The sequence below is a fragment of the Saccostrea echinata genome, unplaced genomic scaffold (assembly GCF_033153115.1).
Source record: "Saccostrea echinata isolate AGI-Se365-2 ecotype Australia unplaced genomic scaffold, CSIRO_AGI_Sech_v1 ptg000012l, whole genome shotgun sequence".
NCBI classification, from domain to species: Eukaryota; Metazoa; Mollusca; class Bivalvia; order Ostreida; family Ostreidae; genus Saccostrea; species Saccostrea echinata.
The window spans coordinates 15,070,389-15,204,425 of NW_026889761.1; the positions used below are offsets into that span (position 1 = coordinate 15,070,389).

Sequence of the window (134,037 nt, forward strand, 5' to 3'; positions counted from 1 at the left end):
CCCGGTGGAAATTAATCACGTACTACACTCCACAACCATGTATGTATATGTTGCTCTATCTTCGCTGAAAATTTTCACGTTCTTATGTTAAGTGGTTTATTAAACAAAATTGCGGACAAACTGACCCTCCAAAAATAACTAAATCGCGAAACTCTCCATATTGAAAATGACGTCATCAAAATAAAAAAGATATATCTAGATTCTTTGATTTTGATCCAAGCTGAATGTCTTATGAAAATAAAATAAGCCCATTCCAAGAGTCGCGTGCACAAAATCGGTAAGAAAAAAAAAATAACTATAAACCTTGTAGCCATGGCATCAAGAAGGTCATCCGTTCCTTCTTCGTCATCAAAGAAATTGATTCCTCATAACACATGTACATGTACTACGTTGTGCAATCATTTTAACTCCTTAAAACATGAAATATGATAAAACATAAATTTTGCAATCGTAAAACAGAAAATATACCATATATCATTTCACAAATAAAACCTCATATTTCAGCTGAAAAACATACAAAAAAAACTCGGACATTCATGGGATTGAAGCCGGGTCGCCCGCTTGAAAATCTAACACTCTAAACATAACGCTAATGGGACAATCACTTCAAAGTGAAAAATGTCGAATATCTAGAGTTTGAGTATTTCAAAAAACAAATTATATATTAAACATTTTGAAAAGAGTCTCTATTAACCCTAAATATATCAAATATAAAATATTTCAAAAACGAAAAAGTTGAATAATCAGACTTTTTGAATTGCTTGCGGTAGCCACCGGAAGTTCTGTCATCTCCAAAATTTTTCCAGTTCAAATCTTTATCCATTCTTTAGATCTTCCTCAGACATTTCATTTTAAAATCAGAAAACTTTCAATAACTTGAAACCGGAAGTGATTTTTTAAAAATGTTTCCAAGTGTAACAATGGCATTTAATAGCGCATTATCCCTTAAAGTTTGAAGATAAACCACTCTATAGTTCTCGATATATCACGTGCACAAAAAATGTCTAAAAATAAGAAAAATGACTAGAGTTTGGATTTATCAATTCTAAAACAAAATATGTATTAATAATTAGAAAGGAGTCTCTAAAAACCCTATTTATATAATAGAAAAATACTGAAAGACAAAAAAATTGACTGATATTTTCGTTCAAAGATAACTTTGTTTATAAATTGTTAAGATGATCAATTTTGCTTCAGTAATGTGTAACAAAATATTGATCATTAAAGAGTTATTAATAGATTTAAGACTTTCGGCCCGTCTAGGCCCCTAATATGAGGTGACAGCCCGTTTTTCTTGATATCATCTTAAAGCTCTTATGATTTTGAACAATTTTTGTTCAAAAACTATTCAGAATTTTTTTTTTTTTTTTGTTTTCGAGATATATGCAAAAGAAATATTTTTGGTCTGGCCCTTCAACTCCGTAATGGGGACGTTTAGCAAAAATTGAAAGATTGCATATTGTTCAAAAATTTTTTTGAACATCTTTTATCCAGTATTGCTTATCAAAATATTGACCACTTTCGAAATATAGAGTGCCAAGGATTTGGCATTCTGACCCCCTTATGGCCTGTAATTATGTAACATTTGATTTGAATATCATAATATATAGTTGTAAATTGTTGAGATAAACATTGTTTTTCATGATCATCATTTTACACGTATTACTAAACTTTCACATTTGTTAATTAATCTGGATTTTTATGTCCTTTGCTCAAGTGCAAGTTCAAATTTCAAAGACATCAGTTGTTAACTAATCTGGATTTTTATGTCCTTTGCTCAAGTGCAAGTTCAAATTTCAAAGTTATCAGTAGTGAGTCGGTCTAATATTACACTTAATATCATAGTGATAATGAAATAAGAATTTTGCTTGCTAAAACTGGACAGAATAGATGATTTTTTAATGCAAAAACAAAAGAATGTTGTCACACAATAATGTATAACTGGAAATATATACATATGGCATGTCAAACGTTGCAATATTTGATCTTTTCCATTTGTATTGTATAATTTTCCTTTTGTATTCTATAATTTTCCATTTTTATTCTAAAATTTTTTCATTTACATTGTAATTTTTTTTTATTTGTATTCTTTAATTTTGCATTTACATTTTATAATTGTATTTTTTATATTGTATAATATTTTATTTGTATTGTAAAATTTTCATTTACATTACAAATGACTGATTGATTGATTGATTGCATGCACGTTGTTTTATGTACCATTCGAGAATTTTCACTCATATAGAGACGACACCATATACATGTGAAGGGCTTCAAATTTCAAACCTTTACTCGGCACTCAGGGTCATTGAGCAGTGAAGGTTCTTTATCGTGCCAACACCTACTGTGACACGGGGCCTCGGTTTTTAAGGTCTCATCCGAAAGACCCGTAACTTTCAATTCAAAGTGCCGAACGCTTGGTGAAAGAACAGTTGCTACCTATTTTTTATCGACTTTCGTCAGTCGCAGCAGTGATTCGAACACACGAGCTTCCGATCACGGAGCAAGCGCTCTACCGACTGAGCTACCGTGACGATGAATACAAATGAAAAAACATACAATACAAAAGGAAAATTATAGAGTATAAATAAAACTTTTACAATACAAATGAAAAAATGTAGAATACAAATGGAAAAATTATAAAATACAAATGGAAAAATATAGAAAACAAATAAAAATTATACAATACGAATGGAAAAAAAAGAATACAAATGGAAAATTACACAATACAAATAAACATTATACAATACAAATGGAAATTTTACAATGCAAATGAAAACTTATAGAATATAAATGGAAAATTATACAACACAAATGGAAAAGATCAAATATTGCAACGTTTGACATGCCATATAAACAAGCACGATATTGGAATAAATACAAAGTGTGTATCGTGTGTAGAAATATTTTTGAATTACTAATTTATGGAGGATCTTTGTTTCTTCAACAAAACAGATTTGTTTCAAACAATCAAAAACCTTGTCCATCCTCCTATAAGTTAAGTGATGTATATGCTTCAAATAACACAGGTCTATATAAAAAAATGCCAGTTAGCAAAGTGGCATCGGCTGATTTGTATATTAAATTTGAATGCATTTCCATTATGATTATATTCATGTATACAATTTTATTGATATATATGAAATATTGGAAAAGACAGCAATGCATGAGTCAAACCGATTGTTTAACAGCTAAATTGTCCAGGAATAAATAGGGTCATCAAAGGTTCTCTGCTTAAAGTATTTTTTTCCATCCTGTGGCCCGAAGACAAGAAGGCATGAATTTTACCATTTTGTAAAGGTTACGTGCTTGTTTGATAATGTTAAATATTGCCTGCAAAATTTTCTAAAGCTAAGGAAGATTCAAAGTCGGAAAAGATATTTTTAATATATTTTTACATTAACCCCACCTGGGATTTTTACCCGGACCAATAGGACAATATTTTTTACAGGTTTTGTAGAGGAATAACTGTTCATTGTATAAAGCAAATTGTTCGAAATTTGATAGATGCCCACAGGTAGAATAAAAAGAATTTTTCAGAGATATGTTTTTCCACCATCCTAAGGCCTTGACTCTAGACACAGGGGACATGAATTTCGGTAAGGGGTCATCATAATAACAATCTCAGGAAAGCAGTAATCAGCTATTCAGGCGTGTATTTTCAATATATATGACTAACTTGGTCCCACTCTGGAACCCCTAGCTAGGATCTAAGAAGCAACTTGGTTGAGGACAAAATTTACATCCTTATAATGCAAACACTTTGCTTGCTTGATGTCCATGAGTGTCAACAGTGTCAACATTACTATACGCCATTCCATCCCATCTTGAGGTATAAGAAAACAAAATGAAATGCACACCTTTTGTATATGACAAACTGATTTATTTCAAGGACATGTTATCTCCTTCACTAAAGTTACATGCATTATTTATTTAGGTAGAGATCTAGAAGTGCAGGAGCTAGCATTTTAAAGGTATTATGTAATTTTGACATATGATCACATTCGTTCCCTACACCTGCAAATTGGAGTACAAAGACCGAATAAATTACATAGATGTTGTTGATACCAAATGCTCTGTTAACTCATCTAAGTTTGTTATGGGTATAAGTCAGTTTTCGAGGTAATTTCTGTGGTTTTTCTCCACTTATCAAACACATGAAAGCTCTTGGGCCATATTTTGTTTTATTTCAAATTGATTGATTGATTGATTAAATTAAAATGAATTGACACATTATTAAATTAAAATGAATTGACACATTATTTTATGTCTAATTTCAATAACCTGATAAATTGATTTATGATAGTGAATTTAAAGCTAGGATGGATAGATAGACAGATAGATAGATTAGATAGATAGATAGATAGATAGAGAGAGAGAGAGAGAGAGAGAGAGAGAGAGAGAGAGAGAGAACAGCTTATTGTACGTTGACGTTAAAAGTACAAGTAGACAAAAAGTATAAGTAAACAATTATTCACAATTTTTATTCCTACACGTTGTAGACCTACTAACATGTGATTCTATCCTTGGCTTTAAGATAACATAATAATGAATAAATATGGCCTCTATTCAGACAGACATTGCCGCATGTAGAATCAAGTGTGTGTTCTTTTAATTACCTTCCAACTAAATTATAAATAAATTATACATTCTCAAGTAAATGACCAAAAATTTGGTAAATAGTGCTTGTTCTACATGGAATTTTTAATGACCTTTTCTATCAAGTCAAATGCGTTTACAATTTCATTTGACCATGAAACTTTGGAAATGAGTGCTGACAGAATGCTGATTAAGGTCTTCTGTCTTCAGCGGAAGACCCTTCTATTATTCTATTGTTTCTTTTTCACTTTTCTTATTATTAGGGTCTTCCGTCTTCAGCGGAAGACCCTTCTATTATTCTTCGGTTTCTTTTTCACCTTTATTATTAAGGTCTTCCGACTTCAGCGGAAGACCTTACTGTTATTCTTAGGTTTCTTTTCCACTATTTTTATTAATTTTTTTTCCTACCGATTTTGTGCACGCGATTTCTCGGAAACGGCTCGCCCGATTTTCATGAAACTTTCAGGTCTGATAGAGAATAAAAAAATCTAGATATATATATATTTTTTTATTTTATGACGTCACTTCCGGTCCGGAGATTTTCGAGATTTGGTAATTTTCGAGGGTTAGTTTGTCCGGGCATTTTCAAGAAAAGCACTTAACACAGGAACGTGAGATTTTCAGTGATGATAGAGCAACATATGTAAATTTGTACTTGGAAGTTCATTTTTACCCGAAATACCAAACATCAACGTCCGCTACAGCCCAAATTTTTATCTTCTTTTCCCTACTTGTTAACTTTGATGCCTCATATCTTGCTTATTTCTCAACGGATTTTGATCAAAATTTCAGAGTTTATAGACGTTACAAAACTCTATCAGAATAATGTAATATTTTTCTAAAATCCACTTCCGCTTTTGAGATATTTCCCTTGAAGTGAAAATTTAGGGTCTTTAATTTCCAGACAAATATTCCGAGACTACAAAAGTTGGAACATAAATACTACTGAATATTAGAAACAGAAGCAATGAAGATGTCAACACTGTTTTTGTTTTTTGATTTCTGCGTTCAAACTGCAGCTAGATAGGGGTCAAAAATTAGGACGCATGAAAGAGCAAAAATTGACACATGTTTTCCTTTGTATCTTTTAAATAAGAAATATTTTATAAAGACATGTAGATTGTGTACAATTTACTTGCCTTTTATTTGACACCACTAAAAAGGAGCTGGCCCCTTAAATTAGGGATCTAGGGCCCTTGAAAGTTTTTGCTTTATAACTCAAAAACGGGAAAATATTTTGATATGGCTGTCGATAAAAAGTTGTTCTTTTATACTTTCTTTGTTTCATGAAAATATTATTTTGTTCGAGTCTTGTGTATGTAGGGAAAGAAAGCTAGACCAGTAAACAAGGACCCGTTTTCATTTGGCTAGTGAAGAAGAACTCTTTATGCGTATAACTGAAATAAATTTGCCATTAATGATATAATAATGTATCTTTCAACACTGTATCCTAATTTTTTTTTTCAAAATTAGGTTTTAAACTGCTCTTTAGTTCCTATTCAGATTATTCGGTGACAACTTTCTCTTTTTATTGTGTTTTAAAATAAAGAACCTTCCAAGAGAGAAACAGAAAAAAGTACAAGTATCTTTTCTTTGTTTAAATATGAAAGCAAACAATATAAACGCAAAAAAAACTTTTAAGGGTCAAACAATTCACAATCATTAACTGCGTGATTCTTACATTAACCTGGACCCCAAATTCTATTGTGTTTACCGTTACGTAACCCATCCTCGATCATGCGCGGTCGAGAAGATCTAAAGCGATCCACCGCGTGCGAACCATTGATACACAGTCGTAAACAAAATAAAAATTGGCGTATTAAATCTATTTTGTAAACACGACAATTAATGGACAATTATTAAAATCGAATATTTGAGATTATGTTGGTTTATCTTTGTTTTAAATTTGATCACGATACATGTAGCCTTAATCCAAAACGTCTAGCCGGGTTTTGTGTTTGTTTACAATTACACAACCATTAACCATCCCTTTGATCGCTTGTGGTCAAAGCACCATCGTGTGCATGTAAACCAGTGCGCAGTGATCAAACATTGTTGTTTTAAATTTAATTTACAAACAAAACGACTTACGGGAAAATATTATTTTCTTTAAGTAAATCGAATCTTTCAAATAAATTATCTTAATATCTTAGATTTGATTTAAGTACAAAACGCTAAGCATTTAATCAGTCTTAAATTTTTAATGTTCGTTATCTCCATATTTCAATTGTTTTAACGTTACCAACAATTTATTTCCCAACCGTGTGTAATTTTTCTTTTAATTTAGTGATTCATTGCGTATGGACTAGCGATCTGCGGTTCCTTTAATTTAACCTTTAAATGCACAAGCTTTGTGCTTTCTCTACGTTTTGAAACAGAAAATGAATCCGTTTTCAACACAAATCTTTCCATACATATTTTTTTCATCACAGGTTTTTATCATGGTCATACCAACTTTAAACTTTTAAAGAGAATCTTCCGAATCATGAGGATGACCAGCCTTACTTTAGAAATGATTCGTTATTTTATTGAAAAGTAAACAATGAAATGGATCAAACATTGACAGGTAATTCCGTCATGTGGCCAAGGTCTGAACTTCATTAGCGACTTCTGTGTCGCACTATGCCTATTTATATTATAGGGTTGATAGTAAAGTTTTAATAAAATACTTCAAGATTTTAAAGCAATGAATTTTGTTTTTATAATTAATTCAAAACCCGTAAATGATTTTTTTAAGTATAGTATGCTAACATCATAATTTTGTTGTATTAGTACTCATTTCAGTGAACTGATTCTTTTTGCTCTTCATTCCAATCGGCGTTAAGCAATGCCCTCGCTTATTGGCCAACCTTTTCAAATCTGATTGGTTGATGGGTGGAGTTAAATCAAAGAAACACGAAATACATATAGTTATAAATAGACTTAAATTTGTGTTCTATTTATTTAAAAAAAACTTCACATTTACAGTCCCTAACCTGTACACTATAAGTATGTATGTCCCTGCTGAAATTACAGGTTAATCAACGACCAAATGTACATTTTATTTGGTAGGAGCGTGTCTTGGCTATATTAGGGGCTGTAGAGAGTTAAAAACCTATATTTAGATTTCTTGGTAATGGGCTATAAATAGACTATGTGAAGAAGTGATAGCATCGCTTATTGCAATTTGATTGCACTGCGGTTTGTTAAATCTCCTGCGTAATACCTAGTTACCCGTTGTCATGTACATGTTTATTTTCAACTAATCAGCATCCAGGAAGACAGCCAATGAACGAAAATGATAGAAAAAAACGAAGGATAGCTCATAATCCTGCGTAATGCGAAAAGAAACACCTTAAAGAAATGCGTACTAAATATCGGTAGCAGGTTATACATGTAGATAACAATAAACCTATATCGTATGTCCAGAACTGTAAATTTCAGAATGCATATAACATATTTTTTTAAATATTAATTGGGACGGAAAAGGTAAGCAAAGGGAAAATTTTAGTATCACTTGAATATCTAACTGCAGAACTGTACATGTAGCTTTCCGAAAAAAAAAAATTATTGACGGACCGGAGTCTCTGGTCATCCATCCCAATTTTTTTTTTTTTCAGACCAGTGAACTTCAGTGCAGCTACTGAATATCACAAATTTATCATTCTTAATTAATACACTTTGACAACTTTATTTCAATTATTAAAGTCATAATCGGCAGCCTTTGTATCATAAACTATTAAACTAATTGTATCGTTTACCGTATAGAATTGAGTAATTTCTTTCAAATAATTGACTTGTATCTTACGCACATTACTTTTCTGGGTTAGTTTTAAAAGAGAGAGAGAGAGAGAGAGAGAGAGAGAGACTCATTTGCTCATGTACGTATATACCAGGTAGTTCCTGTATCAAATATTGTTCAATTTTCTTAATTTTATTTACAATATCAATCATAATCTCTCCTTCTGTAAATCTATTTGTTGATTATTTTCAACTTCAATCACAATATGTAGTACTAAAATGAAGTCCATGCACGGGTGCTATTGTACACCTGTAAGTTAAATCGCTGGAAATATTTTTTATTTAATCCTTCGTCCATGCCTTCCTCCTTTACGGAAAAAAGATTAATTAATAAATTAACCGAACGAGGTTGAAAAAATGCCGGACTATTTTTTTCTCAAATTAAGTGGATTGAATATACTTTTTCCATTTCACTGTACACATGTCCTGAATAAAACTGAGTGGTTTGGGTTTGTCAAAGTGTTTTTAGACCAAGATAAGTCAGTCGCAACTTCTCTGGTCTTTCCAACTAACGGAAAAAAACTTTGAATGTATTACGTAGACTCCCCCCCCCTTTCCCAAACTTTGAAATAAATGACTATAAAAGATCTTCCCTCAGTGAGGGAAGATATTTTATCTGTTGAGTATTGAGTTTAAATTTATTGAATGTAAAGATATTACCTAAAATATACTAATTAGCTAGAAGGGTCTTTCAACTCCGTCTATTCTTTAATAATAAATAGGAAGCGACTCCATCTTGTATAAAATTTAAACATCCGGTAATGTTAAAACATTCGGGATAGTTTTTCCGACCCGAGATGATGCGATTGCGGAATTAGGATTTTTAAACATCTTCATTGGTCAGTTTCCCTGCACTCCAGGGTTTTTGGAAAAAAAAATGTGTTGATCGACATCTGAATAAATGGTAATTAAATAGAGTGCCAAATATATCATGGGCGAAAATTTGATTCGTAAAAAGTGGTTCTTACAAATAGATCTATATGTAGATAACCCTAAATAGCTAAAAATTTGTTTTGTCTATAACAGATGTTAATTTAGTTCTTAGCTGACCTTAACTTAGTACGTGTATAAATAAATATAAAAGCCATGTAATTGTAACCAAGTATTCCGAAGCAATCATTCATATTTATAGGACTGATAGTTAATTAAATTTCCTCTCATCAGTATACGTATAACCCCCCCCCCCCCCCGAAATAGATAAAATGCTTCCCTTCAGAGGCAAAGTTTTCAGTCATTTTTTTTTGGGGGGGGGGGGGTCAAAACGTCGATCGTAAAAAAAAATCGACTATATAAAAATAATTCCAATTTTTAATCAGTACCCCATCTCTCATGCCAAAGGGTAAATAAGATTTTCTGCTCATAATTTGTTTGTTCTCTGACTTCGATGTTGGCTTTCTCGGTGTAAACTTGGTACTTGTAATTTTTTTCTCATTCTTATCTTTTCAAAATTCACTGGGTCAATATCAATCAAACGTTGTTTATCAAATGAATGACCACATTCTCTTCCAACAGAAGATAATTAAGAAATACAAGTAGAAAAAATTGGAATGGGTCATTTGAAAAAATTATTCTCTAGAAACCTGTGGGCCGGAATGAGAAAACATAATATCTCCCTGAAATAGTAAAGATTAATTTTTTTTCAAATCAGAATGGGTGTTCAAAATCCAATGTATTAGGAATTTATATCCCCCGCAAACGAAGTGTCTGGGTCGGGGGGGGGGGGGATTAGGAATCATATTGTCCGTCTGTCTGTCCGTTTGTCTAGCTGCCCGTCTGTCCATCCAAGTTTGCCAAGGCTATGACTTTTTGGATGAACTGGAAGCTCATACTTGGCACAAAGATTGCCAATGATCCTAGAGTGTGTCATGGTCTTGATCCAAGGTCATTCCGGCAAATTTAAGGTCACTGGAGAAAGAATAAATGTTTTGTCCTAGCCATTTACTTGTAATTGAGAATCACTGGAAGCTCATACTTGATACAGAGATTGCTTGTGACAAAAAAGGTTTGCTTTGACAAAGAAAATTGTATGATTACGATCTAGGCTGTAATTTTTTAAGTTCGCACTTGGTACAAAGATTGCTTATGGTCCGCCTGTTTTAGATGACTTAAAATAAGGTTATTTCAGCAAATTCAGGGTCACAGTGACTCACTGGCAGAAAAAGTTGTAAAATGCCTGTCTGGGATATGAATTTCTAAGGGGGAATCACAAGAACCTCTTTCTTTTAACAGAGGTTGTTTGAGATTGAGGGTTTGTCTTGACACCGATCCAAGGTTATTCCGTCAAGTTCAAGGATACTGACAGAAAAATATTAATTTCTATTTCATGCTATGATTTAGTAATAGAAAATCACTGGAAGCTCTTCCTTGAAACAGAGATTGCTTATGAACGGAGGCTGTGTCATGACCTTGATCAAGGTCTTTCTGGCAAGTTCAAGGTCACTTGCAGAGAAATAAAAAAAAAAAAACATGTCCAGGCATAATTCTATTATTGTTTTATTTTTTCCTACCGATTTAGTGCACGCGAGTTCTCGGAAACGGGTTGTTTGATTTTCAGGAAACTTTCAGGTCTGGTAGAAAATAAAAAATCTAAATAATTTTTTTATTTTGATGACGTCACTTCCTGTCCGGAGATTTCTGCGATTAAGTGATTTTAAGAGGGTCACTTTGTTCGCTCGTTTTCTAAAAAAAAAAAGCACTTAAAATAGAACTTGATATTCTCAGCAATGATAGAGCAATGTTGATAAATATGTACTAGGTAGTTCATTTTCCCCGGAAGTGCCGCACTTTGACGCTTGGTATGCTCCGAAAATAGTCTTATTGAGAATATCAAAATTTTTCGCATTTTTTTCAAGAATATCTCTACTTGTAAATATTTTGTTAAAACATATAGAACAAAAGTTTGTGCAGAATGGCAAGTTCTTTCATTTGATATCAACAATTTGGGGCTGACCCCTAAAATAAGGGATCTACAGGGGCTGAAAGTGTTTTCTCAATATCTCAAAAACTATTGAGAATTTGTGATACATCAAAGAAACAAAACTGTTCTTATTGACAAGTAGAAATGAATAAGATTGTCGAAAGTCGTCAAATGACGTCACTTCCGGCCAAAACGTCAGAAATGCATATTTTTGCCGTTTTCGACATGTTATTGGTTAATTTATGTAACCAGAAGCGTCCAACCAAATTTATCATCCCTCAACATCACTTCCGGTCAAACCGGAAGTAGCCAGAAATAGCTTATTTTGCAGGTTTTGATGCAAAATTGTATTTTAAAGTCACAAGAGACGTCTAAGCTCATTCCTTTCTCTTGTTGACGTCACTTCCGGTCAAAACAGGACGGAAGACCTACTCCTTGCTTTGCAACGAGCTTTGCTCTAGTTATTATTTTAATTCTTTTTTCTTCTTACAAATTTTGTGCAGAAGTTTTTTCGGAGATGGCTCGTTCAATTTCATTCAAATTTTCATGGTAAATGCGTTGACATCTGAAGTTAATTCCGGTAATTCCATTAAGTGATATTTACTTCCGGTCGGAAGTTATCCCCCTTTTATCAAAATTTAGAAGAACTCCTTGTTTGTGATGGAACTCAAAAACGGTTTAAGCTAGAGCGCTGAAATTTTCAGTGATGATAGAGGACATGTTGCCATTATGCACCTGGGTTTAGATATTTTCCGGAAGTGCCTTGTATGGAAGCTCGGTAGGGGTCAAAAATTAGGACACGAATTTTTGATACATTTTCTATCATATCTTTTAAAGTATAATGATTTTGTTAAAACATACTAAACAATATTTGTGCAGAATGAAAAGATCTTTAATATGATATCAAGGAAAAAGGGCTGACTTATCATATTAGGGGTCGAGAGGGTCCAAAAGTCTTTAACTAATAACTCTTTAACGATCAATATTTTGGTAAACATTACTGAAGCAAAAATGTTTATCTTAACAATTAACAACTATGTATTATAATACTTATGTCATATGTTACATAATTAGGGACCATAAAGGGCCAAAAGGCCAAATCCTTGGCACTCTATATCTTGAAAGTGGGAAATATTTTGATAAGCAATATTGAATAAAAGATGTTCAAAATAATGATCTGAACAATATGTAACCTGTCGATTTTTGCTAAACGTCCCCATTAAGGAGCTGAAGGGCCGGCCCCTAAATATATCTTTTGCAAATATCTCAGAAACGGAAAAGAATTTCTGAATAGTTGTTGAACAAAGATTGTTCAAAATCATAAGATCTTTAAAGTTGTATGAAGAAAAAGGGGCTGGCCCCTCAAAATAGGGGCCGAGAGGGGCCGAAAGTCTTTAATTAATAACACTTAAACGATCAATATTTTGTGATTCATTACTGAAGCAAAAATGTTTATCTCAACTATTTTCAACTATATATTATGATATTCACAACACATGTTACATTATTAGGGGCCATAAGGGGCCAAAAGGCCAAATCTTTGGCACTCTATATCTCGAAAGTGGGAAATATTTTGAAAAGCAATATTGAATAAAAGATGTTCAAAATAATATTCTAAACAATATTTAACCTTTCGATTTTTGCTAAACGTCCCCATTAAGGAGTTGAAGGGCTGGCCCCTAAATAAATCTTTTGCATATAGCTCGGAAACGAAAAAGAATTTCTGAATAGTTGTTGAACAAATGTGTTCAAAATCATAAGAGCTTTAAAGTGGTATGAAGAAAAAGGGGCTGGCCCCTCAAAAAAGGGGCTGAGAGGGGCCGAAAATCTTTAATCAATAACTCTTTCATGATCAATATTTTGTAATATATTACTGAAGCGAAATAGTTCATCTTTACACTCTTTAACTATATAACATGGTGTTTAAAACTTATCTTATGCAATAATGGGTCATAAGGGTCAGATTGTATAGTCTTTGGCGCAAAAAATCTTGAAAAGGAATAGTTTGATAAACAATATGGAACAGAAGACGTTCAAAATAATATTCTTAAATATATGCAATCTTTCAATGTTTGCTAGACGTCCCCATTTAGGATTTACAGGGCCGGCCCTTAACATTTCTTTTGCATATATCTCGGAAACGAAAAATAGTTTATGAATAGTTGTTGAACAAAAATGTTCAAAATCATGAGAGCCTTAAGATGATATCAAGATAAAAGGGCTGACCACTCATATAAGGGGCCAAGACAGGCCGAAAGTTTTAATCTATAACTTTTTAATGATCAATATTTTCTTACACATTACTGAAGGAAAATTGTTTGTCTTAACAATTTATTTATATAACTATTTTTTAAAGAAAATCTCAGTCAAATTCTTTTCTCATCTTATCGAAAATCGGACGGAAGACCCACTCGTTGCTCGCAACGAGATCGCATCTAGTTATTCTTCCTTTTTTTTTCTTTACAAATTTTGTGCAGAAGATTTCTCGGAGATGGTTCGATCGATTTGGTTCAAATTTTCAGCTTTAACACCTTTTTCCCTAAAGTTAATTCCGGCAATTACGTTTCTAGAAAATAACTTCCGGTCGGAAGTTATCGCCCTTTTATCAAAATTCAGAGGACCTCCATGTCTGCGATGGAACTCAAAAACGGTTTAAGCTAGAGCGCTGAAATTTTCAGCGATGATAGAGGACATGTTGCCATTATGCACCTGGGTTTAGATATTTTCCGGAAGTGCCTAGTATGGAAGCTCGGTAGGGGTCGAAATTTAGGACACGAATCATGAATGAATTTTTGAGACATTTTGTATCATATCTTTTAAAGTATAATTATTTTGTTAAATCATACTGAACAATATTTGTGCAGAATGACAAGATCTTTATCATGATATCAAGGAAAAAGGGCTGACTCGTCATATTAGGGGCCGAGAGGGGCCAAAAGTATTAAATCAATAACCCTTTAACGATCAATATTTTGTAATACATTACTGAAGCAAATATGTTTATTTCAACAATTTACAACTATATATTACAATATTCACATCATATGTTACATAATTAGGGGCCATAAGGGGCCAGAATGCTAAATCTTTGATGCTTTATATCTCAAAAGTAGGAAATTTTTTGATAAGCAGTATTGAACAAAAGATGTTCAAAATAATGTTCTTAACAATATGCAACCTTTCATTTTTTGCTAAACGTCCCCATTATATAAGGAGTTGAAGGGCCGGCCCCTAAATATTTCTTTTGCAAATATCTCAGAAACGAAAAAGAATTTCTGACTAGTTTTTGAACAAAAAGTGTTCAAAATCATGAGGGCTTTAAAGTGATATGAAGAAAAAGGGGCTGGACCCTCATAATAGGGGCTGAGAGGGGCCGAAAGTCTTTGAACAATAACTCTTTAATGATCAATATTTTGTAATGTATTACTGAAGCAAAAATGTTCATTTCAACAATTTACAACTATATATTATGATATTCACATCATATGTTACATAATAAGGGACCATAAGGGGCCAGAATGCTAAATCTTTGACGCTTTATATCTCAAAAGTGGGAAATATTTTGAAAAGCAATATTGAACAAAAGATATTCAAAATAATGTTCTAAAAAATATATGAAACCTTTTGATTTTTGCTAAAAGTTCCCATTAAGGAGTTGAAGGGCCGGCCCCTAAATATATCCTTCGCATATATCTCGGAAAGAAAAAAGAATTTTTGAATAATTGTTGAACAAAGAGTGTTCAAAATCATGAGCGCTTAAAGGTGATATCAAGGAAAAGGGTCTGACCCCTTAAATTAGGGGCCGAGGGGGCCGAAAGTATACAATCAATAACTCTTTAATGATCAATATTTTGTAATATATTACTGAAGCGAAGTAGTGCATCTCCACACTTTTTTTTTCTAAATAACATGATGTTGATATCGTATGCTACGCAATAAAGGGTCTTCAGGGGCCAGATTGCATAATCTTAGACGCAATATATCTCGAAAAAGAAGAATATTTTGATAAACAGTATTGAGCAAATGACGTTCAAAATAATATTCTTAACAATATGTACTCTTTCAATTTTTGCTAGACGTCCCCATTTAGGACTTGAAGGGTCGGTCCTTAATTTTTCTTTTGCATATATCCCGAAAACAAAAAAGAATTTCTGAATAGTTGTTGAACAAAAAGAGTTGAAAATCATGAGAGCTTTAAGATGATATCAAGAAAAAGGGGCTGACCTCTCACATTAGGGGCCAAGAAGGGCCGAAAGTCTTTAATCTATAACCCTTTAATGATCAATATTTTGTAAAACATTGCTAAAGCAAAATTGTTTGTCTTAACAATTTATTTATATCTTTAAATTTGAACGAAAATCTCAGTCAAATTCTTATCTCATCTTATCGAAAATCGGACGGAAGACCCACTCGTTGCTCGCATCTAGTTATATTTGTTTTTGGTTCAACTTCGACACATGATAAAAGAAATGATTGATGAGCCGAGATCTTCTTTCCTTTCCTCTGCATAATGAATAAATAAAATGCCAGTTGTGCTAATCAAGGTTATCTTTCAAAATGAAAAAAAAAATTTAATGCATTATTTAGATAAGGTACTCTGGTTTCTATTTCAGTTTTATATCTATTATTGGGAAAGCCTAAATTATGCAATGCAAACATATTCGTGGCGCCAGCAAAAACGCGTTAAAACTTGTTGAAAAATCTTTTGTTATTGTCTCAATACATTTGTCGCTTATTCATCGGTACATTATAATGGTCTAATCAAGGTATTGGGCCGAAACAACTAGAGCCGATATATTTTTTGTTAGTTTTTGAATTACGTTTTGTCATGAAATGCTTTCTGGATCACTGATTAACTAAAGCAATTGTTATGGTACTCGCAACTTGAAAACAGAAAAATAATGTGCCTAAAGTTCGTATTTTGGATAGCACAAGAATTATTATTCCTGTAAGTAAAGATTTTTCAGTAATGTCATGTATTTCAAAACCCAGAGACCCTTACCCTTGACATATAGATGTAATAAAATTGAAACAGTTTATTAATGAACTAGTTGTTCATTACCCAATCAAATTCTTTGGCAGCTAGATGTCCAGGAGTGAAATGAAAAATCCCTACCCAATACCTTTGGTTTAAGAGAACGTCTTTCACAACTTGCTAGAGGGTTTGCTTCTCATAAATATATGCAAAATGTTTCCCTGCTTTAGTCCATTACCTACAGGAACATGCAAGATTTCAAATTTGTGATGTTTTCTATAATATGATCAACTAAGTGCACCTCAACCCTTGGGTATGAAATCCAAATCAATTACATTCCCTTCGTAGAAAACTGCTTTTTAGAGCTTAATACCGGTATATACTACACGTGTGTCGATTATTTTATTCAGAAAGAGATACCCAGATGCTAAGACTTCGAGGGGATAAGTTTTTTTTTAAATACAGATGTACATGATCAATTAAGCGCTTCTCTCCCACCTTGGCACTAAACTTCAAATGAATTGCCAACTGTTTGTAGAGGACTAACTGCTCTTTTTACTCATATTGATAGTCTGTCTCCAAAATGTTTATGGGCATTAGACAGTTTTAAAGGTTGCTTAGTTTTTGATAAGTTTTGTCCACCTTTCAAGCGTAAAGTTGAATATTGACCTGGGTTGAAAATTGACACGGGGTTCATTTTTCAACGTTGAATATTGAACCGGGGGTGTTTTTCTCTCCTTTGAAAAATGAGACCAAACATCGTGAAACTTTTTTCACAGCTTGTTATTTTTTTCTACTCTTTAATGACTTCAACACTTTGAAAATTGACCCTGTTGAATATTGAGTTCAACTACAAAGTTTTGAAATGTCTTTGAACTGGAAGTTGTTTTATACAATTTATCTGCATCTATTTATCGATAATTCAGTTTAAAAAAAAAACATTTACCATCTTGTAAATAGAATTTTAAGATCGTTAGACCTCCAGTTAATAATGGCAGCTTACATTAGGACCCGACTTCCGACATTCAATTTTAATATGTCATCTCTTTCGAGAGATGACATATTAGATCGTGATATATTAGATTATTTGCGTTGTTGATCTGTACACGATAAAACTTGTTTTCATGTTTGAGGCCACGGTTGTCCATACTATATCACTTTCTTAATTTCACAGTGTTTATTTTTTTTAACATACATTGCATGTATGTAAATTTTCTGTCATTTAATGATTTTGAACATATCATAAATACATTTAGTTTATTTAATCATTGTTCTTAAATCATATTTATCGTATCTATATTTAACTCTGCAGAGTTTTAGAGTAATTCTAGAATTATATTTAGCGCTTTATAAATTCTCGTATAATAATAATAAAAACTAGATGAGATCTCGTTGCGAGCAACGAGTGGGTCTTCCGTCCGATTTTTGATAAGATGTGATAAGAATTTGACTGAGACTTTCGTTCAAATATAATGATATAAATAAATTGTTAAGACGACCAATTTTGCTTCAGTAATCTATAACAAAATATTGATCATTAAAGATTATAGATGAAAGACCTTCGGCCCGTCTTGGCCCCTACTACACTTTTTGTTCAACAACTATGCAGAAATTCTTTTTCGTTTCCGAGATATATGCAAAAGAAATATTTAGGGGCCGGCCTTTCAACTCCTTAATGGAGACGTTTAGCAAAAGTTGAAGGTTACATATTGTGCAGAACATTATTGTGAACATCTTTTATTCAATATTGCTTATCAAAATATTTCCCACTTTCGAGATATAAAGCGTCAAAGGTTTTGCATTCTGGCCCCTAATGTCCCCTTATAACGTAACATATGATGCCACCAACATGTTATATAGTTAAGGAAAGTGAAGATGATCTATTTTGCCTTAGTAATGTATTACAAAATATTGATCGTTTAAGAGTTATTGATGAAAGACTTTCGGCCCCTATCGGCCCTTATTTTGAGGGGCCAGTCCCTTTTTCTTGATATCACCTTAAAGCTCTTATGATTTTGAACACTTTTTGTTCAACAACTATTCAGAAATTCTTTTTCGTTTTCGAGATGTATGCAAAAGAAATATTTAGGGACCGGCCGTTCAACTCCTTAATGGAGACGTTTAGCAAATATTGAAAGGTTACATATTGTTCAGAACATTATTGTGAATATCTTTTATTCAATATTGCTTATCAAAATATTTCCCACTTTCGAGATATAAAACGTCAAAGATTTAGTATTTCGGCCACTCACGACCCATAATTATGTAACATATGATGTGAATAACATAATATATACTTGTAGTTTGCTCAGATAAACATTTTTGCTGCAGTAATATTTTACAAAATATTGATCGTTAAAGAGTTATTGATGAAAGACTTTCGGCCCCTATCGGCCCCGATTTTGAGGGGCCAGCCCCTTTTTCTTGATATCACATTAAAGCTCTTATGATTTTGAACACATTTTGTTTAACAACAATTCAGATTTTTTTTTCGTTTCCGAGATATATGCAAAAGAAATGTTTAGGGGCCGGCCCTTCAACTCCTTAATGGGGACGCTTAGCAAATATTGAAAGGTTGCATATTGTTTAGCACATTATTTTGAACATCTTTTGTTCAATATTGCTTATCAAAATATTTCCCACTTTCGAGATATAAAGTATCAAAGATTTAGCATTCTGGCCCCTTATGGCCCTTAATTTTGTAACATATGAGATTTTTATCATAATATATAGTTGTAGATTGTTCAGATAAACATTTTTGCTTCAGTAATGTATATCAAAATATTGATCGTTTAAGAGTTATGGATTTAAGACTTTTGGCCCCTCTTGGCCCCTAATGTGATAAGTCAGCCCTTTTTTCTTGATATCATAAAAAAGATCCTATTATTCTACACAATTTCTGTTCAATATGTTTTAAGAAAATATTTATAGTTTTGAAGATATGATAGAAAATGTCTCGAAAATTCACTCCTGATTCATGTCCTAAATTTTGACCCCTACCGAGCTTCCATACTAGGCACTTCCAGAAAATTTGAAAACTGAGGTGCACAACTAGAACATGTCCTCTATTATCACTGAAAATTTCAGCACTCTAGCTTTTGTCATTTTTTAGTTTTTGTGTAGACAAAATGGTCACTAAAAATTCGATTAAAGGGCGATAACTTCCGACCGGAAGTGAATTTCCAAAAAATAAAGAAAATGTATTAGGTTTACATCAGGATACATCATCTCTGAAAATTTCAAGTGAATCCATCCAACCATATCCGAGAAATCGTCTGCACAAAATTTGGACAGAAAAAAATAATAATAATAATAGTGAAAAAGAAACAATAGAATAATAGAAGGGTCTTCCGTTGGAGACGGAAGACCCTAAAGATAAAAGATCAGCTACAAAAATGATGATCTACAGGGCTCTTCCTATGTCAATTATATGTGATTTACAGCTTAATAACTGTAAACATAGGACCGTTTTGTATAAGATATGTTTTTCCAAAATTTATGGCGGCATATCTTTGCAACTATTTTATGTTCAATTTGAAAGATGTTTATGTAATCTTGTCCGATATTTACGTTAATATTTCAGATCTTTATGTCGACTTGACCAATAACAAACATCATGACTATTGAATCGGTATACTGTTATCAAATTGTGTTAATACCACTAAGAGGACGGTCAACTGATTCTGAATGGGTGAAGGGGGGGGGGGGGGTTCGAGTCAGATTATTTATTTCTATTTCCATGTCATTTTAGGGCAGAATACCTATTGCCAAGGTGACCAGGTACAGATTATTTAGTTTCCTTACTTGATAGGTTTGCAAAAAAGAAAAAAAAGGAACCACGAATTTAAAAAGTCTTTGGGGATCGCGGTTAGCGAACCAGCCAATGGATGATTATAAAATCTATTTCAGGAAGGGAGTAAGATCCAGTGAATTTTAGATTTTCTCCCTAGTAGAGGACACCTTATTTCAAATTTTCAAGGACGGATTCACGGCGGGGGGGGGGGGGGGGGGGGGGTCCAATTTCATATTTTAACTACTTTATTATTACGCTGAAAAATCAGGATTGCGTGTCCAAGCCAGAGTTTTTATGACTTATATATATATAAACGAATAATTTAAAAAAAAAAAAAAAAGGAACAAAAATGAACAAAACAAAACACAGTAACAAACACATAAAACAAATATCAAAATCAGAAACGAAAACAAACAGAAACTTTTTCGGGGTGAGGCTAGGGGGGTAATGAACACTCCTGAAGCAGTAGCTTATTTCCTTCTAGTACATAATCTCCAACACTAACATCCTTGTTAACATCCACGTTACCTTGGATGGTACTATTTCATTTACTATAGATATTAAACTCTGAAAATCCTTAAAGGGGAGAGTTCCGACTCCCCCCCCCCCCCCACTCGATCCTGTACTGTACAAAATAAGTAAGTGTCACGGAGTTCGTTGTTTAACTATTTAGTGAAATAAGGCAGTGAAAGTCCTCGAAAGATCACTTTAAGCTGTTATAAAAAATCCCCTTCTCAAGATGAATATACATGTAGTTACTACTGTATGCATGAAAAAGTACAGGTATGCGCCATGCCTTAATCTAACAAATACGTAAATTACGAATCTAGACATATTTAGGAAAATTCTGGTTTCAGTTAGACTATTGCAAATATAAATAAAATTATTTTTGAATTAAATAGTATGTTGTGTTAACCATATATACTGTATATTCTAGATTTAGACATATTTTTTTTATATAAATATTACCTAACACATTGCGATTATTCGCGAAAACTTTCACTACAAATAAAATACTTTCATATTTTAAGGGTTCTACGGAAAATTCTTCTTTAAAATGTGTCATGCTTTTTACAAAAAGTGTCCATTTAAAATTAAAGATATTTACATGTTAATCTAAAGAATAAAAATGAATTAAGTGTAAATTTTTAATTGATTAAATCATACCGGTCAAGGTAGCCTAGTGGAAGGTCGTTTAGAATGGACTAATAAACGATTTTATTATATAGCTAATAAATAGACTACAATGAAAAAAAAAACCTACTAAAAGTCTAGAGAATTTTAGCGTTCAATATATTGTTGTTTCATTGAACGTTGAGTTTGAATGACGTATATGAGTATGCCCGAAACATTCCGAATACGAGTGTTCAATATCGAACACCCAGTTGTAAACAAAAAAATGTGATAGGCAGTGGAAGCTAGGTAAGATATGTTTATATTTCACAAAAAATTAAAATTATTAATTAATAATTTAATACGTTTTAACCTCAATAAAACCTCAATAAGCAAATCATACCGTTTGGTAGGGTCATTGGAATGATGCAATATTGAACATTTATAGGACAGACGCTAATTTAAATACCGATACTGAAATATTCTTATTAATTTGAGTTATTTAATTGAAATAATTAATATAAATCTTTGGAAGATGTTTTAGCTATATAATAAAGGAGTTATTGAATGTAAATTTGTGAATATTGACACTCGGTTGCTTTACAAATGCACTCTCAAGCTCCTGCATTTGTACAGCGAACTCGTGCCAATATTCAACAATATAAGTTCAATAACCCCATATTATTTATCGTACATTGAATTTATATGTATACATGATTTCATAGACATGTTTAAGAAAGGACGCGCATACTCCTTAATTTTCGGGGAATAGAATGTGACAGCCTATCTTCATGCCCCTTATACTCTGTTTTACAAAGAGGACTTAAAAATTGAAGACCAGCGCAGAAACTCAAGGATGCAAACTTTTTCAATATCCGAGCTGGAAATAAAACAGTTACAATGAATATTTCAACCAATGAGTAGAAACTAATTAATCATGCAATTGATAATAAAAGATATTTTGACTCGAAGTGTGCTCAGAAAGGACATGAGTAAACTTGTCCAGAAGGAAATTCACAGGGGGTATTGCTCTTAATCAGATTGTATCATGGCCTTGACGCAAAATCATTTGGACTTCAAGATCACTGACAGAGAAACTGTAAAATTCGCTAACAGTTTCTCGATCTACTGGTACTCTTGGAACATTGGAATGTTGATACCTCCTACAAAGATTGCTAATGACCAGAGACTGTGTCATGGCCTTATCTCAAAGTCACTATAGGAAAACCTTTTCGTTGCTTTGCAACGAGCTTTGCTAGTTTCATTTCATTTTCCTTTAATGCATTCAAACTTTTAAAAAATGCACTGATCTGTTTAACAACTATCTATAATTACACGACATCTAAAAATGTTCCAAGTATTCAATATCTAACGGCTAAAACAAATATAATTATGCATTTTGTATTTAATTTGAATTCAGTTGTGCTTAATTCAAAAAATCCTCGGGTATATTTGTTTTGTCTTGTCTCTGCAAAAAATCGTTCGCTCTGTCCATTATCATCTTAAGATTCGACAATGCCAGTACATCTTTTTTTGGATCAGGGACAGTCTCCATATGGTAATTTGACATCGGTAAAACGTTCATTTCAGGAAGTACCATAAAATCTGCAATGACTTTCAACTTGTTGTAAACTTCATTGCTCTTGAAAAGCAGTGAAATGTCATCGGACAACGATGCTCGGAGCCTGTCGACCTTGTTCATCAGAACTAGCTGTGGCAGATCTGAAATATATATATATAGAGAGAGAGAGGGAGAGAGAGAGAGAGAGAGAGATTGAGATTTTTACAACTATATAGCTTTCTATAACTTACTTTTATAACTTTATATAAAATTCAATCTTTGATCTTGTATCTATTTAATGGATTCGACACATAGGATAAAAAGTGTTGTTGGTTTTCCAGTGCTCTCTCTCTCTCTCTCTCTCTCTCTCTCTCTCTCTCTCTATATATATATATATATATATATATATATATATATATTGAAAAAGTTATTATCTATATCTATTTTCTTCAGTACATGCAAATTTCATTTTAATAATTTGAACTTTTTAAAGTTTTTACACAAAACGAGATGAGGTACTTAAAGATGATAGTTTTAGAAAATAAGGGACTCACTTAATGGAGCCAATAATTTTCGCATATTGGCAAATATCTCAACAGCCGATTCATCAGCTAATGCTGCCTTTGGGTTGTCGGCGTTTACAACATATACAAGACAATGCATTTTGTCTCCAAGTTGTGCATCAAGTCGATACTTTGCATGATTACTTTGTATTGATGCACCTGGATTTATCTATAAAAAAGGGAAAATATTGAAGTGAAAAATTCTTGTACATATTTACTTATGATAATAATAAAGAAGTTATAGCTCTGTTACTTACATACATAAAGTTATTTCATTTGATATTCTGTAGTTCTGTCGATGTTGTGATGAAAATTTAAACATTAAATACTCAAATGTTGCTCTTTTACATACCTACATTGTCCCATTCGTTATACATTGTGTTTATCATTCTGCTACACAAGCGGAAACAATACACAGTTAGAAATCAATACTTTACGAATAACTATACCCTATCTGAAATATACCCCCATCTGACCCCATCTGAAATATGCTTAAATTACATTCCACGTGTATTTTGCTTATAAAGTGTGTGGAAAGCTACCGTATATAAAGCACCATAATACAGACGGAGAGGTCAAAGTGTTAATGTGTGATTTTTATTTTTACGTCACAAACGTCAAACGCCGTGCAAGGGTACTGTCATAAGGTCAGAGAAATTCAAAATTCACGTTCATTTTTAAAAGTTAAACATAAGTAACTGTTGCAATGGCTTTTCTCTTAATTGTAACTTACCCAAAGGATAATACAGAGGTTTATTATTGTTAATTGCATTTGCAGACAAGGCAGGGAGTTAAAAAAAATAAATATAAGTCATTGAATCATTTTTGAAAGATGCAGTCTCATAACTGCGAACGCGTGTTACTCAAGTTGTTTGCACACACTGTTGCAGCTATGAGACTATATTTGTCAAAAATTAATAATAATCCTCTGCTTAAATATTCAAATCATGTAAATGTAAGCAGGGGGTTTTTGCAAAGTTAAATGCAAATGATGGAGAAACTAATTTAATAAGAAATGTTATAGCATATAAGTAAAAATATTTCTTCAAGAATTATCAGAGAAAGTGTACAGATTAATAAATATGAATATCAGATATCATTACATTATGCTTGAAAATTTGCATCGTTAGTAAATTTGTCAACTTAATCATTGAATATCATGAATGTTGACAATTGTGCGTACAAATGATAAAGTTAGGAAAATATTTACTTATATCATTTGAAAATCTGTTCCATTCACAAATAAAATATGTATACGTTCATTTTTTCTAATATCACGATATTATTTTTATAATCTTTAATTGAATACTCAAACATTGAAAAAAATCCTAATCAAGAAATCAACAATAATAAGAATAATGTGGTGACAAGCAAATTAAGTTCATGAGTACCTGATATCCACTTTTGATATGGCCTTCCACCATTTGTCGAACGTCCTCTGGCAACACTCCAGCAACATTGTGAAGACCACGACAGTCAAATATTCGTACTGGCAATGTTTTTTCGTCCTTGGTGTATAATGCGTGGGTTTCAAACTTCAAGATTCATTAAGTAGTAATAAATGTCTTTAACGTTAAAGTTTTTGAATTAGATCACTTAAATTTTCAACTTATAGCTAAAAATACGTACAGTGGAGGTAACACTCTTTTCAGATGGCTTGTATACAGTCAATGGAGCCAAAACCGTATCCTTATTTTTGAGAGCTGAAGCACATGTATTGAAAAATGAAGTTTTTCCAGAAGCAGCTTGGCCTAGTAGCATGCAATTTAGGTATTTCACTCCACCCTTAATTTGATAGTTAGAAACTTCATATAATAACTCGTCTTTATCCTAAAGAACAATTCAAAAATATTTTGAATACCGAATAAAATTATCTATTACAATTCATTTACTATTATGTAAACATTTTTATCTACTAATTGACTTTAACATCGAAATTATAAATATAGATTTAATTTCTCATTTAAAGAATTTTAACCAAACTAAATTCGTTCCCCTTACTAACCCCTACGGTACAAAGTTGGAAATAAAAGCAATATAATAAATAATAAATAAAATATTTGTAGAGCGCCCTATTTGATAAAAATTACTCTAAAGCGCTTAACAATAAGATTATAGTAAAATAAATGTACGAGATATAGTAATTAAAGCTTTAAAAAAAAAAAAAATAAGAAAATGAAAGATGGATAAAAAAGGAGAAATATACAAGAAAATGAAGAGTTAAATAAAATAAGAAAATCAGATATTTGCACTTGAGACATTTAAAAAAAAAATTATAGGGGTTAAAACTCAGGAAAAGCAGTCTTAGAAAAAAGTATGCTTTTAGCAAGTTTTTGAAAACATCCACACTTTGTGCCAATTTTATGCGTGTTGGAATTCATTTCATAAACTGGCGGCAGCTCAACTAAAAGTCTGTTCTCCAAAAGTCTTAGTTCGAACTTTTGGAACTACAGCTAGTTCTTATCGATGTTTCCGATCTTAGTGATCGGGCTGGTTTATAAACTTCAATAAGTTCTTGTAGATATGAAGGAGCACATCCAAACAGGAGCACCAGTCTCTTAAATTGTAGTAATGTAAACAATGAAAACAAGTTCTATTTTATGCTGTGGGTCTATCATTTTATGCTGTGGGTTTATTATTTTATGCCTTGGATCTATTATTATTTGCTGTGGGTCTATTATTATATACTGTGGGTCTATTATTATATGCTGTGGGTCTATTATTATATACTGTGGGTCCATCATTAAAAGCTGTGGGTCTACTATTATATGCTGTGGGTCTATTAATATATGCTGTGGGTCTATTATCATATGCTCTGGGTCTATTAATATATGTTGTGGGTCTATTATTATATGCCGTGGATCTATTATTATTTGCTATGGGTCAATTATTATATGCTGTGAGTCTATTATTATATGCTGTGGGTCTATTATTTTATGTTGTGTGTTTATTATTTTATGCTGTGGGTCTATTATTTTATGCTGTGGGTCTATTATTATATACTGCTGGTCTATTATATGTCTGGGTCTATTATTATATGTTGTGGGTCTATTATTTTATGCTATGGGTCTATTATCATATGCTGTGGTTCTATTATTATATGTTGTGGGTTATAATGATATACTCTGGTTCTATTATTATATGCCGTGGATTCATAATTGTATGCTGTGGATCTATTTTAAATGCCGTGGGTTCATAACTATATTCTGTGGGTTCATTATTATATGCTGTGGTCCTATTATTATATGCTGTGGTTCTATTATTATATGCTGTGGGTTCATAATTTTATATATATATATATATATATATATATATATATATATATATATATATATATATATATATATATATATATATATATATATATATATATATGTGTGTGTGTGTGTGTGTGTGTGTGTGTGTGTGTGTGTGTGTGTGTGTGTGTGCTGTGGATGTATAATTATTTTCAAAGAAAGTGGCCCCCATCAGCCACTTACCTCAAAATTCATTGGTATATTTTTATGTTACAAGCGAATATCGCATACAGAATGGGGTCTTTGACTTACAACCCATCGCATATTCAATGATTTATTTGTAAATATTTGCGTTGAATTCAAATATATAATTTTCTGGGATAAATTTGCTGTAGGCGAGGCTTAGACTGAGAAAATGCTATCGTCAATTTCTCTGTAAGTCGTATCAACAGCAGCCATTAGCTCCTCCAATTGCATATTTGTGTAAAGTCATGTTACATTATAGCTGACCATCAAGTACTCGTTGTGTGGTCGCAGAAGTTCACTCTTCAATTGAGGTCTGAGCTATCCCTAAAGTTTGTGCTCAAGTTATGTTTGCACTGTTAAATCATTTTTTTTTTCAAAATGTGTTGATTTTGTCCCAAATTTAATGCACTTTGAATTTTTTTTTATCAAAGTTGTAAGTGCTTTTTTTGAGATGTAATAAGTCTTCCTTGAGAAATAATGGTATTTTGCAGTATCTATTACTTGTAGTGGAATAACAAATTTCAGTTTCAAAATTGCATATTTTATGGATTATATATAATCTCTCCGTCCTCGCATTATTTGCTTTGTACAGAAAGCTATAAGTAATATCATCAAGGACACCGTTGCATTCATTTCAGCAATGCGCCCTTCAAGATTCTCTAAAATGGGATACAAAAATCAGCAGTTATATATTTTGAATTAATTGCCGTTTATACGGTTCTCTTTAATGTATTCGATTAAAGCATGACCACTGTGACATAATTTAGTCAGATTTAATTTCATTGAATCTGTTGCTATTAGGGATGGAATACCTTAACCTCTTTATTGTTAATTCAACAACCAACTTCTTCTGCTAGCTTCTGAATGCCTGACTTTCCCAAAGCTTTCAATTGCCTTCTATACCCTTTGGCTAATCCATTCCAAGGGTTGTCACGTCATTTCACTATTTGAAGTCTTTAATGCGTTTTACTCAAATGCCTCTTAACCATTACACCTGCACATTCCTATGTAAAACTTTGACCCACTGTGTTGACCCTGCCCTACCCTCAGTGGTCATGATTTGAACGAACTTGAATCTTCAATACCTGTGGATATTTCTGTATTAATTTGACTAATAATGGCTTTCCTGTTCTTGAGAAGAAGATCTTTAAAGATATTTCCTATATATTCCCATGGTAAACTTTGACCCCTGTTGTGGCCCTCCCATACCCCCAGGGATCATGATTGGAACCAACTTAAATCTAAACTATCTGAGGATACTTCTATTATAATATGACTGATCATGGCTTTGCTGTTCTCGAGAAGATTTTTAAGACATTTCCTTTATATTTCTATGTAAAACTTCGACCCCCTTTTGTGGCCCTACCCTACCCCCGGGGGTTATGATATGAACAAATCTTAAATGTAGAGTATGTAATGAAGCTTTCACATAAGTTTCATCTTTTCTTGCCAATTGGTTCTTGAGAAGAAGATTTTCAAATGCTGCCAACAAATTTTCTCTAATTCTTAATTATCTCCCCCTTTAAAGAGGGTGTGACACATCTTGTGAACAAACTAAAATTCCCTTTAATCAAGAATGCTTTCTGGCAAGTTTGGTTGAAATTGACTCGGTGGTTCTTGAGAAGAAGTTGGCTCAGGTGAGCTAAAAAGGAAAATTGATTGGTATATAATGGAAAATATAATGGTTCAGGCTGGATTTGAAGAGGTTTTGCAAACACGTATAAAATCACTCTCTTAGTTGTAACAGTTAATAAGCTGAATGAGCCTCTCGTCATACATATGCCTTCCTATATTTGTTTATTGGTTACATTGAAATAAACATTCAACAGTATGCATACTTCATTCTTTGATACGATAGACTTTAAAACAATATTTTTTTTCCTATGAACTATGCTTGCTTTCTTAGGTTATTTTTATTAGTCTTTCAACTTTATATTTAGGGCTATTGTTCCTTGAAAAAGGACCTTACCCTCCAGTTAAAGTCTCTCCATGGTCTTTCCATCAGAGGAGGTGGACCTCCGTCTTGTTTCGCTGTAACATACGAAGCATTGTAAATAGAACAAGTAAACTAATTATTCTGTGGCAATTAGAGGCCTTTCTACTTTTAGTATTTTCTTATTTGGATTGACAAAAGGAAGCAAAATGCAAGGAAATAAACAAACACAAAAACTACTAGCTATAGAAAATCATCGGGCGCGGTGTTCTTTTATGTTTGTTTGTTTAATTGTTTGCTTGTTGTTTAACGTCCCTCTCGAGAATTTTTCACTCATATGGAGACGCCACCACTTGCCGGTGGAGGGCTGCAAATTTTGACCCATGATCGGCACTTAGGGCCATTGAGCAGTGAGGGATCTTTTTCGTGCCTGCACCTACTGCGACACGGGACCTCGGTTCCTACGGTCTTATCCGAAGGACCAGTCTCCACGTCCCACAGTGAGATCAGAACCTGCGACGTAAGGATCAACTCCTTACTCCGCGACTCTAGAGCAGACGCTCTTCCACTGCGCCACGCGGGCGACTATACAAGATTGTGTGTTGTAAAAAAAAAGTTAAGAAAGATATGATTGGTGCATAATAAAAATGTTGATTCTCTGATAAACCTTTCTTCTGAGTTGTTTTTTGTTTTAAATGAATCAAGATAATCGGTTAAGAGCCTGTGAGAAACATAAGCTAGAAACACAAGGCAGATTGTAAATATGGAAAAGAAAAACTCAGAAGGTGGGTTCAGATTTTAACATGATATATATGGAGATAACAAAGAGTACTCAAGCTAAAAAGTTCATTAAACAATACAAAATAGGAGCAGAGCAAACACGGACCTCCAAAACATCAGAGGAGGGATCAGGTGCCATAGAGGAGTGAGCATCCCCTGCCGACCGGTCACACCCGCTGTGTGCTCCTTGTCATAATATAATAAATAATTCCGAAAAAATCCGCCGACAATCCAGTGTGTAATTAATGGCCTTACAATTATGAAAAATATCAGTCAGCATTTGACTCATTGTATCGACCATAGAACTTAAGAAATGATGACTTTAAACGAGACTGCTGATATTCTTGTTTCATTAACTTGTTTTTCAATAATTTACCTCGATTTAGAAATTGTACATACGTAGAGCATGCTCTTGCGTATTGAATCAACTGAGAGATATAAACTATATATAAACTAAGATATAAATTATGCAGGTGATGATGGTATATTGCTGCATAAGTAAGGGAAGTTGACGATTGAAAAGTTAAAGTCATCACGTTTATTATAAAGCTTGGTTGTTAGATTACCATTAACATATTTTTCAAGTAAAATATCCAAATATGAAACTGATGTGTCAGAATCTGTGGTATCTTTTATCTCAAGCTCACCGGAATATGTCTTGAAATCAACATGTAATATTTAAATAAACAGTTGTGTTAGCTGAATTCAATGTAACTAGTATAAATTAAATTCAAACATGCATTTCTAGAATGAAAACACGGCAATGCAAGTGTGCATTGCTTTTTTATATATCAAAATTTGCTACTTCTGGTGACTGTTTAATTTAAAAAATGAAATCAAATAAATTCCAAAGGCAAAGAAAGGAAGAATGCTTGGTATTAAAATATCGTATCATATCAGTAGACCTGCATGCTATTACAGTCCCTGAAACGTTCTTATTTCCCACTTGAACGGTGAGTGAACGCTGAACGAACGTAGAGCGAACGTTGAGTGAACGATGTGTGAACGCTGAACGCAACTTGGTGAACGGTGAGTGAACGCAGAACGCGAACGGAGCGCAAACGCGATTGCAAAGTGAACGGTGAATGAACGGTGAAAGAAAGATGAACAATTTATTTGGAATACCTCTAATCTTTTCTTTGCATTGCATCTTTTCTGATGTATTCTAGTCTCAGTTGCCAAAAAATAAATAAATAAACAATTCAATGAATAAATAAATATATAAAATCCAGATTTTTCCTAAGAAAGACGATACATACACATTAAGTAAAACTATTAATTAAGTTTCTTTCAAAATTTTCTTCACAAATGTATGATGTTTAAATTCAGCTGTGTTTAATCACACGATCTTTATCGCTGTAAAACATTGCAATTGTTACCGAACTCTGTAGTATAATAGCTAAAATTATTCTAGTTGTAAAATAGATATGTTTATTCTTATTTGATAAAAGAAAACCATTACAAATAATGTGGATTTTAGAAGAGGAAATTACTGACTTAAAGAATGAACTACAATGGGTATAACAACTATGCATTTATTCCGTGCCAAGGCGATTCTGTGTAAAATAATGAGAAAAAAAATTAAAATATTTTACAAAGGTCCGTGGACGTATTGCATAAATACACTCGTATTTTAAAATTTTAATGCAATAATAATTATATGTTTGTGTCATTTCTATGATTTATTGGGCAGACTTCTACATGTAATGATATAAAGAATCATTTATATTATTTGTTATAGATTAAAATTTCAAAACTTGGTCTTTAAATAATATGCTGTCATACTTTTGATTAAACAGACAAATGAGAGAGAGAGAGATGGGGGAATTCCGTTATAGCCCCTCCCCTCCCCCTACCCCAAATGCATAACATGTACCTGTGTCAAACAAAAATTCTTATTTTTTTTCTAAATATATCAGACAGTAAGGGCCGGTACACACGGTAAGGTTTGTCTTATAAGTCTAAAACCTTACGTTTTGCAGACCGTATGGCTCTCATGTCCACAAGTTAAGGCAAGACTTACAAGATTATAATCAGCATTTCCATAAATCCCACGTGTTTCCAGCCATAAAATAGTGCATTCGGTCATTGAAATAGAGGAATAGATTACTAGGTTTTGTAATAATTATACCAACAAGTATATTCACGCTTCTTAAAAAAAGAGGAAAATACTTTGTGTTCACTTCAATACATAGGCGTCGGAACCGGGGGGCTTAGCCCCACTTTCTTTGCAAAGATAGACATAAATTGGGGCTTACATTTTTTCTTTGGTTTAACCCCCCCCCCCCCACTTTCAATTAGCCACCCTACTTTCAATTTGCTTCCGACGCCTATGCAATATACCCACGTGTATGGTTTGATAAAAATAGAATGGTATTTGGGCGAATGATTTTCATTGGTTGAGGAGAAAATTTTAGCTAAGTCTCGTATTAGGAAGTAGAGCAGCGTTCTATTTGTAAGTCAGACTTGTAACAGGTTGGAGAGAATACTCGAAATCGGGTATTATCCGTGAAATCGCGTATAGTCCCCGAAATCGGGGTATCGTCGTATCCGCGAAATCGGGTATAGGCGGTGTAATCACCTTATAAAACTTAAACAATGGGATGGCGCATTTTGCCGAGTCAACTTTCACCTAGAGACAAATGTTATTTAAAGGTATCACTAGCCAAATAACAATTTGGAAGTCTGAATTAATGCGCATATGACAACAAATACCCGTGGAGCTTAGTACATTTCATGATCTGCACCCAAACAAACGTTCGTTCTGCTTTTATATTTTATATAATGTTAAATGTATTTGCATCTTCTTCATGTTCATACCCAACACAACAGAACTATTAAATGTCAGAAGTCTGGAATTTATAATATTTCCACATCAATACGACAAACATGAACATTTTGTAAATAATTCAATTTATACGGAAACACATTTCACACACAAAATAATCTGATTTAAACAGGTTTTTTTTTTTATCGTATTTAATTATGCGCCATTAATTGCTTTAACATTCATCTTGTGCATAAAAATAATTCATTACAAAATGTATAAACTATTTAATGGTTAAAATGTTTCAAATTACGGCAAAAACTAATATAACGCGTATATTATTTAGTATTTTTTCGGAGGGGGGGGGGTGTTATGAATCTATTTTCATCAGTTGATTTTTTTGTCGTTGAATAGCATTCCTTACATATATCTTGTACCAGTACATAATTATGAGAATGACAATTAAAGCTAATTTCCAGAAGTTATAAAAGGCGACATATTCTTTCTTATTTTTTTTTAAATTATTAAAATTTCCTTTGGATTCAACATGCCTCCAACGTTTTAGCAAAGACAATGATGTTCTCAGCAACATGGCTTGTGAGAGAAAATAACTGTTGATCAATTAATTTCGCTGAGTCGGCAATATTTTTCCATTTTTCGGCGACTTCAGGGGACGAAAGTGAATAGCTATAACGGTTGTTACTAGCTGCTTACATTAATTATTCCTTGTCTGGACTATCTCGGTCAAGCGAAAATTAACCTCGAATGTGTTATGCATGTGTCCAAGAGAGACATCCCTCTCTTTCAAAATAATCAAATTAAATGTAAAATGTTATTGTAGAGTTTTGTGCTAAACGTCATTGAATGGTATATATTCTTTGCATGATAAAGAGAGAAGATCTGTTCATCTAAAAATCATATTGATTCCCTATTTTGCCCTCTTGAGTGAATAGAATTCTTCATATCTCCAAAACATTCATGCAATAATTGTTTATATACAGAAACAATATGAGGTTAAAATAGAAACCTGTTATTTTCTACCACATTCGACAAGTTTTAAAAATAACTAAACTTCATGTTTATTTTTAACACATTTTTCACCATAGATGAATGATAACAAAAAGTGATAACCATGAGTAATAAGTATCACAGATTACAGAAAAGATAGGGAATTATGAAGTTTTAGTTCCCTGTCACGTGACGTACTGTCTAGAATCAATCAGATAACGTATTTTAGCATATTATAATGAGATTTAAAGCGATATAACCTAAAATAAACTACAGACTCTGAAGGGAAAATCTACCCTGTCTATCCAATACTATAATAATAATAATAAAAGAAAGTGTCTCCAATCTGTATGGATGATTAATTAAAAACAATGCAGCTCAAGATTTAAGCTAAGACGCGATTGAACACTCCACTTCAGTTTGTTCTTTTGTATAAAAAGTAAAAACAGTATATGTGAAAACTTTAATATATGATTCATATTTGAATATTAGCTCTATATTGAGAATGTATAATAAGCACATGAAAAGATGTGCGAATTGGATTTTTTTATTTATTTATATGAACCAAGCCCCCCCCCCCCTTCACCCCAGCTAAACGAAAATCCTTTTAACAAGACATCTCGTTCTCAATTTCCACACAAACACCCACAGGTAAAATAACGTCGCTTGCATCAATCAAAACATTGGTGGTTTCTTTGAATGAAAATTTTCATGGTTAACTGACATTAAAAAATTTTCTTTAAAAAATACGCACCTCCTCCTTTCCCCGCGGGAATTGCAGGACTGTATACATACACCATAGGAGGAACTGATGATTTTACTAAAGATTCTCTACCTTTATCAATAAACACTGTATTAATTTTTAAAAATGTATTTAAGTTTACATGCATGTACACATGTAGATATTAAATTTATTTCATTTCATATCATTTTTCAACATGCTTTCCCTTTGTTTTTTTTTTTGTTTTTTATGTTTGTTTGTTTGTTTTTATTTTATTTTTTTTTTTCAATTACGAAAACGTCGGTATTCTATATCGATGAAAAATTCATGTACTTACCAACTGAGGAATAATTTAAATTTAACGTGAAAGGGACACCATACATTTTTAAGTTAAAAATACATTACACAGCGTTAGTCGTTAAATTTCTTCAAAGTTTTACATTTTGTGAATAATGCACAGGTTAAGAAATTAAGATGGGGGAATAATTTATAGGGAAATAAAGACAGACGACATGTAGTTATTTGTTTTTAGAACTTGTACTGAAAAATAATGACGCCACCGTGCCTTCTTTGCTACCCCAGCAGTGTTTGTCGGGTGATTTTAAACTTGTCAGACAACCATTGAAATTGAGTTCAATAAATATAAACTCCCAAGATACTGATGTACAAGTAACACTAACTGACATAATGCGCCGTTGCTTTATTTTTCTGTTTTTAGTTATAGTTACACAATAGATATTAATTGGTTAGGGGTAAATACACTCACAGCTTTTCATTCACGAGGGGCGGAGCCCCGAGTGAATAAAAACTGTGAGTGTATTTACCCCTAACCAATTAATATCTATTGTGTAAGTTACTTGTACCAAATGACCAATGAGAGAAAAGCAAGTTGATAATTAGCACCGCCTACTACATGTACGAGGTGTCAAGCCACGGTCCGGAGTATGTATAAATAGCTGTCTCCATCTGCAATGATCAGACTTAGCTGTGTCACTGCTACTGCAATTTGTTGATAGAAAATTCGGAATTGGTACGTGTGTAGATATTGTTCCTTTGGAATGTTGAAGACGCAGAAAACATAATTTTTGTCAGGTACAGGTACAGGGGTAGCGATTGTAGGCTTTTATTTTCAAGTCGTGAACTCTGAAGGAAAATTTATCTTTCTAGATCGATCGTTTTTTTTTTTAGAAGGGGGGATAGGCATGGGAAACATCGCCATTGAACTTTTTCTATATGGCAATCGGCGTACAGAAAAAATGAAATGATTTGTGACATTTTAATGAAAGTTTGAAATGGTATTGGAAGTAAAAAAAAAACGCGGGGACTTCTGATGTGAAATTGCTATTTGTATTTGGAGACGGGAAAGAGAATGACGAGAACTCGAGATAGGACGTATCATTTACTGATTAAGGATGCGCGGAGAAAACATACAGAAACATTTACGAAGCGAACATCGACAAGCTAATGTTAGTATTTTTGAAATAAAAAATGTTGACTTAATTTCTTCATCAGCCAGGTCTGGAAATTGACATCGTTTATTCATCAGTCAAGGTCTTGTCACAGTATGGCTTGATGCCAAAAGGTGGGCGTGACTTAAAAAAACTGTGATTCTTCTGGCAAATACACCACAGCAACATCAAAGCAAAATTTGAATTTACCGCCAGTCCTATGGTACAATAGAAAGTTGCACGGTATACCCGATTTCGCGGATTCAACGATACCCTGATATCGAGGACTATACGCGATTTCACGGATAATACCCGATTTCGAGTATTCTCTCCAACCTGTTGTAAGGCTTGAAAAACCGTGTATTAAGGGTGTACACACGGAAAGGTAAGAACTTAAGTTCCATGACTTATAAGGCAAGCCTTATCGTGTGTACCGGCCCTAAAAGTAATCTTTTCTTCTTTTTTTTAATCAACAAATCCACTTGTATGACAGTCATGATCGGTTTTTATTTTCCTGCTTCAAGTTCACACGAAGTCCACGTGCTTGACCTGTCAATCAAAATCATTCGACACTGTGCAGGTGTGAAAGTTTCGTCACCCCGAAGGCGAAGTGCTAATAATGCCAAGCAGTTTTAATATTTTTTAAATCTTTCCTAGATCTGATTCAAACATTTAAAAAAAAAATAAATAAATAACATACATTGGTAATAAACACTTGGATTAATTAAGCCGTGTGAATTTGAAACACACTCCCTACCAATTTAAAATACCACCGCCAGTGTAAAGACGAATAATGACCCCCGTAGAATAATGACCGGGGGTCATTTTTCGCCGGTCAATATTCCACGGCGAAAAATGACCCCCAGTCATTATTCTATGGGGGTCATTATTCGTTTTTACACCGGCACATGTATATTTTGAACTACTATTGTGTAATAGCTTTTTTTAGATGCATGTTTGTTTTGAGACGGAAATTTTTGTGCTACAGAAAGCATTAACTTCTTTTGAAATGTTAATTAAAATATACTGGAAATACTTACTTAGTAACCGACTTAAAGGAAAAAGGGGAGGGGAGCTCTTAATTTTATCGAATGGCAAACATATAAAGTTACGGTGAAGGAAGGAATTTTTTTTCTCTCTAACTTTAGACTTTATATATGTAGGAAAAAAATTCTGTAGTGTATTACATTTTACAATGTATTTTTCTTTTATCACACTATCAATTAAATTCGCTCCAAAGATATTTAATTAACTGGATATCCACAGTGCTATATTTATAATTCTCAGAAATAGTTCTAACATGAATTTGTGTTAGTAATTGAAAAACAAAACACGTTATAAATGAACATTTTCATAATTTTGCTGCAGTTGGTAAATTAATTGACTTAGATTATTATCTTTCCATTAACGATTTGTCGTCTTTAACATAACAACAGTGCTTGAAGTATTTGTATATTGCCCGTATTTAAATTTAATTTTTTCCGCATCGTTCTACATAGGTTCATACTTATAACAACATTTATTTTCCAGAGTAATTTAATAGATAACCTAACAGCTTAGTTAGAATAATTGTAAAATAAAATATTGTAGATAATTTTTTCCAATAAAATAATGATTCTTTAAAGACGACACATGTATGTTAATTATTAAATTAAAAAAAAAAACTGTACAGCAGTACTTACAAAAAAAAATTAAGTCCTTTCACTTCGAAGTTCCGAATGACAGTGAGGACTGAACGATAAGTGAACTCTGAACGCAAGGTGAGCGCATATAACGCATATATCTAATAAGTATTATATATTTAAAAAAAACCGCTAAAAGTATAGAGAATTTTATCTTTCAATATCTTGGCGTTTTATTGAACGCTGACTTTGCAAATCTGTGTTGAATTACAAATGCTAGTGATTCCCGCACTTCTAATTCACGTACATCATCATCGACGTCTTCTTCATCAAAATCATCATTGACATCATCGTCATCAACACCATCGTCGTCATCATTATCAACATCATCGACATCATCGTCGTCATCATCATCAACATCATCCTTATGATGTACACCTCAGCATGTAGCACGGTCTTTTTTCGTGCAGAAAAGTACAAAACGGTTATAGTAAACCTGCTGTAAGTTTCTGGCACATGCTGGTGCAAAACTTAATCAAAATTGTGCTGTCCCATAACTCTGCGTCTTGCACACTGAACATCTCTGCCGGGAATGACCTATCAGCTATTTTTACCTGTCGGCCAATGTTTTGCAAAGAATTCTGGGAGCTAATAAAGAGGTGTTTGAAGGGTAATACTTGCACAAAATACAAGGGGTACCCATAAGGTTAAACTAGTCTAGTGATTGTTACATAAATGTTCAATAGTCCAGTCCGAATTTCCTCTGAGTATTTAGTGTATTTGGCTGAGATATGTGCTGCATGTGCCATTTCTTTTTCTCACTTGAATGACCTAATAAATAGTTTCAGGAGAGTGATAACTCTCACTAAGGATATACCCCTTCTAAACACTGTAAATATGTTAATCAAAGATGCTCTTTCATCAACATGTGTTTTTGTAAATTTATGACTGGTCTTATCTCCTTGTCATTTTCACGGTCTCATATTGGGACTTTTGCGAGAAGCGCCGACTTTTACAGTTGACGGCTTACTTTGGCATTTAACATGCATTATGTATGGAGGTACAGAATTGATACCGGTAATAGATAATGAAACCTTATTAGTTGTTATAGTTATGGTGTTAGGGTCGCTAACATGATTTACTGGTAAACTTAATAATAATAGCATAAACAGAATAACATAACTTCAAATACTTAATTCGTGAGGAATATTATCTACTTTTATTCTCATTTTCTGAAGGAATCAAAATAAGGAAGAAAAAACATTCCGGAAGTAAAAATTGACAGGAGTTGGTGAAGGTGGGAAGGCAGGGGGTTGCGGATAGGGAGACTGCAGTTCCCTTCCCAGAAAACTTTATATGTGGTTTGTAATGGCCTATTTAACTATTTAATAAACTTTTAATCTAAATATTTATATTGCAAAAGAGCTTCCATATATTGCCCTGGTGTAAAAGTAAGTCGTCGACTGTAAAAGTCAGTGCTTCTCGCAAAAGTCCATTAGGAAAACTGTAGTGAAGCTAGGTTAAGAACGCCCATGAAATATACGCCTTAATATATTCAGGTAAAATGAATACAAGTTTAATATTTTTTTTTAACAGCATTAATTTTGATAAATGTGAATTGTGGCGTTCGTACTTGTATATATCGGGTCTCCGCTGAGTTCGGCCAAACGACATCGCTTACATCAGCTGTTTGTCACGTGACAGGTTTAAAATTAGAACATATATGTACTATACAAAGATCGTAAAAGATCAACGATATACGGGCATCTTTCCGCAATAAAATTTATTCTGTTTTCTTTGAGACGAATTCCTTAACACGAAAAGTGCTGGGAGCAATTTCCTCTTGCTCGAGAATTGTTTAAAATTTAGCCGTCTTTCTATAAACTCCAGACAAAAATGTAATACGCATTGGAATAATGTCACACTACGGAATAAATCAACAATGCACAACCAGCTCCCAGCACTTTTCAGAATAGTAGGAATAATACATGTAGCTTCACGTGTTTTTTGAAAATTCAGAATTTATAGTGAAGCGGATATCGTTGAACTTTTGATATTTTCGAGGAACTGTACCTGTCATTCTAGCACTTTACTGTACAAATGTGCTCCCTACGGTTTTATATAAAGTCTACACATTATCAATTTAGTTTGACAATAAAAGGTGGATTAATAAATTTCATAATATGTCTCTCTTTTGGTCCGACTACGCGTGTTTTGTATTTATTTTTATTTTTACAAGCTTCAATAAAAGCTTGATCCACAGAGAAACTGCGTGTCAAACTAACAAATGACGTCATTTCAGTCAGTACAGCGAGATCAAACTGGCTTTCATTCTACATAGTGTTATTATGGCAAGATAAGTTGCAGCTCCATTTATCATTGTAATATTTATTAGAAATGAAAGTATTTAGTGTGTTTTAAAAAGAACACATAGTATTTATTCATCGAGATTCATTTGTATTGATTTAACGTGACGTCATAATAGTTTTTCCGAACCTCTGCATAGGCTGACGTATATATGGGAGTCCTTAACCTGGCTGCGTATAATCCTCGCATTTAGCAAGAACGCGGATTAATTAAACCACATGCTGTCCTGAAGTTTTCAAAAGGGAACAGACTGTGATGCTAGGTCAGCTGGGTTATTTTCGTGTTCACATATCTCCAGTATCTCCAGTTAGATGCGTTGAAATAATTTTAATTTGGTCTACTCGGTATGACACATAAGTGTTGAATCGTCTGGTAGTATTGGTGATATGGCCCAGAACCACTTGACTGTCTTTTCACTTCAAAACTTTCTTGTCCCTTTCTTCCACAATCTTTCTGAGTGCAGAAGTCGCAATCGCAGGTTACGATGGTGTTGCCAAATACATGTATCTTCATTTGTTACTGCACTAAGCCTTTGTTCATGTCATTTCCTTTGCACAAAAAGAAACGTGAAAACTTGTGTTGATCTGGTCGAACATAGAATCCGTAAACAATTTCTGAATGTCTTATGTCACCGTCACGTAAATGTAAGAGAATACCAAGAAGATCATTGGTCTGCTTAGGTCCAGTTAGTGACACTTGGTTTAATGATATGCCTTGACACTGGGATGATGAGTCAAAGACCACATGAATTTGTGATGCATTTTTGGGATGTTAAATTCCGAAAATTGGCATGCATCAATGTCATTCAGTGTCGAGTACTGGATGTTCTATTTCAGCAAGACCTTTTTTCCAAAATGTTCGACATATCTTTTTAAAGTGTTCTCTTTTTGATGCATCCTTAATAAGTCTGACTTCAATAGACAGGCGAGTTCTCTATTGTTTGGTATAGACTGTCTGTCTGATTTAAATGGCAATGACGCTTCCCTGTTTCCATCTTTATTTTTCACCATTCCAGCTTCCATGATGGTTTCAAATAGTCGATCTTCAGTAGACTTTCCAGATATGTTGTAACCTTTCATTTTAATGATAAAAGACTGCATTTCTGATTCTCAGAATAACACGTTTCGATTTTTTAATATGAAATTTGTTTTATAGACGGAGGATGAAATGAAGACTTCATTGTCCATCGTGAAGTATAGACATCTTGTTTACATATGCTTAATTACTTTTATGAGCTCTTCCAAGAGAAGTTTCTCCTATGATGATCAATCCAAGGTCCAGTCTTTGTCTTTGTCCATGACGAGAGTAAGAGCTGCCAATTCGTTGGACCTGTTCATGGTAAATAAAAAACTGATGGTTTCCCATTCTAACAGAAGTGTATGTGCCCTATCATGGTGCGAGTAAAACCTGGCTAACGCTGTAGGCATTTCGTCTTTGTTATCTAAAATTGGGTTGCATTAATTAGTGTGGGTAGTCTAAACATATTTCTTTCATCTCGGTACTCCACTGTGTAGTGAAATGCCCGTCTACCTGAAGTAAGACATGTGCTTGAACATGAAGGCAAGGTGTATCGTATTTGTTATCCCTGTCCTACCAAAAATGTCAAAGAGCTTCGACCTTCCCAGTGACCTATTATTCTGATCCTCATTGATACAGTATGTTCTCACAGCTTTCTCTGGTTGATTATTTGGGTATACTCTGTCTTTCACCATACATTCCCAGAAACAAAATCTTTTTCAAATTTGAGTACACTTTATCACTACGGCTTGTATGAATTGTAACATAACTTGACGATTTCTTCCACAAATGTAGCAGATCAAGATTTTGACTAAGTGATCTTTTGCCAGGTGTCTCACAGTACCGCAACAATTATAACAAAGTCCATTTTCCTTCAAGAACTGGGATTAGGAGAAGTAAGAATCCCCTGTTGAGTGGTAACAAGGTGAAACCTTTGTATTGATCGGATATATGGAGTATTCCACAGTTAAATTCATTACAAAAGTAATCACCTAACAAATTGTTTTAAAAATATCAGACAAAATACGACCTTACGAGAGGTTGTATTCACAAAAAAAGGTCATCATAACGACCTATAATTGGCGAAAAGCCTTGCAGGTATGTTAAGGAAGCATCAAATCGTTCCTCAGGAAATTTAGACTTTTTAAAGAAGTTTTAGTTTGATAATTTATCAAGGTCGCCCATAAAACGTAAACTATTATTAAGTATTGCATAAAGTCAGCAGAATGCATGAGGCCAAGAAGTGCACCACCACAACGTCATCACGTGACTGCTATTAATAGCAAAATATTCCTTAATAAAAATGTTAACAGAACAGCAATACCCCGGGGTTTGATAATTTCTTTGAGTAAAATAATACAGTTGAAAAACATCTCTTAAGCCTCAAAAGTGCTGCTAGAATCCCACTGTCCGGTCGGGAAAAAAATTATTTCACATATTCGCACGAAACCTTACCCAATGATTTGCATTTTATACATATAACCCGAGATATTTTTTCAAACCAAGTTTACCTCACTGTTCTAGCAGCATTTTCCCAGTATTATAGAACGCAAGCTTTCGATATGTACAAATATTATGTTTCGAAGTATCCAGCTTAATGTTGTTCTTTTGCATTATTGTTGTCACTAATGACAGAGGAAGAGCCGACCGGGATACGTAAATAGCTGACTGCCTTCAATAGAAGATATAATTGATGAACATGAATTAACATACCTGTTTAACTTTAACTTCACACGAATCACACACAATGTTCATAGTATATGCTTCTAAACCCCCTCTTACATATCTTTTTACATGCCGTCTTAGCCAAATTCTCGTTACACAACATGATCATTTCTCAAGTTACTTGTTGAACAGATATGACGTCATTGGTCGGAGTTTTTAATTCAAGTGACAGATACAGCATAACAAAATATAAACATTCATTTTTGTTAATATTTGCAAGTTTCTATTCATTTTCAAGAGTTAAATTATATCTCTAAATAACAATATTTAGAAAACATGTGTTCTAAAATTGAAGTCATCTCGTCTACTATGATGTCATATTGTATCACTGATTTAGTCAAGTCAGATTTTCTTAGTGCTTCCTTAACACACCTGCGTGACTTGAAGCAGCTTTGATGAAATCTTTGTAACCTCAACTTGTTTGTCAGTAGCTTACCTCGGTTTAAAATTGATCGTACTCAGAGCATGTTCTTGCGTATCTAATCAGTTAGAGAGACATAAGCATTATAATATGTAGGTGATGTTTGAATATTACTATACATATAAGGGAAGTTACAGATGGAAAAGCTGAAGCCATCCCGTTTGTCATACAGTTAAATTATTATTTGGTCATTATCGTCTATAGTCAGTAAAATATTCAAATATGAAACAAATGTGGCTAATTCTTTATTTTCTTTTATTTGAAGTTCACTTGGATATATCGAGTCGACATATGGATGAAGTAACTATTTTTAATTGATAAAAGGTCGTTGATATATCTAATGTCAAGTTGAAGGCCACAGCAAGAGATTTCTTCTTGTGTAGAAGTTTTTGAATAAATTCTGCTTCGTAGGAATTTAAAAACAAGCGGGCTATTAAAGGAGCACAATTAGGGCCCATTGGAATTGCAACGGATTGTTGGAAGATCTCCTTTCCAAAGACTACATACATCATTGACATTGTCAATGGGGAACTGAAGCATCTTTATAATATCAACTTCGGAGTACTTGTATGTGGAATCAGAATGATTTTTAAATTTTTATACCCGCACTTTCTAAAGATAGTTAATAGATACCCTGGTCATTCCGTCCATCTGTCACACTTTCTTCTTCCTCAAACTTCTCTTTTATTTTTAGCAGTAATCAATTCATCTTTTGGAATATGATAGGTGGTGCCCTGTAGATGTGCAATAAGGTGTCGGAATTTTTATTTTTACTCTAGGATCGAAAAATGACTTTTTTCTACATAAAAAACATCGGTTCCAAGAACTCATCTTACATTTCAAGCAGTAACTAAATCATCTTTTAGAAGGTGAATGGTGGATGTGCAATAAAATTTCAGAAGTGCCTTAAGGGTCACCTGAGTATAATACAACACTGTAAGGGATCCATAGAAGTATAAAACAAAATTAACTAATAGACGAAGCAATGTTTCACAAGAATTTCAAAAATCTGGTAAAAATACTCTTGCTTATTGTACAGTGCTAGTGATCTCCTTGGGATCATACATGGTCTTCCCAAGCCTTAAAGGGATGATAATGAATGCAAAATATACAAATACAATGGACACTTGCCTATTGTGTAAGGTATTCAATAGATGCCACTTGCCTAGTGTTACAATTCAGTACACAGAGACTTGGCTGTATAACGTTGCTATTGCCACTTTTCACTCATTACGCTCTCTGTGATTCTTTGTTCACTTGATAAAGTATGTAAAGCTTGTTTTCTATCGTATTTAGTTCATTGGCTTAATACCCAGGAGCAGAGGAGAAGATGTATTTAGAAATTAATACATTTTCACTACATAATCATTAGAGCCCCACCCTAACACCAGAACCCCTGACCCAGGGGCAATGAAATTCTCAATTTTAGAAAAGGCACTCTTCCTCGTCATAACTGTGTACTTTGTTCATCTGCTAAATACCAAGGAGCAGAGGAGAAGATTTTAAAAGAATTAGTGCATTTTCACAATGTAATCATTAGAGCCATGTCCTATCACCAGAATCCTTGACCAATGGGCAATGAAATTCACAATTTTGGAAGAGGCACTTTTCCTTATCATAACTATAACTTAGTATTTGCTTAATACCCAGGAGCAGAAAAGATGATTTGAAAGAATTGATGCATTTTCACAATATAATCATTAGAGCCATGCCATTACACCAGAACCCCTAACCCAGGGGCAATGAAATTCACAATTTTGGAAGAAGCACTCTTCCTCATCATAACTATTACTTAGTATTGGCTTAATACCAAGGAGCAGAGGAGACGATTTTTTGAAGAATAAATGATTTCTTTTACAATTTAATCATTAGAGCCCCGCCCTATCAGAAGAACCCCTGACCTAGGGGCAATGAAATTCACAATTTTGGAAGAGGCACTCTCTCTCTCATCATAACTATGTGCTTAGTTTATTGGCTTTATACCCAAGAGCAGAGGAGAAGATTTTAAAAGAATTAAAGCATTTTCACTATATAAGCAATAGAGCTCCGCCCTAACATCAGAACACCTGACAAAGGGGTCATGAAATTCACAATTTTCGGAAGAGGCACTTTTCCTCGTCATAACTATGTGCTTAGTTTATTGGCTTTATACCCAGGAGCAGAGAAGAGGATTTTCAAATAATTCATGCATTTTAATTATATGATCAAATGAGCCCCGCCCTAACACCAGAACACCTGACCTTGGGGCCATGAACATTTGATTGTTTTCGGTTCAAGAGAGTGTGAGTGACCCCCCAGGGACTCGTTTCAATGTATAAGTTGTGGTATCAATGGTCTTTGACCCTTTTCAAACTACAATTATTTTACCGCGTTCTACACCTTAGTTTATTTATTTATTTCTCTCAGACCATACAATGGTATATGAGTTTCATGAACATATTTACATATATACAAAATACAAAGTCAAGTAAGGAAGAGTAGTATCAAATGAAAGAATATTACTGAAAACAGGCCAATATCTTTATAAAAAACAAAGACAGCTTTATAAGTGAGTCAATATTTGTGGTGGACATAAGATTCTCAAACTTATAAGTATTTACATGAAAGCAATACTTCTTATCAATAAGTTTCATACGTAATGAGGAAAAGTATGGACACTCCATTACATAATGGAATTCATCACCTAAAGTATTTTTATTACACAAATTACATATTCTTAAAGACCTGTAGGTATTAGTCCATCTACCAGCTTCGATTGGAAGTTTGTGGTTACAAATTCTAAATTTTGTCAATATAATTCTTAAATCTTTTGGGAGTTTACTTAGGTACATTTCCCGTCCAAAATTGTTTTTAAAAATCCTGTAATTTAAACATCTAGATGAATTTTCTATGCTCATATGCCAGTCTTGTAAAAATTGACTTAACAATGTCTCTTTCACAATATATTTTAACCAAGAAATACTAAAAAAAAATGATTCATCCACACATAAGACAGAACACATGAATTCAAAATATCTCTTAAACATTTCAACCATGGATGCATAAATAAACCTTCAGAAAAGCATTTATGGAGAAAGCAACACATTATATATGTAAACTTACGTTCATGTGACATCAAAAGTTTAGCCCAATAAGTAATCATTCGTACCTTTATACGTATAATAAAGGGTATCGCCCAGTTTCCCATATACCATACAATTTGGAGTGCTGGATTTAACATGTAAAACAAATTTCAGAAATTTTAAGTCTACCATTTCTTCTACACGTGAGTTTATCTTCACCAGCTCTACCGTTTGCTATAATTATATTGTTATTTTGACAGAATTCAATGCATTTGTACCCTTAATTATTGCAAGTAGTATCTACAGGTAAACGATCAAGTTTTATATTCGTGTCACATAAAATGCTACCATGTGTAATAGCTTGTCTTGTTTCTTCATCCCAATTGTTATGATCTGCTATAAATTCATCAATATTTACATAGTCCTACCTTAACTACTAATGGCACCCCCTAATTATAATGTAATTACTGCTTGTTATAGGTGCTGATAATTTCATAAACTTATAATCCATTTAAAACACACTATGAATTTCTACGGATAATAATGATGTATACACCACATGCAATCTAATAATGAGAATGGTTTAATATAAATTTTCTACTTGTATACCTTTTAGGAAAATTTTAGATCCGCGCATAGCGTTGGAGTTGCGTCACGTCGGAACTAGTGTAATAATTACATACGATTTAATAATTACATACGATTTATTTTACATAACTTTGTTATCTATTCCAAATATGGAAGGAAAACAGGTGAATCATGGGTGGGACTGGTTTGACAAAGTTGATTGGGTATAGGTTTGGAAAGGGTTTTTCCTATCATGATACTGATCAAAGTTTGCACAATTCGATTATTTCCAAAAGTTGTCATTTTGGCATCTATTTTTTTTTTTAACTTTATCAAAAATGCTATGCACTAAAATGACAAAGTTGTAATGACAGAAGATTGAACAAGTACCAATCTTATTTCAAAAATTCTCTTTTAACCAGAATTTACGTCTTTGAATTCTGTAAATGTCAGACCGGTAATGTATTTAGTACATGAAATATTTACATAAGAAGACCACGGGTCACATGTTCACCTGAGAATTTTATACTCGATTTCACAAATACATGTATATATTTTGTGTTAATTATAGTATGTGGCTTCTTCCCTGACTACTCAAATATAAAGGAGGGTGCATTTAGAGGCAAACACCTATTAGTTTAATAATAAGGTATTATTGTTTTATGACAGATAGTTTAAGAGATTCTACCGATCTAATACGAGACAGTTATTGAGTGTATTTCGCTTAAAAGTCGCCTATAAAAGAACAAAGTATGTTATGATTACTTTATATAATTTTAAATTGGAATATACAAGTAACTATATGATGATTGATCTGATTTTGTCACTAACGTAAATACCCGCCATTTTGTGCAATTGTATGTTGTATGATGCTGTGTAAACAGCAGGCAGATTCTCCCCAAATCAAAATTCTCAACGAAATACTTGTCAGAATGTTTAGAGATCTAGGATGGGTGCATTTTTATTTGATTATAGAGGAAATGTTGTAAAATCAAATGTAAACCTTGGAATTTTATTTACTTTCCAACATGTCCTACTTGTGGCGAAAATAACATTGGACTGTCAGATCAATTTGTATTGATAATACTTATCTTGTATGTGTGTTCATTTTCTATTTGAAGGTGTAGTACTCACCTGCGACATTAGGTGTTGTACCTTCTGTAGTTCGTGTATCTGAAGAGAAAGAAAACAGATGAGTTTCTCTTAAAAATAAAATATTACAAATTTTGTCTGTATTAAATTAAATAACGCACAATAACCTTTGGAAAGTAAGATTCCCATCCTGTTAGGTTTTGATTTTCTAGAAGAAAAGAAAGAAAAGGTATTTGTTAATAAATAGATTTACAGAAATAGGCAAAATATTTTGTAAATTATGTTTAGAAATATCTGTTTTTGATATAAAAGTTTTTAAAAAAATACCTTTTTACCCGTATGTGGGTGATGTTATCCTTTCTGAAATTCCGGTACGGTATGGTTTTTGGAAAGACGAAGTTATATATGTGCCTTTTAAATAGAGAAAGCTTTAAACTCAGAATTCTATTGGTTGACAATCTTTATGACGAATCGTATATAGTCTTTCATGATCACATGCTGCCATTTGGATTTCTGAAGGAGAGAATAATTGTGCGTTATCATCAGGTAAGGTTTTTAAACAATACACGCACTAAATTTGCTATTTTCTGCTGCATTTTTAAAACAGTTCAGTGTAATTTATTAATTACTTTACACCTATATCAAATTCATGTTCATTGAAAATAGCTGAACTACATCTTTAAATATCAAAATTTTCAATGCATATTTTTTACATATATCAGACTGTATTTGGTGCCATGATGCATTCAGTTTTGATAATATGAAGGGGAAAAGTGAACTATGTGTTAGTTGCACTTACAGTTCAGAAAGGTCATAATGACCGTAGCGTGAATGCACATAATAATTCCCCTTTTGGTTTTTATTTTCATTTCCATTTGACCTATGTGTGCAGATATTTAAGAGAATGCTTTTAACAAATGATTGCACGATTAAACCACCTTATGTATTTTCATTTGATTTTACCCTGAAATTTGCTGTGCCCTTTTACAGCATTCATAAATAAAGGTATATTCAATTTCGTACATGTTTAATAATAACACAAAGAGACATTCTTTGTCCTAGAAATATTTTTTTCTATTTATTAACAAAAAGCAGTTCTAAGTCTGAAAATAAATCCTTCAAAATTTAGTATTTAAACTTACAGTTTTGCAAATTAATATTTAAAGCATCGTATAATGGGTTATTTTAGCGATGGACAATAGTTATTTAAAGTGATCATTTATAATGAGGGTAATAAATTTTTTAACTGTTTGGGGAACAAATTGAAATGTATTTATATGTGACAATTATTATTATTATCCTTGCCAAAACTGTCGCTTATAATGCCAGAATGAGATGGATGCTTAAAATTTCTGTTATACGGAAATTTCAGTTTTTTAAAATTAAATTAGATATCACTTTTGTGTCAGAAAAGTTTCAAGAAAGTATGAACCAAGTTTGATCCTTAAATTGAAAAAAGATTTTTCCTTTCAATTATTCATTTTTAGATTATAAGAAAAATTAAGGGAGGTTCGAAGAGGCATCAGGCATTTTTTTTTTTTAATAATTCAAAACTTTTTTTTATGACCAAATTATTATGCAAATTAAAATTAATATCGTTAGAAACATTACTTTTCTCTTCTGAATGGTCGAAATATGTCAAATTGTTTTATTTTTTTTTTTAATTTTAAATATTATGATAAAAGATTAGGTTACATCTTCTAATGAAAATAGAATATCTGTGTCTGAGAGTATAATTTTTGGTTCTTCAATGTATAGCGAATGACTGTCACGATGTTAGCTGCCTATTATGTCTTACAAAATCTACGTAACTGACTAGTTCATCCAAAACCCCTAACCTAAATTCATGTGTCAGCTGTCGTGTCTTAGGGATAAATAATTTTGGAGAACGTATGCATTGTTCTTAAAGATTTTGAGCAGTCCCATAGCGGTCCTTGAGCAGTCCCAGAACAGTCCAAAAGCGGTCCGAGAGCAGTCCCGGGGGACTGGGACCAGGGATGGGGTAATTGAAAAAAGTAATTGTAATTGAGTGTAATTAATTACATTTTTCAAAGTAATTGGAAGTAATTTGTAATTGACTATTTTTTCAATTACTTGTATTTGTAAATTAATTAATTACACTAAAAAAAACGTATAATTTCAATTACTTTTCAATTACATTTCAATTACTTTACAGAACTGAACTGAATTTATTAATCTCTTCACAATTTTACAATTGTATACAGAGATATAAATGTAAACAATGATGACAAATAAAAACAAATTTTAGCATGTGTGAGTATGAGGATAGAAAAATAGTACAATTATAGATCTTTACTAATTCGGGGAGCACGTTTTAGTAATTTTTCTAATAAATGTAGACAGTTTTCTTAAAAAGGATTGTTATTCTGAATTCATTATATCTCTGAATGTAATTGTATTTTTAAACCGTAATTGTTTTTGCGATAAGCATTTATTTCTTTCGTGTATCACTGACGTACAGTTTAATATGTAATGGAATTCATTGCCTATTTCATTTAAATTACATTTTTTACATAGTCTCGTTTCTCTTGGTTCATTTAGCCAGCGTCCATTTTCAATCGGTAAATAATGATTGCAAGAACGGAATTTGCAGAAATTAATGGCATCTTTTCGGGATAGAATATCCAAGTATTTTTCAAATTTTAGTTCGTCTTTGTATATTCTGTAATTTAGAGTCTTTGATAAGTTTTGAACATCCGAATTCCATTTTTGTTTAAATTGATCAAGTAAAGTAAGTTTTACTTTCGATCTCAACCAATTTGGATTAAAGGTCTGACTTTGCCAAATATTTGAAAGTCCACAGTTGTTTAAAATATTCAAGACATTATTTAGCCAAGCAATCGTCGTCTTTTGATTTACGATTTCACTTAATTTGAACAGTAGGCTTGATATTTTTGTTTCCTTTCCAAGTTTAAGTTTGCACCAATATGAAATAATACGCGTCTGTATTTCAAGGGACATTGGATCGGATGTCGACCAAGTTCACCATACACCATACAGTCCGGAGTAGTTTGTTTAAGGTTAAGAAGTAGTTTACAAAATTTAAATGTACTCTGTCTACAATTGCATTGTTCGAAAATCCCCATACTTCACATCCGTACAGCAATATAGGCTGAACAATTTTATCAAACATGATAAATATTATTTGTATTTATTAGGGAAATATTTCCATCACAGTTACATTTTACAGTTTTTTTTTTATTCATTTAAAACATTCTCAGCCCTTTTGTTTTTCAAATTCTCAAACTTTTTTACATCCTTATAAATGAATTTGATATATTGACGTATTTATAATAATCATGATAATATTTTGATTTTTAATCATGATGCACCATATAGAATTAAGATGAGTTTAATGTTTATCTAAAATTTTGTTCTACCCTTCTATGATATAGCCATGAAACATTTCAAGTTTTTGTTGCTTGATTGCCAAATAAAAAATAGTTTAATGTGTCATTAAGACCTGCCTTGTGGCCCTTCAAATCACAGCTGTAAATTTCTCTCAAAACAACCCCCCAAAAGGTTATTTATACCATTGCTTTTTTTAACTATAAAGATATGACAATTAGAGGTGATTTAATGAATACAATTAAGAAGGCTCAATAATTCATGTATTTCAGAGGAGAAATCTTTATTAAATCATCATTTTAACATCTAAACATATATCTTTATAAATAAATTAAGTGTCTGAAATAGTTATCATATAATTTAAGTATTATTTATTTTATGAAAATTCTCAATAGGTGTTAAGCTTTAAACCTACAGATGAAATAATTTAAAAGTATTCACTCTTAAGCTTGGAAACTTGCTTATAATCAAATTTCATTTTATTTTGGTGATTGATAAACAGGTCTGGACGATTTCCAAATATGGAAGTCAAGAATGATAACTAACAGTTTCTATAAATAAACATCATATATATACACGTAAATATATTTCTGCCCAATCAGACAACAACCTTTTAGCACACCCCAAAACATATTTCAAAGGAACTAAAAGAGAACACGTGCTTTTGTTTTTTTACCTCAAAAAGATTTTTTCTGACAAAAAGTCTTTGAAGTAAGATGAAAAGTTTGGAAGAAAAATATATTCCCTACATATTTACCGTGAACAAACTTGACATTTTTATCACGGAAAAAAATTAGTGCATGTAACAATGCGATCGTTTACGGGGGAATAGATCACACCGTCAAGCTATTATAAAGTACAATTATAACATTTACCAGAACATGCTCTATGTTGGTAAATATAATTTTCCTTATCCGTCTGATTTTCATCGATAACGCGTAATTCCCATGCATATATTTCTACTGCACACAAATGTTCATCGTATAGACTACATGTAGTTTTAAAATATCACGGGTTTCATGAGCGCCGAATACCATTTAATACACACTTTAAATGGACATAAGTAAATATGTAAAACGTGGAGAAAAGGAAATGTAGATGAACGCTTTTTATCACCATGACTTACCACGCATACCAGAAACTGGACGATTTTGTAATAAACACTCAGGAAATAATTAAGACTATTATATTACCTTACGAAAATATTTTCATGTCAGGCTCTGAAAACTAAAAATCTGCCGTAATTATTTCAAATTTCTTACAAATTAAACGTTTTGGATTGCTACCTCGTAGTTACATATTTTTCACCCCTACTAATGTGTTTGGAACCTTTTATTTTTCGGTGTTATGCAAATTATAAAACTCGAGGAGTTCAGAGTAGCTCTGACAGTAGCGCTGGCGAGATTAAGCGAGACTACAGCGAGATAAGGTAAATGTGGCTAGGAAGTGACTTCCACATGGAGACATGGTAAACAGAAAAGTTATGTTGCATTTCAATTTTCACCACAGAATAATATCTGTAGAAATGTACATCAGTATCTTTTGAATTCATTCAAACTTCAATAAGTATTCCTAATGAAATTATTTTCTGCAGTTATGTATTAAAATTTATTTTTGAACAAAAATACTTGCAAGGAAACTGGGACTATTTTTTTGGCGTCAGATTAGCAAATGAGTTAACATGGCTTAAACTGAAAAATCACCTGAATGAGTTGAATTGCATTGTGGGCTACTACGGATACTACAGGAATTTTACGCTTGGGAAAAACCCAAATCTACAGGCGATCGGAAAAGCACAATGAACATTTTTTTCATGTATTTCGTAGATGAAAAGTAATTTGTCCATTTTTATTCTATTATTCCAATGCTCACAATTACAAACAATTCATTTGTTAAATAAACGTGGAATTCTAGTTTTTCTCAAAGTCAGACTGTAAGGCGATTTAATTGCGTCTGTATTCCTTTGTTGTACTATCGGTGAATACAATTGTCAGGTGGGTTCCCTGGCGAAAAACACAAGTGACCACGGGTATTGTAATGTGAAAAAAAATCTTTGCTGTCCATTTAACTGTTTAAATGCCTAGGAGATGCTGCTCGTTTTCCTTAACCTTGAAGTGCTGGTGTTCTGAACGTGACACAGACTACCTATTATTATAATATTTCTAGCTAACAACGTAACAACAAATTGCAAACGCCAGTGACATCTTCCTTTTTTTCTAATCATTTAAATTTTTTTAAAAACAGTTTTTTTAATTGGTTTTTGCAGTCCATTTTATATCGATCGTAGATAGGCCTGAACCACGTGATCGAAGTAAAATGTACTAAACATGTAGTTGTCCAGTAAACGTTGCTATTCATTCAACGATTGGTCAGTTGTTCGTGGTAAGATCCTCTGTGCGCATTAATAACAATAGCCATATAAAGTAAACAAAGGTTTGTCATTATAGAACAGCTGTAGAAGATATGTACGCATTTTTTTTTTCTACCAGCGTATTGGGCGATTTTGGAAAAAATGTCACTTCTGAGCTAAAATTTTTGCAGTAAATTATCACAAAAGCGAAGATCCCCCCCCCCCCAGCCTTTTCTGTTTCTCTCAGAAAGGTCTCGAAACACATTTTTCAAGGACATGTTTTTAAAAGAAAAAGACTATAGCAATTTCCTGTTTACTGCCAAATTTATTTATAAAGCCCGATCTATCCTGTAACCTTTGAATGGGTCAACCTACACCACGTATCTTGAATTTAAATCACAATAACATTAGTAGGGGTGTTTTTAATCCCACGTAGAATTTATTCAATTAAAGCTTTCAAGTCGTATTTGTTCATGGTAGAATTTTCATATATGTTGTATCATTCCTAAATGTGCATTAAGTTTACAAAAAGTTTGTTCTAAAAAAGTTTTGATCAGAAAAGTTTGAAAGCACGTGTTTTATTTACTTTCTTATGGGTTTGTTTAAATGCCGTTTTCTGATTGGTCAGAAGGATAAGCACCTTGTTTATTCTGTGTATTTATAGCAAGTGACGGTTTTTGACTTCCATATGTGGAAATCGTCTAGACCTGATTAATATGTACATGTAGGTCTTGTGTTGATGAAATAACAATGAATCAAAGGCGCCTGACGCTATTAACAATTTTTAAAAGCCAGTTAGGTGTATTTTACCAATCTAAACTCTTGATTAATCTGTGACCCCTTCCCTGTTGAGCAAACCCGGAATAAAAGGAAGCCCAAACCCGATGTTAATTTTGAAGTCTGCACATCATCCATCAAACCAGACTTCTTTTCTCATAAAATAAATGCATCTATTTTATATTATTAAATAGATGCTATTATTTTAAATATAACCTCTACCTAAAATTTAAATGTATTTGTTCTTCAAGATTTTTGAAAATAAAACTAAAGTAATTAAAATATATTTGATTACATTCTTTAAAGTAATTGAGAGTAATTAATTACATTTGTAAAAATCAATGTAATTGTAATTGCAAGTAATTGACAAAATTATCAATGTATTTGAAAGTAATACATTTCAAAGTATTCGAACCCAACCCTGTCTGGGACTGCATGGGTGTCAGGTTATGTCTGGTTAGTAATGTACGTTCGATGTTATGGCCTTTCATTAAGTCGAATGCTGGCTGACGTTTTTCATACTAATTGTTAAGCCATTATTTACACACTGAATTGTCCACGGATTTGTCCGTTTGCCCGATCATGACAATGAGCACACGGCAGGTGTGACCGGTGGACAGGGGTTGCTTACTCCTCCATGGCATTTGATCCTGCCTCTGATGTTTTTACAGGTGCGTGTTTCCTCTGTTCCAAATTTGTATTGTTTCAATGGTCTTTTGAGATTGATTACTGTAAATTGCCGTCATATATTATTGTAACCTTCAATTATTCTATTAATACCTTGCTAGCTTTTAATGCTTGACATATAAAACTGCGCAATTCAAATCTTTGAAGTAGAATTTTACTATCTTTTTGGGAGTTTAAAATGCGATGCTTTATCCATTGCAACTCTTTATTGAGCTCTCTAAGTTACAGAACATCATTCGTATGCAAGAAAAAATGAATAGATTTATATGTGTATTGTTCAAATTGCATCATTTTTAATTGATTCCATCTCTTTTCGTTGGTTGTTGACGTCAAATGAAAAGAGGATATTCAATATTTTGTAGTTTGATATGGAATTTCTTTCACAAGTAGGACAAGACTTTTTTTTTAATTTTCACCAGTGCGAGGCACGAGTGAAAATAAAAAAAAATCCTGTCTCGCGAGTGAAATTCATTCTATATTTCAACTATAAAATATTAAATTTTCTGGTTATTACATTTTCTTAATATTCTTCCCTTTGCCTCTGTCTTTTTTAACACAGTGTAATAGGCTGTGACGTCATAGTTAAGCAGTTGAGACGACATAGCTTATCGAGTGTGAGATTGAAAACATTTTAAACGTGGATTTCAACAGCGTATTTAGAGATACTTTGACAGTTTAGTCTCTGTCGGAATGTTACCCTCTCTACTTAATATCAGGCCAGGGAGGAAATTTGAAGGAAAATCAAGAGTTTTGCTGCACTTCTGATATTCTTTCACACTGTGAAAAACATCACTTTTATTCAATAAACTAATTACAGTATTTCACTTTTGAAAATGTAATAATACACATTAATACATATAAAGGTGAAGAAAGATTTTAAGTTATCAATAATGATTGTTTGTTTAAAGTGTATGGTTATTGATAAATTTTACTAAAAAGTATTAAAAAAAAAAGAAGAAGAAAAGAAAACATCATATTATATAAAGATTATGTTTTTTAATTAGATAAGATTTTGGGTGTGAAATTGGAATTTTCCATCAGTATATTTCTGATATTGCTAAAAGGATGCTTGTGTAAAATTCCCTATGAATGATTGTTACATTAGCAATCATGCTAAAGATTTCACTGAAACGATACAATATGAGAGCAGAGCAATCACAGACCCTTGAAAACTTCAGAGGTGGGATCAGGTGCCAGTAAGGAGCAAGCATCCTCTGTCGACCGGTCACACCCGCCATGAGTACTTTGTTTTGAATGGGGAAAGGTTAAATCCGTAGTCAGTTCAGTATGGAAATAATGACCTAATAATTTGTATTATAAACGTCAGTCAACATTCTATATAACGACAGGTTGTATTTTAACAAGGTCATTATATCAAAGAGGATGATCAGAGAGGAACAACTCTAAAAATGTGGGAGATGTATGTTTTTCCTCCCCTTCGTTGAGTTATCCCTCCTGTTTTCCGAATACACATTTTAATGATTTACAGTGAGTTCTGATGTACTCAAGAACTGAAAGCTATAATATATACAAAGTAGCTATCGAAAGTGAAAAAAAATGTTTACTGAAATCGTCTGAATTCATTCATATCTCATTGCGGCAAACTGGCCGACCTTCTGTCACTGTAAACTGTGTCAGTTCGCATTTCCTCGAATCTAAACAAAACGTTTCATACCTATGTACATGATTATTCAGGCATATGAATAATTCTAAAATAGATGATGAATTTACAGTTTGATACCTTGAAGTCAATATGGACGAATACGAAATTTCCATTTTATCTATAGTAGCAACAGAAGAATGCATGTATCAGGGGAAAAGGGTGGGGGAGGCCTGGGAGTTGACCCCACACCCTCTAGTTTGAAATGATAAACTATATATTTATTATATACCCAAGTGTGTATCACTCAATTTTACTGTAGATTTCGTACAATAACGCGACGGTGTGATCCGACTTTCCGGATCACCACACTGCGGTTTTCTGAATGCATATCACCCCTCTCTGAAATTGATGACGTAGTACACAGAAACATGACGTTATTTTTCATGCGCATCAAAAAGTTCCTTGATAAAATGCTTTGTTTAATGGAAAAATCTTATAAAAATTTATCTCAAAAGTTTTTTTAAAACTATATTTTGCTAGTTGTAAGGGGGATATATAATAAATTTATCATTATAACAGTAACTTGATCCGAAGAGCCGTATCACGTCTCGTTGACAGGCGCGGATCATCAGATCAAACTCGACGCTTCGCGTCTCGTTTGATCTGATGATCCGCGCCTGTCAACTCGACGTGATACGACTCTTCGGATCAAGTTACTGTTATAATATATATATATATATATATATATATATATATATATATATATATATATATATATATATATATATATATATATATATATATATATATATATATATATATATCCAAAAAATGAAAAGAAATATCACAGTGTCCGGTAATTGATATGAAAATAAAAAATAACAAGGCAACAATGTTAGTAAAACGTAAGCGCTTTCATTACTTCTTCAGACGTTTTACAATTCAAAACAATTCAAACATGTGACGTTATAACGCTACCTGATGATAACGTCAACAACAATGCAATGACGTCACAATGCTTATAGAGGAAACAATTATAGAGTCTAAGTAAAATTACTTAGTTCATTAATAGCGTAATAAATAATAAAGTCATGAAACAGTCTATATTAAACTATTTAAGGACGGTTTAAAAATCTTGATGAAATGTTTTTCTTTTTCCCGTCTTTCTAAAAGATTTTCTGTTTTGAGTTTATAAAAGGGATAAACTGAGAATTGTCCCTGTCCACAAACAGCAAGATGTTCACTGAGTTTTATTTTTCTGTACTCGGGTTGGTTGATTTGTTGTCTATGTGGGGCAGCATCAAATAAAGAATTAATATTAAAAAAATTAACTCAAAAAAAGGGGGGGTGGCCCCCCTTCCCCCCGCGCGTTAAACGGGTCTGTGCACACTCACACCTTTCCCTGAACCACTTGTATTGTTTTAAATCATTATTATTTTATATTTGTTCAAATGTTTATATGTTGATCTTTTCCTGCCACATTTTGTAATCGTGTTATAAGTAATAACCTGTAATACACCGACTAAGACGTACGTTACTTCCAATAGTAAGTTTTCTTCGTCCTTACCACCCTTGAACGGCAACTCGGATGCAATCTGTGGATTGTTAGAGTCAATCAAATGAAAAGACTTTGATTTATTAAAACTTATTTTGTCCTTTATTGTGATTTTATTACAACATTTTTCTACAGTGTTTATGACTTGAATCACAGGCATTTGTTTCTGTAATAATTTTTTGACCCATGGTGTAATAATGTTATTTTTATGCTATGGGTTAAAAAAAAATACAGAAACAAGTGCCAGTGCTTTGAATTTGGTGCAAGATATATAAACACCTTCAAGGTCCTTAAAAAATTAAGAAGCATTTCATTTGTTAAAACTAAATATTCCGTCAACATGTAACTTACAATGTGCATCTACATGTAAGTAGAAATTGACCTTAAAAAGTATAAAAGTTTTCATATGTTTTTAAAACAGAGTACACGATCATGCCAAACATTTTGCCGATCGGCATCAGTTAATGTGCGATCCTACAACTGAAATAACATGGTTGATAAATAACGGACAAGGTTACTACTGTATATATAAGTATATTATGATTTTTCATAATTACAGCGGAGAGGTGAGGAACATTTGAGCAAAGGGAAACGTTAATTGACATATCTAATTCATTAGAAATGCCACGCATAGCTGTAAGAAAATGAAGAAATATATTACTATACTAGTTTAAGTTACGTTGAGAGGAAATCAAGATATTAGGGGTATTTGCCTGGGGTGGGGGTGGTACTTGCCCCAATTTCGACCGACAAGATATTTTGCCTACCCTCTGATTGTGAATATACCTACCACAATTCTTGCAATAATTTAATAATCTGACACGAGAAGCATGCTAAAAAAGTATGACCCAGCTAATACCCCCCCCCCCCCCGGCAGTTAAAATCAATAATTCATGCCTAAAAGAAATCTGTATCGGTCATTTGAACAAACAGAATGGATGGAATTAATTGGATGGGGACATATAAACATGCAGAGGTTCTATGTCACAGTTGTTTCTTGCAGAAATAAGAGCCGTAATTGCTCAATGGACATAAGCAATCGGCGATATCATGCACTGATCGACTACATGTATTCCAGAATTGAAGGTTTATTTGTAAAGTTCCTTGTATCTTTGCCGAATTTCTTTGATTATGTGACATGTAATCTGAATTGTAAACTGCATTTCTCTGTATAAAATAAACTCTTTGTTATGCTCCTGAGGTTAATTTTTTTTTAAATCGGTCAAAAGGCTCTTCAAGGCTTAAATGTTACATTGTTAAACTGTATACTATATAATGCCGATTAAAGATTAAAAAAAATATTTACAAAAATTACAATATGATATTGCATTACTAGTATGTCCACGATCAAAACACTAAGTTCTTGTAGGTAATGGTAAATTATTCTCGTGTTTAAGATAAATATTTTTTTCTACCATTGGAACTTTGATTGCTTGTATAGTTCAGACAAGGATTGAAAATGTTGATAAAATTGCTTAATTTCAAATCAGAATGCATTGTTTACATTTTCTAAAAATCAAGACAAATGATTGATTGATTGATTATTATTATTTAACGCCGAGTCGGCAAAATTTCAGCCATATTTCGGCGATCAAAGGGGGAGTTTCGACAAGGCTGTTTTTCGGCCCCTCAAGAAATATAAAGAAATTGTTATATGTTGTAGATAAAAGTGTCATCTTCCTAAAAATATGAAAAAAATTTATACTGCACATTTTCTGGTCTCGTGATAATTAAAAATTTATGTATTCCCTCTTCCCTTTATTTTTGGAGGGGTCATATTTAAAGGGGGTAATGGAGTTTATTTAACATCAAAATCATAAATGAAATATTACAAATGTGAATAAAGACATCAAATAACCAATTTCGATATTTGTCTTTACAGAAAATTAACGATGTTTATTTTATTTGAATGCGTTTTAAGGTGCAAGATTTTTCTCGTGTTTTAATTGTAACGCTTCTTTCAAAGAGGATGAATGTAACATATAAAACGTATATAAATAATAAAGACAGGAATTAAAAAAAAAAATGAATTCATCGACAGTTTATACTTAGACTTAATAAATATATTACATTATCCCGTACCTAGAAAAGCAAATGTAAAGATATATAGACAAGAGATAGATAAACTTAAACTGTCATTGACAGATGTATGACACTGCTTGCAACACATTTTTATCAACTAAAGTTATTGTGCTATATAAAGTATTAATAAAATGTACCGTAATATCATTAAATTGAATTTTAAAAAAATTCTTGAAATTAACAGATTTCGGAATTCGGTACGATTAAAAAATGCAGCTATTTGTATTTTTAAAGTATATTTGAAAGAATCATACTGCAATGTACATTGTATTTAATAATACCAAGCGTATTACTACCAGTCAAAATATTTTATCAAGATAGTAATTATTAGTCCCATACCGGTGAAGCCGGAGGGGTTTATAGGTTTCCTCGTCGTCTGTCCGCCTGTTTGTCCGTCCGTCCCTCTGTCTATCTGTCAGAAACAGAGTTTGAAATTCAAGTTTGAATTTCGTTAAATTCTGCTTCATTGATTTTTGACGGAATATTACAAATTCAAAAGAAAAAGGGGGTTCGGCGTTTTTTGTTTTGTTTTGTTTTGTTTTTTTTTATATAAAAAAAAAATTCGCATATATTGAGCTGATTTTTGTTTTGGAATATGTGTTAAACTTGAGTTATAGATTAAGTTTGCATTTTCTTCCGCTTCAATGATTTTTTCAAATAGGGCATTTTCAATTTTTAATGGAAACCAGGTTATACTTGGTGTGCCGATAGTAGACTATTATTGCTAATGCAGTGCTTACAGAATGTGTGAATAAATAGCCAAATGATAAAGAAAACTAAAATACATTGAGTGCATGTCTTCAATTCATTCTTAAACTTAAAAGTATTTACGCACATAAAGAGGTGCATTAGTTTTTAGCAAAATTGAGACAATCAAGGCAAGCGAGGACCTACATGTAATTCCTCGCGCTTCCCAACTTCCTTGTGATGCTTATGTTGTTTCACCAACTCTAGTCACTATTTGATTTGTAAGATCATAGCCGCAATTTAAAATACATTTGTAAATACCAGATGTATGTGTTAAATCATATCCTGCAGAAACGTACAAATCAGCATCAACATCCAGTCTTAAAAGTGATCTACGTTCCCTACATGTAGACCACACGGAAATATATGTGAACCTTCTCTAACAGATTGAAGCGAGGAGAGTTTCTATTCAAAGGAATGGCTATAACCATATCCATGATAAAGAACGTTAATGAATGGACTAATCCTCAAACTTCTCTATAGTTCAGTCAGTCATTCTGAAAATGTAAGATCCGGCATCTGTTACAGTTCTGGTAATGTGTAACCCTAAATGCATCATCGGTACATATTTCTTCAAGATAGGGATTATAATTACATGAAAATGAGACATGTTCCAAAATATATACCCTGAGCATTCATCGAGAAAATGTAAGTCAGATCTAGCATCTGAAGCAAGTCTGATAGTGTGCATCCGAAGATCCATCATGAAGCACGTCTTCTCAACAAGTGCTTATAGCCGCACTACTCCATAAAAATTAACCTGCTTTAAAAACATTAACCTGAACATTCTTTAACTGAAAATGCAGCATCTAAAACCCGACAGATGACAAGAAAACACACTAGATCAGGCGACTCTGATGATATGAAAAAATTGATTAAAAACTTTTAATAACCTATACGCCTATAACGATGGTTTTACAAAAGTTCCCCCAACTACGTGTAGGTGAGCTAAATATGTGACGTTATCGTTATACGCGAGCGACGAAATAAGTATGGAAATAACGATAGGATACGATTATGTTTTCTTATGTTAATATTTTCGAGAGTTCTCTTTGGTTTAGAAAAAAAATATGCTACTTTTGGCTTTGTATTTTAACACGGCGTCAGATCTAGTAACCAGGAGCTTCTAATTTTAGATATGCAAATTTTAGACAATTTTCAACTTTTGGATATGAAGTGCACACGCGACACTCATCATATTTTAAGATATTAGTGTGCAGAGTATATCTAATTACTGAGCAAAACTAGGTGAGTGTCCCTCATGCACTTCATATTCTTACCATCGATTTATAATTGCCACCCTCTTATATTTTCCCATTAGCCTAATGTTAAAGCATTTGAGAGTACATCTAAGAATGTGCCAACTATACGGCGTGAATTCATCTCATATAAACTCTTGAAATATAAATAACAAAAATTAACATATATATCTTGAATTCTAAACCAATTTTGAAAAAATAAAACGAAATTTATTTTTATGAAAATAAGTGGGCCGATAAGCGGCCTTATCGAAACTCTCCCTTAAGTGTATTTGCCCATTTATGAAGTTTTAGGTTTCTCTGGCGGCCCCCAGTGAGCCTATTTTTTTTTTTCGAAAACCAGAGAAACGATCTTTTACGTGCCATGGGGGTTGTTATCCTTGACACGGGGCACCATTTAACGTCCCATCCGACGGACTCAAAAATTTAAAAGTATGTAAACAGTTAAAATATATTCACAAAATTCTTAAGTTATATCATTTTAAATTTTGCAGTAAAAATCAGTTTCATGTAAAAATTCTAAAATTGTACAAACATTAATTTGTAAAAAGTTCATGCATCGTTTGCACATTTTTAAAAAGTCTACTTCGAGTAGGAGAAAAATCGGTACATTCCAAAAGAATATGACTGATATTTAACGGACATTCGCATGATATACATTCTGGTTGCAATTCTCGAATGAGTTAATATTCATTTGTTATTTTTGAATGACCAATACGTATTCTAGAAATAATCACTTCGTCTTGACGTTTCAAGCCGAAATCAGATGATTTGTTGACTTTGTTTTCTATAGCATAAAGCTTACTTTTATCACACAATTCCCAATAAATCAAGATAAATGAAATACCCATTTAAAATTCCTTTTCTTTCAGATAATTTTCCAGTAAAAGAATGGTAAAATGATTGATTGTTTTCTTTAACAAGAGGCCAAAATGGCGCGAAACTCCGAATGATGACGGAACGTCATAATCAGTTTTACCTGTGACGTAATGAGTTAACAGTAGGCCCAAAATAGGCCCATGGCACTTAACGTAGTTTTTGAAAATAGGCCCAAAATAGGCCCGCGGCACAAAGAATGTTAAAGAGAAAAATATTTTCCAGCTTGGAATTTGTAGATTCATACAATGTAGTATTGTTTTCGTCTCAAGTCTGAAAGACACTTGAGAAAAGAGGCTTTGCTTAGGAATAAAAGAGGGATGGTAATGCCCTGTTCACACGGAGAGGTTAATTCGAATTAAACGTAAGTTACTGCGGATTAAATTTGATCCCCGTTCACACGGAGAATTTAATGCGAATTAGTTTAATTCGAATTAGTTTACTGCGCATTAAATTACTTCGCATTAGCTCCGTGTGAACGCTAAGCGAAGCTAATTCGAATTAAATTTTGACGCATGCGTATGGGCAGAATTGAGTCACATGCAATGTGTCGATGGTCAAATATAGGTACTTGTGCTATTTTTGAGTGGAAAACAAAGGAAAATTATGTTTATCACTAAAATGTGTACAGACACTATGACATTATGTCAAATGTATATCTGCTCTGCACAATATGACGTGATTTGTAAATGACGTCATAATAGCCTTACTGAATGGCCTTACTGTAGAAATAAAATTTTAATTCGCATTAGTTTACTTCGCATTAGCTGTCGTGTGAACGCAATTTAATTCGCATTAATTTAATTCGCATCATTTTACTTCGCATTAATTTACTGCGAATTAAACTCTCCGTGTGAACAGGGCATAATTTTCCTCTATAAATTCAAATCGGGTCGTTTAAAAAATTACAAAAAATTTTGAAGCTTATTTTTGTTACCATCTACATAAAAAATTATTTTTTTCCCCAAAAATAATCATAGTTTTTTTTCATAAAAAAATATTTAAATTGCAAAATACGCATTTTTCAGGGCTTAGATAAACCACAGTTTTTCAGTTTAAGTTCTTCAAAAAATTTTGTCGATGTTTACTTCTACAAAATTATTTTATTTGTGTTTAAGGGGGAACCTATGTCCGAAAAGTTTTTGTGTGAAATTATTGAAACTTTGATATTATCTTTATTGTCATTTACTTTTAAATACTAAGTAATAAAAAATATACATGTACCTTTATACGATACTTTTCTTGTCAGACCATTCTGGCTTAAAATACAAAGAAACTGTCGATTTTCAGACAGAATCAGCATCAAAATTGAGTCAAAATGATAAATCAAATTAGAAATCAAATCTATTAAAACATTAGACTTACAACTTTAAAACGATAGCAAATTTACTGGATTTTTCACAGCACATTTTTTTTCCCGAGCATCATGCAAGTATCATTCCATTTTTCCTACAGTATTTTTTGTTATTTAGTTACTGTGAAATCATTATATTTGTGGGGGTTTAATTTTCTTTGAGACCCACGAATTCATCTCCACCACGAAATGTAAAATGTCATACACATAACTACTCAACAATTCTTCAACCACGAAATCAATCCTCATAGTTTTTCCCCAAACCAATATTGAAAAAAAGTTTTTGTGTGAAACTTTGTAATTAATATTTTGAAGAAATAACCTATGTATGCAAAGAAATGAGAAATATTTCGTTTTTCGAATTTCGAGTTTTACTGTATACGGTAGAAAACATCTAATGAACATTGATTCTAAAATTTTACTTTTTCCGGGAAAATTTTCTCTCCTATTGGTCAAATCTTTTGAAATTCCGAATACATCCTTTCTGGGTTGGAAATATTTTGACTGGGGCGGACACTCCACCCCACTACCAGTCAAAACGCCCCGTAAGAAAACCGTCCCGGTCAAAGCGTCCCCTGATTTTGGTCAAAGCGCCCCTTGATTTTGGTAAAAGAGCCCCTGATTTTGGTCAAAGTGCCCCCTGATTTTGGTCACAGAGCCCCCTAATATAACTTTACAATTAAATGATGTTACAAAACCACCCCCAAATATTGGTCAAAGCGCCCCTTGATTTTGGTCAAAGCGCCCCCTAATATTTTTATAGAAAAATTTCATTTCGAAACCGTCTCCAAGCAATGTGCCCCTTTTTGATTTTGGTCAAAGCGCCCCTTAGATATTCTTTTATAGAATGTTCGTTAGCAATTTTCCCCCCCAAAAAACCCTAATTTTTTTTTAATTTAGTTTCATTTTATTTCCCTTTACTAATTTATGCTATTTATTTCATATCCCGAAAAATACATTTTCTACTTTAAGTTTTAGTTGATTTTTGTTTGTTCAGCGTGTCCCATGAAATGTTTCATAGATTAAATTTGAATAATCTAAAACAAGAAAACATTTTCAAAGAAATGAGAATATTGTAATACTATTACTATGTATCTTCATATGCAAAGATGCATGGGGATCTGAAACTTTTCAGACTTGCATACAGATGTTTTACATAGTTGTATTTTTCCTTTCAGGATTTTCCATTTCAATTTCTCCTTTTTTTTCAATCTGTCTAATTCTGAAAAATTACGCTACTTGTATAAAATACCGTCCCCAAGTATTGGTAAAAGCGCCCCACAATATATTTTTAATGTGAAAGACAATACGAAACCGCTTTGATCAACAATTAGGGGGCGCTTTGACCAAAACCAGGGGGCGCTTTGACCAATACTTAGGGACGGTATTTTAACATCAGTTTCGTGTAAATTTCTATAAGGGGGCGCTTTGACGAAAATCATGGGACGTTTTGACCGGGACGGTTTTCTTTACCCTCCACTTTACCCCCCCCCCTCACCTCCGGAAAAAAATCTGGATCCGTGCCTGGAAGAGGGTGGATGAAATGGAATTATCTTGCAAATGGAGAAAGAAAAATGGTCAACCTTGATCTTTCAGCTTTTTGGCCTTAAGGCCACATAAATTTAAAGTAAGATTTTCGTCCTAATTTGCTTAGAAATTGGGCGCGGATGGGCGGATTTTATTTTTTATTTTCTATTACTGTAAACATCTACAAAACGATCTTCTTACACAAAAATTTTCACATTGTAAATGTCAATTTGGATATATATATATATATATATATATATATATATATATATATATATATATATATATATATATATATATATATATATATATATATATATATATAGTTGATTGGTTATTCTTTAAAATCTGTACAGAAGTTTCTTTTTATATGAAATATTTATCACACTGTAATAATGACTTTATGAGAACGTTTGTACCCGCCTCACTTCATAACTGCATTTTTGAAATTGGGCGCGGATCCAAGTACTATGCGCATATTGGTGCTTTACGTGTTATTCACTAATCTCATTGGCCTTTTTCTAAATATATATTTTTCTTTAACTAACATATACGTGTGCTTTGTCTAAAAATATCACAGATTTCCACTGTCTTTTAACGTCCAATTTTTCGTACTTGACACGGTCGTCATTGTCAAAATTTTACACAACACATGGTGTCTAATTTAGCCTTTACTAAACAGTTCTAATAGATGTAATTATATAAAGTCCACCGACAACCTGTATTATATGTAATACCTCTCTTCATGCTTATGTGCTAAAAATAGTGTCAGACGACTTTTAATACAAACGGGGAAATATCCAAAAACTTTGAGAGAGATCGATGCCAACGAATTTCCAATTGACTTTTGATTTTTTAAAAAAAATGACCAAAATAAAAAAAAATGAGGCGAAAGACTTTGAGAGGGGCGGTGGGGTCATAGGGAGTTATGGTATAAAATTTCAATTCAAAAGCTCAAAAGCTTCTTGAGATATTGCCCAGAAACGAAAGTTTTACACACAGACAGAATGTAAGATTTTATGATCTTGAACTTTGACCTTTTGATCTCAAAATCAATAAGGGTCTTTTTTAGGACATAGGGGTGTGTGGTATAAAATTGCATTGCAAACACTCAAAGGCTTCTCGGAATATCGCCCGGAAACGAAAGTGTTACAAACAGATAGAATGTATGAATTTATTACCTTGACCTTCTGACTCTAAAATTAATAGGGGTCTTCTTTAGGCCATAGGGAGTTGAGATGTAAGATTTCACTGCAAAAGCTCAAAGGCCTCTTGAGATATCGTACGGAAACAAAAATTTTACACACAGACAGAAATACAGACAGCTAGACGAACGGACGTACAGACAGACCCAAATTAAAATCTCTCATTTTCATTGAGAGCGGGGGACAACAATGTGAATGATTTAGGAACTCAAAGGTTCTTTCAAAAATATACAATAAAAATCTCTAGTTAATATGCAAATCTCCATGGAGGTTTTTATCTAGTGGTATTTTATTCTTGACACAGACGTTCTTGAACATGGCCTTGCATCATATATCAACTTCATGTTCTACTACAGGTAAAATATTCAACTTTTATTATCATTACCTATGTTTTCTATGAAAAGGTTAATTATTAAAATTAGTAAAATAAATTGTAATAAGAATAGTTAATCTTCAAGTTATTTGTCATTATGTATCTTATAAAGATATACTTCATAATTCTCATATCAGATATGATTGCATTTTCATTTTTATTTTATTTTATAAAAATTATTTTCTTGCAGATGTAATAGATATTTTTTACTTTCACAACAAAGATTCTGCACAGAAGACAATAGACAGTTTCCTAAATATGTATGAACTCTCTCTATACTTAAGAACATCTGCTGATGCATGCAAATCAAAGATAATTGTAATTTGCTGCGATGCATCTTTGCAGAACAGTATTGACGAGACTCTTGAAAAATTACAAGGTATCTAATTTGACGTCCAAGTATGATCGACTCCTTCAATATCTAAATTCATATTGCACACTTATCCAAGTCTTGATCTTTTGCAGGACATGAGTTAAGAATGATGGTCATCATTTGTCCAGAAGAAAAGTTTTCCAAATATCCAGAATTTAACTTAAACAATAAAATAAAATTTTGGACATACCTGACTTGCAGTCAACGTAATGAATGTGTTTCCTGTACCGAAAATGAATTAGCAAGACGTGTGTTTCGTTGCTTTATGGAAATGATACATTTGAAATCGAAATCGGAATCCCCTTTAAGAGGTCAGAAATTTTCAGAAATTTTTCCTACTTTTTACTTATATACGAGGGTTGTTTGGAAAGTTCGTGGACTATGCCAAACCTTGTTATACTATCTTCAAGAAATATAAAATGAACACATTATCATATGTAGAAATATTTATTTTGTTGATGTGTGAAGTTTCATTCCATGTGCTTTAATAGAATTCATGTTATTTAATTTTAAAACTAACACGTTTTGTAACCACGGAGCAAACTCAACAACACTGTAACGTCAAAAACATACCGATATGAGGATCTGAAAATACTATCCCTATACATTTCACACAGTACCGTAAATCTGGAAATTTTTACGTCGATTTATTTTTGCGAAACTGGTTCAAAAAGGTGTTGATTAATTTTTACGTTTTAAAATTTTGCGAATTGTCATTGGTGCATAAAATAAAAAGAGCTTAAAATTTTCATAACGTACAGTTCATCAAGTTACAGATGTGCATACAATGAATTATGCATGTACATACTATCACATTTCTTTCGTCGGGGTTTCATTATACACGAGAGTAAGTTCTTCGTTGACTATCTGTCGTGCTAGGAATTCGTTGTTAGATAAAATTGGCCTTTCTTTCTTAGAGAAATGATTAAAAAGAGACATATTGCCAGTCAAACAATCTGACGATATTGAATGTAGTTAATGCATGGATTATCAGGGGTAATTAGCCTGTAGTATGAACAGATGTTCATCGGGTTAAAAAAAAAGACACCGATTGTCAGAAAAATTTTTGTTTACATTGTTTGTTGTTGATTTATTTTTAAGAAAAATGTTTTTGCGAATGCAATGCACGCGCAAATTTGCTAAAAATTTATCTACAGTAAAAATTTCCAGATTTACGGTATTGCCCAATACCACTCATTAAAATCGTTTCGCTATCACTTGAAATCTATTTTGCTAACAATTGTTCCAGGAGAATCAATTTGTTTGTCAATGTTATATTTTTCACTGAATAAGTATGCTTCACAAGATCAGCGCCCAACTCTTAGCATGACGTTACTAACTTTTAATTTTTTTGATAAGATTTTTACAAATAATCCGTTTTCTCACAGATCACTATCTTCTAAGCAGAGTAGTCTATCATTCAAATACCGCTTGTACCATGTACACACACATGCATGGCTCGCTTTTGACATATTTCCTTCTTCCTCCGGCATTTTCAGAGTTTTTTTTTCTGAAGTTTTCTAGAGTACAACACAAAATTGTATGGTAAACTGCTGCTCCGTGACGTTCTACGACGTCATATTTTATGCCTTTTTCAATGAGGACTACCTATCTTCTGAAACGGATTTCTTTTCAACGAAGCAAAATATTGTCATAATTTGGTATCAAAAACGATGAAACAATTCTTAAATTGAACGTGTAGCATTTTTCCTTTTTTGTGACATTTTACAGAAAAGATGACTCCAGACATTATTTAGTGTCTTGGTGGTAAATTACAAAATTTTGACCTGCTCCGTAATCCAATGTTCGCATTTTTAAAGTCTAAATAAGTTTGAATTAAACCAGGATATTTAAAAAATTTAGATGCACATCATTTGAATTTACTGTTGAAATATTTTTTCTAAATTTAGATATAATATGATGTTAAGGATATTCGCTCCTCAATCAGGAAGGATAACTCTTAAATTTATTATTTAAGTCTTAAAATGAAGCTTGAAATTGAAACCGTTTCGTGCAACAATTTTCATTTTATGCATCTCAATTCGATTCAATGCTTTTTGAAGTCTTAGAAAAGGTCTTGTAAAAAGTGAACATTTTACCCCATAAAAGAAAAATAATAAATTCATTTTTAGAGAAGTCGAATTTCCCTTAATCTAGCATTGGATACCAATTCTTATTAGCATGGTATGAAATTAGACGTACTAAGTGATGTCTAACAATGATAACACAAGCTTTTTACTAAAATACTGTAAAAGCATATAAAAGATTCACATTTCTCCGAATGCTTGGATATATACCTATATCTTTTTAATCCTAAAATATATTATGGTTGATAAATTTTCAATTAGAAAATGCATAGCTGCTGCTTTTATTCGCATTTCCTGAAAATATATTTCACATTTGATAATATTCCCATATAATATGATTAACTATAACGATGAACTTTGAAGAAATACCAGGGGTAAATTCATGATACTCTGTGAAATCAGAGACATTTTAATGAACATTTTCAATTACTTCAAAGCTGATTTTCAGAACCTGAGGATCGGAATACCTTAAGTACAAAAGTTATGACGGTAGTCCACGAACTTTCCGAACAACCCTCGTATACACACACACACCCACCCTCACACACACACACACACACACACACACACACACACACACAGATATATATATAAATATATATAAATATATATAAATATATATATATATATATATATATATATATATATATATATATATATAAGTACTAAAAATGACCAACGACACGAACAATAATATATTATTGTTCGTGTCGTTGGTCATTTTTAGTGTTTTCTATAAAATTCCATCCGTGACCTTGTATCTACTTAATAGATCCGACACTTAGGATATACAGTGTTGTTGGTTTTTAGTGCTTTATATATATATATATATATATATATATATATATATATATATATATATATATATATATATATATATATATATATATATATATATATATATATATATTCTAGGAACAAAAATAATGATTGTTATTAAGTCTATTTAATTTAAGTAATATATAAATCTAACATTCAATTTATTGTCTAGGTAAATTGGACCCTTTATCAGAGAGAAAGATGCAATGTGTCAAAATTAGTCATAAACAATTTATGTAACAAAAATGATTAATTTCATATATATGTGGCAACAACAAAGTTTTACTCTCTATAAATAAATTTGTTGAATTAGTTAGATTTTAATTTAGCAATATTGAAATTCTTATTCATATTTTTAATTCGGTCATGGGTTGTAATTATGAGCACATAGGTCATAATAATACTAAATTTTTAGTTTCTTCTAAAATAGTTTCATTGCAATATCTTTAAAATTCTTAATCCTGACGTAATTTGATTAATAATTTTGTATTTTGAAAAAATAAATATCTTACAAATCGTTTTTCCCCTAATTAAGATTAGTGACTCTGATAATTACAAAATTTAGAATAAAATAAATTTAAACATAGGTGTTCCTATATTTTTCAAACTTTAAAATGTTTTAGCATTTTTATACGTAGAATAGTATCAGTAAACGGATGGAGTCCTTTGCGACAAAATGCAGACACCTAGCAATTTTCACTTACTTGATATGACCATTAAAAGTGGTCACTATCTGTTTTCTTAAAAAATTATCTATTCATAAAGCACTTAGTTAGAAATTAACATGCTGTAAATTACACAAATTCTCAATTCGTGTAAAAAAAGAAGAAAGCAATGATCATGCATCATTCATCAATTAAATCTAATTCGTCAAAGAGGGAGGGAATGTAAATCTATTATTGCAAAAACGTAAGAGTAAATTGAAATTGTTACACACATCTCTCTCTCTCTCTCTCTCTCTCTCTCTCTCTCTCTCTCTCTCTTAAGAGAACCATTTATTGTATTGACATCATTGAATAATTTATTTCCTGCGCTTTTTTAATTTTGTTGATAACTACAGTTTCCTTATCAAAGAATTTTTTAAATACATTTTTTTTGTATGTTTGCATCCATAGTTAACAAGCGTAACTTATAATAGTATTTTGTTATCCTCAGGCGCTTCAGCAAAACCGGAATCGTCAAACATCCTCTATGCAATGGCTGATAAAAGAGTTGAAAAAAGCTTTTCATCAATGATAAAATATTACCTTGAGAAAAAATTAAGCGCTTCATTTCAATGGATTGACGAAAAATCTAAACATAAGCCAGTTCTAGCAATTTGTCTAAATACAGACAATGTTGAAAATGAAGTGCAGCAGCTACAAATGCACAGAGGTAAATAACACTAAAAGGGAAAATCATTTACGAATACGCCATATCTGCAGGTAACAATGAAAGGCTCAAGGACCTTAACGGTCACCTGAGTTAAACAACACAGTATATGATCCATAAAAATATAAAGTAAACAAAATAGAAAGAAATGATGCATCTTCAGTACATATTCAACAGAACCCCCTTAATCAAAACGCCTGACACAGGGCCTGGGAATTTCATACTTTTTGAAAAGGCATGTTTGTTAACCACAACTATGCAATTTATTTGTCTGCTAACTACCTGGGAGCAGAACTATAGAGCCCTGCCAAAAAGCCAAACCCCTAATACGGTGACCATGAAATTCTTAATTTTGAAAGAGGCATCCTCGTTAATCATAACCATGCATTAGTTTATCTGCTAAATACCCAGAAGCGGAGAAGACTTTCAAAGAAATAGTGCATTTTTACTATATAATCAATAGAGCCCCCGCTCTAACACCAAAATCCCTGATCTAGGGACCATGAAATTTACAAATTTGGAAGGGGCATAAATATGCACTTAGGTTTTTTTTATTAATACCCAGGAGAAGAGAAGAAAATTCTGAAAGAAATAAAACATATTCACTGTATATTAAACAGAGCCCCTCTCCGGGAATCCCTGACCCTGGGGCAACAAATTTCATAATTTTGAAAGAGGCATCCTTTAAATCATAACCATGCACATTGTTTATCTGTTAAATACCCAGGAGCAGAGAAGGTTTTCAAACAATTTATGCACTTTCATTAGATAATCAATAAAGCCAAGCCCAGACACCACCGGACCCCCTCAACCAGGGACCCTGAAATTTACAATTTTGGAAGAGGCAACCTTGCTCAGCATAAAATCTGCTAACTTAAAGTATACAGAAAGACTTTTTTAAAAGAAATCTTGCATTTTATTTATATGATCATTAGAGCCCTGGCCTAAATCCAAAACACTTGAACCAAGGGCTATGAATTGCACAATTTTGGTAGAGGGCTCAATGTTTATTACAATCATAGTTTGAATGCTTGATGTCCAACAGTAAAAAAAGATAGATTAAATGTGATTGTAATGCCCAATCCTCAGGCCCAAGGGGGGCAGGGACCGTGAAATTCACGATTTTTGTAACCCTTTACCCATTGAAGTTATGTGCCGAAATGAGTTGCAATTGGTTGAGTATTGAAGAGATGAAGCTGAAAAATGTTCAAAAGCCCAGGACCAAGGAACGATGGACGAAAACATACAGCAATAGGTCACTTGAGTGACTCAGTTGACTTTAAAATATTGAACATTAATTTATTATTAAGGATTAAAAGCTAAATTAAATTTAAGAATTATAGTATCAGATAAATAGGCAAAACGTTTGAAGGATTTTTTTCCTTTTTTAGGAATAGATACCATTCTGGTTGTCATAAATGTGTGTGCACAAGGAGTTTCCATTCAAAGATCTTCCCAATGCAATAGTGGTTTCTCCAATGTTATAGATTTACGTTTCGATGAATATTCCAATGAATTTTACGGAAATGAATCTTCGCTGAGAGAATTGATGAAACTTCTTTCTGAAAAACGTAATGAAAATACAGGAGGTAAAAAGTAAAATCTAAAACCGATATCAGAAATAAAGATGTAAAGAGAATTACTTCGGATATACATTCTTCATCTTTAAGATGAGGTCTTCAGAAATATTATATAGTAAACATGAACAGCTCATAGTAGAGATTTTAGTTTACGAATCAAGCTTTTAGTGTTCAAGAAAACACTGTTCATATTTATCATTTCTTAGGTAGTGTTGAGGACAAAGAGAAACATCGATGGCAAATACCATTATCAAGATTCATGAATATGTCGAAACATTCTCAGTTAGAAATGCACAATGTTGCGTCTGGTGCGTATGCTTTATAAAATGATTTTTGTTTTAACTGATTTTTTTTTTCAAACTGAAAGAAAACAGAAGAGTATTCAAATTTTCCATTTAGACTTTAAAAGAAAAACGAAAACAAATCCGGTAAAACCAGGGTACGACAAAACGTATTCATTTTGAATATTTTAAACAAACTCAGCAGACATTTACGTAAGCACTGCGTAGACTAAAATATCTATATTTTCTATACATTTCAGAAGATAAGCAGACGCCCGAAAGCAAGAAGTCAAAAAATCTGCGTAAGCATACACCAGCATTAGATATGCAAGAAGTTTTTTGTTGTTTTTTTTTCAATTCGAAAGAATTTTAAATATCAATGAAAATGATGTTTTATCATACACTGTATGTTATCCTTCTAGGCAAACATACATTGCAATTCCTTTGCAAGGCAAGGGAAGATGAATGCAAGAAATTAATCAGCGGGTTTAAAATGATGTACCATTGGAACTTCGATATTGTTTGGAAGGCAAGTGCCAACGATATAGACTTACAAAAAAACGTTTTTCTTGTTTGTCTAAAACTGTCTCGTTTAGAAGATGATATAGCACACACTATTTCAAGTGTTCATCTTTCAGGTATGTTCAGAGATAAATATATTCGTTTTTGAGACTGCCGTTTTAAATAAATATTAACCTATAACATGCAAAAAAAATCATGTGTTTCTTTTAGTTAATGTTAAAAACTTGTTTATTTACAGATACAGTGAAACCTGTTTTAATTATTCTGCACCATTGCGTAAAAGGTGTACAGCTTAATGATCCACTGCCAACTAAGGATGTTCGTTTCAAAGAGGTTATCAATATTTTATACAATGATGAATCAGGATGCTATGAATGTAACGAAAATGAACGTGCCTTAAAGAAGATGAAAAACTTAATTTAATGAAAAAGTGTTCGTCATAAATGATGACAACTAATATTTGAAATTGTGAAAAAGAAGCATGTATTTGAAGTCTGTAAAAAAAAGATAACTTTAGAGATGACCTGCAGCCTACTTATGATAGTATTAAAAATTCAAGTCTTTTTAGCTCACCTGAGCTGAAAGCTCAAGTGAGCTTTTCTGATCACCCATTGTCCGGCGTCCGTCCGTCCGTCCGTCCGTCCGTTTATCTGTAAACTTCTCACATTTTCAACTTCTTTTCAAGAACCAACGGGCCAGTTTTACCAAAGTTGGTACAAAACATCCCAAGGTAAAGAAAATTATAAATCGATCAAATAAAGAGCCAAGCCCATTCTAGGTGGAGATAATCAAGAAAAGGCGAAAATAGGGTGGGGCATTTAAAAATCTTCTTCTCAAGAACCACTGGGCCAGAAAAGCTGAAACTTATGTGAAAGGTATCTGGGGTAGTGTTGACTGTAGACTCTAAATTGTTCAAATCATTGCTCCGGGGGTAGGGTGGACTTACAACAGGGAATCAAAGTTTTACATTGAAATATATAGGAAAAATCCTAATAAATCTTCTTTTTTAAGAACCACTGGGCCAGAAAATCTGACACTTCTGTGAAAGCTTCCTGGGGTAATGTAGAGTCTAAATTATTCAAATCATTGAAATATATAGGAAAATTCTTTAAAAATCTTCTCAAAACGGCTGGACAAGATAAAGTGTAACTTTTATAGAAGTTTCCAGAGGTAGTGTAGATTTTAAATTGTTCAGATCATGCGCGGTCCCTTGGGGTAGGGTACGACCACAATAGGGATTACCTAGGGAAAAGTCTTTAAAATTCTATACTCAAGCAATTATTTATCATATTAATGTGGTAGCATCCTCTGCCTGTGTTGATTCATTTTTGCTCATATCACGGCCTTTGTGTATAGGGTGGGGCCCCAAAAGACGATAAAAAAATGAATACATGTATATTGAGAAGAAAATCATAATATCATATAATCATAATAAGATTATGCGTAATAGTAGGGCCAAAGTGACTGACGTGAGCGTTGTGGCCCATGAGCCACTAATTTTTCACTCTGATTGATGTTGTGCCAAGTTATCAACTTGCATTTAGGCCAAAAAAAAATTAATTAATAGTTTCTCAGGCACCGCCGCATCAGGTCAAAAACGGCCGCATTGACATTTTGAAAAGGGAAATAACTCAATTTTCTATTTTTCCAAGTTGATAAAGAAAATTGAGTTATTTCCCTTTCATAACAATTAATAGATAGACGTTTTTATTAGATAAACAATATTCTTCTAGTGTATACAGTCCTTTATTAATTAATTTTTAAAGAAATGCTTAGAATAAAATAATTAAAAGTTGAGTACATTATAATTAGTATTATATTAAGTGAACAAAAAAGTAAGAATCAGTTAATATCATCAATTTGTGGAACTACTAACATAAAAAAAAGATACCTGCTTCAAAAACAAACAAACAAACAAACAAACAAACAAACAAACAAACAAACAAACAAAAAAAAAAAAAAAAAAAAAAAAAAAAAAACCCTGCCTGTCGCATTGAAGTTTGAAATTGTTGGCCTGAGAAACTATTAATTAATTTTTTATGGCCTTAGTGCTAAATCACGGACTGTAAAAATAAATTTCAGAATATGACAATAAAAAGACATGAAAACAATAATTTCATGTATACTTCATTGTTTTATTGACAGGGCATAACCGTGATAACAAAAATTCTTTTGATCGCTTTTCAAAGCTTTGAAAGCATTTGCAAAACTAATTCAAATGCTATCCACTTTTTAAAACCTAGCATACCAGGTTATTTGATTTCACAATTCCTGCTAAAGAACCCTCCCCCCCCCCCCCCCCCCGGAGATGACTTCTAGTTAAATTCCAGGCACCTTATCCCAACCGTTGTGTTTCCAGTGGGTCTGGGTTTTTTTTCTCTCTAATCTTGATTTGTATTGTTTATACGATTTATGAGATTGATCATTAAATTGTTTGCTATCGTCAAACTTTTTATGATGTCGGTGACAGTACTACGAGTTTCTTTTAAGTTTAAATATTTCGTAGTTTATAAACACGGTCTTAGATATTTGCATTATTTATAACATTGATTTGTAAAGATTTTATAGTTTATTTGATAAAAAAAAAAACTATTAATGCTAAGAATATTTAATAAAGAGTCAGGGGCCTGTTTTACAAAAGAACTACTTACGACTTTCAAATTTACACTAAATTGAAAATGGTTTTAATCTCTTTAAAAGGAATGTAGAAATATATTTTTACGCTAGCAATATTAAACAGAATCATTCATTCGGCAAACTTTTACAATGAACTAAAGCTTTTGGTCTTAGTCGTAAGTTCTTTTGTAAAAACGGGTCTTAGGTTATTAAAACGTTACGTTCACAAATATAATCCTCTTTTATAAGGGGACAAATATTGTATTTGACAAATATTGTGGTAGTTTGCATAATCTTTTTTGCAAATACAAATTATCACTGTTTATTAGTTTATCTTATAAGTTTCATTCCACTTGTTTGAGCATTGCTTTTCTGCTAATTTTGACTACTTATTGCTTTGTTTACCTCATCAATAAAAAAGGGCTCAAGGCAGATGTGAACGGTCAACTGTGGATGCTTTCCCCTCCTAGGCATCAAATCTCACCTCTGGTGTTTCCACAGATCATTGTTTAAGATTTGTTTAGCTTACCAGATTTATGAGACTGAACAGTATTTGTTATATTTTTTTTAATATTGATATAAACAAGGAGTAAAGATGTAGATAAAAATGTTTCACTCAGAAACACAAAATTCTAACACTCAAGAAATATTTGAGGAACTTAACCCTTTGAGTTGTGTTACATGTCAAACTTACATGCTTTTCCAAGAAATATTTTTGTTTGATATAAATGGGGTTAATTATAGGAACTATAGGAATACCAGGATATCTTATATCGCCTTTATTTCACGTTAATTATGATTTACTCTCTATTTTTTCAAATTTTTTCATAAATTTTCTATTTACTCGGAAAATAAAATATGTCTTAAAATTACAGAGATATCTGGTATTTTAGAGAGATATCTCTTAAAAAACAGATATACCTCTTAACTTAGAGAGATATCTCTCACCTTTAAGAGATTTCTCTTTATGAAAGTGATATCTCTTTCACTTAGAGAGATATCTCTTACGCTTAGAGAGATATCTGTTTCGCTTAGAGAGATATCTCTTTGGTTTAGAGAGATATCTCTTTTACTTTGAAAGATATCTCTTCCACTTAAAGAGATAACTCTTAACTTTAAGAGATATCTCTTTCGTAAATAGAGATATGTCTTAACGTTAAAGAGATATCTCTTTCACTTAGAGAGATCTTTCTTTCAACTAGAGAGTTACTTCTTTGAGAGATATCTCTTCCACTTAAGATTCAAAGACGTACGATTCACACATATGTTACATATGTAAAAGAGAAAGTCATTCCATATGGGCGGAAACAAAGGTATTTTCGTATATGCAATGACAAATGAAATGTTATTATATTTTATCGAAAAGACTAAGTAATGAAAAGTAGGTGAAATGTTAACTCCACCAATTTTTTTACATTACAGTTTCCCTCCCAAAAACGAATCTTAGTGCTGGAATATAGATAGCAAACTACATGATTTGTAATTGTGTGATCTATTTTTCGAGGGAGAATTCATACTTGAAGTAAATGATTTTTATTTAACATTTTAACATTAAAAAGTAAATAACCTTAGAATATAATAAAAATCCTAGGAAATGATGTCATCTAAATTATGACATAATTTATTTTTTTTACCTTAAGTAAATGGAATGGGCCTACAGAAGGACTTTAAGAAAGAGATAACTATAAGACATCAATTAAATCTGAGTTATCTAAGTTAACTTTAATTGAATTTCGAACTGCAACATTCAACTGACAGTTTAAAAAAACGGCTAGTTACGACTCTAACGTGAGGTTAATTTATTTATTGTTTGTCCAGCTGAATCCAAATCAATAAGCTAATTAATATGAACGTATATCTAACTTCTCCAAATTAATCAATCGTTCCCCGTGTTTCAGGTGCCTAAAAGGATGTGCCAGTGTTGTCCAACAACATCCAATTTTTTAAGGAATCTGTGTTGCTGTTTTGCAGGTAATCGCGTCAAAAAAAAATTAATAAATATTCTATATCCTACTTTTTTCAATATCAAAAGAATGGAGAGATATTTCTGTATTTTCAATTTTGTTTATTTCAATAAGTATTAATTGATTTAAAGGTGCTTGGACACAGATTTGAAGTTAATATGTTCTCAAATTTTCTGTATAATTTCATGACTTATATGTTGCTATAGCATTTCATACTAAAATATAATAAAAATCTTATTTCATCTCGTAATTATCGGAACTTCAAATTTCTGAACACGTTTGATTGACACATCCTTGCACTTTCACAAATTTTAATTTTATTCTTAATACTTAAGAAAAGTGGCAATTTTGTTGTGTATTAATGAAAATATTAAAAATGTAATCCAGAAAATTCAGAATAGATATGTTCGAAAGCAAAACCCACTCACAGTATTGTCAGTCCGTGCTCAGTGGTGTGTGCAGACTTTAACAATTGAACACACCCGGTGAATCGTAAACATTAACAATAACAGAGCTCTCGCCCTGTTTAGAAAAACAGTTTACGTTTCAAGGGTGTATTCAATTTGTTAAACTCTGTACACAACACTGAGCACTGGCTGACGATATTAGTGAGGGGGTTTGCTTTCGCACATTTCTACTCTGAATTTTCTGGATTATAGATGTAATGTTTTTCATTTATACACAACAAAATCGCTTCTTTTCTTAAATGTTAAGGATAAAGATAAAATTCGTGAAAGTGCAAGGATGTGTTAATCAAACTCGTCCAGGAATTCGTAGTTCCAATAATTAGCAGATAAAATAAGTTTTTAGTTATATTTTCGTGTGAAATGCTATTGCAATATATAAGTCGTAATATTATACAGAAAATTTGAGAAAATATTAACTTCAAATCTGTGTTTAAGCACCTTCAAATTCATGAACTAAAACGATTTTCTTGAAGAAAAAAAATTACTGGGAAAACAAATGACTAAAATGCAGAAGATTCACCAAATACCAACGGAAATCACAGGAATGCCTTTCAATTCTATATTTTGTGTTCCTTACATCAATTACTTTATTCATTTATATCTTCACAAGTCTTCAATATAATCAAATTCAATTGACAATTTTCTGGTATAGACCGATATTGTTCTATATTTAAATTTGATAATTGCTACCATTTAACAGTTAGCGACAAAGTAAAATTAGAAACACAAGTAGATTTCGACTGCATTAAAAAAAACACCAATCAAGTCAATAATGACTGATATCATAAATATATATAACGAAGATGGATAGAAAGTTAAATAATATTGGTTTGAATCAGATATTTAAGGGGGGGGGGGAGGATTCCTATTATTAATTAAAAACATGATTAGGGTACTTTTATTCGTAGAATTCGTTACTTAATATGAGCTGCAAACAGAATATATTGAAAAAATATTCTCTGAACTACATGTAATTACTAAACAATTGGGAACTTATTTTACTGTCACTATAAATTTTGTATTCACGTAAGTCCCTAAAAATAATATTAAAAAAAAACTTAAAACATCATTTTTATTCTGCTGTTTTCTTTGCATTCAATATGGCTGGTACATGTTGTGACGTCACACCGGTCAAGGGCTTAAAACCGAGAGTTTCAGAAAATCGCTCAGATGTGAAATAAGATTTCTCCTCGATATCTCCATTAATCATAAATTTTGGTGTGTTTTTTTTCTTTAACTGTATTTCAGCATGATCTTCAGCATGTAAAAAATGTCAGTGCAGGTCATCTTTCTTCTAGACACCACAAACCAGGGGCCAAAAGGGATTTTAGCTTATCTTATCCTTAAAAAGCTTTCCATTCTAAAAACTGTAGAGGGTGAAATCCCAACAATATCAATATTTTGCATAAAATGAATAAGTTAAGCAACTGATATTTTTTCCTTTAATTCTAAAAAAAATCAAAATCCAAGTACTGAACACATTTCTGATATACATGTATGTACAATTGATCTGCAAAACAAAAAAATCTATCTTAAAAACTGTACTTGGGGTTATTCGGACAAACTATGTACCCATTAGCAACATTTTGCATGAAAATGATCAAGTTCAATAACTGGTTTTTCCCCACAAATGATCAAAAGTCAAAATCAAAGTATCATGCACATTGCTTTTATACTGAAAGGAAAAAAAACGCATAAATTATTTTTATTGATCTACTACAATTGCAACTAATCGTTATTATTATTAAAATAGTTTTGAGTTTATTTGGGCTTTAAATAATGTTCAGAAATGGATATGCGATAGAAAGATCACTCAACCACTATCTTGAAGAGAGCAAAAATAGTATGTATTTGAGCTATGGGTTGAAAGCTACAGGTTGTAGCTGGAATTTTGGTTAAGTTAAACCATTTAGGTTGGAAGTAATTAATAAATAATTTGTACCAGAAGCTGTTTAAAAGTTAATTTAGGCAAGATTCAAAAACGTTTAATTCCTGCCGTAGGATGATAGGTAGTAATGCTTCAAACGCACCGTCTTAATTATCATTCAATAATCGCATTACTAATATAATCCATACTAATAGATTCTAATTTATTGTTGAATCATGTCTGTTTAAATCGCTGTATATCAATAATTAGTTTATTTGCATATATATTTTTAAGAATATTTTGCATGACAACTATATGTAGCATGTATAAGTTGCTAGAACTTGTTTCTGATCCTATTGATTATTTCAACGAAATACGGTAGCTCAGTCGGTAGAGTGTTCGCTCCGTGATCGGAAGGTCGTGTGTTCGAATCACGTCCGCGACTGACCTAAGCCGATAAAAAAAATTGGTAGCAACTGTTCCTTCGCCAAGCGCTCGGCACTTTGAAGTGAAAGTTGCGGGTCTTTTGGATGAGACCTGAAAAAATGAGGCCCTGTTCCACGGTAGGCGTTGACACAATAAAACCCTCACTGCTCGATGGCCCTGAGTGCCGAGTAAAGGTCTAAATTTGAAGCCCTTTACCGGTATATGGTGACGTCTCTATATAGGTGAAAAATTCTCGAACGGAACGTAAAACAACATACAATCAATCAATCAACAAAATATGTTTAAAACAATTTGCTGAGCAATTCAACGTGTCAAAATTCACTGTATCGCGGCTAGATCGAAGACTCATGTTGGCTGGAAGGGTAAAAACCGTCCAGGAAGTGGACGTCTTCAGGGAACAACAGAACTTCCCGAGAGAGACGAAGCAGATTTCAAACTTCAAGTAAAACTGCTAGTCGCATTCCTGGCTGCTGCAGTGCCAGAATTAAAGAAAAATGTACGCAATACAGTCTCATGAAGTCAAGCCTCAAAGCATCCAGACCATCCTTTTACAAACATGTTCCACGAAAATAACGCACATTGCTAGGATATGCCTAGATTTTCATATGACCAACAAATTAAAGTTTTCACTATTTCACTTCTATATCGATTTTCAACACCACTAATGAGCTGAGGCAACCAAGAGTAAAACCATCACTTTTAGAAGAATCAATCATCTGATCAATTTTATGCTCAAAATAATACCAGCTGCTGTAAATGCAGGATAAGGACACAGGCGATATTGTCTTTTGAAATTCTAAATTTTAAGATTCAGACCCTTACTCCCTGTAGTCAATCACGCTGATGGTAAAATATCCTTTGATTCTAAATTATTCCTTGATAAATGGCAATTATGAATGAAATTTTACATAAAATTGTACTTGACTATCATCATGTCGAATAGTAATAAATGATAACCCTGTATATTTAGGCGTGCGTATCTTTTACCTTTCAGTATATATGTAAGAGTGATCTGCAAAATAAGTCTTCCTGTCTTGAAAACTGTAGAGAAAATGAATTTTTATAATAAATTATCTAAAATCTAATTCCAAGTACAATATCTCTAATATCATTCTCTAATTCTCTAATATCATTACAATTGATCTGCAAAATTATAAAAAGAACTTTAATTCTTTAAAAGTTTAGGAAGACAAATGGTGAACCGTTCTCTATTTTCACCTTTTCATCAGTTACAACTACATTCAATTCTGCATGACGAAGGCAGTAAATTATGAATTAGGAAAAACTGCCCCAACACTATGGAATTTCATATACGACAGCAATCTGACTACTGCCATCTGCTCATTGCCAGTTGCCAGCTGCTTAATGTCAACTGCTCACTGCTTATACTGCCAACTGCTCACTGCTTACTGCCAACTGCCATTGCTCATAGATGATATTGCGCACCTTGTTATCTTTAATATCCTTAATACGCATGCTTGAATAAACCAAAAACTAGATACGTTTCTTGTTGCTAAGGCAACAAGTGCATGGTCTTCCGACCGACTTTCTCCAGAACGCTCTGCTACATCACCTCATTAAATACTTTACTGAATGTATTTTTTTTTTCCGTTTGCGTTTATGTTACACAGTCTTTCAACATAGATCATGATTATTAAAGGTTTTCTTTAGAATCTCTCATAACAAAACTTTTTGAAAAATTAGCAAAAACTACCATACATGTCTTCAAAGAGAGAAATACCATTTACAACTATGAAAGAGAAAAACAACCTCCCAGCAGGATTCGAACGCGCAACAGTACGAGAAAGTTTGGATCGGTCATATCTTTGCAAGAAATGCATAAATCAAAATGCAGAAAACAAACATAGAATTTTTAGAAACCACTTTATTGACACTGTATATCCAAGAAAAAATATTGGAAAACATAAAAGTTGTAAATTTCACATTTTTTAAATTCACTTCCGTTTGCGACCGGAAGTACGAAAGACGAAAAATAAAGGTCGATCACCATATCTATATTTAATGCTTTATCATGTCTGTGAGTTTCAGTTTCATATCTTCAGCTGTTCTTGAGAAAATTAACGAACAAATTTCCATTTAAAAAATACAATTTTCCCCAAACATCGCAAATGAAAGTGAATTTCGAAAAAGTGAGGGACACACCTGGAGATATTCTCATGAGGCATCTTCGCTGAAAAAAATCTTTCAAATTAATCTAATTAATCCATTGATTTTTTACTAAAAAAATGAAAGTGTTCTTTGTTCTTATAGTATGTAAATCCTATAGTATAGTATAATCCATTTCTTTTTCATTTAAAGAAGCATATTAAGAATATTTTAGTAAAGTAAAGAGTAGCTAGAAAACAACCTTTCAGTACTCACAGTACCTGGATTTTACCGCAAAAAATGAAAGTATACTCCGTCCTTATTTATGATAGTGTATGCATTGATATTTGCATTTAGAGAAACGTCTATATAGTAGTTAAAGTAAAAGAATAGAGTATCTACAAAATGCCCTTTCAGTCCTTACGGTACTTTGATTTTTATTAGATAATGCAAGTAGCTTCAATTCCATCGGTAAGAAATTGTAAGCATTGATTTTTGTGCATAGAAAACATGCTTGTTTAAAATGGTTAGAAACAAGTGGGTATCCAGCAAAAGTCCTTTCAGTACTTGTGGTACTTTGATTTTTTCTGCAATTTAATGTAACATCCATCCTTATATAAGATAGTGTATGCATTATTTTTTGTATTAAAGAAACATGTAAATACAACCTTCATGGATGCCATTTCAGTACTAACGGTACTTTGATTTTTTAATGCAAAACGAAAGTAGGTGAATTCTCCAAAACGAGTCATTTGATTTCAAAACAAATTATATATTTGACATTTGTAGATCAATCTCTATTACGCATAAAAATATGTTAAAAAATATTTAAAAATAAAAAAAAGTCGATTGATCGAAACGAAAATTCACTTCCGGTTCAGACAGGAGTGAGGTGCCTCAGTATCTTCCACAGCGTCCCTCGATCCACGCTGTCGAATGCTTACTCAATACTCATAGTCGATGAAATTGATATAGAGGGAGGACTTCCACTCTAGTGATTTTCATTGATGACGCGCAGACTAGCTATCTGGTCAGCACATGATCTGCTGCGTCTGGTCACGGAGCTTTGGGTCCGCTGCCTCTTTCATCCTCTCTCGAGGATTCTGTTGAGGACATTGCAAGGCACTGACAGGAGCATAATTCCCCGGTAGTTACTACAGTTCCTCTTTGGCAGCTTAAAAAGGATGCCTTCTTTCCATTCCTTCGGAATATTCTCTTCCTCCCAGATCTTGAAGAGGTTGTATAGGATGTTAACGGTTGTCTCTGTAACAGCTTTGATGGCTTCTGCTGGCATCTCGTCAGGCCCTGTCGCTTTTCCATTCTTAAGTGTGGTAATTGCTCTCCTGATCTCTGTCTTTGTCGGCTTGTCGCAGTCGATCGGGAGATCTGTATCGGCTGGTTGTATAGCCGGAGGGTTCTGGTGTTGGTCTATCTAATAGCTCCCCAAAGTGTTTTACCCACCTCTTCAATTATTTTTCTGTTGTCGTGATAGGGGGTTCCCGTTCCTGTCCTTCACTGGCTTGTCTTTCTGTTGGAGGTTGTTGGAGAGCTTCTTTGTGACCATATGCAGTTCTTTCAAGTTTACTTGTCCCGCTGCTTTTTCAGCTTGTTTGGCCATGTTGTCAGTGTGATCATGTGCTGACCAAGTTGTCAGTGTGATCTCGTTTACTTTTCTTACTTTTCTTTTTCTGTGGCTGTTTAGTCCTCTTGAGCTTTTGCATTTGCTGTTCTTGTCCGGCTTGTGTTCAATGCCGTTTTTTTTTCCTTCCTCACATCAAGTATCCTCATGGTATCAACAGAGATCCATTCTTTATGTTGAGCTTTTCTTCTGCCGAGGACTTCTTCACATTTCCTTGATGTGCTGTCATTGTGTCTCGATGTTGGTATCATTGTTTTCTAGCTGGACTTGTAAAAGCTGGAATCGGATGCATTGGCAGGCTGAGGTGAAATGTTTTCCTCACTTCCTTTGTTTTGAGGACACTCACGTTGTACCTTGTCCTCATGTTTGTCATGCTGATAAACTTCTTGAGGCAAAGTCTTAATACCGTTATCAGAAGATGGTAGTCTGATGAAAGGTCTGCTCCTCTCATCACCCTGACATCTTTCCATGCTCTTCGAAATTTGATGAGGCAAATATGGTCAATCTGATTTTCTGTAACATGATCAGGGGATCTCCATGTGGCCTTGTGAATCCGTTTAGGAGGGGAGATGCTTCCTCCTGTTATAAACTGGTTTTGGGATCTTAGGTCTGCAAATTTCTCGCCATTCTCATTCATGTAGCCCAGTCCTTGTGTGCACACAGCTTCTTTGTAGCAAGTGTTATCAGCTCCGATCTTTGCATTAAAGACGCCCATGAGTATTGTCTTATTTATCCAAGACTGCCTGAAGTTGATGGTTAACAAAGGAATTTCGAGGGCAGAAAGGGCGAAAAATTGTCATTGTAATCGGCAGATAGTCTAATGATAAATATATTTATTTATAAATATTTACATTTGCAAATGTTTTTTTTCTTAGATGAGCCTACTGAAGAGAAACTATGTTCAATTCTGTATGAAGTTATAAGGGGGTCACATGTCATAAAGTGACCAAATCACACGGCGAGGTGAAATATTGCCAACATAATTATTTCTGTTACAGTGAAACTGCTTTCGGAACTTCTAAATCGATAGCGATGAAAAAGGTAAAATAACTAGATGCGTTTCTTGTTGCTAGGGCAACAAGTGGTTTTCCGACCGAACTTTTCTCCAGATCGCTATGCTACCTCACTTCATTTAATACTTTACTGAAGGTATTTTTTGTTTGCGTTTATGTAACACAGTCTTTCAACATAGATCATGATTATTAAAGGATTTTTTGTAGAATCTCTGTTAAAAAAGCTTTAAAAAATAAGCAAAAACTATCATACATGTCTTCACAGAGAAAAATATCACTTACAACTGAAAAAAGAGAGAAACAATCTCCCGCCCCAGCAGGATTCGAACCCGCAACAATACGAGAAAGTTTGGATCGGTCATATCTTTGCAATAAATGCATCAATCAAAATTATGAAAACATACTTAGAACTCTTAGAAGACTCTCTATTAACCCTGTAAATCCCAGAGAAAAATATTGAAAAACAAAAAAGTTGCAAATTTAACATTTTTGAATTCACTACCGTGTGCGACCGGAAGTATGAACGACGAAAATTAACGGTCGATCACCATATCTACATTTGATGCTCTGTCACCTCAGCAAGTTTCATATTCATATCTTATCATATATATCGGAAGACCTTAATAATAACTAGTAAACTAATTGTCCAGAGAACAATTAGAGGCCTTTCCACCTTTTTAAGTGTTTCCGTGTCATTTGGGCTGAAAAAAAAGGAAAAATGCAAAAAAAAAAATGGGAAAAAAAGGCTCCTTCAGCTGAGATCGAACTCAAAACCGTTGGTTTGAAAGGCAGGTGCGCTAACCACTGCGCTACACATTGCGATAAAATTGGTAAGTTAATTGTTCAAGACTATAGAATAAATACAAGCGTATTTTTAGAATCGGTAGGGGAAGAAAGAAGTTCCGTAAAAGGAAATAGTTCCTGAACTTGCAAGCAGTATATAAAATAACAAGGGACGGGCTGCGTGAGAAAACGTTAACACTGTTTCCTAATGAAAATGTATTAATGGACTGTAGCCCGATTCATCGATATTGTGGGCATGCTGAATTTTTTGAAAATAGCTTTATTGTAAGCTTAAAAGATCGGGTTCGGATTTTAACATTTCTGACTGAATATCCTGAAATAGATATGAAACATTTAAACAAGCATTTCTTTGGGTTAAATTAAATATGTGTAGCACAAATTAAACTCCCAACATGCAGTTTTAAAAGGGAAACACGACAATGAAAGCGAGAATTGCTTTTAATATACCGAAAATCGCTATTTCTGGAAACTGATTAATTCTAAATAAAAATCAAAAAAATTCCAAATGTAAAAGAAAGAGAGTATGCTTGGTATTAAAATGTCGTATCATATCAGGAGAATCGAATGCTACTAACGACATCTGAAGAAATAGCGATAAAAGGTTTAGATTATTTCTTCGTTCACCTGCACTTTAATTTCAAACACAACAGAACTTGTAGTTTTTGCCGTGAAACTTCATGACTTCTATAAACTTATAAGACTCACCGTAAAACTCCCCAGAAAGTTTCTCTGAGGTCTATACTACATTTGTACCAAATATGGTGTCGATCCGAGGTCTGGTTTGAATTTTACAGAAATATTTTACGTTGTTGTTGATGTGATTTTTTTAAGAAGGGGGGGGGGGATTATTTATTCTATGCCTCTTTTAAACCAAGATTTGTAACTACTTCCACATCCTTAAGCCTGATTGTGACCTTTGGGTCAAGGTCAAAGGTCAAGGTCATTACAAAAAAAGGAAATCTTTACTTTCTATGTTTTTACCTGATACTGGAGCTGGATGCATGTCCTTACTTTTCATTTGACCCGATGTCAAGTTCAAAGTTCAAGGTCATTTGGTGAATTGCTATATTTTACACACATATAAGGAATTTCTTATGTTTTTAAATGACCTTGACCTTTGACCTTGACTTATATTTCAAGGTCAAAGTCAAATATGCCGATGCAGTTGGTCCCATGTCTCTAGGATACACCGTTTTAAAAAAAAAGTTCATTAAATGTAAGCAGCGTAAACTTTCAGGGGCAGTAACTCATACAAGGGACCAAAGAATGCTTTCGCAATGATAGAATGAAGAGAGTACTGAATGAGTCAAAGACACTGATGAAGGTTTGGAATCTCTACGGTTTACGGTTTTGGAGGAGTAGCGATAACAAGGTTTTATTGCAAAAGGGGTGACAACTTTTGAATGGGTAAAGTTTTGGGGACAAGAATGAAATCCTTAAAATAGTTTTAGAAGGACATATTATAGATGCAAAGAAATTCAGTATATGTCGAAAGGTTTTCTACACAATCTCTGACAAAAAAGCTTTTAAAAATCAGCAAAAAATACCATACATGTTTTCAAAGAGAGAGAAGTCATTAGCAACTGAAAAAAGAGAGAAACAAGGAAAAAAAATTAACTGCCTCCAGCGGGATTCGAACCCCACACAGTGGGACAAATTTTGGATCGGTCATATCTTTGCAATAAATGCACGCATCAAGATATAGAAAACATATCTAGAATTCTTGTAAAACACTCTATATACCCTGTAAATCCTAAAGAAAAATATTGAAAAACAAAAAAGTTGAAAAATTGGACTTTTTGAATTCACTTCCGTTTGCGACCGGAAGTGCCGACGACGAAAAATAAAGGTCGTTCCATAAAATGGAATTTGATGTTCTATCTCTTCAGTGAGTTTCAGTTTCATATCTTTAGCCGTTGTCGAGAAAAATTCTGGACAAAATGCCATTTAAAAAATACAAATTTCCCCAAAAATCGCGAACGGAAGTGAATTTTGAAAAAATGAAACACACGTCTGGAGATATTTACATGATGCATCTTCCCTGAAAAAATCTCTGAGATCTGCTCACTCACAGCTGAGATATCGCCATAACTATGAAAAAAAGAATAATAATAATAACTAGACTCTTGTTGCCATGGCAACAAAAAAGTCTTCCGTTCTTCTAAATCTGTAAGAATTTGCTTTTTTTCTGTGTAAAAAACATACATATCATATTTACTGTGAAAGAAAAAAATAACTGGAAAAAAGTCCTTTCAGTACTTAAGGTACTTTGATTTTCATGAGCAATTTTGTATACTGCGTTTGGCACCTGTAAGAGATATACGTATATCATAGAGCAAGGATAATTAGCAATTAAAAAAAATGTTTGCAATCATTTCTAAGACAAACAAACAGACGAACAAACACCGTACTATCATAAACTTCACTGTGTATACGTTCTGGTATAATTGTGATGGTGTTATAAAAAAAATATATAATAAATTAAGTTAGTATCACATTAAACGTAAAGTCACTGAGTTTTGTAAAGTTATAATATCAAGATTTGACAGCATACCTATAAGAAAGATTATTCAGTTACAGTAATTATTCAGCAATCGATTGATTGATTGATCATATGTCGTTTAACGTCCCTCTCGAGAATTTTTCACACACATGGAGACGCCACTACTCGCAGATGAAGACTTTAAATTTCTGTCCTATACTTTGGCACTTATCGCCATTGAGCAGTGAGGAATCTTTTTTTTATGCCAGCACCTTCTGCGACACGGGACCCCGATTTATACGATCTCAAAGGACCGGTCTCCACGTCCCACAATCAAAGTTCATAATACCGAGATATTTTATTTTTTATTTTATTTTATATTTTCACAAGTTTGTTGCATCAGATCTACTTAAAGATCATACTTCAAGATCATTTCGAACTCAGGCTACTTTACTGCAGTGCATACAGCGTCAGGTGATTTTGATTGACAGGTCAACACACGTGCACTTCGTGCGATACTTTTTAAGCTGAAAAATATACAGGATGTGACCATGACTGACTGTGAAATCGGAAAACATTTAATAAAGAATGGGTGTGACTGATATAGAAATATATTTGGGTCTATATAAACGGATAGGAGGATCGGGATTAAGAGGGAATCTCTCTCTCTCTCTCTCTCTCTCTCTCTCTCTCTCTCTCTCACAGACATGTAAATTGAACATTTGAGTATCATAATGACAAATATACCATTTCAGAATATGAAATTCTGTACATATGACTTGTAAATGGTAATTATAACCACATGTTCCAGATTTAAATCTAAAACGAAAATATAATTCAAATGCCTGTCTGCACGAACGTCTCCAAATATTAATCAAGAGGGGGGTGGGGGGTGGGGGGTGGGGGGGCTGGTCAAAGGAATTAGATCGTTTTATGAATTATAAGGAAAAGTACGGACGTCAGTTGCATGTACATAATTATATATCATTGCATAAAATTGTGCTCATTCAGGTATACTTATCCCACATATCAACAGACCTGTGCAATTTTTTAATCATGTTTTTTTTTTCAAAAGAAACATATTGCGAAGCATTATTTCACACAGAATCGCGTTTTCACATATTTTTTTTTTAACTCTTTGAGTATTTCACAAGAATCCAAGAATCGCCTTTTCACATCTTTTATAACTCCTTGGGTATATAGAGTATAGATCATGTGTCATAAATAATTTAACTTTTTATCAAATATACATGTAATAACCAAATCTAATCTATAAATTGATTTTCCTTCTTTTAAGTGGCAGATATCAATTTATTTCCAAAGGGTTTTAAACAGTACTGTATTAAAATTTTCTATCGCTCAGTTCCTTTTCGAGTGTATGTAATATTTTTTAATATTGAAAATAAAACTCGGAAATCGGGATAAATTCGCATTCAAATAATAGAGAATAATAAATCGTCTGCATTATAGAAGGCTTAGTAACTATCTTATTCTGAACTTACTACTACACGAGATAAATAAAACTGCATGCCTGTCCATCACTATAAATGTATATTCAGTGCTTATAATTTATTTACTTGAATTCGCTACCTAGCATATATAGTATTTTTTTTAGATATATACATGTGTAAATCAATTAACTGTCAATACAGACTTACACTACACTGGCAACTTTAAACTATACATGCACTAACGTACTCTTACATTTAGAAGAGTGAATATGGAACGTCTAAATATGTTGATATGGAGAGTGTATATGTTTCTAACGTCATCGATACTATTTCCGCCTTTATCTCGAAAGTTCTATTCTCATTTACAAGTCAGAGTTATCCTTCTTTGCCCACTAGGTAAATAGGGAAAATGACGGTACCAAAAATCTACAAAATGTGGAATCTGATTTCAAAACAAATTATATATTTAGTATTTGTAGAATAAACTCTGTTATACATAATAATATCTTGAAAAAATATTAAAAAACAAAAAAGTTAAAAATTGACCAAAAACAAGTTCACTTCCGGTTCGGACAGGAAGTACCGGAAACACACGAAAACAACTTCGAAACAAAGAGAATGTCATGATCTAATACTCCTGTAAATTTCACATCTTTACCTCAAACCATTCCTGAGAAAAACGCCGGACAAAAGTCCATTTTAAAATTTAAAATTCGGCCATAACGTCGGACCGGAAGTAAATTTTTCAAAAAACGGAATTTTATATAAACTTCACATATCAACCTATTATCCTGTAAAAAATTGTGAAAATCTATCAAGCCATCTCTGAGTAATCGCGCTCACAAAATTTGGGAGGAATAATAATAATAATAACTAGACTCTTGTTGCCATGGCAACAAAAAAGTCTTCCGTTCTTCTAAATCTGTAAGAATTTGCTTTTTTCTGTGTCAAAAACATACATATCATATTAACTGTGAAAGAAAAAATAACTGGAAAAAAGTCCTTTCAGTACTTATGGTACTTTGATTTTCATGATCAATCTTGTATAATGCATTTGGCACCTATGAGAGATATACGTATATCATAGAGCAAGGATGATTAGCAATTTAAAAAAATTGTTTGCAATCATTTCTAAGACAAACAGACGAACGAACACCGTACTATCAGCTATCAAGATTTGACAGCATACCTATAAGAAAGATTATTCAATAACAGTAATTATTAAGCAATCGATTAATTGATTGATTTATTATATGTTGTTTACGTCCCTGTCGAGAAGTTTTCACTCACATGGAGACGCCACCGCTCGCCGGAGTATACTTATACTTTGGCAATTATCACCATTGAGTTGTGAATAATCTTTTTTGTGCCAGCACCTTCTGCGACACGGGACCTCGATTTATACGATCTCATCCCAAGGACCGGTCTCCACATCCCACAATCGAAGTTTATTATACCGCGATATTTTATTTTATTTTATTTTTTCACAAGTTTGTTGCATCAGATGTACTTAAAGATCAAACTTCAAGATCATTTCGAACTCAGGCTACTTTTTTGCAGTGCATACAGCGTCAGGTTATTTTGATTGACAGGTCAACACACGTGCACTTCGTGTAATACTTTTTAAGCAGAAAAATATACAGGATGTGACCATGACTGACCATGAAATCAAAAAACATTTAATAAAGAATGGGTGTCACTGATATAGAACTAATTTTTGGTCTACGTAAATGGAAAGGAGGATCTGGATTAAGAGGGAATCTCTCTCTCTCTTCCTCTCTCTCTCTCAGACATGTAAATTGAACATTTCAGTATCATAATGACAAATCTACCATTATAGAATATGAAATTCTGTATACATGTAAATGTATTTATAACCACATGTTCCAGATTTAAATCTAAAACGATTATATAATTCAAATGCCTAGCTGCACTAACATCTCCAAATATTAATCAAGACCGAGGGGGGGGGGGGGGCGGCTTCAAAGGAATTAGATAGTTTTATGTTTTATGAATTATAAGGAAAAGTACAGGTCAGTTGCATGTACATAATTATATATAATTGCATAAAATTGTGTTCATTCAGGTATACTCATCCCACATATCAACAGACCTGTGCAATTTTTTATCATGTTTTTTTTTTTTCAAAAGAAAGATATAGCGAAGCATTATTTCACACAGAATCGCGTTTTCACATATTTTTTTTAACTCTTTGAGTATTTCACCAGAATCCAAGAATCGCCTTTCACATCTTTTATAACTCCTTGGGTATATAGAGTATAGATCATGTCTCATAAATAATTCAACTTTTTATCAAATATACATGTAATAACCAAATCTAATCTATAGATTGATTTTCTTTCTTTTCAGTGGCAGATATCAATTTATTTATAAAGGCTTTAAAACAGTACTGTATTACAATTTTCTATTGCTTAATTCCTTTTTTGAGTGTATGTAATATTTTTTAATATCGGAAATAAAACTCGGAAATCGGGATAAATTCGCATTCAAATCTTAGAGAATAATAAATCGTCTGCATTATAGAAAGCTTATAACTATCGTATTCTGAACTTAGTATACGAGATAGATAAAATTGCATGCCTGTCCATCGCTATAAATGTATATTCAGTACTTATAATATATTTAATTGAATTAGCTACCTATAGCTAGCATATATATTAATTTTTGTTTTAGATATATTCATGTGTAAATCAATTAACTGTCAAAACAGACTTACACTCCACTGGCAACTTTAAACTTTACATGCACTGGAAGCGGTAATCAACGTACTCTTACATTTAGAAGATTGAATATGGAACGTCTAAATATTTTGATATGGAGAGTGTATATGTCTCTGACGTCATCGATACTATTTCCGCCTTTATCTCGAAAGTTCTATTCTCACTTACAAGTCAGATTTATCTTTCTTTGCCCACTGTATACACACTAGGTAAATAGGGAAAATGACGGTACCGAAAATCTACAAAATGTGGAATCTGATTTCAAAACAAATTATATATTTAGTATTTGTAGAAGAACCTCTGTTATACATAATAATATCTTGAAAAAATATTAAAATACAAAAAATTTAAAAATTGACCTAACACAAGTTCACTTCCGGTTCGGACAGGAAGTACCGGAAACACACAAAAACAACTTCGAAACAAAGAGAATGTCATGATCTAATATTCCTGTAAATTTCACATCTTTACCTCAAACCGTTTCTGAGAAAAACACCGGACAAAAGTCCATTTTAAAATTGGAAATTCGGCCATAACTTCGGACCGGAAGTGAATTTTTCAAAAAACGGAATTTTATATAAACTTCATATATCAGCCTACTATCGTGTGAAAAATTGTGAAAATCTATCCAACCATCTCTGAGTAATCGCGCTCACAAAATTTGGGAGGAATAATAATAATAATAACTAGACTCTTGTTGCCATGGCAACAAAAAGGTCTTCCGTTCCTATATGATACCGTTTGCATTGATTTTTTTTATGTAGAGAAACGTGTACAGTATGTAATAATTAAGTTGTAAAGAATCTAAAATTTGTCCCTGCGGTACTTGCAGTCCATTGATTTTTACTGCAAAAATGAATGTATCTGTTGTCTTTATATAAGATATTGTATGCATGTTTTTTTTTTTTTTCATTAGTAGAAGTATATTTAAGCTATTTCAAATTTAAAAGTTAAATGGGGGGGGGGGGGTATCTAGAAAACATCCTGTCAGTTCTTACAGTACTTTGATTTTCACTACAAAAATGAAAGTATCCACGGTCCTTATATATAAACATGACAAATTATAATACATGTAGTGTATGAATTGAATTTTGCATTTAGAGAAACATCTATATATAAGTCAAAGTAAAAAAAAAGAATAGTAAATATCCTTTCAGTCCTTGTGGTACTTTGATTTTTACTGGCTAATGAAAATAGCTTCCATAGGTAACTTATTGTATGCATTGATTTTTATGTATAGAAAAAATATGCCTATTTATACTACACTGTAGTTAGAAAAAACTGGGTATCTAAAACAGTCCTCTCAGTACGTCAGGTACTTTGATATTTACTGCAATTAAATGTAGTCTTCATTCTTATATATGATACTGTATGTATTGATTTTTGTATGCAGAGAAACATGTAAGCATAACCTTCATGTAGGTTAAAGTAAGAAATGCGCTATCAGTACTTTTAGTACTTTGATTTTTAAAAGGAAAACGAAAGTAGCTAAAATCTATAAAACGGGTGACCTGATTTCAAAACAAATTATATATTTGGCACTTATGGACTAATCTCTATTACGCCTAAAAATATCTTGAAAATATGTTTAAAAACAAAAAAGCCCAAAATTGACTGAAACACAAATTCACTTCCGGTTCAGACAGGAAGTTCCGGACACAAACGAAAATCACGTAGAAACAAAGAGAATGTCATGATCTAATATTCCTGTAAATTTCACATCTTTACCTCAAACCCCTTCTGAGAAAATCGCCAGACAAAAGTGAATTTTAAAATTTGAAATTCGGTCATAACTTCGGACCGGAAGTAAATTTTTCAAAAAACGGAATTTTATATAAACTTCACATATCAACCTATTATCCAGTGAAAAATTATTAAAATCTATTGAAACATCTCTGAGTAATCGCGCTCACAAAATTTGGGAGGAATAATAATAATAATAATAAAAAGAAACAATACAATCACTATAGGTCATTCGTTGTGAACGGAAGACCTAACTAGATGCGTTTCTTGTTGCTAGGGCAACGGAGAAAAATATTATTTACAACTGAAAAAAAGAGAGAAACAATCTCCCGCCCCAGCAGGATTTGAACCCACAACATACGAGAAAGTTAGGTTCGTTCATATCTTTGGAATAAATGCATCAATCAAAATGATGAAAACATACATAGAATTCTTAGAAGACTGTCTATTAACCCTGTAAATTTGAAAGAAAAATATAGAAAAACAAAAAAGTTGAAAATTTAACATTTTTGAATTCACTTCCGTTCGCGACCGGAAGAACGAACGACGAAAAATAAAGGTCGATCAGCAAATCTACATGTGATGTTCTATCATGTCCGTGAGTTTCACTTTCATATCTTTAATCGTTCTTTAGAAAATTAGGGGACAAAAATCCATTTAAAAAATGCAAATTTCCCCAAAAAATGCGAACGGAAGTGAATTTCGAAAAAATGAAAAACACTTCCTGAGATATTCTCATGATGCATCTTCCCTGAAAAAATCTTTGAAATCCGTCCACTCACAGCTGAGATATCGGCCGTACTATGAAAAAAGAATAATAATAATAACTAGATGCGTTTCTTGTTGCTAGGGCAACAAGTGGTCTTCCGACCGAACTTTTCTCCAGAACGCTATGCTACCTCACTTCATTTAAATACTTTATTGAAGGTATTTTTCGTTTGCGTTTATGTAACACATTCTTTTAACATAGATCATAATTATTAAAGGATTTCTGCAGAATCTCTCTTAACAAAGCTTTAAAAGATAAGCAAAAACTATCATGCATGTCTTCACGGTGAAAAATATTATTTACAACTGAAAAAAGAGAGAAACAATCTCCCGCCCCAGCAGGATTCGAACCCGCAACATACGAGAAAGTTTGGACCGGTCATATCTTTGCAATAAATGCATCAATCAAAATGATGAAAACATATATAGAATTCTTAGAAGACTCTCTATTAACCCTGTAAATTTCAAAGAAAAATATTGAAAAACAAAAAAGTTGCAAATTTAACATTTTTGAATTCACTTCCGTTCGCGACCGGAAGTACGAACGACGAAAGATAAAGGTCGATCACCATATCTCCATTTGATGCTCTATCACATCAGAGAGTTTCAATTTCATATCTTTAGCCGTTGTCGAGAAAATTAACGGACAAAATTCCATTTAAAAAATACAATTTTCCCCAAAAATCGCGAACGGAAGTGAATTTCAAAAAAGTGAGAGACACCCCTGGAGATATATTCATGATGCTTCGTCCCTGCAAAAATCTTTCAAATTGAACCACGCATAGCTGAGATATGGCGTGTACTATGAAAAAAAGAATAATAATAATAATAGAAAACAGACGGAAAACAATAAGGTCTTCCGAAGGAAGTCGGAAGACCTTAACTAGATGAGATCTCGTTGCGAGCAACGAGTAGGTCTTCCGTCTAATATTTCGATAAGATGAGATATAATTTTTACAATAATCTTTGTTAAAAGATAATAATATATAGACCTCCCTAATTAGATTTTATTCTTTTGATTTATATAACATTATCAAAGAGCTATAGATGACAGGCTTTAGGCTCCTCTAAGCTCCTAGTTTGAAGGGTCAGCCCCTTTTTCTTGATATCAAATGAAAGGTCTTGTGATTTTGAAAACGTTTTGTTCAAGAAATATTCAGAGATTTCTTTTCGTTGTGGAGATATGCTGAATGGAAATATTTAGGATCCACCCTTCAATATCCTGAATAGGGCCGATTGACAATAATTGTAAGGGTGAATATTGTTTAGAACATTATTCTGACCATCTTTTGTTCAGTATTGCTTTTCAAAATATTCCCCCTTTTTGAGATATAAAGCGTCAAAAATTTAGCATTCTGGCCCCTTCTAACGTAGCACATGATCAGAATCTTATCATATATTGTTGTAAAACGTTAAGATAAGCATATTTGATTCAGTGATGTATTGCAAATTATTGATCATTAAAGAGTTAAAGATGAAAGACTTTTGGCCCCTCTCACCCCCTAATTTGAAGGGTCAGCCCCTTTTTCTTATGATCAAATGAAAGGTCATGTGATTTTCAAGACTTTTTGTTCAACAACTATTTAGAGATTTCTTTTCGTTGTGGAGATATGCTGATTTGAAATATTTAGGGGCCACCCCTACAAGTCCTTAATGGGGCCGTTTGACAAAAATTGAAATGGTGCATATTGTTTAGAACATTATGTTGACCATCTTTTGTTCAGTATTGCTTATCAAAATATTCCCCCTTTTCGAGATATAAAGCGTCAAAGATTAAGCATTCTGGCCCGTTGTGACCCCGTATTACGTAACATATGATCAGAATCTTATCATATATTGTTGTAAATCGTTAAGATAAGCATCTTTGCTTCAGTAATGTATTAGAAATTATTGATCGTTAAAGAGTTAAAGATGAAAGACTTTTGGCCCCTCTGAGCCCCTAATTTGAAGGATCAGCCCCTTTTTCTTGATATCAAATGAAAAGACTTGTGAATTTGAACATTTTTTGCTCAACAACTATTTAGAAGTTTCTTCTCGTTTTCGAGATATGTAGAATAGATATATTTAGGGACCAACCCTTCAAGTCCTTAATGGGGCGGTATTGTAAAAATTGAAAGAATGCTTAAAGTTCAGAACATTTTTCTGAACATCTTTTGTTCAGCATTGCATATCAAAATATTTCTCCTTGTTGAGATATAAAGTGTTAAAAATTTAGCATTCTGGCCCCTTTTGGCCCCTTATTAAGGAATATATGATCTTAATTTTATAATATATAGTAGCAAATCATGAAGATGAACATTTTTGCTTCAGTAATTGATAACAAAATATTGATAGTTAAAGAGTTATGGATGAAAGACTTTTGGCCCCTCTGAGCCCCTAATTTAAGGGGTCAGTCCCTTTTTCTTGATATCAATTGAAAGGTCTTGTGATTTTAAACATTTTTGTTCAACAATTCTTCAGAAGTTTCTTTTCGTTTTCGAGATATGTAGAATAGAAATATTTAGGGGCCAACCCTTCAAGTCCTTAATGGGGCCGTTTTGAAAAAATTGAAAGTTCGCATATAGTTTAGAATATTATTCTGAACATCTTTTGTTCAATATTGCTTATCAAAATATTTCTCCTTGTCGAGATATAAAGCGTCAAAGATTTAGCATTTTGGCCCCTTTTGGCCCCTAATTACGCAATATATGATCTTAATTTTATTATATATGGTTGCAAATTGTTAAGATAAACATTTTTGTTTCAGTAATTGATAACAAAATATTGACAATTAAAGAGTTATGGATGAAAGACTTTTGGCCCCTCTAAGCCCCTAATTTTGGACGTCAGCCCCTTTTTCTTGATCTCAAATGAAAGCTCTTATCATTTCGCACAACTTTTCTTCTATATGTTTTAACAAAATATTAAAAGGTACGAAGATATGAAACAAAACGTGTCAAATTTTGTGAAATGTTTCTGAGACATTTTTTTAGAGCCCTACCGAGCTTCGGCGCCTTTTGCGCTAGAAAGATTTGGACACCCATCTGCACATCTACAAACCTTCCTCAACCTTCTCTGAAAATCTTGACCCAATATCTTTAGTCGTTTCAGAGGAGTTTCCAGGACAAGCCGACCCTCTGAAAATCAGAAAATCATCCATATCTCACGACCGGAAGTGACGACATCGACGACGAAAATTTCCGACAAGGTTCAGATGAATATCTATCAGATCTGAAAGTTTGGTGAAAATCGATTGAGCCATTTCCGAGAACTCGCGTGCACAAAATCGGTAAGAAAAAAAAAGAATAATAATAGGGAAAAAGAAACCGAACGAAAACAATAAGGTCTTCCGTTGGAGACGGAAGACCTTAATAATAATAGAAAACAGACGGAAAACAATAAGGTCTTCCGAAGGAAGTCGGAAGACCTTAATTATAATAATAATAGAAAACAGACGGAAAACAATAAGGTCTTCCGAAGGAAGTCGGAAGACCTTAATTAAAACATATGGATGTTTTTTCATTCAACAGATGTTCATTAGATCCTTCAGTGTGAAGAATGTTTTGAATAATATAATTATAGACTAAAATCGCACTTACCTTTTCAACCTGAGATTTCTTTGAAGGTATGTAAACTGAAACTCATAAAATAGACGAATTTCACATTCTTAAGAGTTATCTCCCGTTGTCGGCGTAACGCTTATTTTTCTCACTATAATCTTTGTAACTTACCTGTAAATATTTTCAACCTTTAAACGCTATCGGACAATTTTGATCCTTTCCTGTATTGCCATAGTATGGGGCAACATAAAAAACATAACAAACATATTCATACATATTTCATTTGTAAGACATTGCCTCATATAGTTGGTAATAGTATCATCCCAAGAAATCCCGTCCGATTTAGCTTGGAGCTGAACTCAATACAAGTGCTATTAACGCTAATCACCGATATTCCCCTAAGAGTGATTCGAGACAATTTATGGCAGAATCTTGTAGAGGTGGATCTAAAAAAAATACCTTTACAAATATTTTCCTCGGATGTCATTGATAATTATAGCATTTATTTCTTTTAATATGCTCAATATTATTTTGCTACCACGCGTTCTTCTACCTTTTTGCATGTGGAATTTTTTTTAATTTTATTTAGAATTAATTAAATATATCTTGAAATTTAGCGATTTCTTTTTTATTATAGTCTTAAAATATTTTTAAATCTAAGGAGAATCTATAGTGTACAAGTCCCTCTAAGACATCGTGAGTTACCCCATACACTGCATATTTAACTTACCCCTTGAGAAGAAGGTAAACATGGCCTATTTACACCTTCCTACTACGCATTTAAAGGCAATATTTCTCAATATTTGAAATTTTCATTCTTTTCCCCCAGACACTCTCCTTCCCATCTATGCCCTAAAATCAGCCCATTCCACCCCGTATACATCCGAAGACATATTTATGGGGAAAAAAACCCAGTGTTTTTATATGGCACTACTTGCAATGAAAAGGGGTAAAATTAGTAACCTGTGATACGCTTATACTTTCTATAAAAAATAAGGGTTACAAACTCAAACATGTATTTTAATTTCCTTTTTATTTTAATTTGTTTATCGTTTACTCGTTTATTTTCTATAATTATATGTTTCATTTTAAACTCGTTATTATTATTATTGAGCACATAGGAAATTGAAATCACGCCGCCGCCGCCGCCGCCGCCGCCGCCGCCGCCCCTCCCCCCTCCAGTGAAAGGCCTTATATTATTCTTTTAAAGCTTTAATTTTAAATCTGAAAAAATGTTGGATTCTTCCCTCAACAGTGCTGCCATCATTTGTCTCGCATCACTCTCATGGATAATATAAAGATTAGCGTTAATTGTGCTTTGATTGAATTCAATCTAAAGCAACACCGGAGAAAATCCACAGAATTTCTTCCCATGTAGAGGGAAAACAGTGTCTTACGCCGGTTGACCCAAGATTGACCTTGCAAAGGGAAATAACTTTTGTAAATGTGAAAGTCATATGTAATAAGATTATTCTTAGAATCGATCATTGTTCTTTCCTTATGGACAGAGATTTCCTGAACTGGACTGCTGAACATCAATGTAAATATTCAAATGTTGGAGCGAGGCGAATTTTCAAGACCAAACAGTTTCTAGGTCATTGCGAGTCACAACATAGCAATACGGCGGGCCGCCGTTCGTGTAATAAATGCAGCTCTATTCGGAATATTCGTCTCAAATGTACATGTAAATATAAGTAATAAACAACAATGTTAAAAAGTTCTCTGGGAAATGAACTTGGTTGGTACGTGATCAGAGTTACTGAGAAGCCCTTCGGGCTGACACACTGACAACTTTAACATTCTTGTTTATTTCTTAAATAAATAATACTACCCGGTATGAGGTGCACAGGGAGGACACTAAATGTAGATGTTACGATATCGCTTTGAATACATTTTATGAAACACAAAAACATATTGCATATAAATATGGTGAAAAGGATAATTATTATGTTTGACACCTGCAGGAACCGTTGGAATCAAATTATTTTAATGATTTTTTAAATATGGCTGTATATCTATTATAACTGCATGCACCTCTCTCTCTCTCTCTCTCTCTCTCTCTCTCTCTCTCTCTCTCTCTCTCTCTCTCACACACCCTCACACACACACACACACACACACACACATAAAAATTACATCTGTAGTTTTTTTTTTTTTTTTTTTTTTTTTTTCAAAAATATTTTGTATGACTTTGTCTAATGTGTAAAACAAAAATAAAGATTTTTTATGAAGATTTTTTTTTATGCAAAATTTTACCAAAAGTCACTTTTAATGTAAATCTCATAATATATAAGCAGCTTTAATATCATTAAAAATCAAACAAAATATATTCAAGTAGGTTGAAATCAATGCATCGACTTTAAAGACGCAACAGTGTGACAAAACAGTTGTAACATATCATCTTTTCTAAATTAAAAATTAAGCATTTGTTTTATATATTATAAATTCAGAACAGATATTTAAAACCAAATCAAAATAATGTTTCAAACACTTCTTTACTTAGAATTTAATTTAATGTATACATTCATCATCTTTTCAAGCAGAAGATAGTGAGGAAAATGGTCGCCTTTTGACTAAATCAATATACGGTACGTCTTGTAGATTATACATGAACTAATTTAATCAAAGTGACTTGAGAAAAAAAAAATAAAATTAAGTGATGAATACTTATCTAGCAGAATATATATTTTTGAACTTTTTATTGTTCTATTTGACATACCAAAACGACGGCATGGCTCTGCTGTTCTCCAAACGAAAATTTCATAAAAGATTTTGTTCTCTTGAAAAATTTTGACCCCATAGTGTGACTCTAATTAGTTCCCAAGCTGACATAAGTTATGCAAAATTGAATCCCTGAATGCTTCAATATCAGCATGATAAGGTTTTGCTATTTTGGAGAAAAAAAACTTTTTGAGATCTAGGAGTAGATTGATTCCTGAAGACAGATTAATTTTAAAATTCCAAAATGATAATTTAAAGCTTCTGACATACACATGCATGATAAACTAATGATTCAATTATGAAGACGGACATTAGTGCAGTTAAAAAGCAAGATTCAATTACAGCTATAGGATTTTAAAGAAATAACCAGGCCCCAAGACCATAAACTGAGAATAGACTTAAGTCAAAATTTTGATTTTTAATATCTTGAGTTTTATTTAATTTTTTTTGTTTAAAAATTTGCAATTTTATATAACATTTAAATTCAAATATATGATGAAAATTTTGTTTCATTATCAAAATTATTTCAAAAGTTATATTGGTTTGAAATTTTGACTTAAGTCTGTTCTCGGTTTATGGTCTTGGGGTTTGATTAATTTTTATTTGTGTATTTTTTTCTTTATTCTTTAGTGACGACATCTGAATCACAAAAACATTGTCTAGATGCATTTCGTTTCTTTAAAAACAAGTATCTGAGTTCTTGCAACCTCAAGATAAAAGATCTTCGAGTAATTGAGAATAAGGTGATTATTGTTTGTCCGAAAACATCTCGCTTCCAGGATGATGTCACAGACACACTGAAGGATTTTCAAATACGAGGTAATCAAAGTAATTTGATTTATATATATATATATATATATATATATATATATATATATATATATATATATATATATATATATATATATATATATACATCTTTCACAATCTTTTAGCTTCTAATAAATATGCCATTTATATTTATGACAATTTTTTTTCACTGCATCATCAAAATTAGGATCATCTTTGTTTTATTAAAAGAAACAAAGTTTTACCTTTTTAGGTCAGCCCAACATGATGTTTGTTGTAATGCACAACTGTGAGCGTGGCGTCATGCCGGAAAACCTTATAACAGAAAAAACAGACAGAAGAGTTACCAATTTTACTAATGTTTTATATAGCGATTCCGAACAGTGTTACGACAGCCCAATCAACAATGAGGCAGCAGATGACATCAAACGTTTTATAAGAAGTGGTTAATGAATGATCATGTTATATGTTGCTTGACCAGAACTCTAATACATTTTATTTGATACTTTGGATTCAATACAAAAATCATGCAATTAAGTTTAAACGACACTACCTCTGAGAAGTTTATTGATTATTATTATTTTTGTTTTGTTTTGAACATATTTTGTTGATTAACTCAAAATGATTGGGAAACAAGTTCTAAAATAACTTACTAGTTCCTCTCCTTATATAATACAATATGTTGTTTTATTTTTCTTGAGGTAATCTTTCACTCATGAGACTTCAAATTTAGAACTGAACTGGTCTAGGCACTTGGGGCCATTGATCAGTGAAGTGGAATGACACGGGGCAGAGATTTTTATGGATTTTTTTCCGAAAGAACCTAAACTTTCACTTCAATAGTGAATAGCGCGCATGGCGAAGGAATATTTGCTACCTTTCTCATATCGAATTATCTTTGAAGCGACCAGGACTAGAACCCACGACCTTCCCACTGCAACTGACTGAGTAAAAACGAACAACTATTACATTTACATCATTGTATACTCGGTGAAGTTCTGAATACGAATTAATTGTGAACTGTGTATAGTAACTATAATAGAAATATTTTATTTGCACCTGGAAAAAATTCAAAGAAATTTTTTTTTATTTTTGTTTCTTTCCTCTATACGTAGTTCTAATATAAATGCTATTTGATTAATTTATTGTGTTTTGTACACGAAGTCATTTGTTTTAATTTGTAAACTCACAGTATTAAAAAACAATGTAATATTACTTCTACTGAATATTTAGAACAAAAAGCAAATGGGGTTCTTTTTATATATCTATTTATTTTTTTATTTTTCTATTTATTTATTTATTTATTTATTTATTTATTTATTTTAAAAAGAAATGATTTTACCGAATGTATCCGTGTAGTTTTGGCTACATAAATAAAGATACCCCAATGGAACCAAATAGGAATAAAATACGTAAAGGTTTTGAAATCAATATGGTTTAAGAAATGTGTGCGTGAAACAGTTTTTCACAGTCTACGATTTGACAAATTGACCTTTAAGTTATTCAGGTATTTTTGAAAGATTTTTCTACACTGCAAGTTTTAAAACAGAATTATCACATATCTATGGCAAAATTGGATGAATGGAGTGAAGAGACTATAGCAGCTAAAATATATTTAAATACTTCGAGAGGATGAAAAATGGAACATTACATAATTTATTTATGTTTTACTTTAAATATAATCCTGTTTGTAAATGAAACTTTAGCAATTTACCTAATTAAAATTTCGAACAAAAAAAAGTGATTTGTTTCAAAATTCTTTAAAACAGTACAAATCTGCGAATAGGGCATAAAACACGGACTCCTAAGAATTCAAGAGGTGAAATCAAAACCTTCAGGAATGAAATACCCCCTATGGAATGGTCACACTAACTGTGCATGTGACAAGGAAAAGGGAGTTATGTTTTCCGGAGAAAAAAGGTTTAATACATGGGTTTTTTCACTAATGAAATAGTGATTGAGAGTGATCTCCCGTGTAGAATTCTCTAAGCGGTGAAATCACTGAAAACCAATAAAGCGTATGTTACAGAGGTAAACAAAAGCACGTGTACGTCCTTTAACGGGTAGAATCGTCTATACAGCAAGAAAGAAAAGTAGTAATGGCTTTTTTGTACATTGTACATTGTATTCAGGGACAAAGAGCCAAAAGGTTGTCATTTACCATAGTTATGCTCAGTATGCTGGGAAGAGCAAAATCTATGTGACATATGCTGAAAGGTAGGTCGACCATGCCGACTGAGAACAATTCTTAGGTCGTGTGAAGGAATCAGCATTTAATAACTACGAATAAAAGTTAAAAATAAATCTATGCCAATAATTTTATGACAATGTGTTTCAATGAATTCAGTCAACAATCAACCAGTCTCTTGACCAATTTTAGCTGTTAAGGGATGCAACTCAAAATGATGATCGGTGTCAGTATATCCATGTCTTGTTTCTATATATACATTTTCAGCCAAAATATCTAGAAGTCATAGGAGACGAAGATACAATAATGTATATAATACAAAAACTGTATGAAATAAATTGGTTTTGAAGAAATATTATGGTGAAAAATAATGTAGGTCTCTATTTATCAACGTTTTACATAGGAAATGCATTGATAACTGTAAAAACAATAATTTGACTAAAATCTAAAAAAGAATGTTGGATTGGTAGGTAAAACGATCCAGAATATAGCCTGTTTAGTACATTTATACCTACTCAAAAGTTCTTAAAGAAATCTATACAATAACCAGGAGCCTTGCCAATGTCCTTAAAGGCCGTTCTTTAAATGTATAGAATTCCTATAATAGAGCTAAAAATTCTTGACAAAGAAAAACTATTCAACATGCTAACGTCACACCTGAACGCTTCATTAAGCGTAGATAATTAAAAATAGTGAAAATGTGCCTTCTTTTAAAAATTTTCTTCTCTAGAACCACTGAGCTTGAAAAAGTTAAACTAATGTGAAAGCTTTCGAAGAGAGTTTAGATTAAGTACATGTATGTTCAAATTACATCCCCTGAGGGTAAGGTTGGACCATAAAAGGGGATAAAAATTGAATACTTGGGAATATATATATTTTTCAAAAAGGCCAGACTTTTTTCTGAAGATGAGCAGATCCATGATTTATAATATTTATATGCAATGATCGCCAGGTAGTGCAGAATCAAGTCTACTCAAATCATGCCCACTAGGATTTGGGAGGTTCAACTTTTTAAATTGGAATAAATAAAAGAAAAATGTTAAGGATGTACGTTCCTAAGTCAGGAACAATTACTCTTAAAATAATTATTTGTTACCTGATCGGGTAAGCGGACAAATCCGTTGTCAATTCAGTATAAAGATAATGGACTTACAATTTGTATCATAATCATACGATAGACAAACAAGGTCATTGTATCGACCATAGAATTTGCCATATGTTAAATTACTGAATATAGAAGGATAGATGGTTCTCATATTGCTCTCAAACGCTTAATACGAGATTTGAATATCCACTTTATACTTTTTATCTATTTTGACAAAGTGTTAAGGTCTTCTCCTTCATATTTAAGCCATCGTCTGGCACAAATCTTCGAAAGAATAATATTAGTAAATTCCTGTAACTATTCGAAAGATCGGTGTTCCCTAATTTTAGACCCGTTAAACTGAAGCTCAAAAATTAACAAAATTACGCTTTTTGATACTATAGACAACTGTTTCTTCAATAAAAATAGAATTCGGAAAGTTTCATATCATTTATAAAGTTACTTTGTTAAAAATAATTCTGAATTTACACACAAGTACCCTTAGATTAATATTATACAGATACAGATACAGATACTACATGTATGTAGTCTTTCGACACTGGTCTAGCAATATACTGGAATTTTAATGGAAACTAAATGTGCTCTTTTTTTTTAGCCGGCCTGTTGTTATAGTCTTATGTAGCAGAATTTATTCTAAAACTTTTACTAGAAAAGAAGCATGAAACTTTTGTTTTCAACTCGAATATATTTAAAAATATTGATAACGGTTTATCAATTAACAACAGTTACGTTATGTATATTTCGACTTAATATATCCCAGTGAAAATGTAATAAAAAAAAATCACCAAAGAATCTGCCACATCTATTTTATATTTGGATGTTTCATTGACCATAGACAATAATGGCCAACTAGCAACTTAAATGTATGACAATCAAGCTGACTTCAAGTTTTCCATCGTCAACTTTTCTTATTTATTTAGTAATATTTCATATCATATGTGATCCAGTTAGAGGCTACTGAAAAAAATGATGTTACAGGGATTCCAAATTGCTCGTTTAATGTAAGCATTTTGACAATTCTATGGTTGTTATAAGTAGTATCTAATAATGTTCTTATTTTGACTGACATGTTTCATACCATGTATTTTATAGATTTTTGATCACTGTGTTACTTTTTCATTGAACTGTTTGAGCATACAAGAACTATCTAAGTATTTATTTTGAGGACATATTGAACATTATTTTCATTGTTTTTTCCAAAGTCAAGAATTATTATGCTTGTGTACAAAGACTTCAAAAATTGACTTTCCATCAGAACCATTCATATGCTAAGATGATAATCAAAGGCAATACTAAAATTCTTAATTTTAATTCATGTAAATACACAGATCAATAAATACTTCAAAAAGTTTATCAATGAGTTACAAGTATAAACATGAAAAGAAAATCTTTCTCTTTTTTCTCTCTCCTATAAATAAGAGAGAGATAGAAAGAGGAGAATAAGAAAATTAGGGGAAAGTTATTTCAAGCTATAAGCACAAAATATCATCTTTAAAATTCACAAACAATATCGGAAATAAACCATTAGGCTACAAGTTTTTATTTGATTGTTGTTATTCTACATATGTTACATAGGTTTTCGAAGCAATTTTTTGAAAACAGAATTTTCAAAGTGAGTAATTCTGAACCATAAGCTAAGAAAAATTTAACATTAAAAAATTTAATCCTGTAAATGAAATGAGCAATCTGAATCAGAAAAAGGTATCCAAAAGTATTTTACCTGTAAAACAAGCATTCTGAGAGTATTGCATTAGCAATACTAGTCCCCTACCGGCAAGTGTAATCTGGTTCCCGTTAAAAATTGAAAATGCCATAATTCCGTCAAAAATCAAAGAAGCGGAACGAAATGCAAACTTGGTCTATAACTCATCAAGGTAAAGTCACATACCAAACATCAGCTCAATATCTGTAAGCGTTTAGAAAAAAAATTGCGGAAAACCCTGAAAAATTCAAAAGGTCGTAATTCCGTCAAAAAAGCAATGAAGCGGAACGAAATGTAAACTTGATATGTAACGCATCAAGATACACTCACATGCAAAAAATCATATCAATATCTGCAAGCGTTAATTAGGAAAAAAATGCGGAAAACCAAGTGGGACAGACTGACAGACAGACAGACCGACAGACAGACAGCTAGACCGACAGATGGACGGACAGACTCAGAAGAAACCTATAGTCCCCTCCGGTTTCACCGGTAGGGGACTAATAATTCAAAAGGAGACAAATTTCGTTGCGCCACTGAACAGATGTTTTTCCACCGCATTTATACGCACCCCCGCACAAGCTTTTAAATTACTTACCATATTTGCTATTTCTTCAAATTTTACAACAATGACCTTAAATTTTGATTTGAATTTAAACTTACATCATTGTTTCTTCTAACGATCTTTATTTTTTAATTGCACTTTAAAATTCATTTTCATTTACAAGTTAAATACGGTTGGTTAATTTGTTAATTGCTCCTTCGGCATAACCAAATTTATTTTTTGATAAACAATATAAGACATCTGCATGCAAAGCTATAATCCTCATGGAACCTTAAGATGAAATGTTAAGCCCCTTGCGTCTGGATCCAGCTACCGGTTTTATTTTTTTAAAAACACCTCAGGTGACCTATTGCTATCTGTTTTTGTCCGGCGTCGTGCATTGTCCGTTAACATTTGAACATTTTTCATATGTCACGTGACGAGTTCAGGGAAGGTCGTTGTTTTCTGAGCTCCACTAATTTTGACCAAAAAATTATCTTCAAGACGATTTGTGTATACGTGTGTGTTTCTTTATACTGTGTATACATTTTTCTTTGATTTGGATTACTTTCTATCGTGATTTTGATGTGCTTGTCCCCCGAGTCTGATATCTGAAGATGCACGAGTTAAAAGGTACTCTATATGTTTTGTATCATTGTTCTCAGGTATTGAGCTACCCATGATCTATCAAATTCACGTTAATAGCACTTAATTCAACTACATATTCTCATGCACTGAATTAGCTATGATCTATCAAAATTTCATCATACCAGTTTATATAACCAATGAAAAGAGAGCACGTGATTCGAAAAGTATAGCGCGCTGTATTTCTTGAACTTTCTACCTCGTCCATTCATATTCTGAACGCCATGGAGGACGGTTGTGATTTTTATGCTTTCGCAATTCTTATAGACACGGAAACCGAAATTATGAAGGAAAATTCCTTAGATCAGTTAGGAAACTAGATGCAGGCTGAAGATTCTTTGGGAAGTATGACGTTTGATCTACGGAACTAAAAATTGAACCTATTATTATGGATTTCGATATAGGAGATATTTTAGACATGATGGAGACTGAGTTGAGTGCGTTAATTTCACCAGTCTCGAGGTCGACACGAAGACGAAAAATGAAAGGTTTGTGCAAGTGTCCGATCATGAAATCAGCGTTTGATAGACTCTCAAAAAATATCGTTCAAGCTAAGGAGTGGCGTGCGGCACGGGAAAATGTCCACTTTTGATCGAGATGAACAGCGATTCTCTAAATTACTGGATGCAGCGATTTGTGTTGAAATTAAAAACAAGGAATATCCATCTCGCGCCCTGCACTACATTGTGTGTGGTTTGTTATGCTTCAAGTTTATGAGAGACGAAAACGTTCATTTATAAAAATGTGCTTGTGTGAAATTCGTTATGGATTTTAAAAAAAATTGACGTGCGAAATGTAGAATTTTTTATGTAGACCTAAGGAAAGGTATACCTTCACTATGTTTATAATTATGTGCTTGTATTTTGCTCATAAAGTCAGCTACTTTCTTTATATTCTTTTTCTTTATCAATGTAAGATCAAGGGTCATTGAAATTGTTGCATCATTACCCTGGTGTGTTCTATCTTGATAGAGCATGGTTGTTAGAGCACAGTTAGTCATGGTGTATCAAAAATAAAAACACAGTGGACATCAAAGGAAAAACACCGCAGCAATGATACAAAGCGAGTATAGCAACAAAAAGAAGTAAGTTTATTTGTCCTATTGTATTACCTCAGTGAGTATCTACTCATTGCTCGATTGTGTAAAGACTTAGTGAAGGTGACAGCTATTCTGAAATGGAAAAATCAGTCTATCTTAAAGAAAGTGAACTTCTTGAAAGCTCAGATAATTCTGTAAGAATTATAGATTATGAACTTTTACAAGCCGTGAGCGCAGTTGTGAGAGATAGTGTAAAATGTAAACAGCTGGACAGGGACCTTTGGAGAATATATCTTCATAAAGAAAGTAGACAAAAGCTCCTACAACAAGGGTTTGAATTTAAAAACCAAACTGTATCTGTATATGTTTCTAACCCCTTTTCATCTGGGGCACTATCACCTAAAGATTAGGTGTTAAAAGTCACGGTTTCAGGAATTTCGCTTTCAGTGCAAGATACTGAAAATATAAATATGCTTAAAAAATTTAACGTTGAATTCAAAAGTGAACTTGGTTATGAAAACATTCGAATTCCAGAAACTGGAAAAATGACAAGCGTCCTAAATGGAAATCGCTTCATTTACATTTCCCCACTAGCCAATGGCAGGAGTGGGGTCTGTCAACTAACATCCGCAACTGTACTCGGCAGTGCTGGTACCGGACATCCATGACTGTACCTGCTCACTAATATCAAAAACGGAATGTCAGAGCAAGATTTTCCGGATTGTTCAACATATTAAACTATATGTTGTTGATTAAGTATGGATTGTTTTTTAATGAAAAATACGAAATGTGTTAATATGGAGGTAAGAAAATTTCTGATTTTAAATAAATCTACTTTATGGAAGGCTGTAATCGCCAAAACGGTAACGATAACTGGCTTAGTGAATATATCGCGGAAAATATATGTAAACTTGACTATACCTACATTTTGTATCCTCTGCCTGGTATACAACATCTGCAACTGTACCTGTGCCGTACATACACACTACCACTGGCTCAACCCGCGCTTGATTAATAACATCCACAACAAAAAATTCTGTGGATTTTCTCCGATTTAGATTTAGACTGAATTCAATCAAAGCGCAATTAACGCTAATCTTTATATTACCCATGACAGTGATACCGAGACAAACGATGTCAGCAGTGATTAGGGAAAGATCCAAAACTTTTATAGATTTAAATTTAAAGCTTTATGTTCAGAGAACAATATGAACCAGGTCTTTATTTATTTTTTTTTTTTGGGGGGGGGGGGGGGAGCACGATTTCAATATCCTACGTGCTCAATAATAATGATGAATTTAAAAATGAAACATGCTAGTATAATTATAGAAAATATACGAGTAAATAATAAACAAAGTAAAATAAAAAAGGAAATTAAAATAAATATCGGAATTAATTTGTTATCCTTAATTTTATGTTAGAAAGTATAAGTACGTCACAATATTATTAATTTCACCCATTTCATTGATCACGCAAGTGGTGTCAATGAAAAACACAGGTTTTATTTCCCATAAATATACATTTGTATGTCTTACGATATATACGGGTGGAATGGGCTGATCCACCCGTTTTCAATGTGTTATATATAAACCTCTCAAGTGCACCCCAGGAAGTAGCCTCCTATGCCCTGAAAAAGAATAGTTCCTGACAAAACACCTTTATTTATTTACAAAGTACATAAAATTTACTAGGCACAGGGATCAAAGTTGTAAAAATAGACTGGAAGACCCACCCACCCACCCACCCCAAAAAAAAAAAATTCTCAAAAGAAATAAAAATTAATTTTATATGCATGGAACAATTAACATCTTGACTGGTCGATAACCGTGGTGTGATACCTGAAATATGCAGGGTATGGTATTAAAATACTTGATCATATTAAAGGAAATTTATGCTAAAATTATCGATAACATCCAAAGTAAATATTTGTATAAGTAAATATTTTTATTAGATCCACCTCTCTAAGATTCTGATGTACTGTCTAGACAACTCAAGAAATTCTACACCATGACTGTACCGGTGTCTGATTGACAACATCCACGACTGTACCTGTCCAGTACACACACTTTATTCTACATCCATGACTGTACTTGTGCCTTATAAACAACATCCCTGACTGTACCTGTGCAGTATACACATCTTACTCTACATCCATGACTGTACCTGTGCCTTATAAACAACATCCACGACTGTACCTGTGCCTTATAAACAACATCCACAACTGTACCTGTCCAGTACAGACACTTTATTCTACATCCATGACTGTACCTGTGCCTTATAAACAACATCCACAACTGTACCTGTGCAGTATACACATCATACTCTACATCCATGACTACCTGTGCCTTATAAACAACATCCACGACTGTACCTGTGCAGTATACACATCATACTCTACATCCATGACTGTACCTATGCCTTATAAACAACATCCACGACTGTACCTGTGCAGTATACACATCATACTCTACATCCATGACTGTACCTATGCCTTATAAACAACATCCACGACTGTACCTGTGCATATATACATACTTCATTCTACATCCCTGACTGTACCTGTGCCTTATAAACAACATCCACGACTTTACCTGTCCAGTACACACACTTTATTCTACATCCCTGACTGTACCTGTGCCTTATAAACAACATCCACAACTGTACCTGTCCAGTATACACATCATACTCTACATCCCTGACTGTACCTGTGCCTTATAAACAACATCCACGACTGTACCTGTGCAGTATACACATCATACTCTACATCCATGACTGTACCTATGCCTTATAAACAACATCCACGACTTTACCTGTCCAGTACACACACTTTATTCTACATCCCTGACTGTACCTGTGCCTTATAAACAACATCCCTGACTGTACCTGTGCAGTATACACATCATACTCTACATCCCTGACTGTACCTGTGCCTTATAAACAACATCCACGACTGTACCTGTGCAGTATACACATCATACTCTACATCCCTGACTGTACCTGTGCCTTATAAACAACATCCACGACTGTACCTGTGCAGTATACACATCATACTCTACATCCATGACTGTGCCTGTGCCTTATAAACAACATCCACGACTGTACCTGTGTATATATACACACTTTATTCTACATCCATGACTGTTCCTGTGCCTTATAAACAACATCCACAACTGTACCTGTGTATGACACACACTACATCTATGACTGTACCTATGCCTTATAATCAAGATTTACACACAATAAACTTCTCAGGGTTTAAGAGGTACGTATTGTATACTGTATTTGGACCATCCTACCATAAAAAACAACAATATTTAAACAATTTTATTTCATTCACAAATTTTGATCTTTACGTGTGTCATTGACTCTTAAAATTTGACCATGAAAATCAATTAGAATCAAGTTCGAGACACGAATAATCATCAGTGTACAGGTGGAAAACTCAAAGCTGTAAGTCAACTCATAGCCAATTACTATTATTAATTTTAATTAATTTTAATAAACATTTGTTGTATACGTTTGACGTATAATCAGTTGTAAACTATGATAATAATACCCCGCAACTTTGGGATTGGCACAGAAGAAGGTGTAAAAATGTTTTCATAGTTGAAAACATTTTAGGATGTAATAGTGCATTTTATCGTGTTAACAAAGAAAGACCTATTGAAAATAATTATTGCAGTACATGTAATACTACATGTATCTACACTTCACAAGTCAATGTTTAAATGGCATTCAAAAGAATTAAGAAATAAGCCAATGATGAAACATGGGAGAGGAAAATGAGGAAAAAGTTGGATTTTTTTTATGTGCTTAAGAGCCCTCTATACACTGCACACTAAAGAGTTCTAATTTTGTGGTACATTTATGCAAATAGAGTAATTAATCTGCCCTTTCATCAAGAACAAGCATTCTGAGAGTATTGCATTAGCAATACTAGTCCCCTACCGGCAAGTGTAATCTGGTTCCCGTTAAAAATTGAAAATGCCATAATTCCGTCAAAAATCAAAGAAGCGGAACGAAATAAAAACTTCATCTATAACTCATCATGGTAAAGTCACATACCAAAAATCAGCTCAATATCTGCAAGCGTTTAGAAAAAAAAATGCGGAAAACCCTGAAAAAATGAAAAGGTCGTAATTCCCTCAAAAAGCACTGAAGCGTAACGAAATGCAAACTTGGTCTGTAACTCATCAAGATACACTCACATGCCGAAAATCAGCTCAGTATCTGCAAGCGTTTAGAAAAAAAGTGCGGAAAAACCAAGTGGGACAGACTGACAGACAGACAGACCGACAGACGGACGGACAGACTCAGAGGAAACCTATCGTCCCCTCCGGTTTCTATAAACAACTAATAAAATAAATTGAAACCGGAGGGGACGATAGGTTTCCTCTGAGTCTGTCCGTCCGTCTGTCTGTCCGCCTAGCTGTCCCTCTGTCACTCTGTCCCACTTGGTTTTCCACCTTTTTTTCTAAACGCTTGCAGATCTAGATAAGCTGATTTTGATATGTTAGTGTGTATTGATAGAGTTACAGATCAAGTTTTTAATTTCGTTCCGCTTCATTGATTTTTGAGGGACTTCCAACCTTTTTAATTTTTAAGGGTTTTCCACACTTTTTTTAAAAACGTTTGCAGATATTGAGTGTTGATGTTTGGTATGTCAGTGTATCTTGATGAGTTATAGATCAAGTTTGCATTATGTTCCGCTTCAATGATTTTTTTGACAGAATTACAGCATTTTCAATTTTAAATGGGAACCAGATTACACTTTCCGGTAGGGGACTAGTATTGCTAATGCAGAAGGCTTGTCTCAATAGCTTTAATACGCATGCTTGAATAAACCATATGATAGCAAGAATGATAGTAAAATTCTGCCACCTATCGCAGAGTTAATTTAGAACGTTAACGTATTGGAATGATTTTTTCATATTTATATACCGAATATTTATGTGAATTTTATCAGAAAACATAACTTATTTGGGAAAACAAAGAGAGATATGTTTATAATTTTGGTAAAACTTCATCTCTATAGAAATCAACGGAAAATATTTTTATCCCCCCCCCCCTCACTGAAACAACAATTCCTTTTTCAAGTACATGTATTATGAATTGTTATTTCACAACTTCAAATTTATACCAATTGTTTTTTGTTTCAGGGGAGTGAGTTATTTGGGGGTGGGGGTGAGGGTGTAGAACATATGTTTACAGACTAAAAGCAGCAAAAATAGTCATTTTATTGCCAATGAATCTAATATGTCAGTTGACTTTTACGAGGGGTTATCAAAAAGTTCGTGGACTAGCGCCATAAGATTAAAACCGCTTTAGGTACATCAATGAATTTTAAAACATTTAGTTAGCATCATCTTTTCTATCTATAGAATAAACCATAAATCATAAGTTTTATTTTTTAAATAAATTTTTAATGTTTTTGTAAGCAATTGTATGTCCAGGCGGCGCAACCTCCAATATGACGTTTTTTCTACCTGAGTGTAACTGAGAAAAACTCTTTTGATATGAACATTTGTCATCAAAAAATCATGTTATTTCAAGCATGTGGTACAACACAATTGTTCTGTAAGATATGCAATTTTTACCCCATTCTGTACGTTCTATCAAATTTTATAGTAAATTTTGTATGGAGTGTCCAAAAAATTAAGGCTTGAAAATGACGTCAAGAAGGGGGGAGGGGTTTCATTTTCCACCATTCTATAAAGTTTCGAACCTGGAAAAACTGGTATAGACCTACGGAATGTTAAAACGGGCAAAAGAGAAATAAAATCCATCCAGAGTACTTGTTTTTAAATGCCCAAAAAGATTCACAGAGATGAAAGATGCACAGTTAATGTCGATTTGTAGTCAGGGTGTCAAAAAATCAGTCGCGTCGAAAAGTGACGTTGATCATGTGTTGTAGAATTTGAACTCCAACAAGCTAAGTATTCTGGCATAATCAAGTGAGGATCTTTCCCTTTGTATAGATCCATTTACAATATTATATGTTTTGAAAGCAGCTGTTCATGACATTATAAAGTCATATAAACAAGATGGGCTTCAGCCCTTACTTAACTCCAAATAATCTCATCAAGATAAGTGTATGGGGTAGAGAGAGTGGACAATGAGAGACAATGACGTTGTCGAGCGTCATGAAACTAAACGCCGACAGCGCCGGGTGATCATAGAATGTCTTTTTTATTTTTGAATAATTTGGAAACTTATCAACGTATCGAGCTAAAATTTTCAACACTTCTTAAACTTTTGTTGTTTTATGTTCATTAAAAATTTTGTAAGCACAGACTACATAGTATTAATTTTATCGCATCAGTCCACGAACTTTTTGATAACCCCTCGTACATAAGTTAAACATACGGAGAGATTTGATGGTTATTTATCCATTTCCATGAGTATTTGAAAATCTGGTTCACTCGTTATGTTTAAAGCCCGATTTCAATTTATAAAATTGTCTAACCCTTCCCCCTCTTTATGAGAAGAGTTTTAAATGAGCAGTTAACTTTTTGACACTGGTTTTAAAATAATTAATCCATTACTTATAAACTCTTCTACAATAATAATAAAACTTAGCAAAAGTTGTGAAGGCGAGGATAGAGTATATCGAAAGAAGGAGTATTTCCTCTTAAAAACAAGTCTAAATCCCACGCTTTCTTGCAGGCATATGATTCAATTTTTTTGACTGGGTGGGGGGTTCGGGTCACAAACGAAAAAGAACAAACTTTAAGTAGAGACTTGAATAACTTTTCTTGGATGTTGTTTATAAAGCAAGATGCAGTCATGGAAGTAGAATAATGTGTGTGTACTGGACAGGTACAGTCATGGATGTAGAATAAAGTATGTATATATCACAGGTACAGTCGTGGATGTTGTTTATAAGGCACATGTACAGTCAGGGATGTAGAATTAGGTGTGTATACTGCACTGGTACAGTCGTGGATGTTGTTTATAATGCACAGGTACAGTCATGGATGTAGAATAAAGTATGTATATATCACAGGTACAGTCAAGGATGTTGTTTATAAGGCACAAGTACAGTCATGGATGTAGAGTAAGATGTGTGTACTGGACAGGTACAGTTGTGGATGTTATTTATAAGGCACAGGTACAGTCATGGATGTAGAATAAAGTGTGTGTACTGGACAGGTACAGTCGTGGATGTTGTTTATAAGGCACAGGTACAGTCATGGATGTAGAATAGAGTGTGTACTGCACAGGTACAGTCATGGATGTTGTTTATAAGGCAAGGGTACAGTCATGGATGTAGAGTAAGATGTGTATACTACACAGGTACAGTGAGGGATGTTGTTAATAAGGCACAGATACAGTCAGGGATGTAGAATAAAGTATGTATATATGCACAGGTACAGTCGTGGATGTTGTTTATAAGGTACAGGTACAGTCATGGATGTAGAGTAAGATGTGAATACTGCACAGGTACAGTCAGGGATGTTGTTTATAAGGCAAGGGTACAGTCATGGATGTAGAGTAAGATGTGTATATTGCACAGGTACAGTCAGGGATGTTGTTTATAAGGCACAAGTACAGTCATGGATGTAGAATAAAGTGTGTGTACTGGACAGGTACAGTCAGGGATGTTGTTTATTAGGGACAGGTACAGTCAGGGATGTTGTTTATAAGGCACAAGTACAGTCATGGATGTAGAATAAAGTGTGTGTACTGGACAGGTACAGTCAGGGATGTTGTTTATAAGGCACAGGTACAGTCATGGATGTTGTTTATAAAGCACAAGTACAGTCAGGGATGTAGAATAAAGTATGTATATATGCACAGGTACAGTCGTGGATGTTGTTTATAAGGTACAGGTACAGTCATGGATGAAGAGTAAGATGTGTATACTGCACAGGTACAGTCAGGGATGTTGTTTATAAGGCACAGGTACAGTCAGGGATGTTGTTTATAAGGCACAGGTACAGTCAGGGATGCTGTTTATAAGGCACAGTTACAGTCAGGGATGTTGTTTATAAGCACTGGTACAGTCATGGATGTAGAATAAAGTGTGTGTACTGGACAGGTACAGTCGTGGATGTTGTCAATCAGACACCGGTACAGTCATGGTGTAAAATTTCTAGAGTTGTCTGGACAGTACAGCAGAATCTTAGAGAGGTGGATCTAATAAAAATATTTACTTATACAAATATTTTCTTCGGATGTTATCGATAATTATAGCATTAATTTTCTTTAATATAATCAATTATTTTAATACCATACCCTACATATTTCAGGTATCACACCACGGTTATCGACCAGTCAAGATGTTAATTGTTCCATGCATATAAAATTAATTTTTATTTCTTTTGAGAATTTATTTTTTTTTGGGGGGGGGGGGGTTCACCAGTCTATTTTTACAACTTTGATGCCTGTGCCTAGTAAATTTTATGTACTTTGTAAATAAATGAAGTTTTTTTTGTCAGGATCTATTCTTTTTCATGCAGGGCATAGGAGGCTACTTCCTGGAGTGCACTTGGGATGTTTATATATAACACATTGAAAACGGGTGAATCAGCCCATTCCACCCGTATATATCGTAAGACATATATTTATGGGAAAAAACCTGTGTTTTTCATTGACACCACTTGCGTGATCAATGAAATGGGTGAAATTAATAATATTGTGACGTACTTATACTTTCTAACATAAAATTAAGGATTACAAATTAATTCCAATATTTATTTTAATTTCCTTTTTTATTTTACCTTACTTATTGTTTACTCATATATTTTCTATAATTATACTAGCATGTTTCATTTTAAATTCATCATTATTATTGAGCACGTAGGATATTGAAATCATGCTCCCAGCCCCCCCCCCCCCCCCAAAAAAAAAAAAATTAAAGACCTGGCTCATATTGTACTCTGAACATCAAGCTTTAAACTTAAATCTGTAAAAGTTTTGGATCCTTCCCTAATTACTGCTGACATCGTTTGTCTTGGTATCACTGTCATGGGTAATATAAAGATTAGCGTTAATTGCGCTTTGATTGAATTCAGTCTAAATCTAAATCGGAGAAAATCCACAGAATATTTTGTTGTGGATGTTATTAATCAAGCGCGGGTTGAGTCAGTGGTAATGTGTATGTACGGCACAGGTACAGTCGCAGATGTTGTATATCAGGCACAGGATACAGTCATAGATATACAAAATGTACGTTGTAGTAAATGTTACTTTTTAGAGATAATAGCGATTCATACAATGGATTTCGGCATAGTCAAGCTTACATATATTTTCCGCGATATATTCACTAAGCCAGCTATCGTTACCGTTTTGGCGATTACAGCCTTCCATAAAGTAGATTTATTTAAAATCAGAAATTTTCTTTCCTCCATATTAACACATTTCGTATTTTTCATTAAAAAACAAACCATACTTAATCAACAACATATAGTTTAATACGTTGAACAATCCGGAAAATCTTGCTCTGACATTCCGTTTTTGATATTAGTGAGCAGGTACAGTCATGGATGTCCGGTACCAGCATTGCTGAGTACAGTTGCGGATGATAGCTGACAGCCACTGTTGAATGGCAGAGCACTTCCCCGAACTAGCTACTGCGCAGGTCTAAAATGCAGAATTTACCACTTTGGTCAATTTTCATCAAAACAAGAAATAAAATGCCACAGATGCTGGCAAACTAGCCTTTATACAAGGAAATGTCAAAATGAAATCTGTTGTAAAGTCTGTCAAAAACCGGGACATGAACCCGGGGATACTCAGTGCGAATTTTACCATGAACAAGAAAATGTTGTCGCTTTTTAGGGATTCAAAACATTCCCGCAAATTTCCATATGAGTGAATTCAAAGTTTTCGGAGAAAATCACAAGTCAGCAGAACACGCATTTCAAATTAAAGCGATTCGTAATGGCGATCTTGTGGCCGCCGAAAAAGCGACGACTGCATTAGATGCAAAGCGCATCGGAGTCTGCCTCTCTAAAAACGAATCATGGGAAAAAGAGAAAACCGAGGTCATGTCTACTATTATAGATGCTAAAGCTTCTCAGATCAAACCCTTTCAGGAAGCTCTACAAAAATGTGGTCCAAAATCTTTCATAGCGGAAGCCACGTAAGACGATTTCTTGGGGACTGGTATCAACATATCAGCTACTCTAAAAACAAATCCTGAAGCTTGGCCCGGTAAAAACATGCTTGGCATTATAATCGATATAGCGAAAATATACCGTCGCAAACCAAGAAGCTGGTCTCTCCCAAGGCAACCTACTCGCAAAGCTGCTCGGGTGTCACAGAAAGAAATCACTGATTTCGTTAGCCAGCTTAAGAAAGGACCATCAAAGAGATCTCTAAAGAATATTGTTATGAACCCATTATGACAGTAATAGTTGTTCGATGATTTATTTATTGTTGAAATATATAATGATATATTAATTGGAATAATAATAGTTAATAATTATTCCTGAGATAGGAAGAAGTTACAATTGTCATGTGTATTGATGTTTACTTTTGTGCGGGACTGTACTACAGTGTATGTAAACAAGTATTGAATAATTCTTGTATCCAGCAAGAAATACAACCCCAAGATGATTCAACAATTAGTTAGAGGTGCAGAGACAACTATTTATCGACTTTGTCTATCAGCAACTTGTGTTATATAGGATTACTACACGTAATTACCCAGCTGACAGCCAGCTATAATTAAGTCAACACGTGCTCAGCACATTGTCACCTCGGAGAGATGATTCAGCTTTAAGGAGGTTCGATCCTGAGCTTTTGAGGAGATTTTGGTCTGGACCTTTATTTATAAAATTCTGCATCATTTTTAAGTTCAAACATTAAATCTAGATTCTACAATGCAAATTAAACTATATCCAATGAAAAACCGCGATTAAATTCCATTCAAATAGGATTAAGCCAGGAACTATATTTTGTGGCGGAAGGTTTTTTAGGAGAAAATGATCAATATTTCCATTTTGAAATATATACGGTACTCTTAAGTTTAGATTCCTATTTTTCCATGCTGGTTGCACACAGAGCTGTTTTTTGCAGTGAAATGTTTTGTGCTGGTTCTGAAATATCTGTTAAATTATTTCTTATGAATTTTCTTCATTATATTGTGACAAATGTAGTTAATATATTCTGAAAGTCCAGGAAAAAAATTAGCCAATTTTAACATAAAATTAACACTTTTTTAGTAATATCTGAAAATTTACATCATAGACTCCCACTTTTGTTTTTCTTTTCTGAATATATAAGATAACTTTAATCAATCTGCCTAAATTCAGCAAAAGTTTAAGACTTTAAAATAATTTTCTTGCTTGTTAAATTTTTAATGCCAGGGAAATCACACTTTTTGAGTGCAGAAAGATCAAATAATTGATTATGCGAAGCAATTTGAAACTTTATCTGAGTCACAATTTGAAAGTGTCTTTTTTTAAGTAGACTAATAGTTTATTTTGTTCCATGATTTATTTGGATAAAAACATTAAAGGGAAAATGTCGAAGATGTGATTTTTTATTAAGACACAAATTTCAGTGCAAAAAAGGTCATATTAAATGTACTGTACGACAAAAGAAGCATATTGACCCCCATTTTTTGTTTTGATTTTTAATTAAGCTATGTGTGAAGAAACTAAAAATATACTTGACAAAAAAAGTTTAAGACTTTAAATATCAGGATTCAACCTCGTTAAAATACCATTTACCATGATTTATAGACATAATAAACAGAATCTACACCTTTTAATTACTCACATATAAAGGTTAAGACATCGTTAAATACTTTGCATAAGCTGCATCAGTCGTAATCTCTAGGCAGAATTCAGCAGTGTTCCATCTTCCTTCATGAATAATAATGAAGGGACACGTGATAAACACTATATAAGGTCGATCCCGACCTGAATTCATCACTTCGGTCACAGAGCAAAATGAGTCAGCAGCAACTTTTCCAGCCAGACCATCCGGCTCCGAAGGTGAATATTTTGCACCTTCTCTATTAGATACATAGATTTGAACATACGTTCCATTCATGATCTATTGATGTTTAGTAGGAACACCATCACCACCTTCTGTATCATATTCAGCATCCCTACTCATCTTCCTTAGAAGGTGCAACTAGAGACCATCACCTTATATCAACTTCTACTAGAATTATAACTGCAATTATATAGCCTGTATATTATCTACACTATATGTACCCTGGTTAGGTACCATAGTTGTGTACACCTTCAGTTGATAGGTCACCTTCTACACCTTCTCTGTACCAAGTGTACCTTCTAGTTATCAACAGAGATTATCACCTTCTCAGAACTTCTACACCTTCTTATGAATAGCCAGGCAGCAACCCGAGAAAATATCAACACCTTGAGACCTGAACTACATTAAAGAGCGCGTTTGACTTTGTGCTTTTTAACTTAATAAATTCATAGATATTTTTAATCATCTTTGTCATTACTTGATTTCTGACAGGTACAGGAGGGCCCACAAACTTTGAAACGTCTGCAACCTTTACTCATAAAATAGTGGGTCATTATAATACTACTGGTTTCAATATCAACGATACAAGTGATAATGACCAGACACTAGCGAGCAAGGTTAATATCCTTCATTTTTCGAACTATTTGATTTTTCTATTATGAACTTTTTTCTTCTATTGACACAATTTTTGGGTATGAACAAATCTTATAATTATGCTTAACCCATTATTAAGTGTTTTCTCCTTATTTGCAAAGGGATTAAATACATACGAAATAAGAATAGTTTTATACGATTGGCTTCAAGATTTAGATTTAGATATTGTCTTATTACAAGAAACTCTTTATATAGAATCAAGAGAGTCTCAATATAATGCCAGATGGCTTGGCTCAAGTTTTAACTGCTTTTCGAGCCCAGCTTTTAGTAGGGGTGTTTCTATTTTGATCAGAACATTTTTTCTTATGAATTGATAAATTATCACAGATCTTCTGATGGGAGGAAAATTTTTGATAAATCTTGAAATTAATGATATTACGTTTTCCAAAGGAAATCTTTATGCACCAAATAATACATCTGATAGAAAGGCTTTTTACACCACAACAAAGTCTTGGTTAAGAAAAAATGCTAAAAGTATATAAAACCTGATTGTATGTGGAGATTTTAATTTGCAATATAGACAACTATAATCAGACTACTGATTCAAGCAAAACACAATTAAACCCTTTAATAAAACAATCAAAACTAATAGATGGTTGGGGGAAAAATGCACGAAAATAAACCTGGTCTTACTTGGTGCAATGCAAATAATACTCTAAGTAGCAGAATAGACTATATTTTTTTTGCAGAAAAATTTTCATTATCTGTAGATTCTTTTTTCTTTAAGAAAATGTCCCAGAGTAAATAACACAAGGATGAGTGATCATGTAGGGCTAAAAATAAGTTTTATTCTCCAGAAAAACAAGAGAAGTTGTGGATATTGGAAAATGAATACTTCATATTTAGTAAATGAGGACTGCTGTAAACAACTAAAAACATTTTAGAAAATAAAGAACTAGAGCTTATAGATGTAAAATGTCCACAAGAAAGATGAGAAATAGTTAACTTATTGTTAAAGAGTACTCTATAACCTAATCTAAATCCAAACGTAAGATGAAATATATGGAGATAACGAACAGTTAGCTACAGAACTCTAGCTCTCCGAAAAAAAATATATTGACAGACAGGAGAGCTACAGTGCCACCCATAGAAAAAACTGTAAATTTATTTCGCACAAAAAGTGCGCTGTTTCTCGATTTATTTCTTCGTGTTTTTCAAATTGTCATCTCCAAATATTACTAACCGTGTGTTCCTAACATGTTCTTTTACTATTTCCACAACAAAACATTCCTTATAATCGTTGTTACTTGCCCTCCTGGGCCTGAAATTGAGACCATCGAAAATTTCGCTTATTTACAATGCCATTTTGGGTGGCAAGATAATTTGGTCCAATGCGCTTCGTGCAGACGTCAATACGAGAGTAGTTGACAGAGGTCATGAATTTTTTGAAAATTGAGCTTTGGTACAGTTGAGGTAAGAATTTGGAGAAATTAATCCAGAATCGAGCGCAACATTTTGTGCGCAATAAGTATACAGTTTTTTTCTACGGGTGGCACTGTAGCTCTCTGGTCGTCCATCACAACTTTTTTTTTTTCAGACCAGCAAGCTACAGATCTGCAGCTAACGAACAATATTCAAGCTCAAAAGTCATTAAACAATAGAAATAGGAGCAGAGCAAACACGGACCTCCAAATCATCAGAGCTGGGATCAGGTGCCATGGAGGAGTGAGCATCCCCTGCCGACCGGTCACACCCGCCGTGTGCTCCTTGTCATGATCGGGAAAAAACGGAAAAATCCGTCGACAATTTAGTGTGTAAATAATGGCCTAACAATTAGTATGAAAAACGTCAGTCAGCATTTGGCTCAATGATAAATTGTATTTGCTGACAAGGTCATTGTATCGACCATAGAACTTACGAAATGATGACTTTAACCGAGACAGCTGATATTCTTGTTTCATCAACTTGTTTTTCAATAATTTACCTCGTTTTAGAAATTGTACATACGTAGAGCATGCTCTAGCGTATCGAATCAACTGTGAGATATATACCCCGTATGCAGGTGATGAAGGTATATTGCTGCATAAGTAAGGGAAGTTGACGATTGAAAAGTTATAGTCATCACGTTTATCATAAAGCTTGGTTGTTAGATTACCATTAACGTCTTTTTCAAGTAAAATATCCAAATATGAAACAGATGGGTCAGACACTGTGGTATCTTTTATCTCAAGCTCACCGGGATATATCGTATCGAAATAAGAATGGAAATAACCATTGTTAATAAACAATACTTCGTCGATATATCTAAATGTCGAGTTGAGGGCCACAGCAAGTGTTTTCTTCTTTTCACGTAAAATATCTTGGACAAATTCTGCTTCATATGAATACACAAAAAGGTCTGCTAATAACGTGGCGCAATTGATACCCACGAGAATTCCAATAGATTGTTGGAAGACCTGGTCTCCAAAAAACCACATAGATATTGTCAATCAGAAATTCAAGCATCTTTTTAATGTCAACTTCAGAGTACTTCAGAGTACTAAACAAAGAGTAAAAGAAATTGAAAAAAAAGAATTACAAATATTAAAAATAGACCTTTTAATGAAATTAATAATCGAGAAAAATATAAGTTAGAAAAAGAATTATAACAGATATATGATAAAAAAAAAAATTAGGAGCATCGTTAGATCTAGAGCAAATTGGGTTAAATGTGGAGAGAAATGTTCCTCTTACTTCTTAAAACTAGAAAATAAACATCAACAAAGTAATGTTATTGAAAAAATTAACCAAGATAACCAAACTTTCTTTAGTAGTAATTATATTTTATTTCTGTGAAAAAATGTATACATCACAAAACCCCAAAATTGAAGACATAAGAAATTATCTAAAAAGTACTGAATTAAAAACAAAACTTAATACAGAACAACAAAAAATATGCGAGGCATTACCTACCCTCAGAGAGTGTGAAGAGGCAATTAAAAGCATGGATAACAATAAATCACCTGGTCTAGATGGCATACCAGTCGAATTTTACAAATTATTTTGGAATGATATCAAGCAAATTACTTTTATGATTCACTGTTAAAATCTTTTGAATATGGTGAACTATCATCATCTCAAAAATTAGCTGTTATTAGTCTGATACACAAAAAGGGTGATAAAAGTAATTTTAAAAACTGCAGACCCATAAGCCTAACAAACTGTGATAATAAAATACTTGCATTTGTTTTTGGCTAGAAGATTACAAAGTGTTATTTCAAAATTAATAAATGAAGATCAGTCAGCATATAGTAAAGGCCGATATATAGGGAATAATGCTCGTCTAATTCAAGATATATTTGACTATTGTGAAAATCATAATGAGAATGGATTACTATTATTTTTAGATTTTGAAAAAGCTTTTGGTACCGTTAAATGGGAATTTATTATACAAACATTAGAAGAATTTAATTTTGGTCAGAATTTTATTAAATGGATTTCGATTCTATACCACAATTCTACTTTTAGAGTAAAGAATAATGGTTTTATTTTAAAAACATGTAGAATGACATACAAGAGGCATTTGACAAGGATGTCCCATCTCTGCATTGTTATTTATACTAGGTACTGAAATCTTGTCAACCAGAATCAATAAATCAGAACAGGTAAAAGGGTTTCAAGTCAATGATCAATGTGAAATTAAGATGTTACAACATGCTGATGATTCAACGAACCCTCTAAAAGACTTAGCGTCTGTAAAACATGTGATAGATATTATACATAGTTTCTCTATCTTTTGCGGTCCTAAACTTAACTTACATAAATATGAATGTATACTCCTAGGACCTTTAAAAGACACATGTAAAATGTATATGGAATAAAAGCAACAAATGACAAAGTTAAAACACTTGGAATCTATATAAGACACAACAAAACTTTGTGAGGAAAAAAATTGGAATGAAAAAATAAATAAAATTGTTGATACCTCTAAAGCATGGGAAAAAAGAAAGCTGACTATTTTTGGTATATAGCTAGTATTCTTCCTAACCCTCCCGGGGAATATTTCAAACAAATCAATAGAATAATTTATAATTTCATTTGGAATGCTAAAGATAGGATAAAAAGGAATACCCTTGTAGGAAAAGAGGAAGATGATGATATTAATATCTTTGATGTTGAAACAAAGTTCATCTCTGCAAAAAGCCTCTTGGATTCCAAGAATTCTTAATTCCAACAATAATTTAGTATCTTTTATACAAAACATTCTTAGTAAAAAAAATTAACTCTTGATTACTTTTTCAAAACAAATTTGCAAGATATTAAAGATTATCAAGAATTAAATTTCCTTCCTTGTTTCTACAAAGAAGCACTGTGTGCATTCAATAAATGCAAAGAAAACACAAAGATATGAACAAAATGTCCATAGATGAGTTCCTGTCATTATCTATTTGGAAAAACACGTTATGTATGTATAAAAACAAGCCAATATTTCTATCAAAATGGATAAAACCAGGTGTGTTATACACAAAAGACTTTTTGATATAAATGGAAGATTACAAAGTATTTCATACTTTTTAGAAAAAAATATAGATAAAAGAAATATATAATCTTTGATTATTTCATAATGAAATCAGTGTTTAACAAGTACTCTAGGATTTTTGAATGTAGAAAAGCTCAGTATGTCAACTTCAAAAAACTATCATTTTGCTTTATTTTATGGAGATATTTATTGTAATTTTGAGAGTCAGAATTCTTCCTTTTTCTACAACATATTGAGGGCAAAGAAATTTCACCAACCTGTAACTGTAAAATACTGGACTGATTTATTTGATATTCCTAGATCAATATGGCCACAAATTTTTAGTCCCCTACCGGTGAAACCGGAGGGGACTATAGGTTTCCTCTGAGTCTGTCCGTCCGTCTGTCTGTCTGTCCGTCTGTCCGTCTGTCCCTCTGTCTGTCTGTCAGTCTGTCCCACTTGGTTTTCCGCACTTTTCTTCTAAACGCTTGCAGATATTGAGCTGATTTTTGGTATGTAAGTGTATCTTGATGAGTTACAGATCAAGTTTGCATTTCGTTCCGCTTCATTGATTTTTGAGGGAATTATGGCCTTTTCAATTTTTAAGGGTTTTCCGCAATTTTCTTCTAAACGCTTTCAGATATTGAGCTGATTTTGGTATGTGACTTTACCTTGATTAGTTATAGATCAAGTTTGCATTTCGTCCCGCTTCATTGATTTTTGACGGAATTATGGCATTTTCAATTTCTAACGGGAACCAGATTACACTTGCCGGTAGGGGACTAGTATTGCTAATGCAATACTCTCAGAATGCTCGTTCATATGAAAATTACCAAAATGTTTGATAGACAAAATGTTGATTTTAATTATAAACTGTTACATAAACTGCTGAATAACAATCTGAATATTAGTAAATGGAATACTGATGTGCACAGATTTTGTCACAAGTGTGGTGAAATAGAAAATATAGAACATCTTTTATATAAGTGTAATGATTCTTCAAATATATGGAAAAACGTAAGTGAATCATTAAAGTTCAATGTTAGCTGGAAAAATATAGTAATTGGTTTTTTTTAAGAAATTCAGTTATCTGAAATGTTGAACATACTCATTTCTTATGTAGCTCTGAAAATATTTAAATGTTAAATGAAATGTCGTATAAATTGTGAACCATGTCTTACAGAAAATTTGATAAATTTATTTATGTACTATAATATTATAAAAATGTCATATAAAAATTAACTAGCTGAAATATGCATAAATATTGAAAGACATACGTAATGCTTAGTTAATAGAGTATTTTTTTCTTCATGTGAAATATTTATTGTTAATTATATAATAACTTATGAAATCCAATGCTTCTTGGGTACACTGACCAAAGAAGCATGTTGACAAGTGGGGGTCAATATGGACTTTGGAAGGCGAAATGGGACCTCCATGATAACACGGATTTCATCTGCAGTAAATTTTCATACACATCACTGTAATTTTAATTTTACCTCTACTCTTTTGTAATACAAAAAAATCTGACTGTTTAAAGGAAAAATGTCAAGGATATCATTTGTGCTGTATAAATTTTGACATTATAAAATGGAAAAAAATAAGGAATACTTTTAGATCAATTTTGTATAGAGAAATTTATCAATTTTTTCATTGTTATATTCTTTAAAAAAATAAGATTGTCATTGTACTGTTATTATTTATAATATGATATCAATGTATATATAGATCTATGCTATCCAGTCCAGAGAACCGTAGGTACACCTGGTGCGGATTATAAGGGGGTGAGGAGACTTTACCCTAAAGTGTCTTTATGTAAAATCTGAATAAAAGAAAAAAATATATATAAATAAAACATGAACAAATAATCCTATTTTGATATAGTCCCTAATCAAGTATTTCTAAATTATTCCTAAAATCATATCACGAGGTGACAGCAAATTCCAAATGATAACAATATTAATGTTTACGTTCCTTTATGAAGAGTATTCAATATACATTTGCCATTTATATAGCTGATCATGTATCAATATCACTTGAATCTACCATTATGGTGAGATGATAGCAATGAAATCTGTCATCATACAAAAAAAAAACAAACATTTGAACATTTTTTGCTTCTTCTCTGGAGCCTCTGGACCATTTTGAACCAATTGAACCAATTATGGCATACAGCATCTATGAGTGAAACGGAACACAAAATTTGAATTTCATAGTCCTTTCCCCCCTCGGACCAGAGGGTTGGGGCTTAACCATCAAAATTAATGCAATCTTAAAAATTTTCTATTTCCTGCTGGACATTAAGTAGTTGAACCGTTGTCATGATTGTCAAAAATCTCCTCCTCTCCCCCTGTATATATGTAGCAGATATGTAGCAGATAATCTAGGTGCGTGGTAATGATTAGCAAGGATGCCTCTTCCAATGTTGTAAAATTTGTTTTCTCCAGGTTTTTTTTTTTTTGGGGGGGGGGACTCTATGGATTATATGGTGAAGACATGTATGTATTATTTCTTTGAAAATCGATCTTCTCCACTCGATCTTGGGTATTGGGCAAATAAACTGCTAATTAAAAGTGCATTGTTACGATGAGCAAGGCTGCTTCTTCCAAAATATTGAATTTCATGGCACCTGTGCTAATGGTTCTGGTGCTAGGACTGGACTCTATTGATCGTATGGTGAAAATGCATTCAATCTTTGAAAATCTTTTCTTATGTTCCTTGGTATTTAGCAGATAAACTAATTGCATTGATATAGTGCACAAGGGTGCCTCTTCCAAAACTGGGACATTTGTGGCCCCAGGGTCAATGACTATGGTGGGGGGTTATATAGTGAAAGCATCATCTCTTTGAAAATCATCTTCTCTGCCCCTGTGTATTAAACAAACAAACTAAGTAATTGTAATAATTAGAAAGGGTATCTCTTTCAAAATTTTGAATTTCGTGGCCTCTGTGAAAGGTTTTTCATGTAAAAATACACGAATTCTTTGACTATCTTCTTCTCAGCTTCTGGGTATTTGTATACAATCTTTCTGCATGGTTATAATGAGCAAATTTATGAAATTATTAGCCTCTGGGTCAGGAGTTTTTCTAATGCTGGGGGGAGGGGCTATTGAATATATAGTAAAAATACATTATATCTTTGAAAATCTTCTCTGCTCTGGGTATTAAGCAAACAAATTAACTGCATAGTTATGATAACCAATCGTGGCTCTTCCAAAATTTTGAATCTCATCCCCCTCCCCCGTCCGCTGGGTTTGATGTTCTGCCCAACATCTTTAGATAGTGTTTGCTTAGTTTTTCAACGACCATACGAATGGCTTGCGATTGTTTTTTCTCCTGTCGGCAGACGCTCCGGTCATGCCTGCAATCATGCTGTTCAGGTAATGTTTACGTTAACACGATGTACCGGTACATTAATATTTAAATCAAAGATGTAGAATATCAGCAATTTGTTTAATATATTTCTTCTCCAAATGAAAGAATTTAACATAGATTATCATAAAATCTCATTTGGAAAAACATTTTTTAATCACTTTTAGGATACTAGTACCTTTTATCGCAGGAACTATAAATTGCATACTCGCAGATTTTTACTCCATGGTTGTCTTATAATAGTGAATAAAATCTGCAAGTATGAGAGATTGGCAAACATCCTTGACATGTGTGCTTCCTTCCTAAAATTTACATACATATTGGAAAATCGTTTTATACTATGGAAATTCGGCGAATAGAAAAATTTCATAACTTTTTTTAGACCTTTGTTTATTTTATTAAGTAGAATAAATTTATGGTTAGATATTCAAGATACTTCTTCTTAAATCAATTAAAAATCAAAATTAAAAAAAAGATACCAAACAAGTATCATCTTCACCGTGTAAAGGGCACATGTGAGTTTCGGTTATGTATCAAAGGGGGTTTCAACTCCGAAGCGGAGGTTTTTCGCATGAGGCAAGTCTATTTGTAAAAATTCTTAACTAATGAATTCTTAGGGACAAAACAACATGTGCATTGGTTGTAAGAATGTATTAACATCTAATTTAGTGCAATAGTCTGTTTGAAAGCATTACGGATTGTGTTAACACCTCTGGACAGTTCAGCCGACTAGGAAAACTTGTGGTTTTGACGGCATTCTCTGCTCTTTTACAGCAAAACGAGCGTTTAAAGCCCAGTTTAAGGATGATAAATAAAGACTGATAAAAATACAATATGTGTAGATTATTTTTTACTTGTAACGATCTTTTATTTATGTAAGAATTATAAGCATTTATGGCCAAATGTATATGTGCTTAACAGCGTTTCAAAGTTTAGAACCAAGGGGGGTTTCAACTGAAAAGCTTTCTCTACGATTTAGTCACTGTTTTCTTTTTAAGAATATGGATTCCTGGTCCATTCAACACAAGGAAAAGGTAACTGACCATGTAGAAGGCGAAAACTTCATTTGTCATCAGTCCTGTGTGTAAAGACATACATATATGAATGCTCATTCTATAGGCACATTGCGTCTCTTGCACAGGAAATAGGTTTTCTTATAGCACATGTATAAAAGAGTTTTCAATGGTGAGTTGCGCGTGAGAGGTGACAGCATGAACCACATACACATATATGCTTTGTTCCATATGCGGGACTTCATTTTGATCCCGTGCGTCGCTTCCATAAGCAAAAATGACATGCGATTCTAGATCCCACCTGGAGAGGTGAGAAAAAAGTTTTAAATTTCAAATTTATGAATATAAATTCTACAGGATGATGGACAAACCAACATTTATCAGCAAATTTTGCATGTATTCTTAAAAAGGCAAAATCGCGGTATAATATTTACAAAGACAAGTTGCATGAGTTCCAAGAGAGTCGACATATCAGAAGAGTAGAAAATGGACTCAATAATACTCTTCATCATTTATGAACAATTTGCTGGTTATTGACGATTTGCAGTCTAATGACAGTGTTTTAAAAAGAATATTTGAAATTATATATACTTTTTACCCCAAGAACAAAGGTGAAGTTTTGTATGCTTATTTTTCTTATGCTGTCTAAAATATAAGTTGGACAAAAAGAAGTTATTACAAAAGTCAAATCGATTTTTTTTTTTTTTTTTTTCTTTTATCACTTTTGCATTTGTTCATGTGCTCCTCCAAATTTTTAAAATAAGCAAAAGAAGTCAAACACAGCTTTGCCGAATCGTGAACTCTCATATGCCTATTTAATGGAAAATTGACTTTAAACATGTTAAACATATATGTTCACAAAGAGCTAGGTTCACCAACTCCATAAAATGGCCCTGTCGATATACCAATTAATTGACCAAGTCCCAGTGTCCCATTTCAAGCATCAATAGAAAGTAGAGACTTAGTGCTTTCATTTCCTAAAAAAAAATGTTTCCTCTCGAAGTCCAGGTATTGAAAAAGTGTCTTTGTAAAATTATAATGTTCTTGAATTTTGACGAAAATTGGTGTATTTGAGCACCTTCAGTAAAGGATTAAAATGTGAGCCCACCCTGTGATCCAAAAAATAAAACATGGATTATAATCCTATGAAACAGTACTTTCATTAAATAATTCAATATTTTAGATCAGAGGTTGGGGTCTATGTAAAATATTGAAAGTCAGCTTAAATTTTTGACCATTTTTGAAGAATTTTTCAGGATTTGGGGATAATGACGCAATTCATGACATCAAAATGCATGAACTAGCGAGAAAATTTCGTCAATTTAAGAGATTTGCAATCAGCAAAGATCCAAGTAAAATTTAACGTATTTTCAACTAAAACTGAACATTATTTTTTTATTTTTCAGAAATTTGTAAGGCAAAAAAAAGGTCCTCAGTGAACCTTGTTCTTTGACATAAAACTTTTTTCTCCAGGTGAGAGCATATATGTATGTGGTCATGCTGTCGCCTCTCATATGCATGCGTCTTTAACAAACACAACAGTGAAAACTCCTTCCTACATGTGCTATAAGAAAGCCTATTTCCCTGTGCAAGAAATGCAATGTGCCTATAGAATGAGCATTCATATCTGTATGTTTTCGCACACAGGACTGGTAAAAAATAAATTGTTCGCCTTCCACGTGGTGAGTAACATTTTCCTTGTGATGAATGGACCAGGAATCCATATTCTTAAAAAGAAAACAGTGATTAAATCGTAGAAAAAGCCTTTCAGTTGAAACCCCCTTTGTTCTAAACTTTGAAACCCCGTTAGGCACATCGATCTAAATTTGGCCATAAATGCTTGTATTTCTTACATAAATAAAAGAGCGTTAGGCCACAAGTAAAAAACATCTACACATATTGTATTTTTATCAGTCTTTAATTATCATCCTTAAACTGGGCTTTAAACGCTCGTTTTTTGCTGTAAAAGAGCAGAGAATATCGTCGAAACCACAAGTTTTCCTAGTCGGCTGAACTGTCCAGAGGTGTTAGCACAATCCGTAATGCTTTCAAACAGACTATTGCACTGAATTAGAAGCTAATACATTCTTACAAACCGTGCACAATTGTTTGGTCCCT

At 32.9% G+C, this 134,037-nt stretch overlaps 2 protein-coding genes across 2 annotated transcripts; one reads left to right on the forward strand and one right to left on the reverse strand.

Annotated features, from left to right (window-relative positions):
• Positions 1 to 22,436: 22,436 nt before the first annotated feature.
• Positions 22,437 to 47,718, reverse strand: LOC133186000 (interferon-induced protein 44-like). The gene is made up of 8 exons (XM_061321282.1): positions 47,641 to 47,718; positions 47,481 to 47,521; positions 47,356 to 47,394; positions 28,753 to 28,814; positions 24,931 to 25,131; positions 24,693 to 24,836; positions 23,293 to 23,470; positions 22,437 to 22,899 (listed from the first exon to the last, which is right to left on the reverse strand). The coding sequence occupies exons 2-8, from the start codon at positions 47,500 to 47,502 to the stop codon at positions 22,604 to 22,606; spliced, it is 942 nt and encodes a 313-aa protein (XP_061177266.1). The 5' UTR covers positions 47,503 to 47,521; positions 47,641 to 47,718; the 3' UTR covers positions 22,437 to 22,603.
• Positions 47,719 to 47,851: 133 nt separating this feature from the next.
• On the forward strand, positions 47,852 to 104,390 carry LOC133185418 (uncharacterized). The gene is made up of 5 exons (XM_061320607.1): positions 47,852 to 47,859; positions 78,625 to 78,697; positions 102,298 to 102,345; positions 103,109 to 103,297; positions 103,521 to 104,390. Exons 2-5 carry the CDS (start codon positions 78,637 to 78,639, stop codon positions 103,715 to 103,717), a joined length of 495 nt encoding a protein of 164 aa, XP_061176591.1. The 5' UTR covers positions 47,852 to 47,859; positions 78,625 to 78,636; the 3' UTR covers positions 103,718 to 104,390.
• Positions 104,391 to 134,037: the final 29,647 nt, after the last annotated feature.

Coding starts and splice junctions, on each gene's coding strand:
- LOC133186000 (XM_061321282.1), bottom strand. CDS start 47,502: ATGGGAATCTTACTTTCCAAAG. Junction 25,132..28,752: donor GGAGAGACTTTAACTGGAGG/GTAAGGTCCTTT, acceptor ATTGTTCTTTAG/GATAAAGACGAGTTATTATA. Junction 22,900..23,292: donor AAAATTATTGGCTCCATTAA/GTGAGTCCCTTA, acceptor TATATATTTCAG/ATCTGCCACAGCTAGTTCTG.
- LOC133185418 (XM_061320607.1), top strand. CDS start 78,637: ATGTGCCAGTGTTGTCCAACAACATCCAATTTTTTAAGGAATCTGTGT. Junction 78,698..102,297: donor TCTGTGTTGCTGTTTTGCAG/GTAATCGCGTCA, acceptor CATCTTTTCAAG/CAGAAGATAGTGAGGAAAAT. Junction 103,298..103,520: donor GAAGGATTTTCAAATACGAG/GTAATCAAAGTA, acceptor TTACCTTTTTAG/GTCAGCCCAACATGATGTTT.